The sequence below is a fragment of the Cupressus sempervirens genome, chromosome 6 (genome assembly GCF_028749045.1).
Source record: "Cupressus sempervirens isolate cs-2001-9-10 chromosome 6, ASM2874904v1, whole genome shotgun sequence".
NCBI classification, from domain to species: domain Eukaryota; kingdom Viridiplantae; phylum Streptophyta; class Pinopsida; order Cupressales; family Cupressaceae; genus Cupressus; species Cupressus sempervirens.
In genome coordinates, this window is record NC_143123.1 from 136,943,760 (window position 1) to 137,087,938 (window position 144,179).

General features: G+C 37.1%; 1 protein-coding gene across 2 annotated transcripts; it reads left to right on the forward strand.

Annotated features, from left to right (window-relative positions):
- Positions 1–18,898: 18,898 nt before the first annotated feature.
- On the forward strand, positions 18,899–96,255 carry LOC149551599 (metaxin-like protein). Of its 2 annotated transcripts, none has more exons than XM_089787112.1 (6): positions 18,899–19,270; positions 20,628–20,968; positions 21,283–21,359; positions 21,519–21,579; positions 95,380–95,571; positions 95,692–96,255. In XM_089787112.1, exons 1-5 carry the CDS (start codon positions 19,093–19,095, stop codon positions 95,557–95,559), a joined length of 837 nt encoding a protein of 278 aa, XP_089643238.1. In that variant the 5' UTR covers positions 18,899–19,092; the 3' UTR covers positions 95,560–95,571; positions 95,692–96,255. The 2 variants fall into 2 exon arrangements, with proteins under 2 accessions (XP_089643238.1, XP_089643237.1); XM_089787111.1 differs by having other exon boundaries at positions 18,900–19,270; positions 95,380–95,548.
- The last annotated feature ends 47,924 nt before the right edge of the window (positions 96,256–144,179 follow it).

Sequence of the window (144,179 nt, forward strand, 5' to 3'; positions counted from 1 at the left end):
ATGTTATGATATACTTCCTTCTCATTAATGTGTTATAAATGAGATGTAACTAAGATCTCAAATCTCCATGACATGTCATTGGAATCAAAGCTAAGTTCAACTAAAGATGAAATAGGAGTGTCAAACATTAAGTGTTTATGATTCCTTTATTGTAATGAAATTTAGATTGTAAAGTGTGTGTGTGAATGTACACGGTTAAATGGTAGGAAAATATTAAAATTCAACACAAATATTGGAATACATAACAAAATACCAACATGTGAACTTTGAGATGGAAATGAGAAAAAAAAGAGAAGTTAGTAGATGAATTTTCAAATTGAATGTGTTTAAGAGTTTCAAGAAGTGCTAGCCCTATTATGGGGGTGTCCAAATTAATTAAAAGGTTCACTAAGATAACCGAGAGGTACTACAACTCTATCTCTAGAAATTCCATTCAAAAGCATCAAACATTACTAGAGGGTGTCCTAGTTTATGTGTGGTGCCTTATTTTCTACTCATGCAAAATCACAGACCTCTATTCTTGAATCCAAACCTCCATGCATAAAAATGAAGAAACATGGTTGTGATGTATAGGGTTTGCCTAAGTAAAACCTTGTGTCGGGGTTCCTGCATCTACAACATCTAGGATGATGTGGAAAGAGTGCTTTTAATAATGACAACGATGAAATTAAATGAAATGATTATCACTTAGTTATATTAAGGAATTTAACATAAGGGTAACAATGCAGTACTCTTTAAAATAACACCTTCAATATTAAAGCATAACATGATAAGAAAACATTAATTAGGGACATGAAATTATACACAAATGTGGGGTGTTGTAAGTTGTTGATCAGTGGCTCCAATATGAATAGCTCATTCAGTCATTTGAATAATAATATAATGTATTAAAGACCCTTTTAATGATGGAGGATATGCTTTATATAGGGTTTGCAAGGTAGTTTTGAGGTGATTACAATACAAGATGGTCAAGTACAAAAAATGACACCAAAACTCAACCTATGAAGGTTGACACTAACAATGGTTGCATTTTGGGACATTTAGGCATCGCATAAGTGGAGGACACACCAATCCCACCAAAAAAAGGCCTTCAAAAGGAGTTAGTAGGTTTGTGGTATTAAATCAAATTCTCAATTGAGTAATCAATGATAGTTAAATTGTACGATTGATAATTAAACTATAAAGCAAAACATGACCCAAATAGATATAAAATAACATAATAAAAGACATATTAAAGTACATACCTGAATAGACTATGAAATTGTAAACATATAAAATTTACTACACTACATTTAGCCCCTACTTTAGTAGGAGTATGAAATTACACTCATACTCACAATAAAGTAGAGATAAAGAGATATAAGTGTTGACAACAAAGGGAAAAGATGACTCTAAGTTGATAGGTACACAGATCCCAAATAATAAGATCCTTACACATAGTAATCCTTAAGGTAGTGATAAATATATAAAGTATTTAAGAGAAAAGGGATGAGATGACACTAATTTTATGGATGTGTAATTCACGAAGTTTAGGGTCTTATAACTCACACAAAATATTCAAAGGAAGATATGCAGGAATATATGCATATACATAACAAATAAGCACTAATCAAAACAAAAGGTTCCCAACCAATTAGATAAAGAGACCTTAATGTAAACATTATTTGACCCACTAGTATCATTCTTCGAATTTGTTTAGTATTGACATCCATGGCAAAAACCTATTTTTCATGGCCACGTCTTTAGAGTCATTATCTTATATTTAACATAAAATCTTCATTTTCCCCTACTTTGTAATTATAGGAGACACCAAACATTTAATCTAGAACATTATTACATAATTCACCTTTTTTTTACCCTCACTCTTTTCTTTTTCCCAAAAAAATCAAATTGTAGATGGGCTCATTTAGATAAGAGTACCTTAATTGAATGTGTATTATTTTTACTATATATTTTAATTGAAGAACATCTCCATGTATCAGGTCATAGTACTCTCCATAATTCAAAAATTACAAATACATGTAGTACTATTTATATGCACACTTTAAAAAACAAAGTTACATTCTTCCTAATTGTATTGTTATAAAGAATGAATTTTGTTACAAATCTCATTGATTCAAATGAATAAAGATAATTCTTAAAATCTTATTAAATTTTTTAAAAAATACTTACATAAAAAAATCATCACTAAAATCTTTACAACTTATTCAAATGAACTAATATTTTTAATAGTTTTCTATATATCATTAAAAATACAAATTAAACAAGATACACAAAGTGTCAAAAGTTTGTGCCTAAAATGTGGATAGTTTAGGCAGATGTAAGTTGACACATAGATAATGGGGAGAGAAAAGGAGAAGAATAGAGAAGCGAGGTGAGAAGTGACTAAGAATTTGACATAAATATATAGGTAGAGATGGAAGAAGAAATATGGAAAAGATGAAGAAATGAAGCTATAAGGCAAGAGGGAGTTTTTCCATATATCATTAAAAATACAAATTAAACAAGAGATGAAAAGTATCAAAAGTTGATGCCTAAAATATGTATAGTTAAGATAAATGTAAGTTGACACATTGATACTTGGGAGAGAGAAGGAGAAGAATATAGAAGAGGGATGTCAATCAATTAAGAATCTGAGATAAATATATAAGTAGAGATGGAAGAAGAAATATGGAAAAGATGAAGGGATGAAGATATAGGGTGAGAGGAAATTTTCTATATATCATTAAAACTACAAGTTAAACAAGAGACTCAAAGTGTCAAAAGTTCATGCCTAAAATGTGGATAGTTTAGGTAGATGTAAGTTGACACATAGATAATATGGAGAAAGAAGGAGAATAATAGAGTGGGGGGGGGGGGGGGGGGGGGTGACAAGTGATTACAAATTTGAGGTAATTATATAAGTAGAGATGGAGGAAATATTGAAAAGCTGAAGAGATCAAGATATAGGGTGAGAGGGAAGAAATAAATAGATAGAATTTAGAGGTACATGAAAATATGAAGATAGAGAGATATTTGTCCCCTTAAGCCAAAGAACTTGCTTGGCTAGGGCCACAAAGGAAGAGAGGAGAAGAAGCTCCATAGTGACACCTTTATCTTCTCCAAGGGAGCCTATCCAGGTATTGACATCAGAAGATGAGTAACAACAATGGATAGATGATATAGAAGGGCAAGAAATTGATTTCTTTGACCCCTTTGACTTTGACTTCATGACAGTGGACACTAAGATGGTGGGAGAGAAAATAAGAGATATTCCCATGAGTGAACCCTTAGTAGAGGATTGGAATCAAATGTCATCTCTACCAAAATGACTTTTGGGTATTTCACCACCACCATCTCAAGAGTTGGCATTTCTAGATAAGGGATCAATGACAACACTTCCTCAGGCTACAGAACAAGAAGAACAAGTGATAGAGGAAGGGGAGCCCCAACAACTACATGCCGATGAAGTATCTAAGGAAGGGAAAATACTCGAAGAGCATCAACAAACTCCTCTGAATACAGAGGCTAGGACCTTAGCCCAACCAAATTTAGAGACTCAAGTTGTAGATCTTTCTCAACAAGAAAAGATTCCAGACAGAACTAATAAGGGGAAGGAGCCTACAGTAGAAATAATCTCTTCAACAAAATACATGTCTCCCATGTGCACTAAATCGACATGGCTAAAGAGGGACGTCATGTTTTGCCAGAAAAGGTAGTTGGACCTAACAGTTGAGGAGGGAATGAAGGAATCCTAAGCCACGTATGGATGATGCGCAAACATTGACCTTCATAATGAAGAACCAAGATAAGGACTTGCTTGCACATATAGTCATTCCTCCTCCGCACGCTGACACCAAACAACTGACTCCTAAAGACCACCAAATCAAGGAGGTCATGTTGGGAAGACCCATCGTAGACACATCCAAAGTGATGACTACTATGTGTATGGAAGAGGTGTTCAAGCATATGGACTAGGATAAATCTAAGTTGATAGTATTGCAGAAGCAAAATGAGATATTAAGAGGCTATCTGTATGAATTTGTGGACCCAATTGACCTAGAAAATCTAGAGATCACTCTTGCAATAGCATTAGAGAGAAGAGGAATAGGGGCAACACAATTAGATCCATTTTTGGAAGCATGTCAACAATGGCGTGATAATTTTGAAGAAAAAGGTGTGCAGATCATATAGGGAAATTTAGGTCTATTACACCACATCTAGTTGAGTGCTGATAAGTTGGTATCCATAGTGAACCAAGGTTTTGGGTTAAATGGATGAAGTTCATACCTAGGAAAATGACCTACATGCTTTGAAATCAATCAAAGGTCAAAGGTATTTAATGTTAATGGAGGTATATGTGGCTAAGGAGCTTGATAAGTTAGATTATTAGATAGAGAAAATATTAGTAAGCAATAAGGTTATGGACGGATTGCACGTAGAAATCCAGTGGATTAAAGACAAGGCTCAAGAGTAGTTTTTGGAAGCAGAAAGGTACTACAATGCTCCTATGCTTGAGATTTTTGAGGATGAGTCAAAGACCAAGCTTTTTGCGGTGCAATCAGTTTTTCAACAGTTCAGAGGTATATTTGAAGAAGCTTCATCAAAAGATGACATTAGACAAGCCTTTAAGACTGAAGAAGCACTATTGGAATTGGATACCAAGCTTAGGATTTTGTGGAAACAAGGATTGAAGTGAGTAATTACCAACAAGTAGTGAAGAATAAGTAAGTATGAGGGTCTTGATTTTCCAGAGGCTACCCAAGTGGTAGAAATAATAAAGAAATTTAAGAGCAAGTATCCAAACATTATTTTGGTCTAAAGGGGAAGAAAACCCAAATGCTGGAAATTCAATTTTGACACTTAAAAGATTTTTTGGAACTTATCACCAAGGTGTGCAGGTGCGCATTTCACAGAGGTGCCCTGACAATTAACTGTTAGTTCCTAATTTAGAGCATTCCATGCACCGAAAATGCATTTTGACGACAGTTCAACTACAATAAATGCCTAGAGAAGGTCAAGCTTCCATTTTTAGAGCTTCTAGAGACTCCTAAACCATCTTGCAATTGCATTCTTCATATCTTCTCATTCTTTTGTGTCATGTAAAGGCTCATCCACCCATTAATGAATATAAACAGGGGTGGAGACCTACTTAGCACCATTTAGAGAGCCAATTTGTATATAATTAAATTTGTTTTATTAGTTTTTAGCGTGTGTTTGTGTTTCAAGATGTCTCACTCCTAACACAAAGGGAGGATATGATTTCTTATAAATACATGGATGTAATATGTACTCTAGGTCGTTATTTTGATGTAATAATATGTGTTATCAGTGCTCTCATTCTGAGTGTAGTTGTTATTGCCAGAGTGTGTTATGTTTGTGAATGCATGTTTATAAATAATAATGAAGTCAATGGTTTTATTGTGTTGTTATGATTGTGCAAACCTTTAGTTTTGGTGTTTGCCTTGTGTAAATCACCTATTATTTTTGCATAACATCTTGTCTCGCACAAGCGCACTTTCCATGGCCTTGCAAATTGATGAAACATGAAACATATTTTGGTTATTATTGAGTTCCCAATAACAATTGCATCAATAGAGTTGAGGAAGTGTTGCTCCTAATTTCATTGGTTTCCTACCCGATCTTTTTGACGATTTAATTCGCAGACATATTGTTACCATAGTTTATGTTTATTAGGAATTTCCCTTTCAAGTTATTTTCTTTAATCTCTCATTACCTTATCCTTGTTATTTTCTTTTCTAAGACTTAGTTAAAATAAGAATTCATATGGTTGCATTGATAAATTGTATTCATCATAAAACAAAAAATACCAAAAATATATCTCTTTTGTGGTTACTTTTTCAAATAACAACATATCAAATAGATTATCTGAAATTGTTCAGAACCAACAAAGGCCTCGCCATGAGCATAGACATTTATCTTCAATTGAGTGGATTCCAATAGGTCACAAGATCGCCCGAAACTTTGGAGTTGATCCTCAATTAGCTTTTCAAGAGAGGAGTTCGGAAGGATTCCCGACGTTCAACATCATGCAAAACAACAACTCAACGAGTTACAATTGGCAATTAAAACCACAAAGACTGAATTGCAAGGACATCAAAGATAAATGGTGCTAAGGTATTGGAGTTTAAAGTAGTTGCATCAACATTTTACAAAATTACAAAATGCAATTTAGATTCTTAATTATGAATTACAAGACACTGAAGTTTTACATTGACCAAATGAAACATTAAAGTCAAATTTTCCTTGTTAAAATTAGTTTGATTTCATAAGTTTTAATGTGCAATCAAATTCTAAAGTCATATGAGTATCCATTATAATGTAAAAATAACTTTGATTTACACAATTTAATTCTACAATTAAATCTTTAAAAGTTTAGAAACTATAATTTATGACTATATTTAAAAGTTCAAAAGATTGATAGATTGGAAAAATGTATAATTTCCTTCCAAAATAAAAGATTTAATTTAAAATATTTAATTTCAAGAATATAACTATTTTTTAATTATTGATTGTTGAACCACCTAAATATTATATATTTCAATAATAAAACAAGCAATGTCAATTTAAAATTACCTCATACTACTTATAATGTTCTAATACTAGAATGAGAAGTTACAGATTTTGTGGAAGTCCAAGGAAAAACAAAATTTGCATCAGAATTTTTGTAATACATCATGTGGAAAATGGTGTTCCATACCAATACCATGTTTATAATTAGAAATAATTATCCTCGATTCTACCCCTTAGTAAATATTTGTAGAAGCATGTTTAACATTTTGAAGACTATATAGTATTATCAAAACCATGACATATTTGAAGCCTTAAATTATATGCTTACCATTTAATTAGTCTACAAAATCATTAAATCATTAATGACATAATGTTGTAATGTTACAAACCATCATTAATATCAATGAATCAATCATTCCATTATGCTTATTATAGTTTTTGAAGCAATATAATATTATAAACAATATGTACTTATAGTTTATGAGGAAAACATACGTATGATTCAACTTCCATTCATATGTATTTGAATTTGAATGGAGATGAGATTAAACTATTATGACCTTCAAATAAATATTATTGGGGTAAAAGTACAAATATGTGTCACCCTTTTACAAAGGAAAAGGCTAACAACAACAACAAAATGTGTTAAACTTCAACAATGAAAAAGATATATCTCTGTTTTGAATTTTAAGTTGGTGTAAATTGATGAAATGTGTATAAATAGATAAAATTTGTGTCTTTTATTTTTAAAATAAAAATAGTATTTATTTTAAAATTTTAATGGTCTTTTTTAATTGTTTAAAAAATACTGCAAATTAGGGGTTATAGTTCCCACCACAAAGTTAAATGTTAATAAATGTTTTTGCTTCTAATTTTCAAGTATGTTTTAGGTGACATATGTAATTAGAACTATCAAAAAGAAAGATTTGAAAATGTTGTATATTTTGCCTGTCATAGCTATTCCATGTTCAACTTTTCAAAATTTAGTTATTTTTGGTTCCCACCACCTTTTCCCTAGGAAATCTATGTTAATCAATAAACAAGTAATACATTGTGGAAGAAGACTCTCTCCTCTAGAACAATTGATAATTTTTATTTTTTAAAAATTGCTATTAACTACTATATTTTTTTTTTCGAATGCACATCATCTTCAATGTTTTTGAAATATAAAGCGACCAAAACTAGGGGGTCAACCCTTACAAGCAAAAAGCTAGTAACTAGCACATTACCAACAATGTCCAACATCAAGCAAAAAACCAACTAAAGCTTCAAAAAACCAAAGAACCTTCAACTAGAAACTAAACAACATAATACTAGGAACAACTAAACTAAAAAGTCCAAAAGATCTAATACTATGGAAGTTCATCAAAATAACTATTGGCAAAATAGGCCAAGGCCAAGTCTTAATTACAGCTGGATACCAACAAAACCAAAAACAACAAATAAACATAAAAGTCTTGGATCCGAGGATCCCATTAAACTAAAAAACTCAATTTTCGTTTTTCTCCTTCCCCTTCGCAGCCAGCAGAATCCGAGACCAGTCATCAGGAAGAAATTTGAAGAGCGGCTTATGGTCCTCCATATTCATTCCAGTATCCTCCTTTTCCTATGCTAGCAACTGGAGGGTGGTGGCCCTGGTGTGGGTGACTTTGAGGTTAAATTTAGAGAAGGTAAAGAACCCTTCCTCTAAAACTTTAACCCTCTTTTCCAGTTTGGCATACTGCTCCACTTGCTCCTCGATCTCTTCCTTGGTTTCCATTTCCACCTTCTGTGTTTCCTCCTTGGTTTTTTGGGCCTAGATTTTATCCTGCAAAACCTTTGGATTAGTAAAAACCTTAGAATTTTCCTTGGCCACAGATGAAATAGTTATAGGGGAGGTGTCCATTTTGTTGCTTTCTTCACAGAAGGTTATGGGCTGGAGGGAGAAGCTTGCAGACACATGTAACCTTCGTGGTATCAACATTACCAGTAGAAACCTGAGTTTGTGCATTATCAATAGAATTATCTTCCGAGTTCATACTTCTTTCCACCTCCTCCTTACCTTCTTCTTCTTCCTCCTCCCTTTCTTCTTTATTATTTTCTGAGTTTTCCTCCTCAACCCCCTCCACCCTGAACCTGTTGGATTTCTGTTTATGTCTTGCCTGGGATTGGGCAAGTCTTCCAAATCTCCTCTTTTCCTTACATCATCTTCAATGTTGAAATACCTAGTTGCAATAATTTATAATTATTGTAAACAATATGTAGTCACCATTTTAAAAAATTTATATGTGCATAATTTTGACTCTGCTCTATCTAGTGGTTTTTTTTTATGAAACCCTATTTTTTATGTTCAAATAGGCCTGTGAAGTCTAAGGTTTTCCAAAATTGCAGAAATCTTGGGAGAAAGTGTCACATTGGATGACACAGACAATTTTGGCCAAACCCAATCTGGTTGAATTGAACCATTTTTGAATCTGATCTAGCCGAACTATCGCCGACTAGACATGGTCGCATGCACGAGGCCAATGACTTAAAAGTTTTAATTTTGATATTTTTTATAATTTTTTTAAATATTCTTTGCATTTATTTTATTAAATGAAAACTAATTCAAAGATTTTGAAGATTGATTTCATAAATTAATTAATTAAAGTTTTATTGATTTAAATAAATTATATAATATATTTTTTTTCTAAATTAAGTTTTTTAAATTACTTTTATATTGAAATCATTTAATTAAATATATTATTCAATTTAAATCAATTATTGTATTTATTTTAATTATTTTAAAGCATTATTAAAATTACTTGGTTTAATGGGCTTATGCCTTTGGTGAATTGGTGGGGCTTCTTGCTTGTAGTGCCTACAACCAAGGTTCAAGTCTCCATAGGGTTGCTCTCTATTGTGGTTCTTAATTGATAGTTGTTGACTTTGATTCTTGGTGAAGTAGTGGGGCTTCTTGTCTGTAGTGCTTACAACCAAGGATTGAAGAACATTATTGGCTTTGGCCTATTACCCTAAAGTTTAGGCAAGAGCCTACAACATAATGGTAAATTGTGATCCTCTCATCGGAGAGGTCTTGGGTTTGAATCTACTCAAGATTAACACATAATAATAATAAATCTTAACAATAATAATAAATGAATAATAAATAATCTAAGCTTTGGTCGATTACTTATAATTAAAAAGAATTGCTTATTTTAAATCAATTTAAATTTATATATACTTAATGATTTTATTGTATTTTGGTCATGCATTGAAAATTATAGCAACCTCGTGAAACTAATTCACAATGATTTTCATTTTATTTTTATATTTTATGATAAGTATTTTAATTATTTTAGATAAATTAAATAATATATTTAATCATTTTGTTTAATCTAAATTTAGCAACTCCTAAATGCAACTAATTCATCTTGAGATTATCTAGTTTTTCATGCAATCGAATATAACAAGCGTCTAAACTTGACAGTTGTTTCTAAATTGTCTATGATCTAGAATTTTGTACATTTATGTGAATTTGAAAGTCTTTTGTATGCAGGTGATTCAAAGCTCTCTCTTTCATTTTTTTTTTTGCAATGGGGAATAAAGAAGAAAGAGCAAAAAGATATGATCGAGTAAGAGATGACCAGAAGAAATGATGGACAAAATGTAATGTAGAACCATTGATTGAAGTTGAAAAATATCATGTTAAAGTTCCAGAAAGTAGTAGGAAATCTACAATTTTTTCTTTTGGGTTGGAAAGTTTGATGGAGATGGATGAAGAATCTCTTCTTAGAGAAATTGAATCATCTGAATAGATGATGCCTGAAAGTACAAGTAAGCTACATCTCAAAAACATGTGGGAGAAATATTTTAAAAAGAAACTTCTAATTGGAAAAGCATAATTATTTGTCAAGTTATTTAGGAAAAGAGAAATGAATCATGTTTAGGAGTTGTTGAGTGTGAACAATGAGAAAAGTTATGAAGATCGTGTAAAAGAAATAATAGTTCAAAATTTGACAAATGCATTAAATGCTATTAATAACACAAGTCGATTAGCTAATTTAAGTGTTGCATAGAGAGTGTGGATGATTGTGATTATAAAAAATAACTTGTGACAAAAAAAGCAAGTTTGAGCAATTTCTAAATTGCTCAATCTTTCTAAAAGAATTGTTCAAAGATATATCAAAAGGATAATTTTAAAACATTGAAAAGAATTGGGTTAATATTCGTAGGCTTCCTCAAAAATATAGAATTTTTGAAGTTGTTAGAAGACATGTTGTTGGACATTGGACTTGCAACTCACATGTTTCTTCCAATAGAAGAGACACTATACAAATGAAAGATAAAGAGATCAGTATGAAAATTGCACATCCAAAACACATTGTAGACATGACACAAAGTGAATTGTTTGAAGGTTTCAAAAAAGAATTTCCAAATGTAAAAATTAGTTAGAGTATGTTTGAGAGGTTGTACCAGTGTTTTGTACGCATAAATAAGGTACTTGAAACTTGTTGTCATCAAAATCATGTTGAGTTTTATCTTTATTTGTAATCTTATAGAAAATATATGGCAACACTTAAGCCAAATGTGATCATTCCTAGAAGTACACCACAATTTTTCAAGTCTATTTTGTGTGATATGTCAAAAGATTTAGACAAATTTGATGTATAATGCATAGAAAATGCATGCACAAATTATGGAGATTTACAAAAAAAATCATATTCAAAATGGACAATATTGACGTTTCAACAACAATTGTGTGGAATAGAGTTGTGTATGAGACATACCAGTCAGAGAATGAAAATGAATCTTAAAAAAATTGTATTGAAGGGAGCAATTTGCCATATGTCGAGTTTCTGAACATATTTAGGACTATGATTTATCCACACATCCAACATTGTCATGGTGTAAGATGGAAAGCTAAACAGTTTTAAGATTCAAAAAATTGTTTCCCACTAGGATGTGTTCTGTCAATTATAATTTTTTTTGAAAACTACACATTTTCCCCTTAATCTAAAATTCAAGCTAAATATTATCACTCTGATCAAGTTGTAATATTTGTACAAGTTACCTAGAGGCATGCATAATTTGATGTGAATGGGGTAGAAAGTATTGATCTAGATGAACACATTATCATCAAGGAGGCCTATTTTTATATCAGTGATGATAGGGTTCATGATAGGAGCTATGTAGTTCATTGTTTTGCAATGTTCTTTGATGATCTTGCAAATCACAAGATAAATGCTTCATAACAATGGATTTTGTTTGATGGTTGTGCAGGTATGTGTATTTCAAAGTTAAACTTTTCTATTCCATCTATATTTAATTAAATTATGAATTAGGTACATAAATTTGATTACTCATAAATTTGATAAGTTTATTTTGCGCAAGGCAATTTAAGTCTACAAAAGCATTGAATTGGCTAGCAACACAACATGTGAGACACAATGTTAAGTTTATTTGGAACTTCTTGAAAGTGGTCATGGAAAAGGAGAGCATGATGAAGCAGGGGCATGTGTTAAGCATGCACTTCACCAACATGAAATTTTAGGTATAAAATTATATCTACTACTCAAATTTGATGTATATAAGCATCTTATATAATTATTGTTTAATTTTTTTAAAAATTCATACATTTTTCTTTCCTATATAGGTGTAAAGATATAAAAAGAAAATCAAGTTGTTGAATGGCACAAAACTCATTTTCCTCCTCGAGACACAACATATAATAAAAATTTTTTAGGGGAAGTGAAAAGTAAGCTTTAATATTTTACTTTGATCTGATTTATCTTATATCTAGAATTCAAGGTAAGATTGTTGACATGGAAATTTGCAACTTCCATGCATTATAGATATTGATTGATCCAATCCTTATAATTGTCAACCAATTCTTGGTATGAGAAGATTACATCAACTAATGACTATAGGGCAACATAAACCTCCAGTAATTCAAGAAAGAGAAAAATCATGTTTATGTGATGTCTGCATTCGGAACAATGTAATGTGTCAATGTGAGAATATTGCAAATGGGTATGTCTCAGAAAGGAAGTGAAAACATATAATCAAAAGTCCTCCTTATGAAGAAGATGAAAATGCCATAGACATTCATAATCCTATGTATTCAATTGATAATGAACATGTTTTTGATTTAGTTGTTCCAGGTGTATTTTTACAAACATGTTTCATTTGTATTTAATTGTCTTGACATTATTAATTTATATTTTAGATTATTTTGTACATCTATAGGTCACATCTTTGTTGTGTACGTGGATCCTAAAAATGTGGATGGTGTAGATTACGATGTACTAAGATGTACAAAAGCGAAATTCAAGTTGACTAAACCAACTACAGATGATGACAACCAATCATATCCAACTAGTTCAGTTGTTATTAAAGGTATAGATTATCCCCTTATGACATCTATACAAGTAATTAGTTAATGTATTAATTGTAAATCTTTATTTGTTATCTAGATTAGTAAGAATAGTTAATGAAGTAAATCTTATTTTGTAGGTACCTATTAACAACAAATGAGAATTGACCACAATGGTGTTCAATTTATTGAATACATGCTTGGCCAAAAAGTTCTACATTATAGCTACTTGGTTATAGCCACCAAGATTCAATTTACTACATTTCCAAAAAGAGGATGTAGCAAACCAAAGTGGAGGTTATTTATTGAAGAGCACGAAACGTTGTTGGAGATAAATAAATATAAAGACGATCCAAACCATATGTATCAGGAGCTTTTTGTTAAGATGAAGTAGTTATTTTTCAGTGCTTTGATATATTGCTTATATATCTATATTACTTTGATCTACACATGTCTTGGTTACATACACATGTAAGTGCTTTTAAATATTATACACGATGTTCTCATTGTTTCTTCAATATATACGTGTGTTTATATATATATATATTTATTTCAATATGTATTCTCAATATTTCTTATGTCTAGATAGGTGTATAAAAATTATATCTCATTGTTATATATTTATTTTATATATATGTCTACATATTTTTGAAATATGTGTACATGTGTTTCTTAAATGTGTACATGTGTCTAGATACATACATATTTCTTAAATATGCATATGTGTGTCATTACTTTATACATGCATTGATTTTACATTACTTTAAGTGTATAAATGTAGATACATGTGTTAATTTCTTTAGATGAAGTTGTTATATAGGTGTACATTTCTTAAGTATATCTATAGATAGATTTATAATTCTTATGTATTTGTCATTTATATATGTGTGTGTTCCTTATATTAATTATATGCATTTACTTTTACATTGATATTGTTTATGTATGTACATGTAAATGTTTACTAACCCTACTTCACTGTAAATGTAAGACCTTACTTGATTGTAAATTTAGCACATGTAAATTTATCTAAAACATTTGGTCTATAAATTTTTAGGACACATATTAACTTATCTAAAACATATTCATACATAAATTTCTACAACATGTAAATTTCTAGGACATGTAAATTTATCTAAAAAAAGATTCTATACAGATTTTTAAAACATATGCAAATTTATCTAGAACATATTCTATATAGATTTCTAGGACATGTAAATTTATGTAAAAAATATTATATAGAGATTTGTAAAATATATGCAATTTTTTGTAAAACATGTATTCTATATAAATTTCTAGGACATGTAAATTTATATCTATAACATATACAATTGAAATGTAAATATCTAGTAACACATACATAACAAGTGAATATCAAATATGTGAATTATAAATGTAAATAGTCCCATAACACGTGTAAATATCAAAGATGTCAAATATGTGCACCATAAATGTAACATGTCACATAATAGGTGTGTGTATGTATGAATATAAAAAACAAGTGGTATAAATGTAAATAGTTTCATGATACATGAATATCAAACATCTAAAACAAATGATCCTGAGTCATGTATATGACATGTATAAATGTTAAACAAGACCTTGTTGTGATTCACGATGTGATCTTTCGTCCTAAAATCTCAAACCCTGTGTGCAATAGAAGAACATATGTATCATGTACATGTATATATAATAAATTAAATGTACTTGATTCTTTCTAAATAGTAACTTACACACAAAAAAATGTACTTGTGACTCAAGATGATAAGGGTGGATAGATCTCTCTACATCTCCACCCTTCTGAGCTCCAAATGCAACCTATATGCAATAAAAGAAACAAATATATCACATGCATTCAAATTTATAATTTAATAAATTAAATATTATATAAAATTTAAATAGACATGTTTGTAAAATTTTACCTCTGTCTCATGCTGCATGGGGTGGGGAGGTGTCTATAGGCCTCCATATGCCATCGTCATGGCCATAATATGTCTACCTATGTCACTCAAGTCAACATCACTAAAGCTCAAATTTGGGATGTCAAGAGTAGGATCTGTCAGCATGTCCATGGATAGTGATTGTCGTGGTGCGTGTGAAGGGAGATATGAAGTTGCCTAGGTAGGGGTAGCAACACCCTCCTCAATTGTGGTATGTGGTGGACCTATACCTATTGCAAGTATGTCCTCTTGGCTCTGACCACCCTGTACCTCTAATCTACCACTAATTATACCAATCATATATGATGGCACTACATTAAGAGGTTGTCTGATCAACAAGTGAATAGCTCAATAGGCTATAAGAATATCCATAGAAAAACATGTGCTCATAGCCCTCAAATGGTCTACTGAAGACTTCGTTGAGACCTCTAATGGAGATGGTATGTCACCTCTTGATACATATCTCTAGCTGAAGATGATGCACCATCCTTACCACCTATAGAATATGACAGTGAGTGTGTCATGTATTTATGCACCCGATCAATAGACATCTCATGCACCTAGGTCATAATAGTAGCAATCCTCTTGTAAACATCTCTACATGTATCATCTACCACTCTAACTCTAGTTGCAGCTAACTCCAAACATTTTGGCATAACCAAAAGGTTTGGGCCAATCAATGCCCATTTATTAACGGGCACTAGAGTATCAGGGTGTCTAAATTTGTCTGAAAACCTACCATGATCCTTCGTAGCATGACTAGGGATACCCATATATTCAACATTAGGATGTAGATGAAATTTTGCAAATAATTATTTACAAAATAGAGGTGGAACTCATCCTTTTGGGGTCACATGTGATGTGCAACCAACCAACAAAGATATATAAAGGAAGCCACCAAGGGGTCAATGCACCTTGTCGTACAATACCCTCTAACTATTTTAAATGGTTAGTAATATGTGAGCATTCTCTTTGCACTCTTTACTAAGACCATATCATCTATCTCTCTCCACCTAGCACCACTGACAGTATGGGAGAGAGCACCGAAAAATGTCTCCAAACTCATACTATCATAAGGGTTAAACCCTTGTAATGTTGATCGTTAGGTAAAAAATTTGGGTTTAATTAGGTTAAATGTTAGGTTTTAGTTAGCTATAATTTATTAGGTTCAATGAGAGAGAGAGAGAGAGAGAGAGAGAGAGAGAGAGAGAGAGAGAGAGAGAGAGAGAGAGAGAGAGAGAGAGAGAGAGAGAGAGAGAGAGAGAGAGTCTTTCAATTAGAGTTTCATTAGGTGAACAATGTTAGGGTTTTAGGTTCAATGTAAGAGTTAGAGTCTAAATTGGTTAAATGTGAGAGTTTTAGTTAGAGTTTCATTAGGTTCAAAGTTAGGGTTTAATTAGGTTAAATGTTAGGTTTCAGTTAGCTAAATTTATTAGGTTCAATGATAGGGTTTCAATTAGAGTTTAATAAGGTTCAATTAAAAGAGTCTAATTTGGTTCAATGTGAGGATTTCAGTTATCAACTTCATTTGGTTCAATGTTAGGGTTTTACTTCGCTATAAAGTTTTCTAGTGTTTTCTACATTTTTTTCATTTTTTCTAATACTTCAAGTACATTTTTTCTAAATTTTTATAACATTAACACAGTAAATTTCTTTATATTTTCTAATATTTTTTTCTAAAAAATATAACAATGAACAAATTTTTTCATGTTCTTCTACTAATAATCAAATAATATTTTAAAATTTATATAATTTTACTAATATTTTCTATAGTTTAGCAAAATTTTAAATATTTTCTAATTTCTCTAATATTACACAAAGTTTTAGACATATATGACAAAATAAAACAAAATATTACACATATTTTTGTAAAAATTAATACACTACTTAAAAACATATATGTATAAAATAAATAAATTTATTTAGCTATTTAAAATAGTACAATATTAAACAAAACATTACATAACTATTATATTACTAAATTTTTTTATAAAACATAAAACACATTAAAACATTAAAAAAATATGTTGACGTACCTGATCTAGTTGAAATGCTCCTGTAGCCCCCTAGCCGTTCCACAATCCAAGCACTCCTTTCTTTCAAGTGAGTTGCATATGGCTCTTTTTTGACTTATATAGTGTTTAAGGGTTTCGGTCGGAATTGATCCAACCGGATCCAACCTGACTGAAAGCATTATGGTCAGAACCCCCCTATACATGTGCATGCCCCATGGTACCTAGTCAGCACCATGACAATTTGGCCAGAATATTTTCACTTGGATTGACAAAGTTGGCCGCAAGGGTAACACAGATCAGTGCATTCACCCATTGATTCTAACTTAATTTGGTAATGTCCTTTTTTTGCAGTGAATGTAAAGTTCGATGATGCCTTTTTACTTCCACAATAATCATTTTTGGTAAATTATTTGTCAACTTACAAAAATATTTCCAACAAGCCTATTAAAAAAGAAAAGGTTGACCATTCTTTAACTCCATTAATTAACCCAACTACAATGAATCAAAATATTTCTTGTCCATATTAAGCAATGCATATAATCTTGAGGATTTTTAGGGTAAAACTAATAACATAGTAGCAATATGTAGAAAAAATAATAAACATTTAAGCAAAAACAACTAAGATCCCATACAATGTATTCAATTAAAAATAGGGGGAAAGTATTGTATTAAACATTTCTATGCTAATATTACTATGTGACTTGTCTATGCTTGTATATACTTCATATCATGTGATCATTCCACTCCATAAGATAACATTTGTTTGAGAAATTACATGAAACAATGCATGCGCTTTTCCTAAGTTTGCATACGTATATGTTGGGGTAGTTGATCGATGTTAATTAGGTCCCATTTAGGACAATGATGGATGATGTTGACACAACTTTTGGATTCTGGTGTGACCCATGACAATTAAATTTTCTTGAAAGCTTCTCACGCATTTTCTATTGTAGTGTATACCTAGCATAATACATTTTTCTACTTTCATTTCTACCCACAATACAATTGTAGATGGCTTTTGCAAAGTGGGTAGATTCAAGAAAGGAAATCAGTTTGTTTAATATCAGGAGACCGGATCAAATTTTTAGTAGAAAAGAGAAGCTAGGCTTATTGAGTGGATACATGATTGAGACAATTTTTCATAGACTTCTAGGAGTACTTAATTTTTTTGGATGTCCAATGCATAGATTGGTATTTACCATCAAACTAATTATGCTAATTTAGCAAGTAAAGATGCTTTATAAGTTCACTTACTTGTCTTATTGTCACACACATTTATCATATTTATCATATGACTAGGAGTTCTTCATTTTACATTCTTTTATGAGAAGTTTTCAATTTTGGACAAGAACTCACAAATTTGTATCTAATCTTCCATTCAAGTGCTTAGAGATTTGATATTATTCATATTTTATGAATTAGATCACTTGGCATAGAGTTGATTTTTCATTGGGAAAAGTGGAATTTCTTGTAGGCATTTGAGAGCACTTTTTTTTGGCACCAAATCTACAAAAGATATCTCCTCTTTAACATTTATATGTTACTTTCAAAGTTTTGGTGATTTTACTTATTTTGATGGGAAGTCTTTTTAAGGAATAAAAAAGGGTCTTTAGTCTTAACATTTTTCCTATTGAATCTCATGTTGTGGGAACCCTTGTGTTTATCAATGATATTGTAGATCCTTAGATGTGTCTAGAGCAAGTCAAGAGAGAGACGATGACTTTGAACGTCATGAAAAACAATGACTTATATTTTCTACTAATTTTTTGCTAATAAATTTGAATTTTTTTCTTACCCCTTTTCCAACAACTATTAACAAAGTAGATAATTGACTTTTTTAAAGATTTTAAAATATAAGTAAATTTATGAACTATAAGAAAACATATATACTTAAAAAAACACTTAAATACTATTATTTGAATTAATTATATTATACATGAGAAGAATGCGATAGTAATCATATGCAGAAACTAATATTCAATGTATTGAAACTCACAATATTTTAACATTAGAATAGAATTTGAAATAATCCTCGTATCATTCTCTCAACCCAAAAAATATTCCAACTCTTTTTACATATTTAGATAGAAAATGTACACTAAAGTTTTCCCGTGGTGAGCATAGGCTAGTTTTCTCTTTTGCAAAAGGACCTGGGAGACTAGATAGAAGCCCAGGAAAGGAGCTGCGAATTAGATATTGAAACCAGTCAATAGGCTGTATATAAAATATCTGTTAGCGTAGCGGTCGTGCTCAGGAATTCTTAATTTTCTTAATTACAGAAGAGAAAGAAAGAATGGAGAAGCAAGAGCAGGAACAGCCAGGCAGAGACAGAGATGAATTAGTACTATATGTGAGAAAATCAGTTTATGGGTTGCCCACTGCATGCCCAATCTGCCTTCCTGCTTACATCTACCTCAGACTTGCCAACATCTCCTTCACTACTTACTATGATGTCAAGAGTCCGGACTCAGGCAAATACCTTTCCTACTCCATTCATCTTATCAATTTCCTTTACTGTAAATTTGAAATATCATTAAATCTGTCCTGCCATGGGCGGTGTTGCGCTTTATTATATTGGGTGCTCGATACCTTGATAATAAGAATTTGGCCTCAATGGGTTAGTATTTAGTGCAGGCTCATAAATAATTTTAGTGACGTTAAGATGAATATACAGAATGACATAGAATGTCAATATTTAAATGTCTTCTTGAAGACTTAAAACCCTTCTGTTTAATGTGCCGAGAGAAACAGTCTGAATAGCATTAAACAATGGTTACCTTTACTAATTTTGAATGGCTTGTGAATTGGAATGATCAAGACTTTACCTATCTTTTCCTTTCTCACTCTTTTGCTGTTAGAAAATGTGGCATTCATCAGAAAGTGTTCGTAATGTTGAAGACTTGAAGCTTTGATTACATGACAACCCTAGGCTATATGGTCAATCTATGTTATCGGACATTTAATTTAGGAAAAGAATGGAAACGATATTCCAAAAATTTGGGGATATGCATAATTTTAGTTTTTTTTTGTAGATATTTATGAATTATTAAATTTTAAAATCGTCGAACTTTCCAGGAGAACGGAAATGTTTCATGTCCTGGTTCGTCTGAGAGAGCCAATGCACAACAAACATTGGTTGCACAAAAACAACCAGCCCATCTCCCTTATGCTTTACGTTGGCTTCAGACAACATTATTTGGTTGGAATATAAATTTTTAGGCAAAAAAATCTCTGGAACAGCCCAAGCACAGACCAATTGATCATAATTATACTGCTGCGGAGAGCACAAGATGACCAGTCAGAAGGCAAAATAATCATGGACATATTTTGAAAATTTTACTCACAATATGCTTTAGTGTTGCGTTTTCTGCTGATTTGGTCAGACATTTGTCATCAGCTAGAAATGGCACATGGAACGCCTGTTTTCTAAGAGGCAGGTTTACTAACTATGACGGTACCCAAGAGGTTCAGATTCAGGTGCCATAGTTGAAAGGCAATGCCATAATCATTTTATGCTTGGATTTGTGGCCTTGATAATCGTTAGTACTTACTCTCATGTACCCAGGGTATTATTTTTATCTCATATGCTTGTGGTGATAGGGGCTCTTTTTGTGTGTGTAAGTGGTATCTCTTAAATTGAGTTTGGAACAAGTTACTGTCAAGCAAATTCAGTATAAATCTAGACAAAGCTCAGTTGTCATTGGTTATGGGGATGCACGTGCATGCTCCCGCATACACACACACACAACACACACAGTGTATAGATGATTTGGATGTAAATACATTCCTCGTGTCCTGATGTTAAGTTGTTCCTATTTCTGATTACAGAGGATCTACCACTGGTCGAATTTGGCAGTTATGCAGGATTCAACAGTGAAGCTGGTGGAATTTTTGAATTTCTTAAAAAAGAGAACATTGTTGATTTGGATTCTGAAATTCCTACATACAGCTTTCCAGATTTGTTGGCATCCAAGGTATTGATCAGTTCATGGCTTGCTGATGCAACTCTATATGAGCTCTGGGTTAATTATAATGAGAATGTTGCAAATGAGATTTATTTTTCCGATCTCCCCTGGCCAATCGGTAAGATTATCTATTGGAAACAAAAGAGAGCCACAATGCAGCGTCTTGGGATAAATTCCAGCAATTGTCAAGAAAAAGAGGCAGAGGTATGAATTGCGTGTCACTTGAACATTTTTATGACCTGTTTTGGGCACCACAATAGAGTACTATTGTTGTAGTGTGATAGTATATTGAGTTTATTGCAGGGTAAAGTTTTTTTTACCTAGACAATGTTCTTGATCATTTCTTTTCTCTCCCTTTCTTTTTTGTTATCTTTGTTGGTCATAAAAATATCCTTTGGTCGTGAAGGTGTGCCACTATGAGGCCACCTCTCAATTAATGATTATTATTCATGTCTTGTATTTTACACTTTTGCTTTCAAATAACTATGCCTCAACTTATCAGTTGACTACTTCAACAGCTATACAGAAATGCAGGTGCAGCTTATGAGTCACTTTCAACAAAGTTAGGCGATCAAAAGTTCTTCTTAGAAAATAAGTGAGCACAAAGAATTTTATTAATTGTTTTCTTTGAGGGAACAGGAATCCAACAAATGTTCTCAAGTTTGGATGGAATATTAATAAGATCACTTTTGAATGATCTTTCTATCTACATTATGAGTTTTCTAAACCTGAATGTTTTTTTTATCCTTTGCAGACCTACTAGTGTTGATGCATATTTTCTGGGGCATGCTTTGTTTGTTCTTCAGACTCTGAATGTAAGTTTTTTAAATTTCTTGTTAAATTTATGAGCATTTTTTAAATCAAGGTTGAACAATGCTTTTAGATGATCATAAAATGTTTATTCAAGAGGCCCATTGTGTATTTAATTGTTAAATCAGGTATCGAGATCCATTTTTTGTTTTCAAACACTGATAAATGTTAAACTTGAAACCTTTACTATCCCCTATGCATGTTAACATGCTTAACATGTCTCTTTTCACATTAATACTAAGACCCCTCAAATAGGGTGAGCTAAACAACAAACATATGTACTCGAGGGGGGATAATTGACCATAATTCACCTGCCATCAACACAATGTAATCAGAATACCCAGTTATGGATAGTAAAATTTGCATGCATCTCTTCTAATCTAACTACAACTTTTTTTACGGCAATTTTCAAACATGTACATTCAGGCTAGTCTGTGTAAATTGAGCTGTATGTTACCACTCTTGCAACCAATCATCGTTGTGTTAGAAGTAGAACATATCATCTCACTATTAGATTTTGAACCAGAAAAATGAAATACACATTAAGACTCCGAGCACCAAGATTAGCCTGGGAAAAACCCTCTTCAATTGAGGGAAACAACCCAGGCCACAAAAACCTGTGAATTTTATTACTGAAAAGTATCAAGGAGTTGCAGATGTAGAGTTCTCAAAAAATCCTTGCAACCAAGGATGGATAGAAATTTCAACTTCAGAAGCTTTCCATCTAACTGTATATACATCAAGCAGTAGTGAAGACACTAACCAGATCAGAAAAAACTATTTACTCAACAACACATTTAATAATATCATGAACAAGAATTGTGCATATAGAGTCAGCGCTCATGATTATACAATCTTTCCAGCATACACACCATACAAAAGAAAGACTTTCACTTGAAGAAATCTCCTGATGTTGAAGGGAAGACCAAACTTGATGACAAACAAGAATCGTGTAGGAGACACGAACGGAGGCATGTCCATTACAGTATGAAGTTTATGCAATTGTTCATGAACGATGCTTGATGAAGTGTGAGCAATGACACGTGAAAGTATACCACGCAACCATCCATGATGGCCTTCAGCAATAGTACATGGCTAATGTTTGCCAGCACACCAAAATAACTGCCCAGCGATCATTTTATGATATCTGGAAGACACTAGTGCTCCTGTCGGTTACACATATTGGTGACATGGATTGACATGCTAGAAGCAACAGCCTGTAGATAACACTACATCACATGCCATCACCACATAGTCAGCTTATACATTGATTGGAATTACACCTGTTTAATGTAACCAATTTTCTAAACCAACGACATAGCTGTTAGTTCATCATTAAAACAGGTTCAACAGTACTACTTCCGTTTATCAACAGTCTCATTCAAATTATAACAGGGACATTAGCATTTCATATGCAGCTATCAAATTTAACACTTCCTCTTAGCAAATATGAAATCAGCTAAACAGTTATGGACTCTCTCAACATGACAGAATAGTACACTTTACTCATTATAAATGATCATGGAATCACTCAACATGATGGAAGGACTATCTTCTCAAAGTTAAATAATCATGGACTCAATTAACGTGATAGAAGAGCCATAATTCAACTCATTATTAATTAATCATGGAATCACTCAACATGATAACAGAAGTATTTTATTCATAAATAATAATCACAAAATCACTCAACATGATAAACTTGTAAGGATCAGAGCAAGCCTTTCATCATGGATTCTCTCAACGTGATGCTGTCACGGACTCTCTCAACATGACATCCAACCCTCATCACAGAATCTCTCAACATAATGCCATCATGGATTCTCTCAACATGATGTTCACATTCTCATGGTGAAAGGGTTATCATAGCTGTCCTTACATCTTTATTGAATCTTCATAATCAACAATAAATAATTCATTATTTTTATTTTTGAGATTCATTTCCAGAAGATGTCTCAAATTTAACAATACCTAGCTTGTCTCTAAAATATGAGAACTTTACCTAGGTAGTGGTTTGGTGAAGATATCAGCAGTTTGCTCATTTGACAGATATATAGCAGCTCCACTGCTTTTCGAAGCACCATGTCCCTCAAGTGATGATATTTAATTTCTATGTGCTTAGATTTGTCATGAAAAGCAGGATTTACAGAAAGCTTGATACAGCTTTGATTATCACAAAAATTGTGGTGTGGTCCAAAGGTTCCCCAAATAACTCGCCAAGAAGTTTGCGAAGCCACACACCTTTTCGAGCTTCTGTACAAGTTGCGACCAATTCAACTTCAACTGTACTTTGAGCTACACATCCTTGCTTCTTGCTGCGCCAAGAAACCATGGCAGATCCAAAACTGAAACAAAAACCTGAGGTACTCTTTCTGTTTACAATGCATCCTGCCCAATCAGAATCAGAGGACATATGAGGAAGAAGATCATTAGAACTTGAATACTTCAACCCATACTTTAATTTTCCCTGAACATATCTCAAAATATGTTTAGCAATGACGAAATAAAATTTTCTAGGTTCACACATAAACTAACTCAAGGTATTAACTGCATAACATAAGTCATGACTCGTGTTAACAAGATACATGAGAGAGCCAATCAGCTACCTATATAGTGTGCAATCAATTAATTCTGAACCAGCAGCAACTTCTTGAAGTTTCTTCAAGTTTGCCGGTTTACAATAAAGCATACCAAATTACTTACGAATATCTACATCATACTTCCCTTGACTAAGAAGAATCCTAATAGGCTTTTGCCAAATTTCCAAGCCAAGAAAGTAATGCATTAGGCCAAGATCTTTCATCTCAAACTCAGAAGTCAATTCTTTCTTACATTTTGCAATTAATTTATCTTCACTAGTGATAAAGAGATCATCAACATAAAGAACCAAGATCAGCATAAAATCATCATACCTTTTGAAGTAGAGATTTGGGTCAACTTCATTTTTCATAAAGCCCTAACTCAAGAGATAGCCATCAATTCGTTCATACTATGCCTGGGGGGCTTGATTAAGACCATGCAATGCCTTTTTCAGCTTGCATACATGAGATTCTTTATTATGAATTATGAATCCTTCAGGTTGTTCAACATAAACTCCCTCATCAATTATACCATTTAGAAAGGCTGTCTTGACGTCCATTTGATGTTGTTTCCATCCTTTAGCAGCTGCAATTGCAATGATGGGTCTTTTGTCTTTGGGAACTGTTGACACAAAAGTCTGCACCCTTGCTTGAGGTATGACCCTCAAGCCACCTTATGTAACATGGAAACAATCTCCAAGCAGTGGGACTTGAACTGTGAGATGGAGTCTCCGGAGAAGGCTGACTTCCTTACAATCAGGATGCACCTACGCTACCACTTTGAGAGAAAAGGGAGAAGGAACGCGTGAAAGTAAATTGCTGAAAGGGAAAGGGGGGTGATGCACCTAGATTGAAACGGTTGCGATTCAGCCCTTATATGCATAACACATCAATGAGAAGCCGAGATACACAAATCCTAACTCTATTCTACTCTCAAAGAACTACATGTAGGTTTAGAATTGATCAAATGTTGAATGGAAAGACATCTTCACAATACAACAATCATCAACAGTTTAGACACAACATATAAACCTTAGAAACTAGAAAAGAAACATTCAAGACAAGGCAAAATACATGCACAAATCATGAATGGCAAGAATAGGTAAAAAGAGAACTATTTCATTAATGGAAAGAAAGGAATACAGTTGCAAAGCACAAGGCTACTGCAAGTAGACATGATAGAACAGAGGATAACCCCTAAAACATATTTACAACTGCCTTTTATAGAGTTCGGCATAACTCTGATATTATATTGAGTTCAAACTCCAACCAGGTGGAGTTGAGATTGCAGGAGAGCAATAACTACTGATCAGAGAAGATCTGATCAGATGCATGTACCAACGCCGGAAGATCTGATCTTTGCGTGCAAATCTGGTTTTGAAGAGACAAAAACAGCGACCATGGCTGCTTTGATTGGGTAGATAGATAAACAAGGCGACAGAAGGATGAAAACTGCATTTACTAGGCATGGGGAACACCAAGGAGTGGTTGCAAATGATCAAGGACCTGTTTGCCATTAAAGAGCTGCTTCTCTTTGTTCTTGACACGCCAAGTCAGCCATGTCATCAAGTCAATCGAAATCAACTGTCAAACTTTGCCACGTGGCCCTATGTCCTTGAAGCATTTCGCCACCTCACCCAACTTTCTTCTTTATGTTGACCTGCGCTTGCTCACTGTTTCGCAGCTTTGCAATTGACTTTTCTCTTTAATTGTTTAACCATGCGAAACTGCAATGTCCCCATTTTATACCATATCGCTGCATCGCAACCTTTTACCACTTTAACCCCTTAATTGTTGCGACCATGCACTCGACATGAAATTAGCCCTTGGCAACATCGTCGCAGTTATGGATTTAACCTTTCTTGTCCCTACGATGGTGCGAAGCCATTCATCTTGTCCTTGTCACCCCTTCGCAATTGCCAAATGCAAGCTTGCCTGAAACCACGCAACGTTGTGAAAGCCTCTTGAAGTTAACATCTACATTGAATCACAACCTCGCAGCCTGAGGAACTGACTCATCCTCCAACCTTGCAAAAGTGTGAACAAAGCGTTTCGCAACTATGCAACCTTAACTCTAGTTTGCCTTTGACTCCATGCGACAGTGCAAACAAAGGGGATCGCCACTTCGCGGCTTTTACCTAGAGTAACTCTTAACTGCATTGGATGATGCGAAGGCATTGAAATTGACTGTAGTTGTTTCACTTCGCAACTTCGCAACTAGAAGTCTTGAAGTTCATTTCGATGGAGTGTATCAATTCAATTTTTTTGGTCCTCTTTCGACAAATAACTCCTTCGAAATGGATTGTCTTTTGACCCTTGCGACGATGCGTTGAAGATCTCATAAGAATTGGGCCCACCAGGACATGTGTTATCTCATCGCTATCTTGCTTTAAGCATCCTTCATGCATCTTTATATAGCGAGATAACGAAAAGCGTTGATTTTCTGAGATCTGACGGCTGGGAGAAAGTTGCATTTAACTGCTACTGCTGTCTTCTTTTATGCTATAGCTGATTTCTTCTTTCATGCATGTGGTCAATTGAAAATATTAGCAGACATGACAAGCATACTGCTACGTGGATAACCTTCTTCCCAATGCTGAAAACAATGAAGTTGCTCTCCAGTACTGGGATGCCTTGATCCTGAGCAAAACATGCTTGCTCTTCCTTATAGATTTCTCCCTCATGCTCTGGAATGAACATGACGGGGGGCAACTTGCTGATTTGTTGCAGAGCTAGATGCCTGATGGGGCATCCTCTTGATGGTACAGGGTCAAAGGAATCATCCTTGGCCACTTTGTTTTGCTTTGCAACCTTTGAATCCTCTTCGCTAGTAGGGGCTAGCTCTAATGGTATGGCTGGTAGCATGTTCTCCACTGGCCTATGTGAATCATTGCAAACCAGGGGCTGCACTTCCTTCACTCATTCAGGCTCTTGTGGTGTAGGAGGGAGGGATGGTTGTATCCCTTTTGCCTCTGATGTAGCACTCATCATGCTCATCAGCCTCTCTTGTAGTTCTCTCTCACACCGTTCCTTTTGTGTGGCCAATTCCCTTGCAAGAATTGCTTCATGCTCTTGTTGCTGGGCCTCTAACCTCCTTGCACACTCTGCCTCAAGTTGTACTTGTCATGCTTCAAGCTGTTGCAACAAGGTTTCTCCCTCTGGAGTGTGTGATGGTTCTCGAGCAGCAATTGACACCTCTTGAACTTGGGGCAGGAAAGGCAATGCCTCCTCGGTCATATCATGGGAGACCTCCTGCTGCAACACTGGATCTAGCTTTACTCCCTTTTGCAGTAGGTCCTCAGGCTCCACCCTTGGCAGCAACTCAACACCAATCTGAGGGGCTGTAGGCTCTTGATCATTGCGGCGAGGAATTGAGGAGGCTTACTCCTTCTGAAGCTAGCAAACTTGCATTTGGGTGGCTCTTCTTCAAATGGATTTGGGAATGTTGCTTGTGAGTGGGGCTTTGGCTCTTGTGTGTTATTTTGCAGAATAGGAGGGTTATTCTACAAAAAATGAGGAAATTTTCTTCTTGGTGGCTCTTGTGCTTCAGCAGCTTGCATTTGAGCAAGCTTGAGCCTTGTCTCCTTCTGATCTGCAGCTAATCTTCTTACAAGATCCTCCTCAACCCGGGCTTTTCTCAACTCCCACTTTGGAGAGTGAAAGAGAGTCAGAAAATCTGGTTCTTCTTGTTGGGGAGAGGTTTGACAAGAATAATTTTGCCCATACTGTCCTGTTGTTCTTCCATCCGCTTCTGCACATCAAATTCTTGCTGCCGCCGTATCTCATCAAGCTGCCTATTTCAGGCCAGCAATTGCTTAGCATTTTCATCCACCTGGCTTTTGAAAGCCTGCAACTGCTCACTCCGCTCTTGAAGTTTTAAATCCATCCGCTTGTTCTGCTCCATTATTTGCACTTGGAGCTCACCCATCTTAGCCATCATAGCCTTAACGGTCTTTATTTCGTCATTTGAAGGTGTTGGGACTGGTGGAGCAGGGGTAGGAGGGGAGTAATAATTTTGAGTGTACTGGCTATAACCAGCTTGGGGGTGAGATTGAAATTGGCAATATGAGGGCTGAGGAATAGTATTGTCATGATATGGGAGGGGGGGGCGTGGGGTAAGTAGTTTTTTCTATGAAATGGGTCCATGGTTAGAGTTTCATAGAAATTGCATTTTCATAGAAAACTTGAAATCACAAAAAGATAAAGAATGATCTTTTCATCCCAGCACTGTTTCATCTTGAAACCAGTAGATGTGCACTAGAGTCGCCATGGTGTTTGATGGAATGTCTTCAAAGGCTGATGATACTGAATAAAACACCCAATTTCTCACTGAATGGATCTTCAAACTGGCTAACCAGTGGACTTATGAATCTGAATCTGTCCCACCAGGCGTGCCAAAAACTGTTAACATGAAAGTCTGCACTCTTGCTTGAGTTATGACCCTCAAGCAACCTCGTGTAACATGGAATCAACCTCAAAGTGCAAGTCCTACACTTGGAGGTTGTTTCCATGTTACACAAGGTCGCTTGAGGGTCATACCTCAAGCAAGGGTGCAGACTTTCGTGTCAACAGGAACATGAATGTAAACTGAACTACCAAAAATTCTTAAGATTACTTACATCAGGTTTAGAACTAGAGAAGGCTTCTTTAGGAGTCATGTCATTTAGAGTCTTGTGAGGGCTTCTATTTTGAACATATACTGTTGTTCTGCAAGCTTCAACCCAAAGAAAAATCTGCAATCCTTGATCATAAATCATTACTCTTGCTGCCTCATCTATAGTCCCGTTCTTCCTTTTAGCAACACCACTCTGCTGAGGACTGTAAGGGACATAAAACTCCCTCTTAATCCCTGCTTCAACACAAAATAATTGAAATGCACATAAAATGAAATAACCTCCATTATCTGATCTAAGAATCTTGATTTTCTTCTTTGAAAGATTTTCAACAAGAGTTTTAAATTCCTTAAATTTGGATAGAACTTCATATGATTCCTTAGATTTAAGAAAATAAATCCATGTCTTGCGAGAGAAATCATCAATAAATGTTACATAATACCAAAAATCACTTAAAGAGACAAAAGACATGGGCCCGCACAAATCAGAATGAATCAACTCTAGAATACTAGTGGTCCTATTTTCGCTGGAATGAAAAGGACTCTTGGTATTTTTTCCCAAAGCACAACCCTTGCAAATACCTTCATGAGCAGCACTAAGTTTAGGAAGACCTACAACCAGCTTATCGATTGAAGAAAGAGATTTGAAATTTAGGTGACCAAACCTTTTGTGCCATAACAAGTTATCATTAGAAGCGTCATGACTTGGGACTTGAGCTTGATTAGCTGAAAGTTGCTATAGACTTTCATGACGTGTTCCAATCACTTGAGCTGAACTGAGATCTGGATTTTTCTTCCATGCAACCACTTTACCATCAGTGAATGCCACATTATAACCTTTATCTTCTAAGGTAGAGATAGAAATTAGATTTCTTTTGATTTCGGGAACAAATAGAACATTGCTAAGGTGAATAGGAATACCAAAAGTTAAATTGAAAGAAGTGTTACAAGCCCCTTTGATAGAGTACGATGCATCATCACCAATTATGACTTGCAAGTGAGAATCCTTTTCAACTAAGTTTTAAAGATGATTCTTGTATCTAGAGATGTGACAGGAAGCATTACTATTTATCAGCCATGTGTTGCAATTAGCTGGAACACTGCTAGATAAGGCTGAAATGAATAGAAATCCTTCTGATTAATCACTAGAATTCTTGGAAGGGGAAGAATCCTTCACGTAAGTGACTGCTGCTTGATGCTTTAGTTTTATTATTCAGTTCCTAGCAAAATGCCCGTACTTTTCACATCTAAAGCATTTCACTTTGGATAAATCTCTTTTCCTTTTAAAATTAGAAGAAGAGGAGGGAGGATTCTTATCATCAACCTTCTTAAAATTCCTTTTCCTCCCTCTTTTGCTTGAACTATGGGCAGCAAGAATTTGATCCTCTACATTATGAGATTTACGAGAATTCCTCTAACCTCCAACCTACATTCCTCTTGAATACAATCTGATCTTAGTCTATCGAAATTTGGTAACTCATTCCTACCACTAATGCCTTGGATGTATGATTTGTCATGTCCCCACTCTAGCTCAGTCTAACAGAGACATGTGAGTCAGCTTATTATGGGGTCTTGTAGGCTGACAGGGTTGGATAGAGACCCAGTATGGTTATTCAGTGTTGGGGACTTAGTTTTCTGGTGGGTATTGATCAGTTGGGTGACGTTCCTTGTTTTTAGGAGGCAGTTCCTACATTTATGGGGTTCATTCCTACTTTTTAGGAGGTATGATCATGCCCAGGGCTGGGTTTCCATGAGATGACCCTTTGGGTTCAGTTTCAAAGGAATAGGGCTTGTTTCCTAAGTTTTAGGAGCATCCCTAGATTTTAGGGATGAGACTGCCAGTAGTGGATCCTTGATTTCCAACTTCAGTCACAGACAGGTGACAGGATGATTTTATGGTTTGTGATGTCAGTTTGGCAGTTTATGGCTATTTGGGTTATATTTTTAATATTTCCTAAGTTAGCGTTTAATATTTAAATAAGGCCAAGTTAATAGCCATTTTGGAGTAATAAGGGAATTTTGGCCTCATCTGGATGCATATCCCATGTTATGATAGCTCGTTGGAAAGCTCTTGAAATTCTCTAAATCTTCCTCTTTGGTCTCAGGGCAATTCGGTGAGCGGATTTATTACTATGGTGGAAAAGGTCATTTTCTAGTGACATGGTCACTTTAAAATAAGATTTAATTCATTTTTATAGCCAACGCCAATTGGGGGTCACTTTAGGGTTCGAATTGCTTTGCAAGGGGTTATAAGGAGATGGGTGCCATTTCTCATGATTATGCATATTTTTCAAACACTTCTTTTCAGATTTGCTCAGCTTGAGCGATTTGCATTCTGGGATGCAAACCCCAAGGTAATTGCTGGCTGGGACGTAACCCTTAGCAGCATTGGGTATTGGTTTTTCAGTTGTTTCAACAGTATTCAGGAGGAAGGTAGACGCCACTTCAGCTTGGGCCTACAGTTTGTTTTGTTGGGCATGTTCTTTGGCATATGGGAGGTGAATTCTAGCAACCGTACATTGCCATTTCTTGCAGCCGTACTTTGTTATTTGCAGCACTTGGATATATAGAAAAATCGGTTACTTAGCAGCAGAATCTTGCATCTTTTCAGCTGTTTTCATCAGCCAGTTGTGGCGTCATTGTTAGAGGAAATGTACTGGATCTTTTATTTGGCTCTTTAATTTAGAGATCTGCCTGGTACTATTTGTATCAACTCTGACTTTACTGCATATTGTTATTTATTTTTAGACTCTTTTCTTGCCATTTGCTACTTCTCATTCCGTCTAGTTCTACAAGAAAACATTAATAAACAGGAAAAAACAAAAAAAAAAAAAATCTACAGCAGATTTGTAGCAGAGATCCATCAAGGATCTTTCAGTGGTATTAGAGCTTACATCCTGCTAGCCTGTAGGGTTTGTGAGAAATTGTCACAACAGATTTTGGCATCTGGGTATTGGATAAAAGTTTTTGATAAATCATTTCAGCATCTAGGTAGTCACTAGTTGGTGGATTGAATACAAATTTATGCATCCTGGTGGAGAAATACACAGATTCTACGAGCGCAGGAGAAACCAGTGGCAAGTAGAGGCCGCTAGAGACGCATAGATAACAGTTATGGGTGAGGCACAGGGTGTTGCTGGCGACGGCATGCCTACAAAGGCAGAAGAAAGAGAGATGGTGCGGACCCTATTCACTACTCAGCCCAGGATCGCTCAGGCTCTAGACAAGTTACAGGATACCTTGTAGCGTTTGGAGATGGGTGGACACAGAGGCAGGCAAAGTAGATCAGTTTCAATGGTTGGTAGTCAGCGCAGCCATCAATCCCATTCTTCAGTTGGGAGCTCCCTTCATTCCAGTAGGACGCATCGCCATCGTACACCTACTATGAATAGGCCATTGCTTCCCCAATTCATACTAGGTGAACGGCCAGCGCAGGTGGAACCACCAGAAGTGGGGTTTCAGGAGTCAATTTTGACGGCCACAGCTGAGTGGAGAGCTCTACCTCCTGAGGTTAGGGACGTCTTCCCTCTTCCCCAGTATTGTGCACAGCGTAGAGATAAAACCAGGTTCAGAGGAGATCGTGGTAATAGACTACCACAATAGCAGCAGAATTATGACCTCAATAGAGCTACTGGGAAGATTACATTGGCCCCATATAATGGCTTAGGAGACACTAGTGCATGAGCTTGGGTCCACAAGCTGGACATATACCTTTCATTGAGGCCCATGCCTGAGCGTGAGGCTATTCAGTTTGCTGTGTTGCATTTAGAGGGGATTGCCTATGATTGGTGGCACCATGGATTGGTCACCCAGGATCACGCCTTAGTTCACTCCTATGCTGAGTTCACCGAGCGACTCATTGCACGATTTGACCGTAAGGATACATAACTTTATTACAGGGAGATGGCTCACCTTAAACAAACTGGTCATGCAGAAGCCTATATTAATGAGTTCCAACATATTGCAGTTATGGTACCGGATATGCCCCAGAAACGTAGTGTGATGTTGTTCATTGAGGGTTTGCAGGATAGACTAAAAGGATTGGTATGTGCTTTCCAACCAGCTACTCTTAAGGAGGCTATGTTGTTCATTGAGGGTTTGCAGGATAGACTAAAAGGATTGGTATGTGCTTTCCAACCAGCTACTCTTAAGGAGGCTATTGATGTGACATTGAGATTGGATACTGTTCCCACTTCTTATCAGGCAGATAAGAAACCATTTAGAGATTCACGGCCTACATAGAAGGCCAATACGACACAGAACAAAGGAGGGACCTCATCTAAAACTCCTTGGATGAATCAGGAGACGAGGAATGAATTAAGGAGGAAAAAGTTGTGTTTTTCCTGCAAAGAACCATGGGAACCAGGACACCGTTGCATGGGTAAAGGAAAGGTTCATTTGATTGAGGTTACTTCTGAGTTAGGAGATGAGGAGGTTCCTGATACTGATATTGAGGATAATACAGAGGATGTTGAGCATTTTCCGACACAGTTGGAGTTAGACACCGCTGAGCCTATGGCATCAGCTAAAGTAGCTATGGCTACCCTGTCCAGTTATCCTAAGTTTCATGCCTTCCGGTTGAAAGGTACACTTAAGGGTAAGCGGATCACTAGTTTGGTAGACACAGGTGCTACGCATAACTTTATTGATCAAAAATTAGTTGAGAGGCGTGGCTTACAGTACGAGGAGTTTGGTGGTTTTGGAGTGAAGGTGGCTGATGGTGCCATTTTGGGTTGTACCAAGCGGATTCCATAGCTTAGTATTCAGATGGGAGATTATACTTTGATTGATGACTTCTATGTGCTTCCCATAGAAGATTATGATGTGGTTTTGGGCATGTAGTGGTTACAGGGTATTGGGCGTTACATTATTGATCACCACCGTATGCAGTTAGAGTTTCTTTCTGGCGGGCAGAAGGTGATTTTGACGGCAGCGTCAGATGGTGGACCCAGGGAGGTGACTTCTCGCAGGATGGAGACCATCCTTAGGCATAATGATGTGCTTTGGGCTACACACTGTTTGGTTAAATCCAAAACACCCATATCTCAGGATGGCCGTGTATTTCATGTGGACATTCAGTCAGTGATGGATCGTCACAGTAGAGTGTTTGGTGATATACCTCATGGAGTGCCACCAGATAGAGGGTTTGAGCATGGTATAGAGTTGGAGGATGGAGTGAAGCCAGTGATTACTACCCCATACCGTCATCCTAGAGCCTATAAGGATGCAATTGAGAAGACTATTCATGAGCTATTGGACATGGGTTTCATTCGACCTAGTTCCAGCCCCTTTGTTTCTTCTATAGTGCTTGTTAAGAAGAAGGATGGGACTCTATGGATGTGTGAGATTATGGAGGTATTGATAGTGGATGACAGATATAGTGTGGTAGATGATATTATCTACTATAAAGACAGGGTTTACCTTGTTCCAGGTTCTCAGTTGAAGGAACAAATTTTGCATGCTCTCCATGATATTCCTAAAGCCGGACACCCAGGATGTGGTAAGACTTACAGGGCGGTACGTGAGAGATTCTCTTGGAAGGGTCTCAAAGATGATGTTTTACACCATGTCCGTGAGTGTATGACTTGTCAGCAGAACAAGTCGGAGCATACCTACCCAGCGGGATTATTGCAGCCCTTGCCTATACCGGAACAGAAGTGGACAGGGATCTCCATGGATTTCATTACAGGTCTTCCTCGGGTTCAGGGGAAAGATTGCATCTATTTTGTTGTGGATAGGCTAACGAAGTATGCCCACTTCTTTCCCATTGCATTAGATTTTACAGCATCGCAGGTGGCTGAGTTGTTCTTCAGGGAGGTGTTTAGACTTCATGGTCTTCCCAAGACCATTGTGAGTGATAGGGACAGCAGATTCATGAGTTCCTTCTGGCAGGAACTTTTTACACTAGCTGGTACTTTGTTAACACCTAGTACTAGTTACCACCCTCAAACGAATGGGCAGACAGAAATAGTTAACAAATGGGTTGAGGGATATTTGCGTAACTATGTGTCAGGGCAGCAAAAAGCATGGGTGCGTTGGCTGCATTTGGGCGAGTATTGTTATAATACTACGCATCATATGTCCATTGGCATGACGCCTTTCAAAGCTCTCTATGGATATGAGGCATATCATTGATTTGGCATTTGGTGACAGTAGAGTTCCCTTGGCTCAGGATTGGTTACAAGAGAACCAGGATGTCATGAGATCTCTTAGGGAGAATTTGCAGCAAGCCCAAAATCAGCAAAAGATGTACGCTGACAGGCACAGGATTGAGAGGGCATTTGAGGTGGATGATATGGTCTTTCTGCGTTTACAACCATATCGGCAGAGCACCCTAAAAAGGGGGGAGCTGAGAAGCTCAAATCACGTTTTTATGGTCCATACAGGATACTCAGGCGAGTGGGAGAGGTTGCATATGAGGTTGAGTTACCACATGGCAGCAAAGTTGATAATGTATTTCATGTATCTTGCCTGAAAAAGGCCCTTGGACAGCATATTATAGTTTCACCTGAATTACCTCCTATGGATGAGGAAGGTAAATTGATTTTGGTCCCTGATGAGATTCTTGAGGTGAGGGAACGGCGGCTGAGAAGCCGGGTGATTCGAGAGCATTTGGTTCGATGGAGAGATCTTCCCATAGAGGATGCCACCTGGGAGGGTGAGAGCATTTTACAGCATCCTGCATTACAGTTGCTTGTGGGCAAGCATCTCCGAGAGGGGAGGATTGTCATGTCCCCACTCTAGCTCAGTCTAACAGAGACATGTGAGTTAGCTTATTATGGGGTCTTGTAGGCTGACAGGGTTGGATAGAGACCCAGTATGGTTATTCAGTGTTGGGGACTTGGTCTTCTGGTGGGTATTGATCAGTTGGGTGACGTTCCTTGTTTTTAGGAGGCAGTTCCTACATTTATGGGGTTCATTCCTACTTTTTAGGAGGTATGATCATGCCCAGGGCTGGGTTTCCATGAGATGACCCTTTGGGTTCAGTTTCAGAGGGATAGGGCTTGTTTCCTAAATTTTAGGAGCATCCCTAGATTTTAGGGATAAAACTGCCAGTGGATCCTTGATTTCCGACTTCAGTCATAGAGAGGTGACAGGATGATTTTATGGTTTGTGATGTCAGTTTGGCAGTTTATGGCTATTTGGGTTATATTTTTAATATTTCCTAAGTTAGCATTTAATATTTAAATAAGGCTAAGTTAATAGCCATTTTGGAGTAATAAGGGAATTTTGGCCTCATCTGGATGCATATCTCATGTTATGATAGCTCGTTGGAAAGGTCTTGAAATTCTCTAAATCTTCCTCTTTGGTCTCAAGGCAATTCGGTGAGCGGATTTATTACTATGGTGGAAAAGGTCATTTTCTAGTGACATGGTCACTTTAAAATAAGATTTAATTCATTTTTATAGCCAACGCCAATTGGGGGTCACTTTAGGGTTCGAATTGCTTTGCAAGGGGTTATAAGGAGATGGGCGCCATTTCTCATGATTATGCATATTTTTCAAACACTTCTTTTCAGATTTGCTCTGCTTGAGCGATTTGCATTCTGGGACGCAAACCCCAGGGTAATTGCTGGTTGGGACGTAACCCTCAGCAGCATTGGGTATTGGTTTGTCAGTAGTTTCAACAGTATTCAGGAGGAAGGTAGACGCCACTTCAGCTTGGGCCTACAGTTTGTTTTGTTGGGCATGTTCTTTGGCGTATGGGAGGTGAATTCTAGCAGCTATACACTGCCATTTCTTGCAGCCGTACTTGCAGCCGTACTTTGTCATTTGCAGCACTTGGATACATAGAAAAATCGGTTACTCAGCAGCAGAATCTTGTATCTTATCAGCCGTTTTCATCAGCCAGTTGTGGCGTCATTGTTAGAGGAAATGTACTGGATCTTTTATTTGGCTCTTTAATTCAGAGATCTGCCTGGTACGATTTGTATCAACTTTGACTTTACTGCATATTGTTATTTATTTTCAGACTCTTTTTTTGCCATTTGCTACTTCTCATTTCTATGTGGAATAATCATCAAAAACACAAAAACAAACAAACTCTTCTGCATTTCCGTCTAGTTCTACAAGAAAACATTAATAAACAGGAAAAAACAAAAAAATAAAATAAATCTACAGCAGATTTGCAGCAGAGATCCATCAGGGATCTTTCATGATTCTCAAGAGTGTGGGAGACCATTCATGGCAAGCATAACAAGTTCTTTGTCATTAATGGAATCTTTAATAGCACTTAACTAATCTTTTAATTCTGTAATTTTCAGAAAGAAGGAAACAATGGAGTCTCCTTTTTTCATCTTGATGTGGAGTAGTTGCCTACGAAGAGCCAAAGCGCTACTTGTGTTATTGAACTCATACACTTTGTGAAGATAATCATACATCTTAGCAGAATTTAACTTGGAGATTGCTGGAACTAGATGATCTTTCATAGAATCAATAATGATACTCTTTGCCATGATTTTATCCTTCTGCCAGGTTGCTTTCTCTGCATTATCGGTTGGCTCTGTTACATCAGATTTCACATAATTGAGAAGATCATTGTCTTCATGAACCAATAAGATTCTAGACTTCCAGGATATAAGATTTGAGGCTCCTCCCAACCTATCTTCAACTTTAAGACCAAGCACCATAATGACTTAATGAACTGACAAGAATGAGCAGGAGAGTCAAGATAAAAGTTCTTGTTCAAGCTTGATGACACCAATTTGGCTCTGAAACCATCTTAGATTTTGAACCAAAAAAATGAAATACACAATAAGACTCTGAGCACCAAGATTGCCCTGGGAAAAGCCTTCTTCAATTGAGGGAAACAACCCACAAAAACCTGTGAATTTTATTATTGAAAGTATTACACAGTTGCAGAGGTAGAGTTTTCAAAAAATCCTTACAACCAAGAATGGACAGAAATATTCAACTTCATAACCTTTTCATCTAACTGCATATATATCAAGCAGTAGTGAAGATATTAACCAGATCAGAAAAAATGATTTACTTACCAACACAGTTAATAATATCATGAACAAGAATCGTGCATATGGAGTCGACACTCCTGATAATACAATCTTTCCTACATACACACCATACAAAAGAAAGACTGTCACTCCAAGAAATCTCCTGACATTGAAGGGAAGACCAAACTTGATGGCAAACAAGAATCATTTAGGAGACACAAATGGAGGCATCTCCGTTACAGGATGAATTGTACGCAATCGTTCATGAATGGTGCTTGATGAAGCATGAGCAATGACACCTGGAAGTATACCACATAATCATCCACGATGGCCTTCAGCAAGAGTGCATGACTAATGTTTGCCAGCGCACCAAAAGAACTGCCTAACGATCCTTTTATGATATCTGGAAGACACTAGTTTTCCTGTCGGTTACACATATTGGTGACGTGGATTGCCATGCTAGAAGCAACAACCTGTAGATAGCGCTAAGTATCATGCCATCACCGCAGAGTCAGCTTATCCATTGATTGGAATTACACCTGTCGAATGTAATCAATTTTCTAAACCAACGACATAGCTGTTAGTTCATCATTAAAACAGGTTCTACAGTATTACTTACGTTTGTCAACAGTCTCATTCAAATTATAACAGCGACATTAGCATTTCATATGTAGCTATCAAATTTAACACTGACAAGTGCTGTGGACATTCCCGCACATTGAATGCTGTGTATAATTTTTTATAGGTGTGGATTTGTCAACATTTGTAAAGGAGATCTAAATAGCTGTGTGCCAAAGGATTTGAACTTTACACGAAGTATGAGATCCCTTATTTAGATCTTTGTAAATGTTGAAAAATGCACACCTTTTTAAAAGTTCTCGAGGAGGTTCATGTAAAGAGTTGCATAGTGTATAGAGACCCACATGTCTTTGTACATCCAAAAGTGGTAAACTTACCTCTATTAAGGGGTGCATCCAATTCTGAGATGGAAACTAGGCTGAAATCAGTTAATAAAAGACCCATGAGCCTTATCACATGTGCCTAAGGGCTGAAACTATGTTCTTGGTTTGTGCTGCCTTACTACATCCATCTTCTCTCTAAAAGGTGGCAAAACTATAGAAGGGAGGAGTCTATTGGAAGGAAGAGGATTAAGCTTGGTTTTGGCTAGATTCGAGTGATGAAATATTGTAATTCAAAGGTGTATGCCTGAGCTCTATTGGAAGCTTATGATAAATGCCAAGAGGCATTCTACAATGACAAAGGGCTGAATGTAATGTTTTGAGTGTGTTAACCAAATGTTTTGCTTTTTGCTTTGAATTTGACAACCATTTACCCTTCAAAATATCAATATTTAACTGGCACTTGCACCAAATGAGGTGCAATATTATAGCCAATCATAACATATGCAAATATTTAATATATAGTCAATCGTAACATATGCATATATATTATATGTAATCATTTTATATTCAATAGTTAAATATTTTATATGTACATTAACTGTTGCAACAACTCCAAATGTTGTTATGATTTGCAATTTAGATAATATTTGTAGGCAAACAATCATTTTAGAGATTTACAGTTGCAAAGACGTGTAGATGAAAGCATCTAAAGCTTAAATGGTTTTATTATGGTTTTCAATTTCCACATCATTTTCAGGTTTTTTAAATTCAAAGATAAATACAATAGATACATTTATATTTTTCTTCCTTATTCCCTATTTATTCACTTATTTTCTTACTAGATTAATTAAATCTTGAAACCCTATAATGATAGCTACTTAGCTTGTAGCCAAAAACTTATCCAATAATTAGATCTTTCTCTATGCTATTGGCATCTTGGAGGAAGCATTATGAGACATTAATTCCACGTTCAATGAAACACTATTCAAAATACAATGAAAGGAAAATGGGAAGTTTGTGTACTGATTTTTCTGTGCAAGTTCCTCGCAAATTAAAATGCTGGTTTGTTTGATTGCATAGAAAATTGAAGACTCAACAAATGAATTTGAATTTAGGTATATCATTGAAGCTGCATTTTTCAAGACTTGTCAATAACTTAAAGAATATTTTTAAAAGGATAATAATTTGTTTTAAATTATTATTAATAATAATTCTTTAATATTCATGCAAGAGCCTACTGGGAGGTCTTGGGTTCGAATCTACTTGAAATTAACATAGCAATAATTAATCTTAACAATAATAATAAATTAATAATAAATAATCTAGGTTTCGACCGATTACCTATAAAAAATAAAAAACTTTAATATTCTTTAAATTAATTATTTTAATTATTTACAATATTTAATATGATTTAGAAACTTATCTTTTAGCTTTCTTTTAAATGTATTGTATGTAAATAATAATTTAAAAAATAAATAAATAACATTTAAATAATATAATTGTATGTAAAATAGTAAATTGGAATTGTTATCATCTTCGTATGTTAGAAATATGAACAATATTAAATAACATATAAAACTTTAAAATGTGAACAATAATTAATAACATCGCTTGATACATTTACAAGTCACCTAGCTTGTCGATGGTGATGTAATTGAACCGAGAGTTAATAATTAAAAAACTCACCTAAGCATTTCCATTTAAATTTCTAACATCAAAAAGTATTTATGGGAGCATATGTTTATAATGTCAAAAAATATTTATAGGAGGAAACTTAGACAAATCCGGCAAGCGGTGCCTACCTAGTAAAAGCCTTATCGGGTAATAATAATAATCATAGCACTCTAAATAAGCACCCATAAAAACAAAGATATGCTCTCATCAACATTATTACCCTCTACATACTTTAAGAAATCTTCGATAAAATTCTTCTACAAGTTTACATAGACACGAATTTTGATTTGTTAGTTTGAGAAAAAAAATTCTAATCAATAATTGTTTTAAGAAAATATTTTAATTAATTGATTTGAAATAAAAATTTGATTTGTTAATAGGCAAAAGCCTACCACACAACGGTAACTTGTGAGCCTCTCCATGAGATGTCTTGAGTTCGAGTCTACTTGAGCTTAACACATAATAATAATTAATTCTAACAAACAATAAGAAGTAATCTAGGCTTTAGTCCATTACCAATAAAAAAAAATATAGTTTTTATTTTTATTTTTAAATTTGTATTTGAAAAATTAATGGACATTGAATTGAATAAAGGTTTAGATCTTACATAATCGAATAATTAACCAAACTAAAACAAATAAAAATTTGAAAATAAACAATAATTTTTATATCGATATATAAATACCTTCCATTATTTGAAAATCAAATCATTAACCAAAAATATAGGAAGGAAACACGATATCTAGGAAACTGATTTGGGTATTGTTGACACAAAAGTTTGCAACCATGCTTGAGGTATGACCCTCAAGCAACCTTGTGTAACATGGAAACAACCTCCAAGTGTGGGACATACACTTTGAGGTTAAATCTTTGGAGAAGGCCGACTTCCTGACAATCAAGATTTACCTAAACTAAAACTTTGAGGGCCCGTTTGGTTGCTGGAATATAAACTAAGCATTGGCATTCGGAATGCTGACTTTGGGATTCTGGAATTTGGAATCCAGATTATGATTAGGGAATTCGATTTGGGACCGTTTGGTTGACTAGGAATTCCTAATGAGAATACACATTTCCTCCGCTTGGTTGCACATTGTGGAATTAGAATACTAGCCAAAATAAGCATTATCTTTTTTATTTAGTTTTTTAACATATGAAATATATTTATAATATATCATTTTTACAAAATGTGATTTAATTTATCGTATTAAAACCATGTTACACAATGAAAATACTAACTCCATACCAAAAAAATATATTACATAAATCGTTACATTATAAATAATTTGCCAATCTTTTCTTTTATATACAACATCTACTGTAGGCAACAGTTATAAAGTTTGAATCGTGGCTGCTGTATATTACTTTTATTGCTTTTTGAAATTGAACTGCCCCAACTGACCAGAAGAGAGAGCCACTAAAATGAAAATGTCACCATAGGCGGGAATAACTAGAGGCGGGCAAAACCAGAGCCACTAAAATGAAAATGAATTTTTTGTTTGATTCATAGATTTAATTTTTATCTAGTGGAAAATTTGTAGCTCTGTAGCTTGATTCTTGTCCCATTTACATTCTATTTTTGTTTAATAATGGTGTGAGTAGAGAATTGTTATTATTAATAATTTAGAAATTAGATCAATATCTGTATATAATTTAAATTATGGGGCAAGTATTCACGAACTGCTCTGTTGTTGCTTCTTGGCTGTCCAAGTAAGTTTCGCTGCTTGATCTGTTACTAATATGGCTATGGAATTGGAATTGTCTCTGTAAAAGGCAATGACGATCTAGCAAAAGACGTAGCTGCGCATCTGTAAAGTCTTCCATCATTGTGGGAGATGTCTTGTTTGATGGGCACCAATGCCACGAGCATATGATGCTTTATTTGAAGAAACAAGTCTAGTAGGACACATTCTTTTTACCCTCACTGTGAACTTGCATTTCAGCACTGCAACAGCCATTAAAATGAAAATGAAAATGTAGCCACAGGCGGGCAAAAAATCTGAGGAAGCAAAGTGTGACCGGACCTCAAGGAAAATTCATTTTTAATTGTTGTGCAATGCTCGTTTTGTATAAAAATTCAATTAAAATGAGAATACCACCAATTCCATCTATTTAGATGGAAGACCGAATCCAAGGTTTAGGGGTTAAATGGGCATACCAGATTCTCATTTTGTCTAATTCCAATTCCGATTGTGCTGATCCAAACAGCGAATTAAAACTTCTTTAGAATTCGAAATTCCAATTCCATTCCAAATCTGGCAACCAAACGGGCCCTGAGGGAAAAGGAAGAAGGAATGAATGAAATTAAAACCCTGAAATGGAAAGGAAGGTAATGCACTAGATTGAAACACGGTCACTACCTTTTCCTATAGATGCACTACACATCAATGAAACACTCAAAATATGCTAATCTTAACTCTATTCTATCTTCCAAGAACTTGCATGCAGGTTAAAACCTGATCAAATGCTGAAAGAAAATAGATTTTCACTTTGCAACAGCTGTCAGCGGATTAAACACAACATACAAATCAAGAAAATTAGAAAAGAAACATTCAAAGTAAGGCAATAAACAACACAAATTAATAAATGGCAAGAAGAGGCAAGAATAGAGATATTTCATTAAAAAAAGGCAAAAGGAATACATTTGCTGAGTATACTGTTGCCACAAAATGCCAACAGAGAAGAACCCATAAATTATGTACAAACTTGCTTTTTAAAGAGTTCAAGCATAACTCAAATGAAACTTGAAGTTCAAACCCCAACCCGATTGGAGTTAGAGTTATAGAGAGCAATAAAATGAAAATTAGAAAGAAATCTGATCATTTAATGCAACTTGCTCATGGAAGTGATAGGAAATGCCCAAAGGGAGTGCATCTAGCACGTAGAGAGATAAATCTGACTGAATCAAATCTTTGCAATTAATAAAGAGATATGGAGATATATTGGTGTCGTTCAACAAGGCCCAAAAAGTCGCCCAGCATTAAAGTGCTGGCCTTGAAGATGTGTGTTGGATGCAAGAGATCAAATAGCATTGCTATCAAAAAATGTGGGAAGGGATAACACGCAGTGTTAACCCACATGCTTACACCTGGAGAGTTGATCTACGTGGGAAAGATTTGATCTGTCCCAAAAGTGGTGGGTCATCAATGAAGATCTTTCATTTTGAAATGGACGGCTTAGATTCTGCAAAAATCTCCCAATGAATGATTAAAACACAATCGTAGATGAAGAATATTTTAAAATCTGATGGTTGGCACATTTCCCAATAAACGGTGGAAGAAACACCAAAAGCTTTCACTATTTTGCAGATTGCCCAAAAATGACTCCTGCGAAACAACAAAAAGGGTTAACATGAAGGTTAACCTTCTGCTACTATTGAGCTGCTCGATAAACCATAGTAGGAACACTTCACCAAGAACCCCAAGGTAGAAAACCAAGCCACTTTGTGAAAGAACACACCGAGCCACCTAGTGGAAGAGGGCAAAAATGTGAACCGTAACCTCTGACTTGTTAACCCACTACAAAGAATCCAAGCCATTGAAGTTTTCTTAGATCAGTTATTTGTGATGTGCTGAATGGGGGCGAAAATAGCCAACATTATAAGATCTGTGGCCTTGAGCAATCCATTGGGCATAGAATCACCAACAAAGAATGACGTGTTAGCCCACTTGTAACTTCATAAAATCTGCAACCAGCAAAAAAGGCACAAGCTTTGGGGAGCTCCAGGAGAGGAAAACAATTGTGCATGTGCACTTCTTGGAAAGCTGAAAATACCTAATTTGCTATGTACAAGTATTTCCAAACAAAATAGATCAAACAAAGCCATTGATTGGCTTGTTGAAGTAGTTGCCCTTCCTCACAAGTCTTTTGTTCCTTTCATGCATGTGGGCAACTAAATAGAACAAGCAGCGTGAAAAACATGTTGCACTTTGGAACACTGTCCCAATGCTAAAAAAAAGCTCTCCACATTGGGACACCTTCACTTTGAGCAGGACACACTTGCTCGTCCTTTTGAAACTCACCGTTATGCTCAAAAGTAAGTATGACAGGGGGCAATATGTTGATTTGTTGCAAAGCTAGATGCCTTATGGAGCGTCCTCTTGATGGCTCTAGGTCTAAGCATTCAACCTTGACCGCGCTGATGTGCTCTGTAACCTTGGTATCTTGCTGGTTTGGAAGTGGCTCCATCTTTTCTTGTGAAGAAACGATCTCCACCTTATCTTCATGTTGTTCATGAATCACTTCCTTGGGAGCTACCGGTATGGTATGGCTCTCCACTTGTTGCTGCTGCAACTCATGATCTTCTGATGAAGGAGCAAATCGCTTGATGTCGATGGAAGAGCAAAACATTTCCTGCTCATCCCCAAAATTATCTTCATCAATCTCTTCTTGCTCTATTGCAGTAATATGCATAGGCTGAAGGGCAAGCTCATGCATATCAACATGTTCTTCCTCACCAGAGCTATCCTTGGGTTCTCTTTCTCATCCTTACTCTCATGGAGGACTTTTGCTGCAACAAATGATCTTCTTCTTTCTCTAGCAGCAGATCCTTATTTTCTTGTAAAGGCTCAAAAGCCATCATTTGTTCCTCAAGGGAAGGAACAACCTTGTTTTCATTGTCTTCCTCAACAAAAGAGGGAAGCTCTTCAAACAAGAGGAATGGATCCTCTTCCTTACACTCAATCTCCACCTCTTTGTCCTCCTTAACAGGCTGCAACTCCTCCTATGATAGCTTTTTTGGCTTGGTTTCACTCTCCCAAAATGACATGTTAGGACCATCAGGAGTCCATACAACATGTCCACCCTCAAAGAGTGAAAAAGTAATAGTTATAGAAGGCTGATGGGGCCATCTTTTTTGCATGGGGAGTGGAGAAGTTACAACAACAGACTCTTGTAATGGAGGGGGCTTTTTGAAGCTTGGAATGACATATTTTGGAGAAGGGGTTGTCTCTGCTTCTTTGGTCTGAAAATGAGCCAGCTCGAGCCTCATTTCCTTTTCTTTTGCTACAGCAATTTTCCTTGCAAGTTTCTCCTCAAAAAGTCTCTTTTGTCTCTCCCTCTTGTCCTATTCTTGGAGAGAGGTCTGATATGCCATCTCCTCTTGTTGTCAGTCTAACTCTTGCCGTCTCTCAATTTCATCAAGCTCCCTATCATAAGCCATCAATTGCTCATTGTGTCCATGAAACCTCATGTCCAATTTCCTTCTTCGTTCATGAAACTTCAAGTCTATCTGCTCACTTTGTTCATGCAATTTCCAATCAATCTGTCTTTGGAATTCCAACATTATATCTTCAATCTTTTTAGTAGAAAATCGAGCTACTCGGTGAAAGAACACACTGAGTCACTTAGTAAAAGAGGGCAGAAATGTTAATCACAACCTTTGACGTGTTAATCCACTACAAAACATCCAACCCATTGAAGTTTTCTCAGATCGGTTATCTGTGATGGGCTGAATGGGGGCAAAAATAGTCAACAAGTACTGATATGGTTAATTTTCAATATACGAGAAATATTACAAAGTAATTGGTAAAATACTTGCTTATATTTAACAAAGACCAAGAGGTCATTATATACAAATGAATGGAACGATGTTTCCTTAGAAAACAATTGTAAAGAATAGAAACATTCTATTCTAGCTATCAGTTATCTACAACTAACTTAAATATTAGAAACATTCTAATATTTACCATAGTTTACAAATAGATTACCATTAACTAATAATAGATGTTTTATCGTAATACCCTCCCTTAATGGTTAATCTATCTAAAACACCAAGCTGTCCTTTGAATTTGACAAACTTATCAGGACCAAGAGGCTTGGTGAGAATTTTGCAGTCTGATCTGTGGTAGGAACATACTGCAAATCTATTGTCCTGTCTTCAACTAGCTGTTGTATGTAGTGACAGTGAACATCCACATGCTTGGTTCGTTCATGGAAGACTGGATTTCGGGCTAACTTGATAACGCCTTTGTTATCAACAAATAGAGTAGTTGGTCTTGCTGGTGACATCTGCATATCCCCAAGCATTCGATGAAGCCAAACAACTTCACATCCTGTCTTAACAGTCCCTCTATATTTGACCTTTGTAGAGGAGAGAGAAACCGCTTGCTGCTTCTTACTAGTCCATGTGACGGCACCAAATCCCAAACTAGAAAAATATCTAGAAGTTGACTTTTATCATCAACAAACCTTGCCCAACTTGAATATGTGAACCCATTGAGTCTAAGATTAGAACTTCGAGAGTATAGAAGTCTATAACTTGAAGTGCCCTTCACATAATGAAGCACACTCTTTGTGGCCATCCAATGATCAGCCTTGGGGGTTGTCATAAAGCATGAGATGTAGTTGACTGCGAAGTTGATGTTATGCTCAGTAGTAGAGAGGTAGATGAGGCTGCCTACTTGTTGCTTGTATGTAGTATCATCAACGGAAGGAGAATCAAACTTTGCGGATAACTTGAGACCTTTCTCCATAGGTGTAGATGCAGAATTGCAATCCTGCATACGAAATTTGTCTAACAGAGCCCTGACATATTTGGACCGAGAGATGAATATACCAGAAGACTGTTGCCAAACTTCAACACATAGGCAATAATAAATGAGCCCAAGATCAATCATATCAAAAGACTGGCATAAATTATGTTTGATTCTTTGAATCTAAGATGCCAAACTGCCAGTGATGATCAAATCATACACATAAATAACCAGAAGGATGATGTCATTGTTAGTAGTCTTGATGTACAAATTTGAGTTCGAAGAAACCCTCTTGAAACCTTGATCACAGAGGTACTTATAAATTTTTATGTACCATGCCCAAGGGGCCTGCTTCAAGCCATAGAGAGCTTTCACTAATCTGAGAACTTGATGTTCTCCTCTGACAACCTTGAAACTAGGAGACTGTGTCATGTAGATCTCTTCATGGAGATCACCATTGAGGAAAACACTCTTGATGTCCATCTGATGGACCTTCCAGCCACACTGAGCTGCCATGGGTAGGACTAATCTGATGGTGGTCATCTTTGTAGTAGGAGCAAAAGTCTCCTTATAATCAATGCCTTGATGCTGAGAAAAGCCCTTTGCAACTAAATGAGCTTTTTACTTATCCAAAGTACTATCAGATTTGTATTTGATTTTATAAATCCATTTGTAGCCAATGGGTTTCTTCCTTGGTGGAAGATCAAAAAGGACCTAGGTGTTATTTTTCAGTAGGCTTTGGTGTTCAGATGTCATGGCCTATTCCCACTCTGGAATTTCTTTAGCCTCGGAATATGTTTGAGGTTCAAACACACTATGAATGTTGGCCATGAGAGAAAAATTTATACTCTGTAGGTTTTCTCTTTTTTCAAGCAGTTTTCCCATCAATGAGCTCATCATCACGAAGATCAGCAAGTGTCTTAGCCCACCACTTAGGCCAGAGAGAACAACCAACATTAGTATCAGGAGATGCTTGGTGACCAGGTTCCTCATCGGAAGAATCTAGATCAAACTCAGGTGAAGCATCTACAATTCGAGGTGATCTTGCAAGAGAAGTTGGAGGTGTTTGTACAGGGATCACTGGTATAACTGGAGTTGCAGGAGCTACTGGAGCCCTCCCATCTGGTGGACTTAATGGAAGCCTAACTGCCAAATCATGAGCCTTAATAGGTTGATCTGCTAGATCAGGAACGAGAGAAACATGCATGAAAGGTCCTCGCTGCTCATCAAAGACTACATCACGACTATAGACGAGACGAGATGTCTTAATGTCGATCAAGTGATAGGCTTTGTGAAGACTACTTTATCTAGCAAGCATGAGTTTTTGACTCTTGGCATCCAACTTGGTGCTTGACGTATCAAGGATCCAAACAAAAGCAAGAGAGCCAAAAATCTTCAAGTGACAGATTCTGGGCTTGCAACCTGATCAGGCCTCTTCCGAAGTTTTAACTTTGACCACCATTGTGGGTGATCGGTTCAAAAAATAAACTGTAGTATTGACTTCTTCTACCCATAACTTCTACGTAACATGTCCTGTGTGGTTAATTGGCATTTGATGCCATGAGTATCCAAGAAGCTAGAGAATGCATTAGAATAAAATTCTCTCTCCCCACCTTGCATGACCTAAGAGAAATAATAGATTTCCTAGACTCTTTTTCAACTATGGGTTTAAACTTTTGAAAAATACCTAGACCCAAGAATAGGAGGAGTGGCCATAGGGCCGCAGATATTGGCATGAACAAGCTAAAGTACTTGAGAAGCGCCATTGGTGAAAGGTGTGCAATGTTGCTTCCCAGCTTGGCATGCATCACAAACTCCAAGCTGTTGAGTTTGAATCTCTGGCAATCCAAGGAAAAGCTCATCCCGAGCAAGCTGAGAGAGATAATGCACATATAACTGTCCATATTGTTGATGTCAAATAGTGCTAATAGAAGACCGCTGAGCAACCATAGCTAAGTCCCGAAAATCACCAGAATCAATAAGTCAGAAAAGACCATGATCCTCAAGACCCATTGCAACAATAGATGGAGGCACCCGATCAGTGATGGTGCACTAATGTGAATTGAAGGTGACATCCAAGTGTGGAGAATGTCGCAATAACTGACTGAGTGAGAGTAGATTTAGTTCCATCCCTGGAACATAGTACACATCGAGGAAAATGAGATTCCTATCAACAGACTGAATCTGAATGTTGCCTTTGTCGACAATAGTGTACTCTTCTCTGCCTCAAAAAATAACAGAATTCGAATAAGGCTGGTAGTCAGTGAATCAGTTTTTTGGTGAGTGAAGTGGCGAGAGGCACCCGCATCAATGTATTAGGTAGACGACTTCACATGATCTACAAGTCTTTTAGCCATGAAGGCATAAAAGGTAGATTCCATCTACTTAGTGTGCTCTGCACTGTTCGCTTTGGGCTGTGAACTTGATTGCTTAGACTGGACAGCTAAGCGTTTTTGATATTCAACCTTTATTTGACCAAACTTGTGGCGATAGTTGCATTGAATGTTCTTTTGGGAGCCGTTTGAAGCTGGAGCAGAAGACTTCTGTTGAGATGGTTGTTGAAACTTGCCTTTATCCTTCTGAAAGGATTTGCAACAAAGGCTTTCCTTTGGAGGTGGAGGTGGCGGCGGTACCGAACTGTTGTTTCCATCAATCTTGCTGAAGCAGAAGTGTGCAGAGATCAGTGAATTTCAAATCAATACCAGTAGAAGTGATGTTGAGACTCTTGATAAAGTGCTCGTAGGACTTGGGAAAACTTTTTAGGGTTATGACCACAATGACCTCCATCTTGCGACCAGTGGCAAGCAACTGATCACGGATATCCTGAATCCGATTCAGGTGAGTTTGGAGTGATGTGCGCTTATCCATGAAAATAGAAAACAAAGTGTTCTTTAGGAAGAAGGCTCTACTTTTGTCAGAAGTGTTGTGTAGATTCTTGAGATGTGCTCGTGTCTTGGCAACTGTCTTGCTGGATGGAATCTGAGGAAGCTGTTCATTAGCTACAGATAATTTTAGATGCATCATCGCCTTCTTATTATTGAGATCCCATGTGACTTGATCAGGACCGGGTGTAGTAGGATGCTGTGTAACTCCAAGAACAATTTGATCAGTATCCCGATATTCAAAGATTGCTAAAATCAGCTGCTTCCAAGTGTTGTAATTCTGACCATTGAATTTTGCATTGCTCTCAAGCATAATGCCTGTCAGAGATGCGATGGCATGTTTTTCAATGAAAAAATCGTGAAAATCTGTCAAGGCAAAAAAATGGAAGATCCAAAAAATTTGGAGAGTGACTTAGAAGAGAGCTCAAAAAACCCAGAAAGAATATGTTGTTGGTTTCTAGATTCGTTGGCTTGAAAATTGAGGCACGAAAATTGAGGCATCTAGAAAAAATAGACGACAACCTAGTTGAGCTCTCGAAAAACCCATCAAGAAGCCTGTAATAATTTTTTTATGAGGTCAAAAATTAGGGCTTTGAAAAAAAAAACTAATTGGCAGCCATGAAAGCTCGGATTTGCAGAAAAGTGGAGTTTCAGAGGCCAAAAGCTTTCGATTGAAGGTTGCAAACAGCCGAACTAAGGTCGTTTTTGGCTTGGGAAAGCAAAAACGACACCAAAGATGGTGTCCAGGGCACACGGCTGGGAGAAACCAGCATCCAAAAACTTGAAAAAATGACGCTGATCAGAATCGCGATTTGCAGAGCAAAAATGCTAGTTGAATACCATATTGAATGCTTTGATTTGCAAGAAAAAATGAGCCCTCAACTATTGCAGATACGATTTGTAGACCAAACAAAAAAACTCTAGGCCAAATCGTGAGCAAAAAAATATCAGCACGAATTGTAGATTAAGCCGCGAAAATGTAAGACTAGGATCACGATTTTTGCAAAGTGAGGCACAATTTTTACCAGTAGAATCCCTAGACAATTTTCTCAAGAATAGAAACCCTACGGGTTGTAGAGAAAATCTCAGAAATAATTTCCAAAAATTTGAACAAATAATTTCGAAAGAAATTATAAATTTTCCATTTTTTTGAAGTATTGGCTTTGATACCATTTTACAAAGTAATTGGTAAAATAATTGCTTATATTTAACAGAGATTAAGAGTTCATTATATACAAATGAATCGAACGATCGTAAAGAATAGGAACATTCTAATTTAGCTATCAATTATCTACAACTAACTTAAATATTAGAATTAGAAACATTATAATATTTACAATAGTTTACAAATAGATTACCATTAACTAATAATAGATGTTTATCTATTATCGTAATAAGAAATGGGTACTTAGAGATGTTGTTTTTTATATAATTTAATAATTTATAAAAAATATTATGATATTGCACTTTGAAAACAAGAACAATGGCAATTAACATTAAATTTGAAGTTTTAAGTACACAAATGACAAATGTCATTGTGTTACAGAGTTCACAGTTCACATTGTGTATTTGATATTAGAGAAGATTACATATTGAAATATAAAAATCTTGATAGCACGTTAGGTTGATTTGCAAACAAAACAAAAATTGAAATCTATCATTTTCACTTCTATCCCATGATTATCCATATCAAGGTCCTCAGCTATGATGCTCTCCAAATACTCATCACTCTCAGACTTAGGTTACTGTATTGGTAGTAGAATTGAGAACTAAGGCCATCTACTCCAACCACCTCATCTATTATGGGTGCAAATTTTCCATTAGGTGAGATTTGGCCCCATTTTTTCGAAGGACCAAAATGTATACCCAAGATCTACGCAAGAGGGACAACAGAGCTATGATTGTACAACAGGTTCTTTGTTTTCTTGACCCTAATTGGTTCCTCTTTAATGAATAAACCATAGATACTCCAATTTCTCTCACATGATGAAGAATTGGCTACTTATGACAGCAATATTATTGCTGATGATTGCAATTCAAGTATTTCATCTTCATATTTCCAGCGCCACTTATAGGATGTTTCTTTCCTTGCATAATATATAATGTTTCCATGGAAGAAAAATCATCTTGCCTACGTGAAAACTTATTCCATTAGCTCCACATAATGAAGCATCCTTAGCTCATCCATAAATATTTTTTATCACAGCCCAGAATTTGTTCATTACTTCCCAATTTTTTTTTAATATTGACAATGTGAGGTTTGAACTAATGACTCCCCGAAGGAAGCCAATTCACTGCTGTACTAATTACTTCCCTATTATCATGTGGAGCCCTCGTATTGGTCACTTGTATGTCATACCATTAAGGATTTAAAGCATAGGCGACACAATGAAGGGGTGCATATAGAAAATTGAGAAAATTGAAGGTATAGAAAATTGCACAGGATTGACAAAGTTGACTGTTGAGACCTCCTGGGAGGTGTTGGGTATAGAGAGCTTGGAACACTTGCAGAATTTACAGCACCTGGAACTCCATACAAACAAGGGATCGGTTATTGAACATTGTGTTCAAATGATACAGGTAATAAATTAATAATAGTTTCCAGGATAAAAAATATCGAGTAATTTCATTCGATTGAGCATTGACTGAATTTTGTGAGAGGAATTTGCAAAAATGGCCAAATGAAATGAGAATTTGTGCGCACAGTCCCTGAAGCGACCTCACTTGTAGACTTATTGCTATCTCCAAGTCTGGTGATTGACTGACTCCATCTCCGACCAGAAAATAAAGTCCGAGCCAAAATTGGTGAAGAATGGTTCATCCAATGGCGGTGCCTTTTTGCTCGGTTTGGTTATAAATTGTCTTTTTCACAAAACACACTGTACATAGGGAATCCATGGGGTTGCCCTTTTTCAATAAAGCTTGAATATGGATTGGTGTCTTCCCAGAATGTTCCAAGAAAGATTTTCTTAGAGCATCTATGCATACGGAGAAGAGGACGAGGTGGAGAAATCTACATGGTCTTTAAGTATCGAAAATCTCATACTAAAAGCACATCTACAACTTGGTTGCCTCTCCCTCTACCTGGTAGTAACTTAGAGATAGGAGGAATCAAAGAAAGCAAGCAATCTACAGGGAGACATGGTGGTAATTAGGTGGTATTCCAATTCCCAATTCTAGGAACTAAACGCAAAAAATGCATCTTCTTACTGTAACAACCTGTTTTCCCAGGTCTAAAATAACATCTAACATACTCAAAGAATATAGATATTACTTCGTTTCATAGGAAGACAATTATATCATTCATGTTCATGTGAATAAGATTTACCGTTAAAATCAGTTAAACAAAATTTCTTAACTAAAAACTTGAAATACCATTAGATGAAATTACTACAGAAATTGAATATCACATACCTCGAAAAACTGAGACCGAAAATCAAACCAAGGATGCTTTTGCAACCACTCAGGTTAGTCCACAAATATTTTATAACAATTTCAAATGACAACTATCATCTAAAATCCACTATCTCAAAATCAAATGATGATTACAATTAAATACCACTATAATTAAAATTAGGACATCACAAACCACTGTATCAATTAGGGTATCAATTACCATTGGTTCATTTAGGGCTTTCGATACCGCTCTACCACTTAGGGCTTCCGCTACCACGGATTCAATTTAGGGCTTTCGCGACGACGGATTTAAACTAGGGCTTCCGTGACGACGGATTTAAACTAGGGCTTCCGCGTTGATGGATTCAAATAGGGCTTCAAATTTCTTTCCTTCCAATTGCCTAACTGTGACAGTAACTCAAGGTTAGAAATATACTTTATTTGATATCCATATAAATGAAAAACAATCCACGATTCTATATATTGCATCTAGGTGTAGAATAACGGTAACAATAAACTAACTCAATTTAATCTTACCTCCTCATAATTAAAAATGATAATACCTGTTTCCGATAACATTTGTTTGCATAACTTATCTCTATTTGACGCATATCCGACATCTTGAGAGAGGTGAAACATTGTGGGGCTTAACCACCCAAACTCGGACCACAATATATCCCCACACGATCTCTAACGAGAAAGGCCCTCCCTACCCGAAATTGACAGGGAACATCATTCCATCCACTGGGCATCATGATAAATAACACGCCATATGACTTGGCAGCAGGAGATCACCATAATAGGAATATGCATGAGCTATTAATTAATTCATATTAAACGATAAATATTGAAATGTCTTGACTGATACTGGTTCATATTATTGATGATTCCTTTCTCACACCTCATCAACCATCTTCTTGGCTACATAGACGGGTGAGTCTCAGGTATCCGAAATTCTCAGAGCAGACGGCTCTAACAATTATTCAAGAAGTTTACACACATCCAACATTTCACACTTTGTGATTTAAAGATCTTAGCAATTTGACAACATTCTTCAATGTTATTATTTATCATGTTTTTATCTTATTTTGATGACAATCTTGTTTATGGAAGATTCTCTGCATCTCCTCACCTTTCTCAGGCCATCAAGCCGGTGACTCCCTAGTACTATTAGATTAATTTACTGTGGTACTTCACACCTTCTTCACCATACTCTGGCATTTTGCCTGGTGAATTCCTTGATGTTAATTAGATATTTGTATATGCAAATCAGGTTGTAATGGTTTTTATACTGGAATGATACACTTTTGATTTGAATCTTAAAGAATTCAGAGAAAATATCTTCTCCCTTAAAAAGGAAAATGACAAGCTTAAAATCAGAACAAAAAAGGCATCAGACTTTATTATCTGTAATATGTTTTCCAATTAGGAATGGCAGATTAAGAGTTATGATTCCTTTGTTACTTGAACAGAGACATAGCATCCCATGCTATTACTAAGAATCTCATTGAACATGTACGTCAGCTAAAAGAGCAATTTCATATTTATTACCAACCAGGAAAGGAATGAAAAACGGTTTAATAGAATGTATTAGAATCTCTTACCATTACTATGCTATTACATGTAGCTGTTGACTGACTTCTAAAAGATCACAATAAACTTAAAAGGATAATGACCGGCTTTCATCATTGCATTATATCACATTTAAGAAAATAGCAAACTTTCAATGGAATACAATTAACTTCAATCATAGATCATTGTCTTATCACAAAGGAAAACGATACAGTTGCAAAGAAAAACGAAGAACATATATCAGTGTAACATTATCACATAAGGTAAAATCAGATAATTTACACATTCGAATAATGAAGGAAAATGTCTGATTAAATACATATTATTGCAATGATATTAAAGAAAGCAGTCGGAAGACTAGAAACACGACAAACTTCAATGATTAAATCTGGAAACATGCATACTTCAATTCGTAACCACAAGGAAAACGACTTACTGGTATTAAAGTACAGTAATCTTACGTACTAAAACAGGGTTTACTATTCCATTATTAAACAACCGGCTTAAGGATTAAGTTTTTACAGTCATAATACCAAGGAAGGCATAAAACGATTTATAGAAGTAAGATCATCTTACACGACTCTCTCCAAATCCTGAGAAAAGCCTGCACTGGTATCAACCCATCTATCCTGGCTCAGTGATTGTGGAAACAATATCATTTTGATTCAAGATGGAATTATATTCAGAACCGAGTTCAGCCTCTGCAAACAGCTAACAAGGAATTCGGGAAGCCAAGAGAAAGGAAGCCGATGAATTACAGGAAAAGAAAAGAATGCCGAAAGACCATATGGAATCCATAATATAGAATGGGGCCAGACCTTTCGGCTACGATTGGTCACAAGATTCAATTCAAAAATACCCTCAAATCGACTAAAGAGAAAATAAAGAAAGAAAGGAGGGAAAACAAAGAAAGAAGAAGATGAAAGGTTTTAAAGGTTATTATAATCATTAAAATCTAATATGTACATCACTTAATTGATTATTAAATTATAATGGTGCTAAATGATTTTATATTTAGATGTACGTAATAAATAATTATTAAAAACAATATAACGAAAGATAAATTAAAATCTTTTAAGATACGTGTTATATTTTAACTCAAATGTTTTAATTAAATTATTAAATAACTCATGCAAGTCCCGCAAATGTATTATATTTCAAATCGTTGGGTCCTTTACTCATCTGCCTAGTGATGGTGATGCCCTGCGTAATTCTTTTCTGACGATGTTTCCACCCCTTTGACATGCTCTCTGCAAGGAATTTCTTTGAAATTAAATTATAAACTATATAATCATAAATAATCATAACAGTTAACCTTTCATCTTAATTCCATGAATTCGCGATTAACGATCAACTAACATGTCATCTGCACTTGAATTCATAACGACCAACTATCTTACCATTTTGCCAGATTAAATCAAATTAAATTGCCAACTGACTTCATGTGAACTTCAACGGCTATATTTCAAGCTAGGTAAAAAATGGGATGTAACACTTACTCATCTTCCAGGTGAAATGGTTCCTGCCATATTCGAAAAATCATTTGTTGGATTTAAAATTTCTTGATTTGGTCAATTCCAGTGTTACAGAATTCAAGCATTCTGTAATTCCATCTACCAAACAGACCCCAAGGATTTCACTTCTGATTAAGAGTTTGAATTTCATAGTAAAACTGAGAAAGGGTGTTGGGAAGACGACTTTATAGAAGAATAAAGGAAGTTGATTGCTGTCATTGGCATATGCTGTGCAATACAATTTCAGCCTGGACCATACAATTTTATATCAGCTGTGAACCTTCTTGAACTTGGCATGCAACTGCTGGCACTGTGTTTGTGGGGTGATTTAGACTGTATTTGTGTTTTGAGAGACAATTTGCTTTTTAGTTCTGTTCCAGACTGCCATACCACTTGAAAGGGTTAAATCTTCATCCTTGAAGTTTCTATGGTGTCATACTTGGACATTAGATGTGGAAGTTTGTGAATATAGTACTGAGCGCTGTACCAATTTCAGAGCATTTCGTATTAAGTTTTCAACACTACCAGGTCTGCAATATATTTATTTTTCAAGTACTATCAGGTCTGCAACATTGTACTGTCAATGTTAACTGTGAAAATGTTAGAAAGATCTGCTGTTAGGCTATTTTAGTGTTCATGTTTCAGAATAGAAAATAATAGTTCAAGTTGGTTTCATATTGCTGCTGTTAATTTAGAAGTTGCATCATAGTCATTTCTACATTATTGTTGCTCCAATATCTATTTTCAAACAACCATAAACTTTCAAACAAAAAAAGAAATAAGAACAAAATAATCATGTTTGCGAAAGAGGCTGCCCATTACAGGGTTTGTCAATTTTGGTTCGTCTTTCATGTAACTTTTTTTTTATTAAAGGATATAGAGAAAGATCTTTTGCATCTGTTATCTTCTTGACTCTTTCACACATGGAATCTATTTCTTTGTAAATTTTTCTTAAACATGCTTTGTCTGAAACTGCATATTTGATCTCCTCACATATGGGCTTAATAAAGTCCACAACAAAATTAGATTAGCCCAAAGATGATCTTCAAGGACCATACATCTCATCTTGATTGCATTATCCAATGTAGATTTCTGCAGCATATAATGTAGATTGTCTTTAAGCTGCCCATGCATCAATAACAATTGTGGAGAACAAAGGTTCTTTAAATTCACAAAGATGGTCAAGATGAATAAAATAAGAAGCAAACCGTCTATCAACAGGTTTGACAAGCTCCACCTTGGCAAATTTTCAGTAAATGGCTTGTGTGTGGTGATGGTTACATATGGACATCTTTATTTTACTGTTCTGTCATATGATATCCAAAATCCATTGAAACTTGCCAATATATTTGAGTGCATTATTCAGTGAATGCACACCACATGGTGTCTAAAATATATGCTTGTATTTTTTTTGCACCAACATGCATGTTGCTTTACAAATAGGGGCAGCATCAGTAACAACTTGGACTACATGTGAAGACTTAAGCTCCTCAATGCTGTCACATAACTGGTTATGAAGAAACTTTGCATTTTTTTCTTGCCTCGAGCAATCTACTGCTTCAAAAAATAAAGTACTTTGTTGCATGTTACCATCATATTAAGTAGAAGAGGATTTCTGTAGCATCTGTTCATCCATCCATCACAATATGCGTCCTTCTATAACCCACACTCTTTTCATTTGTATAGTTTGTTGCTATAATCAATTTCTTTTATTATCAATCAGAGTAGTTGGAAGCTTTTCATATCAAAGTTATTTATACCCAGCTGGCCCAATACTGATAACTTGTACCATATCTTCTTAGAAAGGTGAGTGAGCAACATTAAACGGTTGTCCATTTTCATAAAAGAGTCATGCAATCGTTGCATCAACTGCTTCTCAACCTTTCACATCAAATAATATTCAATGGGGATTGAGCTGCCAATGTTTGGACCCTTGCGAGAATATTCTGTTGTTAAATCTTTAGAAGACACATCCATGTCCAACACTCTATTTTGATTTCGAGCTGCAGAAGTTGCCCTTGTTGTTGAAGCACGAGATATCAAATTAGCAACTTTCCCATCAACCTTTTCTTGATCCCTCATAGCATCATATTATCATACTTCATTTGGACAAGGATCAATACATTTTCCAGGTATATGATGGAAATGAGCCCTCACCTTCGTGCATGTTCCATGATATATGACATAGCTTACATGTGATTGTGGTTGTTTCACATGAACCCTTTACCAAAATCTCTATACTTCCACAATGGTTACAACCTTTGTTTTCCTCCACTCAATATTATACACAAAAGGACAAAAGTTTGTAATGTTTGACTGCAAGATGCAAGCAACAACATTCAATGTCCAAACACTTGATCAAATTCAATAAATATCTTCAAACTTTGAATCAATGGGTGGCTCAGTTGGTGTTCTACTAAACCTCGAATAATCAGACCTTATTTGTGATCTTTCTCTTCAGATGGGTGTAGGTTTTAATACCGCTAAACCTAGCAAATTGAGGCCAAGTCTAGCCAGTCAACATGTATGATTCTTTGATGCTTTATCGTTTGATTGTGTCTAGAGACAAACTATTGTGCATTTGTACGTTTCACTGATCTCTTATCAAACCTAGGTTGTTGAAAATTGGTAAGTCAAGCCTTGATAATTTAGTGATGTTAACAGGCAAGCTGGATTCTGATAGATCAAAATTATGGCCAAAGCCACAGGAAAGACAGAAGAGATGTTTCATGTTAAAATAAGTGTATAACCATCTTCTCTAGATCATTCATGCCTGTTATGTCCTGGCCAGAACAGATCATAAAACAGTGCATTTAAAAAAATAAACCCTAGGCAACGGTATGGTTAGGGCTGACCAGGAATAAATACATAAGTGAAAAAATACTAATAACAGCAGTTATTTAAGAGAGCTGACCATATTTAATTCAAACCAACTCTCTTTATCTTATGGTCCTTTGTGGAGAAATTAAAATAATAAAGTAAAATAAATATTATTAGGGTTGACCAACCACCTCTTTTTGCAAAGTCACCCCTCTTCTTGGAGACACATCTATGAGAATTTGATAAGATATGAAAATGAATATAAGAAAAGGATAGAAGAACACAAATGAAGACAAAGGGCCGATCAATGGAGAAAAACCAAAATCAGAAAACAGCAATTAAGGCATCAGCAAAAACAGAAATAACAATTAAAGCATAAGTAAAAAAAGAAATAGCAATTAAAATACAATGAATTTGTCCATATTGACAGGGATTAAATACAGACAGCAATTGATAATGATAAAGAAGTCTAGAGAGTCGGCAAATAATGATAGCAATCAAAGGACATTAACATCAGTCAGAAAATAATGACACCAATTATAAGACTTTATCAATCTGTAAATATAGTTATCAAAACAGCGCTTATCAGCAATGTCATGCCACCCTTGGAATGAAGGGGTGTGTTATTTCAGGAGATATGACCCTTCTGTCTCAAAGAAGGGTGTATATGTGTCGAGTAAAATTAGGAGGGCATGGATCGGACAGTAAGAATATCAAACACCAGCAAAGACAATCATATCTACAGCAGAAACAATCATGAGCAGTATTGTCGTCTGCAATAAGATAAGATAAGATAAGATAATGATATTAATGTACAACAAAAGACCAAAAGGAGGTCTATGGGACTGAAAGATTACAACAGTGAGGCTGACACTAGCAGGAGCACACAAAGGTGTCCAAAAATAAGCGAATACAACCAAAGAAATAGCAACAAAGAACAAAGATAGAGAAAGCACTAGGAGGCTTTCTTGGGCGAAAAGAAATCAGTCACGGAATGATACACATGCCAATGTGTAGAGGTACTGCATTGTCTTTGGCCAGTCACAGAGGAGTGTTGTTGGTGCAAATAATCAGAATGGGATTTGATGCATCTGGAAAGCCCGTTAGGTCGAATAGAGCTAGAGGGCCTTTTCACACCACACGAAGGGGATAATGGTGTAAAAAAGGTAGTAATGAGCTGAGTAGACAAGTGTCAGTGTGGAAGCAGTGTCTGGATCGTGCTATCACGGAGCGTGGTGGCCTAACGAAGATACAGTGCAAGGCATCTTTGATCATAATAGCTGAAGAAGTCATAGAGAGAGAAGCACTCTCGGAACAGTCAAGAGAATCTCCCTCTGATCTCATAATAAATAGGGCATCGAAAAAGAAAATGAGCCTCATTCTCCACCTCCCCTAAAGTATAGAGCATACAGATCCGCTCCCCACTGTCAATATGATGATCAATCTGAGCCCGAAGACGGTGAGAACCAACTTTAAAAGAACCTAAAGAGATCCATAGGGCATGAGACCAACGTCGTGAGAGATAGCTAGGACGGGCAATAATCCCATCAGAAATCTCCAAAAGTGCACCGCATAAAAAGACATCAGTGGGTGTAACTCGCCAGGAGGGTTAACCCAAGTAGTAGTAATTTAACGTCTATAAATATCAAGACAAACATGCTCATTTTAACTCCTGCCGAGAAGGGAGAAGATAAGCCAGGGCATCCAATGAAAACTGAAAAGGGGGGAGATGATCAATGTCAATCCCAATCGAACTCAGCAAAGAAGAAACCTGTGCATACCAACATCGCGCGCAAGAACCAGACTCAGCAGCCGTAGTGGAAACAAAAGAGCAATAAGCTAAATAGGAGTAGCGGTCCCGGACCCCAGCAGTATCCGCAAACCCACAAAGACGATGAAGGAACCAAACCAAGTCAAAAATGGCCGTGAGCTTGAAAGGATGAGCATTGAACTCAGCAAGAATGACACTGTGAGGAGTGAACCTGTGACATCTGATAATGTGCCTCAAGAACAAAGTCTGAACCCGTTCAATCGAGGCCCAATCAGAGCTAAGAAGAGAAGGACCCCAAACCACATAACCATAAAGAATAGTCGGCCGAACAAGAGCATCTAAGAGAGATAGCTTAGACGAGGTATCTTGGAAGTGATGTTTGAAGCACTGTTTCTCAAGCAAAGCAAGAGAACCCATACCCTTATTAACTTTGGGCTGAATCGTTGGTCTCATACTAAACCACAGACTAGAAAACATAATGCCTAGATATGTGTAGGATGAAGTGATCTCAATCTCCTTGTTGTCGGTAAAATGTATAGTGTAGCCGATGGGTAGAATAGTATCCGAATGGGCGTGTGACGCTTGAGTCACTCCTTTGGAAAGGTATATGTACACGTCCGAGATGGACTTTGGAATCATCGTTGTGATCATTGTAGTCATTGTATTCAGATTGTAATCAGTAAGTGCATATATGAATAAAGTATCTGTTCTGCGTTGAATTGTGTTATACTACATGTGTTAAGTTCTTACCCTGTACAGTAAACATGTGGCGCCATTACTAGACGTACTTGGAATGAAGAAATGATATGAAGATTAATGCTGAATTTGCTTAACAAGGATAGGAACAAGTTGAAAGATAAGGATGAGCTACGTATAACACAAGAAATTTTAATTTTAGCACAGTAGGTAGAGTGTAGGCAGAGACTTCAGCAGATTGCCGAGGGGCACCGAAGGGGTGAAGAGGCACAAATGGAGGGAGTGCACTCGCCTAGTAGGCTGAGGAGTGCCGAGGAATTGTTGGAGGAGACTTGACAACGATTAAACTTGGTGGAAGAAACAAAGGAAGAGTTTCTTAACCTGTATACACCGAGGGGAGAGTGTCCGAACGGAAGGGAAGCAACTCGCATGGCTCGGAGTGTCGAGGGAGCACGAGCGTGGAGTGAACTCTTCGTTCCCGATACACTGGACGAACGGATACAGGCGGAGAATAGAACAACATCATTTGAAGAACTTTCACCAGGCAACGCGGTTGTTGGAAATAAGGTTGTTATATAGAACAGTGCGGGAGTTAAGAACAACGTGGGGGCTCAGAACAGTGCGGGTACACAAGTACCTTAGAATCAAAGGAAAGTAACGATGGTAGGTCCTAAAGAAAAATTACCCAAGTTTCACGGTGATGGTTGCTTACCGTACAGGGTAAGAAGTTTAACACATGTATAACATGACTCAATACAGAACAGGTACTTTATTCATGTATGTACTTGCAGATTACAATCCGATTACAATGACTACAATGATTATCCTTTGTATTGTTTCTCACCATACTGGTTTTTTTCACTGGAGACGCACGACTCATTCCCTTCGCTATTCTATCGTATGGTCATCTATCTGCCGTACAACATGGTCTTGTAGCTATCTGTTGTACGGAACACCAAGCCTCGAGGTCGTACGGTCATGTAGAACTCTTACGCTTTTCTTCATATTTAATATTTTATTCATTTTCAACACAAGTCTTTTTTGGGGCTGTACGGCTATCTAGGGGAGCTGTACGGTCATCTAACTCCTTCCACTTTTCTTTTCAAGGCCGTACGAGACCTTTTTCTAGAGACTTTTTCTTATTGTATGTCTTACTTTATTAATTTTGCTTCTCTTCTATATAGTCTCTGCTAAGGCCGTACGACAGACTTTTGCTCCTGATTACTTTAATATTTAAAATTCGCCTCTTAACACATTTACTTTATGCTTCATTTTATCATTTCATACTTTTACAATTACAGTTTATCACTTGACATTTTAAAACTATATTCGATTTTAATATTATACATATATACATTATTTACAGACATCTTTTCTTCGTTCAATTATTTGCCTGCGGAGGATCCTTCCTTTCCTTGTATATTTTCAACTTTGATCCATTTACAGCATCTGGTATTTCTTTTCCGTCTAGTGTCCACAATTTAATTGCTCTGTTATATCCAACTTCTTGTATCTTGTATGGTCCAACCCATTTAACTTCAAATTTTCCAAGCCTTATTTCATTTCATCCATTATACTTCAGTACCAATTGACTGGGTTGAAAGTTATTCAATTTTAGGTGCTTGTCATGCCACACCTTCCTCCTTGCTTGTTTAACTTCGATGGCCCACTGCACTTGCAACCTCTGCTCATTGAGTTTGTTCAGATTGTACAGTCTCTCCTGTAAGCACTCCATGTCGCCTAGTTTATTCTCGATCGCTATCCTTAAACTTGGTACCATGAACTTTGTCGGCACCACTGCCTCCTGTCCGTACATTAGCTGGAACGGGATGTGTCCTGTAGTTACTTCATATGAGGTACGGTACGCCCATAGAGCAGATGGTAACTTCTCTTCCTAGTCTTCTCCCTCAACTGCACAGGATTTATAAATCACTCCCACCAGAATTTTGTTCGTTGCTTCTGCCTGTCCGTTAGCCCTTGAGTAGTACAGACTTGACAATGAATGGTAAATTTTGAAATTAGTAGTGAGCACTCTGATAACATGGTTAACAAAATGTCCTCCACGATCACTTGTCAACTGGAGTGGGATCCCGTACCTTGTAATAATTTGTTCATATAAAATTTTTGTTGTGCTAACTGCAGAATTGTTTGGTAACGCGCATGCCTCCACCCATTTAGTTAAGTACTCCGTCGCTACCACGATGTATCGGCACCTTGTTTTACTCACCTTTAGCGGTCCAATAAAATCCAGTCCCCACCTCTCAAAAAGTTCTTGTGCATGCGAGGGATTCAGAGGCATAAAATCTCTCTTCAATGGTTTCCCAACCCGTTGGCATGTAGCACATGCAACGACCCACTCCCTGGCGTCGTTGTATACAGTCGGCCACCATAGCCCTGCCAAAAGTATCTTCCGCGCAAGTAGTATCTGACCCCATGTGTCCTCCCACCGGGCCTTCGTGTGCTTCCTTCAGTACTTTCAGAATTTCCCCCTTGAGGACACACCGTCTTAGAATCTGATCCAGTCCCATTTTATACAGTAGTCCATTAATTAACTGAAATGTCCTCTTTAGCACCAATTTTCGTCTTTCGTTCGGTGGCATGTCACTGGAAACTACCCCGTCGATAGATATTCTCCAATGCGTGTGTACCAAGCTGGTAGTACTGAAACATGGAAAAGTTGTGCATCTGGAAAATCATCATTAACTCCTTCAGGTGGCTCTCCCAATTTTATTCTCGATAGGTGGTCTGCACTCACATGACTCTTCCTTGGCCGTACCACGATCTTAAATGTGAACTCCTGTAATAATAACAACCATTGGCTTATTCTTCCTTGAATAATTGGCTTATTGACCAAGTATAGTAACGCTGGATGATCAGAACACAAATGGAGTAGCCAACAAGTAGTGTCTAAACTTCTGTACTGCATATACCATCCCCAACGCCTCTTGCTCTGTGGTACTGTAATTTCTCTCTGCCTTCGACAACAATCTGCTTGCAAAGTTCACTGGATGGTTCAACCTGTGGTCACCAGTTTGCGCTAGTGTTGCTCCGATGGCATAATTTGAGGCATCTACATGGACATGAAATTCTTTATCCCAATTCGGATAAGCCAAAATCGGAGCCGTAGCCAACCTTGTCTTCAATCCCTCAAAGGCTTCATTTTGCTCAGTCTCCCATCTGTAAGGTTCACCCTTGCAGGTGAGTTTGTCCAGCGGATAAACGAATTTTGCATAGTTTTTAGTAAACCTTCAGTAATAACCGATGTGCCCCAAAAATGACTTCACTTCCGACACATCCGTCGAGGGTGACATCTCTAAAATTACACGGACCTTGCCTGGATCCGTCTTCAATCCCTCTTTACAAACTATATGCTCGAGCAGCTTCCCCTGTGGCACCATGAACCTGCACTTTTTCGGGTTCAATGCTAATCTTGCTCGCCTGCACCTCTCCATACACTCTCCTAATGCCGTTACGTGTTTGTCTTCTGTGCTAAAAATTGACCAATCATCTAAAAATGCCCTAAAATTTCCAACAGACATCTTATCAAATATATACAGGATAATCCTTTGGAAGGTTGCCGGAGCATTACATAATCTGAACGGCATCTTGTTGTATGCATATACTCCATCCTCGACGATGAATTTCGTTTTTAATTTATCCTCCTCAGTGATGGATATCTGATTATACCCTGAGAATCTGTCCATGAATGAGTAAATTTCATGCCCCACCACTTCCTCCAAAATGCTATCTATAAACGGTATTGGGAACGGGTCTTTAATTGTTACGGCATTTAGGCATCGAAAATCCACACATATTCTTATCTGTGTCCTATCCTTTTTCAGGGATATCATGATCGGTGATACCCACTCACTTGTCTGCACTTTAAAGATGATACCAACCTCCAGCATTTTGTCAATCTCTTCCGTGACCCGCGCTGTATAGTTTTTGTTCATTCGGTACGGTCGCTTTCGTACTAGTATCGCGCCTTCGATTAATGGTATCCGATGGACACATAGTTCTGGTGGTACTCCTTTTAAGTCCTTATACGTCCAAGCAAAAACATCTTTGTACTCCATGAATATTCTAAATGCTGCCGCCTTCAATACTGGGTTCCAGTCGTCTCTTACAAGAATGTTCTTCGGATTTTCCTCATCACCCAAGTTCATTGTTTTCACTGTCGGCTCTTCATACTTTATTGGCTTATCTTTACTGAACATATGGGCAGGTGTTTCATCCACCTGGCCTTTTCCCTCCTTTAGTTCACTGTACTCCCTCGGAAATTCATGGCATTCTTTTCCTTCCTCGATACTCAAAATATTGCAGCTCGGAAAGACCTCATAGTCTTCCATTTGCCAGTGTAGCAATCCATTTACTGAATCTAGGTCGTCATCAGTTGATTCTCCTCCTAATCTTAGCACACCTTCATCATCTGGTTCCATCATTTTTTTCCCTTCGTCGTCATTCTCGCCTTCGTCTTCTGAGTACGACGATGCTGCTTTTTCTCCTACCATTTGTGTATGCAAATCGATTATAAATCTCCTACCTCCTTTTTCCATGGACAGGGTGTTTCTTTTCCAATCATGCTTTACCTTAGCTTGCACCAGCCACCCTTGTCCCAGGATGGCGTCGTACCCTCTTCTCTTTAGTGGAATGACTACGAAATCCAGTAAAAATGATTGTGTCCCAATTGTTACCAACTATGCCATCAATGTTCCCAAGGGTTTTATCCCATGTTGATTTGCTGTAAGTAACTGAAAGGTGGGTGGCCATAGTGTTGGTTGCCCAAGTTTTTTCCAGATATCTTCCGGCAGCATGTTCACTCCCGATCGTCCATCTACTATTGTATCCGTTAGCACCGTACCCAAAATGCCCATCTCCACCACTGTTGGGTGTCTACCTATCGTAAGTGCTAGTAACATCGGGTCTGTTGTTGCTGTCGTGGTTGTTTCTTTACTATCCTTTGCTTCCTCCTTCACTTTCAGGGACGGTGTCATATTTATAATAGCCGTACGCAACTGTGGCATAGTGAGAAGAAGATCATTTAATTTAATTGGCACTTCCGTTTGCATTATCTGTTTCACCATGTTTTGTTCCACCAAGTTTCTTTTCGGAGTTTCAGTAGTGTCTTTTACTTGTGACTTCTCCGCTTTCATCTGCTTCTCTATCTTTGTTCGGGCTTTTTGTAACCTCTCCTTTTCTTCTTCCGCATTTGGATATTTTGCTTTCCTCGCTTGCTCCCGCGTGATCGACAACACGTTCTCATCACATGTTTCAATACTTAATAAATTTACGCCTTGCTTTGGACATTTTGAATCTTCATGGTCCCTTGGACCACACCATCTGCACAGGAGTTGCGGCGTCTCCTTCGTAGCACAGTCCCTCGCAAAGTGACCCCAAAGATTACATGCTCGACACTGTATCATCAGCCATCCACTTGCATCATATGGTATTCTACTCCGGCCTCCATTGTTATTGTTATTGTTTCCACCCCTTCCGCGTCTATTATTATTTCGATAGCCACCTGAAGTTGCGTCATTGCTCGTATTATTGCTATTGTTCGATGCTTCCTGTGTGAGTAACACCTGCTGGTGTCTCTTTGCTTTCAAGTTAAACGGGCACTCTTTCAGGGAATGCCCCGTCACCTGGCAGATGTCACAAAACTACTTCTTCGGGCATGAACCCTTTGTATGGCCATCCTCCTTGCAATCTGTGCACCACAGTTCTCCTTTTACTGTATCCAGATTTTTTTCAAATTTTTGAATTCTTTCATCATCCGAAGCATGTCTTTTAGTAGTGCTTTCACCTTCTTGTTCGATTCCTCATCACTACTACTACTTTTTGAGGATGAATCGTCCGAATCAGAGGATTTATGCTTCTTCTTCTTACTCGTCTTTTGTTCGCTTCCCAAATCCATGGCATGAGTATACGCATCGGTGTACAATGCCGGTGGTACAATCTTCATTTTCTTTTTAAGAGCCGACTGTAGCCCCTCTACGAACCACCGTTTTTTCAGCCCATCCACTAGTTGACTCTCCATCTTTTCGATCAATTCTTTCAGTCGCCTGACATAGGTTCAGACTGTCTCATTCTTTCCTTGTTTGGTGCTGTATATCTTTGCCACTATTTCATTATCATCTCGGAGTAATCTGAATTTTGCTATAAATTCTTTTTTAACATTCTCCCATGTATTAAGTGTCTGAGGACTGGTGTTAGAAAACCAATCTATTGCCACACCCTGTAAGGTTGCTGGAAATTGTCTTACCCAATCATCCTCATCTGTCACACCATTTGCCATCCATATGGTTTCACACGTTTTACAATGTCTGATAGGGTCTGCTGAACCATCACCGTGAAACTTGGGTAACTTTTCTTTAGGGCTTGCCATTGTTATTTTCCTTCGATTCTGAGGTACTTGTGTACCCGTGCTATTTTGAGCTCTTGCGCTGTTCTGTGTTCCCGCGCTGTTTTGGACTTCCGCGTTGTTCTGGATAACAGTCTTGTTTCCAACAACTGCGTTATCTGGTGAAAAGTCTTCAAGTGATGTTCTATTCTTTGCTTGTATCCGTTCCTCTGGTGTATCGGGAACGAAGAGATCACTCCACGCTCGTGCTCCCTCGGCACTCCGAGCTGTGCGAGTTGTTTCCCTTCCGTTCAGACACTCTCCCCTCGATGTATACAGGTTAAGGAACTCTCCCTTTGTTTCCTCCACCAAATTCAAGCGTTGTCTAGTTTCTTCCAGCAATTCCTTGGCACTCCTCAGCCTACTAGGTGAGTGCACTCCCTCCGTCTGTGCCTCTTCACTCCTTCGGTGCCCCTTGACAATTTGCTGAAGTCTCTGTTTGCGCTCTGCTTGCTATGTTAAAATTAAAATTTCTTTTGCTGTACTTAGTTCATTTTTATCTTTTACCTTGTTCCGATCCTTGTTTGGCAAATTCGGCATTAATCTTCATATTATTCCTTCGTTCCAGGTATGTCTGGCAACGGTGCCAAATGTTTACCGTACAGGGTAAGAAGTTTAACACATGTATAACACGACTCAATATAGAACAGGTACTTTATTCATGTATGCACTTGCGGATTACAATCTGATTACAATGACTACAATGATCAATCATGATGATTCCAAAGTCCATCTCGAATGTGTACATATACCTTTCCGAAGGGGTGACTGAAGCATCACGTGCCCGTTCAGATACTACTCTACCCGTCGGCTACATTATACATTTACCGACAACAATGGTTCAATAGACCCTATCAGACATTGTAAAACGTGTGAAACCATATGGACGGAAAATGGTGTGACGGATGAGGATGACTGGGTCAGACAATTCCCAGTGACCCTGTTGGGTGTGGCGATAGATTGGTTTTATGACACCAGTCCTCAGAAACTCAATACATGGGAGAATGTTAAAAAAGAATTTATAGCAGAATTCAGATTGCTTCGGGACGATAATGAAATAGTGGCAGAGATATATAGTACTAAACAAGGAAAGAATGAAACAGTCCGGGCCTATGCTAGACGACTAAAAGAATTGGTTGGGAAGATGGAAAGTCAACCAGCGAACAGTTTGAAAAAATGGTGGTTTGTGGAAGGGCTACGACCGGCTTTGAAAAAGAAGATGATTGTACCACCGGCGTCGTACACTGACGCGTATACTCGTGCAATGGATTTAGAAAGTGAACAAAAGATGAGTAAGAAGAAAAAGCATAAATCCTTTGATTCGGATGATTCATCCTCTGAAAGTAGTAGTAGTGATGAGGAATTGAACCAAAAGGTGAAAGCATTGCAGAAAGACATGCTTTGGATGATGAAAGAATTCAAGAATTTGAAAAAGAATCCAGATACAGTGAAGGGAGAACTGTGGTGCACAGATTGCAAGGAGGATGGCCATTTGAAGGGTTCATGCCCGAAGAAGCAATTTTGTGACATATGCCAGGTGGCGGGACATTCACTGGAGGAGTGCCCATTTAACATGAAAGCAAAAGCACACCAGCAAGTGTTACTAACACAAGAAGCGTCCAACAACAACAATAACACGAGCAATGATGCAACTTCGGGTGGATATCTTAATAATAATAGACGCAGAAGGGGTGGAAACAATAACAACGACGAAGGCCGGAGTAGAATACAATACGATGTGAGTGGATGGTCGATGATACAGTACAGGGCATGCAATCTTTGGGGTCACTTCGCGAGGGATTGTACTACGAAGGAGACGCCACAGCTACTGTGCAGATGGTGTGGTCCAGGGGAACATGAAGATTCAAAATGTCCAAAGCAAGGCGTAAATCTATTAAGCATTGAAATGTGTGATGAGAAGGTACTGGCGATCACACGGGAATAGGCGAAGAAAGTGAAATATCCAAATGCAAAAGAAGAGGAGAGGCTACAAAAAGCACGAACATAGATAGAAAAGCAAATGAAAGAAGAGAAGTCACAAGTAAAGGACACTACCGAAACATCGAAAAGGAACTTGGCGGAACAAAACATGGTGAAATAGATAATGCAAATGGAATTGCCGATTAAACTAAATGACCTCACAATGCCACAGTTGCGTACAACGATTATAAATATGATGCCGTCGAGAGTGATGGAGGAAGAAAAGGATAGTAAGGAAACAACGGCAGCGGCAATAGACCCGATGTTATTGGCACTTACGACAGGGAGACACTCGGCAGTAGTGGAAATGGGCATTTTGGGTACTGTGCTGACGGATACAATTGTAGATGGAGGATTGGGGGTGAATGTGCTGCCAGAAGATATTTGGGAAAAACTTGGACAACCAACACTATGGCCACCTACTTTCCAGTTACTTACAGCAGATCAGCATGGGATAAAGCCGTTGGAAACTTTGATGGCACAGCCGGTAACAATTGGGACACAAACATTTTTATTGGATTTTGTGGTCATCCCACTGAAGAGAAGAGGGTACGACGCCATCCTGGGACAGGGGTGGCTGGTGCAAGCTAAGGTAAAGCATGATTGGAAAAGGAACACCTTGTCCATGGAGAAAGAAGGCAGGGGATTCATAATTGATTTACATACACAAATGGTAGGAGAAGAAGTAGCGTCGTTGGACTCAGAAGGCGAAGGCGAGAGTGATGACGAAGGGAAAAAGAGGATGGAACCAGATGAAGAAGGGGTGTAGAGATTAGGAGGGTCAATCGATGATGACCTAGATTTGGTAAATGGATTGCTACACTGGCAAATGGAAGATTACGAGGTTTTTCCAAGCTGCAACGTTTTGAGCGTCGAGGAAAAAAAAGCAGGCATTGAGTTCCTGAAGGAGTACAGTGAACTGAAGGAGGGAGAAGCGTAGGTGGATGAAACACCGGTCCATATGTTCAGTAAAGATAAACCGATGAAGTATGAAGAGCCTACGATGAAAACAATGAACTTGGGTGATGAAGAAAATCCAAAGAACATTCTTGTAGGAGATGATTGGAACCTAGTGTTGAAGGTGGCAACATTCAAAATATTCATGGAGTACAAGGATGCTTTTGCTTGAACGTATAAGGACTTAAAAGGAGTGCCACCAGAGCTATGTGTTCATTGGATACCATTAATCGAAGGTGCGGTACCCATGCGGAAGCGGCCGTACCGAATGAATAAGAACTATGCAGCATGGGTCACGAAAGAAATTGATAGGATGTTGGAGGCAGTGGTACCGACATAATCCATGGTACTGAGTTTAAGGATAGCAATTGAGAACAAATCGGGTGACATGGAGAGCTTAAGGTAGAGACTGTACAATTTGAACAAACCTGATGAGCGACGGCTGCAGGCATAGTGGGCTATCGAAGTTACACAAAACCGGCGGAAAGCATGGCATGACAAGCACTTAAAATTAAACAACTTTCAACTAGGCCAGTTAGTATTGAAGTATAATGGATGAAATGAAATCAGACCTAGGAAGTTTAAAGTTAAATGGGTCGGACCATACAAGATACGGGAAGTTGGCTACAACGGAGCAATTAAGTTGTGGACACTGGACGGAAAAGAAATACTAGATGCAGTAAATGGATCGAAGTTAAAAATATACCGTGAAAGAAATGGTCCCCCGCTGACAAACAACTGAGAAAAGAAAAAATGTTTGTAAATAATGTATATATGTATAATAAGTAATAAAATATTGAAGTCGAACTATAGTTTTAAAAGTACGAAGTAATAAAATAATAAAACATGGAGCAGGAAGCAAATGTATTAAAATGACGGGAATTTGAGATATTAAAAGTGATTGGAACAAGAGTCTGCTATACGACCTACCATATGGCCTTGAAAGAGTATAATACAAATCAAGAAGACCGTACAACAACTGAGATATTAATACTAAAGTTGCCATACGGCCAGATAGCATAGGAGGAAGAAACTTGAAACCATACGGCCAAAGAGTAAACATAAGAGGAAGTCGTACGGCCAGAGTGAAGGGCACAGGAGAGGGATAAAGTGAAGCCGTACGGCCAGAAAAAGAACATAGGAGGAAAAATTGAAGCCATACCGCCAGAGGAATGCTGGAAGGAAGAAAAACAGTGCATTGTTGGAGAATAGCATAGCCGTACGGCTAGAGGTATGTGGAAAAAAGGCAGTCGTACGGTGCCAATAAGAGAGCACAAAGGGAAAAAAATGACCATATGAACTCAAAGGAATATGAAAGACACCATATGAAACAAAACAAAGGAGAAGAATTGAAGTCTTAACATCGTACGAAACTAAGAAGAAGTTGATTGTTGTATAGAATTGGAGACAGGGAGCAAGGTCGTACGGCAGGGAAAGGCTGTCTGTATGGTGTGCGAGCTGGAAAATCAGAACTTAAGTCAGATGCACAATTGATACAATATGGCAAGAGCAACGTTTGTAGAGACTTGGCCATATGGAATCAATAGTAGGGAGTTTGAATTGGCCTTACAGAACCAATCATGAGAAATTGAATTAAAAGACCAGTACACTGGAAAGACCATACAGATAGAGGAAAGCAGGGAGGTGTTAAAGTTGTTTGGAAATAGCAAGGAAACCGTACTGAGTAGGGGGGAATTAAAGCCAAGTTGTACCATCACCCTGGAGCCGAATTCAGTAAGGTAAATTGTGTAGTCGTACCATAGAAGCCATTTCATAAAGCTTGAGGGAAATCCGTACGGATCCATAACAGGAAAGGAGCAGAATTTTTGTGTGTCGAGGGATAACTGACCCAACCCGACAGAAGAACAAATGAAGTTTGCAGGAAAGAGGAAGTTGAAGAGCTAAAAAAAAAAAAAAGAAATGGCGACAGATTGAAACAGTTTGGAATGAGTAACGCATAATGCCAAAGGGAAGGGAAAACATAAGCAGTTGCTAGAAAGAGTGTAGAATCGGAAGAAAATGACAAAAGTGGTGTGTTCCATGGAGTTTTGTGTGGGTTTGAGAGTGCTAATTAGGACCCTGTGAGGGCGATGCCCCCTAGACCCCCAGTCGGTGCAGTTATTAGTCGTGGGAAGTGTGACCAGTTGATGAGACCTGGAGTTGCTGTAAGCATAGAGTGTCTGTGTACCAGAGGTAGAGAGAGCATTAGAGCAAGCCTTTTGAGAGGGGTGATACGCTCTGAGGCACTTGGAGTAGGTGTTGGATGTGAGGCTGTCTTGGTGGATGCATAGAGAGCTTGGGAGGAGCTGATCATCCAAATGAAGGCAGTACCGCGACACTTGGCTTAGTGTACCTAGGAGTTGGAAGCAGAGAAAACAACACGGGTGGCTATCAAGGTCAGCTTGATTAAGGAGATAGTATTGTATGAGCAGAGGCTACAGATGCAATGTGGTTTGGAGACTAGTTTGGTGCAGGCACAGGACGAATGGGGAAGTGGTGTGATAGAAACAAATCTATCTTGTTGTAGTTAGTTAGTTAATGTATTCCGTTTTGTCAATCTGTCTTGGATATTTTGTAATTGTCGTCCGGAGACGACTTTTCTTTTGGGGGGGAGGATGTTGTCGATAAAATGTATAGTGTAGCCGATGGGTAGAATAGTATCCAAACGAGCGCGTGACGCTTGAGTCACCCCTTTGGAAAGGTATATTTACACGTCCGAGATGGACTTTGGAATCATTGTAGTCATTGTTTTCGGATTGTAATCAGTAAGTGCATATATGAATAAAGTATCTGTTCTGTGTTCAATCGTGTTATACTACATGTGTTAAGTTCTTACCCTGTACGGTAAACACTCTTGACCTTGAAATATGAAGAGAAGAATAGAAGTCTTTAAACGATTAAAGACCATGGCCCGAGTCTTACCCAAGTTAACCACAAACTGTCTCTGATCACAAAATAAAGCCAAGCCATCGAGAAGTCTTTGTACCCTGTTTGGAGAGGAAGCAAGGAGAACATCATCCGCAAAAAGAAGGATAGAGATCAGAACCTGATGAGGATAACAACCATCTCCCAGGAGTGAAGACTTCAAGAGGAAGTCCTCAAGCTCATCAATATATAACCCAAATAAAATAGGAGAGAGAGGACACCCCTGTTTAATCCCAATGGTGCTATGGATTGGACCTGAGAAGCCCTCAGGAGTCCGGAATCTGCCAACCACAGTCTCATACAATCTCATAATAGCGACACGTAGCATCTCAGAAATACCAATCTCCCTACGTCTCTCAAATAGAGCCACCCTAGGAACAAAATCAAAAGCTTTGCGAAAATCAACAAAGCAACAGTAGACCTTCTCCGATCTGTGTCTGGCCTCCTCAATAATAGCCCTAGCGTGAATATGTGATCCATAGTTTGATAGTCCACCCGAAAACTAGCCTGCCCTTTGGCCCTACAACCAATCCTACCGAGCTTCGTAGATAGTATAGTATTAAGAGTTGTATACAGTTTGGCAAAAATGTGCCCAATCATGATGGTTCTGTAGTTCCCCGGATTAGAGACAGGGCCGGTCTTTTGAATGGGATAGATCAAATGCCTAGACCAGGACGCCGAGAACCTAGTGTGAATCACTCTATTAAAAAAAATAGAGAGGTAGGGGCCCAAAATTGAGGCACCGAACTTGAAAAGCTTAGCTTGGAAACCCTCTTCATTAGTAGCTCTACTACACTTCATGGGTCTGATTGCCTCATAAATGTGGGAAGGGGTGAAAAAGCGGACGAAAGGAGGCGAGGAGGGGTGGATGGAAGGTTGCCTAGGAATGTCATAAAGAGCCATGGTGTGCAAGGTAAGGGAGTGAAAGTCAAGGGTGGAAGGAGGAGGGGAATTATGGGGGAAAAGAGTGCGCCAAAAGAGCTGGGGATTGTGAATTAGCGTGGAGCAAAGAGACTTACACTTAGAGGCAGCAAAGTTACGCTTCTTACTTCGAAGCAAGTGGAGATAAGACGAACAAATACTAGCAAAGTCAGTGGAGTGAGCCTCAAAAGCAGAGCGCATAAAACGATGGAAGGATTTGCAGTCTGAATCGAACCACTGGTTCATGGGGCAGGTAGAACGACGTTTGCTGTGAAGGAGCAAGGGAGGATGATGAGGAATGGAAAGGGTGGCAGACTTAAGGATAGCCGACACGAGCAAGTCAAACATGGAGGCGGCTTCGCACGAGTCCGAGAAGCACAAAGGGCTGAGGAGTCTCGAAAGATGAGCGGAGAAGAGCTCACAGTCACCATCAATAAAACGAAAGTGAATGGGCAAGCGAGTAGTGACAAAAGAATGATGAGGCGACATGTGAGGGGGTGCACAAAGAGGGGAGAGGCGAAAATGAATACTGAGGAGAGCATGATCTGCCAGAGGAAGGCGCAAGATGGTGAAACTGCGGATGCAAGGGATGAAGGAAGGACAGGCAAGAACATAATCCATGACACTAGCACCACCACAATGGGGCCAACAAGTGAAGAGCTCAGAATCAGGAAAGCAGGAGAGGCCGTTCAAGATCACAAAGCCATAAGACTCAAAGCGGCAACAACCATACATGGACAACGGCCCAAGAGCATCCTCAGAATATCTCTAAAGCCCTAAAAAAGTAGGATCAATCTTGATGGAGCATATGGAATCCGAACTACAAACGTAAAGTGGAGTCTGCAGTACTTTGGTTCTCACATTGAAATCCCCGAGAATAATAATGTCCCCTAGAGCAGCAATAGTAATACAGATAATCAGGACCTAGCATTGAGTAATACAATAAGAGTAAGTGCATAGACTTGTTGGAACTATTGGTAACTTCTATCTTTATGTGTGTGTGTGTGTGTGTGTGTCTATATATATATATATATATATAGAGAGAGAGAGAGAGAGAGAGAGAGAGAGAGAGGGGTCATGTGGGAGGAAGGAGTGCAAGGAGGGGGAACAATGGGATTCCCACTAGGTATGTCACCTCATGACGATAGTTAAGGACCATCTGTTAAGGACTAAATGAGGGGACCGTAAGGTCTGTCTTAGGACCTAGGCTCGAGGGTCAAGGGCATCCTATTGCAGCTCCCCTTCTCTTCCCACATGGATCAACTATTTAAATAAATAAGAAAGGGATCTTCAATCATAAAATGAGGGTTTGACATGATGGAGACGAACAATGTAAAGCCTTCACTAGGTACATCACCTCATGTTGACGATTAAGGACCACATGAAGCTACAGAAGATAAGGTCTTACAATTGGGCCTAGGTTAGAGGATACTTGTGGCACCATATTTGTTAGCATGAATGCTGATGATATTCCTATGGGGGAGTATCCTAGCATTATTGGAGCATGTGGGAGATTGTTAGTATGATCATATGTTGCATTCATGACAGTGTTTGTCATTGATGTCAACATACTGAAGACTGATTGAGCAAAAGACAGTGTTTGAGGTCGTATGGTTCAAGGATTGAAGATGAGGTCAAGTACAGTTGAGGACATCTTCTACAATGTGTCTTGATGCCATGGGTAAGAGTGCATACAGAGAGCCAAAGACTGGTGACAGTTATTCTAGATTTTCAAAAGACAACATACAGAGAGAGTTCTTGAGAAGTGGTTTTTGGTAATCGGATTATATCTCCTAACAGTGATAGAATCTGGTTAAGCTCAATTAGGCAGAGGTAGAAGACATCACGATGATGACGTTAGTAAGCGTGCAAAGTCCGAGGTTGCATGTGTGAAGATTTCTTAAGACTATGAGCCGACAGTGTTATGTAATTATGAGAAGATGTAATGTAACATATATTGTTTTATCTTAATGAGGTTCTATTTTAATTGTAATGTGGGAAAGCCTCAAGGCCGACTCAATGAATTAATTTGAGGACTTGGTATAAGGGAAAGTTGTTTTCCTTGTGTTTAAGTGTGGAAATTGAAGCAAGTGAAAGTAAACGAATTGTAAGTGTGAATTATATGCGAGTAAGCGATCTAAGGGATTTGTGTGATGCAAATTTGCGGATATGGTATTAAGATCTAAGAAGTATTTGGTGTAGTAGAGGCATAGTGATTGAGCGAAAAATTATATTTGGTAGAGAGTGCTAGTGGACAGTTGATCTTTTGGTATTGTTTAGAAAGGAATAATACAGAGGCCAGTTGGACAGCGAGTTTGGTTGTCTTGCCCTTGGAGCTGTTTGGACAGTGGGTCCTTTTGCCCTCCACAACTTCTAATAGGGTTGGATTCTCCTCATAGGCATTCAAAGTCTCCTAATAGGGACTGATATGTACTGAATGTATTTCATTGACTCCTAACAGGGTCTATCCTCTTTCAAGGAATTTATATATTATTACATCATTTTGTGGGTACCATCCCCATCGAGGTTTTCCATCTGATCAAGGGTTTCCCTAGTTAACAAATCTGGTGTTATTGTGAATGATTATCTTCTTGTGGTTATTGCACTTGCTGATTACATGTTTCAGATTTATTAAGGATAACAAAAGTTGTTTTGATTGCATAACTGATTCGACCCCCCCTTCTTAGTTATCTTGGTGGATTTTACTTTCTAACAATATTATGTCTGCCAACACCACCCTTGTTATGATTGAGCTCCCCTGTAATCATTAGTTCTTTGTGTAGATTCTTATTAATATTTCCTAACCTCGGAATCAGATGTATTTTATGAATTATGTCTACGCTGCATCTTATTTGGTTGTAGGGTTTCCCCAAAAAATAAAGATAAATAGTAAAAAGGAAGAACCAAAACAGATCAATAAACACCAGAAATTACCTTGGGAAAACACTTCCAAATGGAGGGGAAAGCCCAACCACACAACAAAAGATCACTTTATTGATAATACAATATTCAAGTGTACAATGTTCTTCGCTTGATGCGATATTTATAACAAATAGAGAGACTCTTTACATTACAACCGAAGGTCTCTTGAATTTCCCAAAACATGACTTCATTTTCAAATACACAACTCTTCATATTTCCATGCCTCAACGCATGTCATATGGCACATGTTTTTATATATAATATTACAAAAGTTATCATAAATGCCTCTTCAGCTGAAGGTGACCATAACGATAATAATGTCCATATTTCTAGACATAAAGATCTCTATCACAGCTACAATCTTCAACATATTTTGCTATTTGTTTCATTTGGATTTGTTAATTCAAGGCAAAGTATAAGGTGGTCCAAGAAGGGAGCATTACAAGTGGTATCAGAGCATTGATCCTGCCAGCTTGTAGGGTAAGCACAAATCGATGGATCTAACACTACATGTATTTCATGTATTTTGTGTTTTCATACATTCATATGTATACTTCATTTTTTCCTTGTGCATGCTCCATGTTTGGTTTTGTTATTAGTTGATCTAGAATCAAATATCACAGTCACGCCATGATGCAAATGTTGGTTCAATGTAATCAGTTTTTGCAAACACAAATGGCTCAAGTACAAGATGACCTTGATCCTTTTATGTGAAAGACGAGAAAAAACTTGTGTTAAGTTCCAACTGCTGGTTATAACTCGCATTCGCAATAAAGAAGAAAATATACGTCTGAAACCAAATCTACAACTTATGATAATATCAGAGTAGCTCAGTGGAAAAAGGATTACGAATTAGATTCAACGATTGATCTTTGCTTGACGATAAGCAAGAGTTGAGAGGGGAGGTCTATCATGTTCCCGCCAAAATAGATCAGAAAACTGTGCCTATAAATAGTAAACCTTTGGTGACTGGATGGTTAGGGCCGACTAGGAATAAATATATAAAGGAAAAAATAAAATAATATTAACATGAATCATCTAATAGAGAACCAACCATAGCTAAAGCCAACACTCATTGTCTTATCACTCTTTCTGGAGTAATTAAAATAATAAAGTAAAATAAGTTATAATTAGGGTTGACCAACCACCTCTTTGTAAAGTTGCCCCTTAGAGACATGTCTCTTGGGCATTTGATAGGATATAAAAACAAGTATAATAGGAAAACAAGAGTTTTAAGGAACCAGAAGCATATAAGAAAATAAAATCTGATACAGCAAATGCAGAGAACATAAGAATTATCCTGGGAAAAACCCTCCTCACCGAGGGAAGCAACCCATCCGGTGAAAAGATAGATCTTTGTTAATTTTTGCAGACCAAAATTACAAGTCCTTTGTCTCTTCCAAATTTTGTTCTTCACAATGAACACACTTAGATCAGAGTTTATGGAACATGTGAATAGCTGCAAACAACTCACGATAGATCAAAATGCAGACTCAAAAACCATCCCATACATATTCTGAAAGTCTAGACAGACTGATATGTTTTCTCAAAACACCGAGCATGAAAGGTAATCATCACAAAATGACCATGCACAACACAGAGTTCGACGCTCTACAACATATAATAAGAAACAGGATACAACTCCAACATCAACCATCCTGGAGACTGACGAATCATCATAACAATAATCATTCACCATTGGACCTTAAAAAAATTATTTTGTTTTTTTAAATTTGCTGAAGACATTGAAGCAATACACCTCAATTGACACTGCTTGCAATAAAGACATACACATAATGAAAGTAACACTTGATCATAAAATGATTAACCAAAGAGTCATGGACAACAATTACGGAGAAGCAAGAACTAACAAATAAGATGACTGCAACATCAAGGAGGATGTGGATGCCAATCAGGCATGATGACTAAGATGAGCAAATGCCAAGAAGGATGACCAAGTCGGACGATGTTGGACAAAGCCAAGAAAATGAAGTAAAATATCTGCAGAGTTTTCAACTCATCATAATATATATTAGCAATACATGAAGAGGATGAACCATCAGGAACTTTGATTGAATTAGGAAGAAACTAAAAATTGAGAACACGTAGGAGCAACTGCACATGAATAACGGACAACAACAATGAGAGGAGCTTGATGGAGAATTTGACAGCAGAAGAAGAAATCAACCAATGCAGAGATGTTCATAAGGTAGGATCTACCTTTCAGCTACCACTAAACTCAACACTCCCTCTTAGCAAGAGAGAGATCATGCCATCTTTTGACAAGTTCGTTTTGCCACACTAAAAGATAATGTCATCAACAATTCTCATCATAGGTTTTTTTTAAAATTTGTTATCTCAGCATAAAATTATTCACCATAGTTACTCCTAGAGGGTGAACCAAGAAGTGTATAATAAAGTCATTAAGTCATACTCATGACTTCCATCATGCCTACTCGTAGAGGATGGATCAAGGGATTTCACCTCGAACTTTTCTCACTGAGAACAACCCATTATCAAGGGATTCGACCTCGAACTTCTCTCACAGAGAAGAATTTATTAATAGGGGATTGCTCATTGCACCTCGAACTTTTCTCACAGAGAATAACTTATTAACAAGGGATTCCACCGTCCACCTCGAACTTCTCTCACAGAGAAGAACTCATTAACAATAGATTGCACCTTGGACTTTTCTCACAGAGAATAACTCATTAATAATATGCATAGAATCACTGAAGATGAGATTCTCTCTCAACAAGAGAATCATTTTCCACTATAGCAAGCTTATCCTAGAAGTAGCAAAACTTCACTCTTGGAAGTGGCTTGGTAAGAATGCTTGTAGATTGCTCCTTTGTAGAAATGTACTTAAGCTCAATAGCTTTCTTTTGAACCATGTCCCTTAAATAATGGTATTTGATTTCCATATGTTTTGACCTATCATGAAACACTAGATTAACTGAAAGCTTCACACAACTTTGATTATGACACATCATTATTGTAGGTTCCAAAGGTTGTTCAAATAAATTTGTAAGTAATTTACAAAGTCACACAACTTATTTTGCAGTCATACACCCTGCAACATATTTTGCTTCAGCTGTACTCTTAAGCCACACAAGATTGCTCTCCGCTGCACCAAGAAAATCATGGTTGAGCCTAGGCTGAAACAATATCCTGAAGTACTCTTCCTATCAAGTACACACCTTGCCCAATCTGAATCAGAGAATCCCTGTAAGTTTAGCTCAACACCTGGAGAATATTTAATCCATATCTTATTGTACCACAAACATGTCTCAATATATATTGGGCTGCCACAAGATGAATTTGCCTTGGTTCACACATAAATTGACTCGTTGTATTCACTGCATAACATATATCAAGTTTTGTGTTAACCAAGTACATTAAGGAACCAATTGGTTACTTGTACATGGTAGGATGAACTAAATCAGAAATAGTTGCATCCTCATATAATTTTTTCAAATTTGCTTCCATAGGAGTAACCATAGATCTACATTCTAGCATTCCACATCTTTTTAGAATATCTATTGCATATTTACCTTGACTTCAAATAATTTTATTTGATCTTTGCCATACCTTAATTTGAATAAAGTAATGCAGCAAGCCAAGATCTTTCATTTCAAATTCTGAAGTAAGTTCTTACTCACACTTAACAGTGAGATCATCATCACTAGTAAGAAAGAAGTCGCCAACATTAAGTACAAGAATCAACACCTTGTCATCATTTACCTTTAAGTATAAATTCGGATCAGCATTGTTCTTATTGAAACCCAAAGTTAGAAGATAATGATCAATTCTTTCATACTAAGCACGGGGAGCTTGCTGAAGACCATATAATGCCTTTTTCAATTAGCACACGTGAGACTTCTTGTCATGGATTATAAAACCTTCTAGCTGTTCAATATAAATTTCCTCTTCAATTACTCCATTTAGAAAGACTGTTTTTACATCCATTTGGTGAAGTTTCCAGCCCTTTACTGCTGGAATAACAATGATTGTTTTGATTGAAGTTTAGCTAGCTATAGGTGCAAAAAGCTTTAGCAACAAATTTGGCTTTATATTTTTCTATACTACCATCACCAAAATGTTTAATCTTAAGAAACCATGTAGAAGAAACTACTAATTTACCTTTTGGTTTTGCAAGTATATCCCATACATCATTTTTAATGATTGACTAATACTCTTCCATCATGACATCTTTCCAAACTTGCTGATGAGAAGCTTCTTCAACACTAGAAGGTTTAGATGCAATAATGTGCCTCATTAATGGTACATAACCTGCATACTTATGAGGTCTTTTACTTTCAAGTGCCACATGGGGCTGCATATTGTTCAGCTTCTTCCACAATGTTTCTAGCCCACAATGGCCTTTTCTTGTTGGCTGAAGTATTACTAGGACCTGCTGAAGTGTTAATAGGATCTATAGGATTAGCTGGTTCAGCTGAATCATCCACATCTACATTCTCCCTCTGAATCTCAGAAAATGGAATTGGATCAGCCATCGCTAAATCTTGAGGATGCTCAAAATCTTCCCCATCATTTTCAATGTTAGACTCATTGGATATCTTGCAAGCTACATCTTCATCAAAAGTAACATCCCTGCTTATTTCAATTTATCTTTGACCTAGAATATAAAACAACTCCAGTCTGCTGCAATAAAACACCCCAGAATTTCTCACGTGAGCTGCTGCAAGGAAATGCCAAGTTGAACCAAAGTGGCTGTGGGCTGCCTTCCCAAAAAATCCACTGCCTGCAAAGTGTGATTGCAATACTAGAAATCGATCTTTGCCTTGATCAAACTGTATGCATAAAAACCTTCGAATCTGATCTTGTTGAGGGCTATGTCCCAACAAATTTGTTCTCAGCACTAGGGTTTGCCTCCTAGGTGAGGAATGCTCTTCCAGAGAAATGGCGTCCAAAATAGGTTGACAAAATGATAAGGATCCTCATCTTTAGTTTGCCTTCTCCTTACATCCCCTCTCCAAGGCAATTCGAACCCTAAAAGAACCCTAATGTGGAATTCTTTCGAACTTTATAATATAACATTATTTTCCCCAGTAAAGGCGTCCAAATAAAAGGAAATCATTACTTTATTAATGAAAAATAACTCGAAGCATCAAATAGGTCTCGGTAAGTGACAATCAAACAATAGAGGTTGAGCTTTTTCCAATGAGCTATCACACAGGCAAATCGATCCAGATGGAGCCAGAAACTCCTTATTACTCCAAAATGGCTAAACACTTAGCCTTATTAAAATTATTAAAATGCTAACTTTGGAGAATATTTAAATATATTAAAATATTTCCCAAGTAGCCAAGGAACAACCCAAACACCTCTAAAACATGAAATTGAGTTTGTCAACTACCTGTGACTAATGTCGGATAACCTAGGCCAACTGGTAGTCTCACCCTCAAATCTAGGGATATTCCTAAAAAATAGGGAACACACCCAAATCTCCTGAAATTGAGACCAAGGGGTGATCTCATAGAACCTCAACTCTAGAAAACGTCTCCACCTCCTAAAAGGTAGGAATCCCCTCCTACAATCAAGGAACTGTCTCCTAAAATCAAGGAATTGCTCTCAATTGATCTACTACTGCTTGTAATACCAAATCTGGACACTGAAAACCCTGACTGAGTCCTTGATCACCACTGCCAACCTACGTGACTCCATAATAGGCTAACTCTAATGTCATTGCTAGACAGAGCTAAAGAGGGGACATGACAGTGCTCCCCTCTCGGAGATGCTTGCCCACAAGCAACTGCAAAGCTGGATTGTGTAAAATAGTCCCGCCCTCCCAAGTGGCGTCCTCTATAAGGAGACCTGTCCAGTGAATCAGATACTCTTGAATCACCATGCTTCTCAGCTGGCGTTCCCTCACTTCCAAGATCTCCTCAAGAACCAATGTCAGCTTACCTTCCTCACCCAAAGGAGGTAGATCTGGAGATGGTATAATAAGCTATCCCAGTGCCTTTTTTAGACACGACACATGGAGCACATTATGAATCCTACTGCCAGATGGTAACTCAATCTCATACGCAACCTTTCCAACATGTCTGATAATCTTGTATGGTCCATAAAAATGAGGTTTGAGCTTCTCAGCTCCACCACTTTTAAGGGTGCTCTGCCGGAAAGGCTGCAATCATAGGTACACCATATCCCCCACCTCAAATATCCTTTCAATCTTGTGTCGATCAGCGTAGACCTTCTGCTGATTCTGTTCCTGCTGAAGATTCTCTTTGAGAGATCTCATGATGTCCTAGTTCCCCTGCATCCAATCCTGTGCCAAGAGAACTATGCTATCACTAATTGCCAGATCAACAAAAGATAGAGCATTGTAACCGTAGAGGGCTCTAAATGGAGTCATAGCAATCGACATATGATACGTAGTATTATAACAATACTCACCCAAGTGCAACCAACGCATCCATGTCCTCTGCTACACATAACTGTGTAAATAACCTTCAACCCATTTATTGACAATCTTGATTTGCCCATTTGTTTGTGGGTGGTAGCTGGTACTAGGTGTCAATTCTGTAACTGTGAGCCTAAAAAGTTCTTGGCAAAAAGAGCTCATGAACCTACTATCCCTGTCACTCACTATGGTCTTGGGAAGACCATGTAGCCTAAACACCTCTCTAGAAAATAACTTTGCTATCTGAGATGCTATGAAGTTAACTGCAATAGGAAAGAAGTGGGTGTATTTAGTCAACTTGTCAACTACCACGTATATGCAGTCTTTCCCTTGTACTCGAGGGAGACCTGTAATGAAATCCATGGGAGATTCCCATCCATTTTTGTTTCAGTATGGGTAAGGGCTGCAATAAACCAACAAGGTGAGTATGCTCAGACTTATTCTGTTGGTAGGTCATACACGCCCGAATATGACGTAGAATGTCATCTTTGAGACCCTTCCGAGAGAATCTCTCCCGAATTGCCCTGTAAGTCTTACTATACCTTGGGTGCCTTGCTGAAGGAGTATCATGATAGGCCTGTAGAATCTGTTCCTTCAATTGAGAACCAGGAACAAGGACTCTGCTTTTGTAATAGATGACATCATCTACTACACTGTACCTATCATCTGAAACCAATCCATCCATGACCTCACATGCATGTTGATCTTTGGAGTACTCAACTAAAAGTTGAGCCTTTCAATCTGTTAAAATCTCACTTAATGAGTATAGGGTGGCAACTGGGGGTTTCCTAGAAAGTGCATTAACAATGGTATTGTTTTTGCCCTTAATGAACTCAATGTCAAAGTCATAAGCCTGAATATTACTCACCCATTTTTGTTGTCTATCATTGAGTTCAGTGTGATCAAGGAAGTATTTCAGACTATTGTGGTCCGTTCTTACCACAAATTTACTGTTAACAATATACTGTCTGAACTTGGCTAATGCATGCATGATAGCCAACATTGCCTTGTCATTTGTGGAATACAACCTCTCATTATCCTGCAACTTCCTACTCTCATTGGCAATGGGGTGCCTGCTCTGCATCAAAACCGCTCCTATGCCCACACCTAAGACATCACACTCGAGCACAAATGGCTGCCAAAAATCGGGAAGTGCCAAAACTAGATAGGTATTCATAACCTCCTTGAGTCTGTCAAAGACCCTCTGTGCCTGTTCTGTCCATCTGAAAGCTTCTTTCTTTGTGAGGTCTGTCCATGGTGCTGCTAATTGAGAGAAACCCCTCACAAATCTCTTGTAATAAGCACACAAACCAAGGAATCCACGGAATTCAGTAATGTTCTGAGGGCAGGGTTAGTCACGAATTGCCTGAATTTTCTCCTCATGCACCTTCACTTCATCAGCATTGATCACATGTCCCAAATATAAGACCTCTCTAAGTCCAAACTCACATTAGGACAACTTAGCAAATAGAGATTGACTCTCCATGATGCTAAGTACCTCCTCCACATGTTTGAGATGATCCTCCCAAGTACGGCTGCTGTAAATCAAAATATCATCAAAGAATACCAACACCAATTTCCTCAAGATGTGGTTCATGCATTACTAGAAGGTGGCTAGTGCATTCGTAAGGCCAAAAGTCATTACCAAGAACTCATAATGTCCGTAGTGGCAGTGGAAAGCAGTCTTGTGTACATCCTCTGATCGTACACGAATCTGATGATAACCTGAAAGAAGATCAATCTTAGAGAAATAGATAGCCCCGTGAAGCTCATCTAACAACTCATCAATGCGTGGGATTGGATATTTGTTCTTGATTGTCTTTTTGTTTAGTGCTCTGTAATCTATACACATCCGCAAGGTCCCATCCTCCTCGACAAGTACCATAGAAGAAGCAAAGGGGCTAGAGCTGGGGTGTATGAAGCCCATGTCCAACAACTCATGAATGGTCTTCTCAATGTCATCCTTGTATGCTCTAGGATGATGATATGAGGTGGTGATCACTGGTTTAGCTCCATCCTCCATCTCTATCCCATGCTCAAACCCTCTATCCGAAGGTACACTAGGAGGTATGTCACCAAAAACTCTGCCATGTTGGTCCATTACTGACTGAATATCAACATGAAATGCTGTGCCATCTTGAGGAGTAGGTATTTTGGACTTCACAAAATAACGTGTAGCCCAAATCATATCATCATGTCTAATAATAAACTCCATCTTGTGAGAAGTCACCTCCTTAGGTCCACCGTCTGAAGCTGCTCTCAAGATTACCTTCTTCCCACCCGACAGAAACTCTAATTGCATGCGGTGGTGATCAATAATATACCTTCCAATATATTGTAGCCATTGCATACCGTGTAATAATCCCTGCTTAGTTTGATCCAAGAAGTTGAATTATAGCTAGTGAAATTTGTCAAACAGTTGGCGTTTTACCCAAATCTTAAGCTCTGACACTACTGAAATATTCCAGCTCTTATTTGACCAAGAAATTAGAATTGGATTAATGGTATATTGACAAACAATTCACGAGCAGCCGGGTATGAGAGTTCTGATATCGCTGTATACATCCAGCAAGGGCAACTGTTGATTGTAATTCAATATATATTCTTAAGTAGAACCGACTGTATTTCAGACAAGATAATCCTCCCATAATAAAGATATTAACAGGAAAACAATATTCATGTGGAGTGCTCAGTAATGTAAGTATGTTCAGAGATAACAATGGGGTAATGAGACTACCCAAATTTCAACAAACAGTTGGCATACTCGTGTCTGCTGTCAACTATTGATGTCACTGTTATATTGTTAATGATCATAACCAAACTAACAAATAACTGTCCCACAAATTGGTTTTATTGTTTGCAAGAGATTATAACGTTGGTGTGCCAATATATATAAAATTGCAAGACCCGAGTTATGGAGATTAACCAAGTAATATTTTCTACACTATTTGAGTCAGAGTCAGACCTCTACGTACTAAGGAAATCATGCAAAAATCAACGTATCTAATATGCAGAACAATGGCTAGATAACATACAGTCTGAACTCAACAATTGAATGATGTTGTCTGCTGGAGAGGGAGTACCCGTGCTACTGTAGGATAGTGAACCCGAGCTGCTAGGGTAGGTGATAGTTATGTTGTTGCAGTATGAGGATGTCATTAGACCACTAGAGCGTCTCCCAAAATCACTTCCAATTTGTGTGCGTAGCCAACGTTTTGTATGAGGTTGCTGCTGTGTGAGTCCACTATGGAGCTGAGAATGGTGTGGGCTTGTTTCTTCCTAACCCCATGCTAACCCAGGTGATCGTTCGCTGCTAGTAAGGTCCTGTCTCGTGCATGAACCAGCATTAAGGAGAACTAACACCTTGTCTTGCATACCTTTGTTATCATGGCTATGGTATGACTGTTCTCCAGTCTGCCTACTAGCTCATGTCTACTACTGCTATGACCTGTACGTACTCTCACAACTGCTCTCTTCAATAACCAACTTATTCCTGCTTAGTAACTCCAATTTTTTCTTTGAATGCAGAATGTATCTATCCGAACACTTATTCCAGGATGAAGTGTGAGTCACTGGGTTTGCGTCCAGTCTTACTCTTTTCTCAAGGGGTTTTGTCCTCAAGGAAAAGCCAAGTCACAATAAAGCAACCTTTTGGAATTTTGAATAACATAATATCTCATGGTAACCATCCCAATGCAGATGCTTTCTTTTATAACTTGGAAATGAGGAGAGGCCTGAATAACTTAGCGATGTGGGATAAAAGACTATTTTGTCTTTTAGTCACTTAAATAACTTTATAACTTTATAACATTAAAATATTTAAATAAATCACTTAAGTCACTTGAACTTTAATATCTCTTGAAATACTTGTCTGATTGTCGTGCTGTCTGAAATAGGAATCTCTCCTCATAATTCCCCATGTGACCAAATACACTTTCTAAAAATCAAAAGGGTCCATCTCTATTACCCTTGACTTACCATACATAGTAAGTATGGCAAATGGAGTCCAAATGACATCGAACGAAGGCCAGATCCATAAATTGCTGAATGTAGGAGATGAATCAATCCTTAAAAGACCCTCTAACCATCCTCATTAGCCTACGAGGTTCCAATATTAGGCTAATCCCTGAAATTCTGATGCTGACAACCAATGGAGACATTGCATACCCAAAATAACATCATAATCCTCCTGGGGTAGAATATAGAAGTCATCTATCAAGGTAAAATCCCCCATCTGAATGCTAAGCTGTGAGATCCTCCTAGTGCAGCCCAAAACTGCACCATCTACAACCTTTTACTCCAAAACCATCAAATATCTCAAACTGCAGCCCATGTTTCTCAACCAATTTCTGATCAATAAAGTTATGTGTGGCTTCTGTATTGATCAAGCTCATGACTCGTTGGCCCTGTAATGTACCTTTCAGCCCAAAGACGTGGAATCTGGGATAACTAGATAAGGTAGCCATAGTCACTTTGGTTGTCGCCAATGACTCAGGTATGTCCAACTCCAATTGTGGTTGCTCTTGATGAGTCTCCCTGGGACTATCCTCAATGTCAGTGTCTAGTATCTCGTCATCTCCACACTCAGAGATCACCTCAATCAAATGAACCTTGCCCTTTCCCATACAATGGTGCCCAGGCTCCCAAGGTTCTTTGCATGAAAAGCATAGTTTCTTCCTCAAATCCTTCCGTGTCTCTAGGTCCATCCTAGGAGGTCTAGCTGACTGACCAACCCTAAGTTGTGAGGTGTTGGCCTTCTGTGGAGCCATGAATCTCTGAATGGCCTCTTATTCGATGGATAAGTAGGAGGGTGTCCAGTTTCAATGTCATATCAATAGCATCCTTAAGAGTGGTCAGTTGGAAAGCACGAACCAATCCCTTAAGCTTGTCCTGCAATCCGTCAATGAATAGCATCACACTATGCTTCTGGGGCATATCAGGGGCCATAACTGCAATGCGCTAGAACTCATTCACATACGCCTTTGCATGTCCAGTCTGTCTAAGATGCACCAACTCTCTATAGTAGAGTTCGGTGTCCTTTCGGTCAAATCGGTTAATTAGCCGCTTAGTGAACTCAACATAGGAATGAATCAAGGCGTGATCCTGGGTAACCAAACCATGATGCCACCAGTCATAGGCAACCGCATCTAAATGCAATACAACAAACTGTATAGCCTCTCTCTTTGACATGGGTCATAAGGATAAATGAATGTCTAGCTTTTATACCCAAGCTCATGCACTTGCATCACTAGTGCCATCATAAGTAGCCAATGAAATCTTCCTAGTAGCTCTACTAAGATCATTGTTCTGCTGTGGCCTATAGCCCTTGTCTCCTCTGAACCTAGTAGAATCCCTATGCTGTGAACAATACTGGGGAAGAGGGAAAACATCCCTAACCTTTGGGTGTAGAGCTCTCCACTCAGTTGTGGCTGTCGTGACGGATTTCTAGAATCCCATCTTAGGTGGATCAACCTATGCTGGCTACTCACCAGGTAAAAATTGTGGAAGCAAGGGTCTATTTGTAGCATGTATACGACGTCATTCCTGTCTTTAGGAATGAAGGGAGCTCCCAACCAATGCATGGGACCTATGACTTCTAGCAATTGATACAAATTTGTTGCGTCCTTGCTTGCTATCCAACTCTATTCACTCCAAATTTCCTTGTAACCTCTAAAACCTCTGAACTATTATAGGTTGAGTATTGATGAGAGTCCTCATCAATTCTCTTTCACCCTCATCAGTGGTGTTCTGTTTGTTTCCTCCCTATTCATCTACCATAGTATTTCCCTATTCAGTTCCAAAACCTTGCTCAAGTTGAGCTCTCCTACGTGTGTAAAATCTGTGTATATCAGCTCTTGGATGCATAGATTTGTAATCAAATCCTCAGGTTGACAAGATCTGGCTCTGATACCATTGAAATATCCCAAATGGATATTTGCTCTGTTGCTGCTATAATTTTTAATTATTTCCTGTAGATTTTTTTTTGATCTATTGAGCTAGACAGAAGTTGTAGAAGAATGTTGTTTCGTTTTGTATTTTTCAGAATATAGGTATTACAATGAATAAATAACAGTAATTGATAAAATAGAAGTGATAGAAATCATTTGCAGCAATGCATACTAATCTGGAAATGATTCTAAACCGTACCAGTAGGGTCTGATTTATTTCAGAATAGTCCCAATACAGATGTACTTCAAACAAGGTTGACTGGAACCAACTATAGCCAAACAAGTTCAAATGATAAAGCCTAGGCTGCTGCAATAAAACAACTCTAGTTTGCTGCAATAAAACAATCCAGAATTCCTCACGTGAGCTGCTCCAAGAAAATGCCAAGCTGAACCAAAGTGGTCGTCTTCCCTAAAAATCCACTGCCTGCAAAGTGTGACTGCAATACCTAGAAATCGATCCTCTGCCTTGATCAAACTGTATGCATAAAAACCTTCGAATCTGATCTTGTTGAGGGCTACATCCCAACAAATCTTCTCTCAGCACTAGGGCTTGCATCCTAAGTGAGGAATGTTCTTCCAGAGCAATGACGTCCAAAATAGGTTAACAAAATGATAAAGATCCTCACCTTTAGTTTGCCTTCTCCTTATATCCCCTCTCCAAGGCAATTCGAATCCTAAAAGAACCCTAAAGTGGAATTATTTGAACTTTATAACATTATTTTCCCCAGTAAAGGCATCCAAATAGAAGGAAATCATTACTTTATTAATGACAAATAGCTCCAAGCATCAAATAGGTCTCGGTAAGTGACAATCAAACAATAGAGGCTGAGCTCTTTCCAACAAGCTATCACACATAGGCAAATCGATCCAGATGGAGCCAAAAAATTGGCTAAACACTTAGCCTTATTTAAATTATTAAAATGCTAACTTATGAGAATATTTAAATATATTAAAATATTTCCCAAGTAGCCAAGGAACAACCCAAACACTTCTAAAACATGAAACTAAGTTTGTCACTTGCCTGTAATTGATGTCGGACAACCTAGGCCAATTGGCAGTCTCACCCTCAAATCTAGGGATACTCCTAAAAAATAGGGAACACACCCAAATCTCCTGAAATTGAGACCAAGGGGTGATCTCATAGAACCTCAACTTTGGAAAATGTCACCACCTCCTAAAAGGCAGGAATCTCCTCCTACAATCAAGGAACTACCTCCTAAAATCAAGGAACTGCTCTCAATTGATCTACTACTTGTAATACCAAATCTGGATGTTGAAAACCCTGACTGAGTCCCTGATCACCCCTGCCAGCCTACGAGACTCCATAATAGGCTAACTCTCATGTCATTGCTAGACAGAGCTAAAGAGGGGACATGACAAAATCCTAAAAGCTTTTGAAGGATATCACCATATCCAACAAAGATACATTTCTTTCCTGAAGGTTTTGATTTTGATCTTTTCTCTTTTGGAATGTGAAGATAATTTAGACACTAAAAATTTTGAAGTAACTAATGTCTGGTTTAATGCCTATGAAAGCTTCTTCAGGGGTCATGTTGTCAAGAAACTGTTGCGGACTATGATTTTGAATATGAGCTGCAGTTCTGCATGCCTCAACCCATAGAAAAGTCTGAAGGCTTTGATCATGAATCATTGCTTTTTCTACCACAATAATTGTTCCATTGTTTCTTTCAACTACAACATTTTGTTGAGGATTATAGAGGGCACAAAACTCCCTCTTAATCCCAACTCCAACACGGTAATCATGGAATATACTAGAGACATATTGACCTCCATTATCAGACCTTAAAATCTTAATTGTTTTGTTAGATAAGTTTTCAAAAAGTGGTTTGAATTCTTTAAAAGGGGACAACACCTCATCAAACTCCTTAGACTTACAAAAATAGATCTAACACTTACATGAATAATCATCTATGAATAACCAAAAACCCCTAAGAGAAGCAACTGACATTGGACCCCATAAATCTGAATGAATTAATTCTAGTAAATCTTTAACTCTACTTTCACTACTATGGAAATTGCTAATATTTTACCTAGAGCACATCCTTTCAAAACTCCTTCATGATTTTGGTTCAGATTTGGAGACCAACTACAGCCTTTTCCATAGTGGCTAAAGTTCTGAAATTTAAAGCCCAACCCTCTTGTGCTAAATTTTTTTTGAGTCTGAAGTATTAAGTGCAAGTGCATGCCTAGGACAGGCTAGAGACTATCATGGCAAACTCCAATTTGACAAGCTGATTGAATACTACATTTCTATTTCCATGCCAAGACTTTACCATCAGCATAATCAACATGATACCCTTTGTCTTCTAACATTGGTATAGAAATTAGATTCCTCTTTATGCCAGGCACAAACAATACATCACTTAGATGAAGAGGAATTCCAAAATCTAATTTTAAGGAAGTAGAACCAGCACCCTTCACTGGATAACTTGCATCATCACCAATAATGACTTATAGATGAAAATTGTTTTCCTTCAAATTAAAAAATTGTTCTTTGTAACCAGTAATATGATGAGATGCACTGCTGTCAATCAGCTATGTATTGTTGTTTGTAGGAATATTACTAGAAAGTGCAGATATAAATAAGAATCCCTCAGAATTTTCACCTGACTCCTTTTGAGGAGAAGAATTTTCTACAATTGTTGCAGAAGCTTTAGTCTTTGGTTTAGAATAACAGTGCCTAGCAAGCTGACCATACTTGTTACATCGGAAGCACTGAATTCTGGAAAGATCCCTTCTTTCTTTCTTGGAGTCAGTAGCTGATTCAAAGTTTCTATCTCTGAATCTCTTGAAGTTTCCTTTCCTCCCTTTTCCTTTTGAAGTGTGAGCTACAGGAGCATGATCATCTTCATGATGATTTCTGTGACCATTTCCTCTTGCTTCCAATCTGCATTCTTCTTGAATGCAATCTGCACATAACCTGTCAAATATTGGAGGCTCATCTCTTCCACTAACACTCTGAATGAAGGATTCCCCAGAATGGGGAAGTCCATTCATAGCAAGTATGACTAGATCTTTGTCTAAAAGTGTCTCACCAATTGCACTAATATGATCCCTCAATTGTATAATTTTCATAAAGAATGAAACTACAAAATCACCTCTTTCCATTTTTACATGTAGTAGTTGATGCCTTAGTGCAAAAATATAGTGATATTATTAAACTCATACAAATCCATAAGAGTCTTGAACATTTCCTTGGCTGATTCCAATCTTGAAATGTCACAAATCAAATGATCCTTGACAGAGTTGATCATGATCTTTTTAGCCATAATCTTGTTCTTCTTCCACTGCTTTCTTTCAGCTTCATCAGCTGGCTCTGCAGCATCAGAATTGACATAATCCAAAACAGCATTCTCTTCAAGAGCGATGAGAACCCTGGGCTTCCATGAGGCAAAATTTGAGGAGCAATCTGTCCTGTCTTCAACTGTCAAACCATTCACTATTTTCACAGACAGAGAATAACTAGCTATATGTTAATTTTATTAAACTCATACAAATCCATAAGAGTCTTGAACATTTCCTTGGCTGATTTCAATTTTGAAATGTCACAAATCAAATGATCCTTGACAGAGTTGATCATGATCTCTTTAGCCATAATCTTGTTCTTCTTTTACTGATTTCTTTCAGCTTCATCAGCTGGCTCTGCAACATCAGAATTGACATAATCCAAAACATCATTCTCTTCAATAGCGATGAGAACCCTGGGCTTCCATGAAGCAAAATTTGAGGAGCCATCTCACCTGTCTTCAACTGTCAAACCATTCACTATTTTCACACAGAGAATAACTAGCTAAAAGAGAAACAGAGAGCACAATTTTGAGTATGCTTCTGATTTTGGATCAAATTTCTTCAGATCCGCTTTGAAATAACCAGAAACAAATAAGAAAAGAAAATCCGATATAACAAATGTAGAGAACACAAGAATTACCCTGGGAAAAGCCCTCAGCGAAGGAAACAACCCAACTGGCAAAAGATAGATCTTTATTAATTCTCTCAAGCAAAAAAATTACAAGTCCTCTGTCTCTTTCAAATTCTGTTCTTCACAATGAACACAATTAGATCAGAGTTTATAGAACAATATGAATATCTGCAAACAACTCACAATAGATTAAAATGCAGACAGAAAATGTCTCATACATATTTTGAAAGTCTAAGACAGACTGATATGTTTCTCAAAACATTGAGCATGAAAGATAATCACCAGAAAATGACCATGCACATCGCACAGAGTTTAACATTATACAGCATATAATAAGAAACATGATCAACCATCTCGAGACCGACGATATCACAATAACAATAATAATCATTTACCGTCGGGCCTTCCAAACTTCTTTTGTTTTTATTAATTTTCTGAACACGTTGAAGTGATGACACCTCATTCGACACCACTTGCAATAAAGACACGCATAATGAAAGCAGCACTCGATCATAAAATGAGTAACCGAAGAGTCATGGACAATGGTTACCAAGAAGGAAGAACCGACACATAAAATGATTGGGATATTGTCCTTTCTTACTTTTCTATCTTTGATAAGATGACAAAATGGGTGGAGTACTTAATGTAGAAATGCTTCCCAATAATAGGAGAGATAATCATAGCTAGGTGGGAGGCAAGATTATAGTTGGGGAAATACCTAGCGTTAACAATTGGTCTAAGATGAATGCCAAATTTGTGGATTTTTAAAGGACCACAAATGCGAAGGCAATTTCTTTATTAGGAATAAACCACTTCTTGTTGTTGTCATCAAATGATGATCGTGTGATTACACACTTCACTTTTTCATGATTTCAGTGAATAGATTAAGGGGTAAGAATAGTTTCTGGTAATGGTTAGGTGATCAAGCATTTTGGATAAATTGTTTTGCTTGTTCAAGATAATTGAGGCATTCCCTTTGTCAGCATTGAGCAATGACATCATATTTGTTTCATGATATGTGTTTGTTTGGCTATTTTGCACTAGTGAATCCTTGCTTTATTATACAAAAAAAATACCGTTCCTCTGGGAAATGATCTTCATGCAAAGTTCATATTTTATAATGGACTTGGCACAAGTTTAAGAAGATTTTTGTTATAAACTTTCCATTTGTGTAAATAAATTTAAATTTCTTTACCTATCATAACCTTTTTTAACAAAATCAATCTTTTGCTCTGTGTTAAATATAATTTGATTGACTCCATGTTAGATGCAACTTGCGAGAGTTCAGTTTTGCCTTTTGCGTGGCATAGGATTCAGGATATACCTTACGTAGATAAAAATTAAATAAAAACTTTGCTATTTTTTCTTGAAACATTTTTTTAACTTGTAACATCCTGTTAAAAAATGATTGGTACAGTGGTGAAAATTTGGCACTATATGTTACAGCTGGGCGATTAACCAACTTAGTGTTTGTTTCTATCTCTGATTGTGATCTATGTATTAATGTGGCCATAGACACATCATCCATAGTGGTTGTTTTGCAGGATTCATCCAAATTGAGGCAAGAGTTAATGAAACATGATAATCTCATTAGATATGCCGAGAATCTGAAAACTGAATTCCTTGAGGCCAGCAGTTCATCAGCACCGCCCAGGTCTTCCACATATTTTGCCAGCAGCTCAAGGACAAGTAGATCACGCACTTCATCTGGAGGTGAACCATGATGGATTACAGTTGTTAGTCACTTGACTCCTTTTGATTAATATACATGCAAGTGTGCTTTCTAATAATGATAATATTATTAAGTAACTTTAAATGGGATTATATATGACCATCTGCAAAACTTCTCTCTTCAGGTGCCAAATATAGGGGTTCAAAGGAGAAGCAAACACGAACAGAAACAGAAGAGGAAAAGATTTTCAAGAAGAGAGGCAAGTACTTCTTGATTACACAATTTGTTGCAATAGTTGTGTTTTTGTCAATTATGGGAGGTACCAGTACTGGAGAAGACGAAGCTGAAATGGAGGACGATGGATTCTTTTATGAAGACTAGAAAGTGAAAAATCTTCAAGTGATTCTTGCTGAGATAACATTCAAAATCTGTTGCCTGAGTTGGTGAAGGCATTGATACCTGGGAATTCAAACTTGTATTTCAAATTCTCAAGACGATTATTTCATTTTGAACAAGGAAATAATTTCACCACATCAAGCGAGGCTACATTTAATTATTGCAGAGAATGGTGAGTTGACTTTTTCCAAATCAAATTTTATTGTAGGGTTTGATCAGCCTGGACATAAGGATGGTAACATCATAAACCATTTAAAATTCTTTGGAGGTGCTTGCAGGAAATGGACACATTAAATGTGGCAGATAAATGCAATTTTGAATAGTAATCTACTTGATATGCACTTTCTCTTCATTGATGAGCTTGAGTCTTCTATGTCATGGGCTTGGTACTCGTGTAATTTGCTATATAGATAACTGGCCTGTATGGCCGGCTTTTGTTTCACATCACATCAGACTCTAGAAAAAACTTCTGAGCTGTCTGTCTGTATGTGGATAATAACTGTAGGAAGTATTCTTTTCAATCCAATACATATAGAACCTCGTCTTGTGATAATATAAGTATCAATTAATTACTGGCTATGACAATCAGGATATTTTTCTGTATTGGATTTGTCTAGTTTGGATGAATTATTAGATGTACAGTAATAAATTATCTTAAACCATTGAAATGGCTCATAAGCTATGTAATGAAAACATGTATTCAATCACAGAGCCAAGTGGGTAGGAAACACATTGGCGTACTTGTGGTTTTGCATAAAATTTTGATATTAATCAAACTAAAATTGTTATATATATAAAAGATTATGAATATAAATTAAATTTACAACCACTTATATACATGTATGATCGTATCAATAAGACGAAAACTAACAGACATGGTTTTCGCTCTTACTAGGTTTACATATCATAGGTTAGGAAGAAGTCATCTATGCACTTTCAGATAATAACAACAAGATATATTTATCCAAAATTAAAAAGCACGTGGAGTAGAGAGTAAATTAGGCGGTAGGCTTTTAATAATTGAAAACTGCCAGATTGTGTCATTCAGATGCTTGAGAACAAGACCCATTGCTGGAAATAATGTTGTCTCAAACGTTGCGTATCTAGGGAGGGTTACAATCAATAGTTGTACTTTGCACAATATTTATGTTGAAGTATAGCATCAGTCAAAGTGATATACTCATTACATTGAGTATTTGTATTCATGATTTCTATGAACATTGTTTTATGTCTCATATTATTGATAAGAATATATATATAAACGACTTAACTAATCAGGCTCTTATGATTAGAAGAGACTATTATGTTATGAAGTTCTTGACTAGTATTTGTTGATGATAAATAATCTTTAAGATAAATATTTTATATATATAATATATCTTATATATGTAATATAATATATATTATGCATTATATATCTTATATATATAATGTCATGCCCAAAATTTGAAGGGCAAAAACACACAATTTTTTTTTAAGTTGTAAAAATAACCACTATGTTTTAAACATGTTACTTCGAAAACTACAGAAGGTTGACCAAGGGTTTTTAAGGGAGTTTGATTCCATTTCATCAGATTTAACCCTGGTTTCCACAATTGGTACATAGGGTTCAGTTTCATTTCTCTGTTAAAATTTTCAGCTAAAATATCCTACACACTCATTGCACACATTAGTAGCTCAAGAAAATCACATGCATATATTCAAAACCTATCTGGATAGTTACATAAATTAGAACATGAATCTTTCATATAATCAACTGTTTAATTCATTTCTACTCACATTTAATCATTAGTAATCACATAATCAATATAACATAACTTATTCATTAATTCAGATTAAAATACCAGAATAATTATCGTTAGGCATGTATATACCTCACATCATAAACATCACTAATTAAGGAATACTGAACTATCTGAAAGCATAAAACTTAATCATCGAGGTTCCCAAAATCAACACCCTTATCATCAGGTGAAAATGCCTCGTATCATCATTAGTGAAATTTTAATATTTAAACAGTCGAGATAATGCAGTAGTTCTCGAATCACTGAGCATTAAAACATGGATGTGTCAACTGTCCTCAGTTTTATTAGGACATTCCCAATATAAACATTACTTCATAACCATTTAAATCTCCTATAACAGTTTTAATAGAGAATTCATAGTTGATAATTACATACGAGGAGGGTGCTTACATCCTCCCCCACTAGCCTTTGACTTCCTCCTGGAAGTCGCACAACTAAAATGTTCATCTTATGCTAGACCTTGTCGAGACTTGTTCCAAAATTTACTCTTATAAAAAGAATGATTTATAATTCTCATACATACTTAGGGGAGATAACATATTTGCCTGATTACCATTAGTAAAAGCGCAGTTCAATCCAAAATTTTGACATGGTTACATTTTCCAGGGTCAAATACTCCTTAAAATATATTGGTCACATATAAACAACATTCTAATCGAGTATATGATACATTCTAATCGAGTATATGATGCTTATAGAGTCTCTAATAACAATAATATAAAAAGATATTCCAAATTCCACATACCCTCTCATCGGGTAACAGTTGTACGAGACTCCCTCAAATGAGGTTTCATATTAAACAACTTGTTCCTTTATCTAAGGTTAAATACTTTCCCTTAAGAGTTCCCACGATGCATTGATTTTTTGATAGGATCCTCAATGAGTCCATCACTACACATGCACCTTTCCATCTAGAAGTCCTTTTGGTTAACTCATGACCTTAACCATATTTATGTTGGGGTGCAATTTCATTACTTATAACAGTCAACGGATAACACTAATTCTATTCTCAAAGTCCTGGGAGAGGGTGGGGCATGAATGCTCTTACTAATAACCCCAAACCTTAATGTTAAACATCCACTTACTTGTTAGGAATCCTTTTTGGTGGGCCCATCATATGTCACTTGCCAACAAAATTTAAAAGAAACTGCTTCAAAAATTAAATTCAACATCAAGGATGAAACATCCAAGGCAAAAGTCTAAAAATAAAAGAAATAAGGAGTGGCCACAATAGTAAAATTTTAATCAAGAAGTGAAGACATGACCAAGAGGCAAAATAGAATCATCAATAATACAGTTGGCTAAACAGCCCCTACATCACACTGTTTGGCAAAAAGGAAAGAACATTGAAAAACCAATATCTGAAATCAGACAAATAAGGAAATAAATCCAATTACTTACTAAATTTACATTACTAACATAATACGGCCATACCAAGGTCTCTGAGGATAATGAGGAATCTTAGGTCTCCCAAATACATTGTAGGGATCTTGAGTTGATTTAGATGGGTTTTCCCTAATCAAAACTCACTCAAAAGTGTAAATGCGAGGATACGAAAATGAGTCTCCATCAATCCTCTTGTTGTTGTATTGGTTTCCTTTTGAAGACTCTAACATGTGGGGACCTTAGTGACAGTAGAGTTAAACTCTGAGTTGCAAATTACAAGGTCAAATCTCTTATCATCAATTTAATATAATTGAAAATTAGGGCTCCTACCCATAATCTTTCTTAGGTCAATTTCACCACAATAAAGCGATTGAAGTTGTGTTATCTCTCTCACCAAATTTGGTAAGATCTTGTATACATATACATATATATCACTGTTCTGTTTATTCCATCATTTACACAAGTTCTAATTATCATCCAAGAATGCACTGAATACTACTGTTCTTATCAATAATTCCATATTTCACGGCTCCTAGTCATAGATGACTTATGAATTCACCCTTAGGTTGAAGGTTTGCAACTACTTAGGTATGAAACCATTATTATGATGTCGTCAAAGTTTACTTATCCAATGTCAATGTTTACTTATTCACTCTTACAACTATCTCCTTGTTGTCGATGTAGGAGCTGATCATTGGTCTTAACATGCCTCATGGCTTATAATCCGCTTATTACTTAACTTTGATACCTAACCTTTAGTTTGTATTAGGTTGATGACCTCATTGCGACTTTTCTTTCTTTGAATTATAGGGTTATAATCAATCCAATAATTTCCATACCAAAGTCTATGAACATTCACATGATAGTTGGAATTTAGTGTTATTCATGCTTATACAATACACCGGCTAACAAAATTAGACTCACATAACCCTAACTCAGAAGTTTACATCTTCCCATCTTACTAATTCAATACTATATGTTACATACTTAGCACTATATATTTAGATAGATTCATTCCCTGCTTAGAGTTCCATTCCCTATAATAAACTAAGATATTCATATTCTTTGTACATTCCTAACTAACTATCTCTTGTTGAACAACTTCTCGCATTAGTAAATATATAATATATATATTATATGTAATATAATTATATATTATGCATTATATATTATTAAATAATAATAATACAATAATATATTACATATATGGTTAATATATTAATATTATATATATGCTTAAAGGTGAGTTATACATATAGTTATTTATTAACTAAATGATGATAAACTGTAGGGACATGTCTTTTGAAGAGACATGTCTCCTCTCATATTTATATGAGATCCAAATCTGCATTTGAAAATCATCAATAACAATGGCCATGACTATACATTTGCAGAAACAATCTTAGTTACTTTAACAATTTATTGTGCAATGAACAATGGCTCGGACAATGGCTTGGATGGCACACTGCGTCTCTTGGTAATGACTTGTAGATAAGCCAGGGAATAAAGGTGGAGAAAGGATACACCTACTCTCTCACCTTCGCCACTGCCCGAACCTGTGCTGGAAAACTACATTGTTCGGCATTGAGATCTCTCACTTATTGCCTTTTATACACATACACTTCTTGAGGAATCATGTAGTATATCATGATATTGAATTGTTTCCATTAATATTTTGAGTCCATTTTGAAAAGCTTGAAAACCCTATCCTCCTCCATTTGCATAGAAAGAAGATAAGATAAAGAAGGGCAGCAAAGGCTTTTGTGAGGAGAGAGTGGGGCCCCTCATGGTCATCCTGAGAGAGAATGGTGACTGGGCACCATGCCCTTTCTTTGTATAATAATATGTCTGTATATTTCATGTTCAATAATCCGCAGATCCATTTGTTTTTGGGTGCCCTTGTCCCATGTAGAAGGTAGTATTAAGGCAATACGTGTTTATTACATTTTTTGTTTAATGTTTTATTTACACAAACTCTGCATCGGCTTAAGAAGCCCTCTTTCTGTTCGTGATTATTTCATCTGTTTGATTATTTTTGCCTGTCTCGTGGTATTATTTTCTGCAAAAGCCTGCGATCTCAAAATGAGAATTATGTTGTTGACAGAGTGGAGTGGCAGGTGTGGTGAGAGCTTTTCTGCTTGCACAGGGACAGCAGCGAGTAATGGTGTAGCCCAATGCAACTATTTGCTTCCTGATACTTTTCTTGGTTTCATTTCCTTGTTTGTGGGTTTTATTACAGTATCATCTTATTTATTTATTTATCCATCTAGGCTCATAGGACAGGATGGTGAAAGGTTATAGGGAATAGGGGTGGCTTCCTGACCTCTTTTTCTTTCAGCCAAAGACAGTGAGGTGGCTATCATGAGCTACAATCAGTGATAGCCATCAAACTCTTAATCATCTATTTGTTTATTAAATTTATTTGTTTTATTTTTATTTTGAGATTGATTAGTTGGTGTGTTGTGCATCCAAGTAATTTTGGACTGTTTGTAGATAGGTTTCTCTCTAAGTACCCATAACTCTACTGTGCATAACCATAACTTTATCTTTGTTTTTTGATATAAATGAAGATTTAGTTTCTTAGGTTCTTTGTTCTGAGTTACATGGTCCAAAAGTTTTTGGGGATTCATTGACCTCCAGAAAAGATTTCAAACATGGATATATATCATATATGCATCCTATGCCACATGTTAAAAGCCCGGAATTTGTACCGGAGTCCCACTTCCTCAGAGTGGAGTCAACCTTTTCCTTTAACCTATCATTTTCATAAATTAATTTCACAAAACTTGTCAAATTTAGAAATAATAAGTACTGTTTCACTTGATGTTGTATGCCCTGTGGATCATTTGCGGCAGCTACCGCTGGATGTGAAAAACCAAAAGATCCTTGTTGGAGGTTTGAAAGATCTGTTAGCATCCCAGGCTTTGAATTTGTCTTGTTCATGAGGAATTTTACTTTGTTCACTATTTCAAAACTTGAATTGCCTGCAGCGATTTTTAGTTTACATTCACAGATTCTGTATTTGGCTGTTTGAAGATTTGTCAATGTTGAATATTATTTTAATGGAAATGCTTTGGAGAAAAGAACTATCAAGATATACTTTCCAGTTTCCCCTCATAATTTTCGAAACTTTTGTTCAATGTCATAATTCCTCTACCGTGTCATAATACAGGGGTTCAACAACTGCTCCTTGTGCCTAGGCAGTGATACTCATTACATGTTAGACATCTGGTTTATTAAGTCTACAACATATTCTATACTTCAAAGACTGAAGATAATACTGGTTAGAAACTGAAGTAAAACCTGCACTAGAAACTGCAAATAAAATTCACTCCCTTGCAGGGCCAAAATGGTGCAAACCTATGTTTATGGATTGCTTCACTATCTTGACCATTGATGTCTGCAAGAACCTTGGCTTTCTTATTGTTCACATCTCTGTCTTAGCAATTTTTTTGGAAATATATATTCCTCATAGGCCTTTGATGACTCTAATAGTTGGTGTTTAGCATTCCAGATACAACAGCCATCTTCTTATTATGGTGACAAAATAATGTTACAGTATACTTCTCATATTGATCAGCACATATCTGGAAAACTCCCTGCTCTGTTCATCTCCAAAGACAATTCTGTAACTTTGTTTAGATAACCTGTATCTGTGGACATGAGCAGTCTCCACAATAAGCATGAACCTTTTTATGACCTGCAATCTAACTACTTTTGGGTACTTTTTCATTCATCAATATCTTTACCATGTCTGAACTTCTTCCCACTTCCCCATATCTGCATAGAGGTTTGACAGAACATAAGTCGTGGCATTCTTAGAACCCACCTCAGGAGGAGACTTGCTGTCAATACGAGTGACCCATGCTGTTGAAGTGTCCACTAAACCTGCATGGCTGCATGCATGCAAAAGACAAACAAAGCTTACATGGTCAGGGTATGTTTTAGAGTGCTTCATTTGTTCAAAGAGTTTGAGAGCATCAGTGCAAAATCCATTTTGTGCATATCCTGTAACCATGGTATTTCATGAAATGACACCTGTGGCATTTTATCAAACAGTTGACGTGCCCTCTGAATGTTACCACATTTTGCATGCAAGAAATCGACTCTTGATTTTGAATTGATGAATATCAATACTCTGCTTTACATCAACCACTCGCATCTTTTTAAGATCTTGTAAGGCCTTCTCAGCCAACCCATTTTGTGCATATCTTGATTTGTCAAACAGTTGATGAGCCTTGTTTGTTCTTCCACATTTTGCATACATGTGTATGAGGGCACTTGCAACTACGACATCTGATGAAATTCCCCTATCCTTTATGCTTTGATTGATGTCCATAGTCTCTTTGTAAGCTCCCATTTTATCACAGGCTGGGAGTACACTGGCAAAGATGAAACCTGTTCATTGCATTTGGTGAAACAGTCTTGAGTGCCTCCTGGAGATAATCATTTCTGTTAGTATTCAACTTTCCAATGTTGGGGTTTAACCACAATTCCTCATCATCTAGGGTCTTAAATTTGGAAAAATAAATAAATTGCCATAGAATTAGTCAGAATCTTCCATAGTTACACTGCCCTATGAGACGGGGGGACAGAGGAGCCTTGATTTGGGGATGGCAGGGGGATGGTGGCGGGGGGAGCAGGGGTGTATATACTATACATATGGTACTTAAAATGCTAGTTATGAAAAGATGTACTACAATTATACTAAAAAACTTAAACATTGAACATTGCATTGAAGTTTTGAACTACAACATCATGATTCATGAGTAAATGGCAAACAATGAACATTGAACATCAACAAATGAAAAAGTGTCAAATTATATAATTTTAAATTTATAATATATATTAGTCTTCAGATATAGAAATGCAAATGTGAATGAAAATAAAGAATAGAAGGCTTTTGAACAAAGGAGGAGGAAGGAATGGGCACCATATCCCATTATAACAAAAATAGAACCAAAAAAATATTAAAATAATGCCTTTTTTTTTTTATAAAAATCTCCCCCATCTTGTTGCCGTAGGAGACATCCCGACATCCCCTCGCACCCCTCGCGTCCCCTCACACCCACAAGGGACACGAAGACGTCTCACCGTCTCCGGCGGAGGTGGCACTTTGAGTGGCGCCACTTGAAACACCAAGACACCGTCTCCCCGTCTGCGGTGCGGCCCAGTTGTGGGGGGGGGGGGGGACGCGTCCCCATGTTACACTGGTCAATCTTTTTTAAGAAAATATAAGTTATTGTAAATTTGACGAGTGAAAATAGGGTGGAGTTAGAAATTGTTCCATAATTTAGCCATTTGTCAGACATCCATATCTAGATTTCAGAATAGGAAAAAAAAATTGAAAAGATTTAAAAAAAAAAAACTTGTTTTATAGATTTAAGTCCTAAGATGAACCGTAGCACAAAGTTTCTGACAATTGATAGCTTAAAATATTCCTAAAATTTTAGAACAGCACCAGCTGCACTTTTTAAGGTTACCCTCCTTCATAGAACCCCAATCTGGACTAAGTGTAGAATCAAGATTATTTCCTTGAACTATAGATCTAAAATAATGAAATAATATTATTACATGTTTCTTTGGTGGAGGAGATGTACATAAAGAATGGTTGAAGGTTCTATATAATCTTGTACACAGGGAGTAACTCCATTTCAGTTTAAAGATGGCATTATTTTATTAGTCCACTGCTGTCAAGCATTGCATGATTGTACGCTAGAAACAAAGAAAGTACACTAGAAGGAGAAAAGGAAAGGATCCAAAAGCGGAAAAAATCTGAGCAGACAGAGGTTAGCAATAACAGTTAACACTTTTAAAGTTTTTTTTGTTATTCTTTAAATTTGCAACATTCTAATATTGGAAAGTTGTTTGTTTGTTATTCTTTAAATCTGCAACAAATTACGACATCCTAATATTGTAATGATTTTTCATTTTTTGTGATATTGCTATCAGAATTCTGCTGTCCAGTTTACCAGTCGAATTCATTGCCCCCTGTTTCATGAGTACTGGTTCACAAGAGTCCATTTCTCTGATTTTTTTTGTCATTCATTATCACAACATTCCATATTGAAATTATTTTTTGATTTAAAGTTGCTTGAATCGGTTGCAATCATTATTTTATTATAATTGTTTCTCAAGAGGGATGTCTTGTGAAAATAGTGATTTCATTCAAACTTTTAGAGTGGTGTCTAGAGTCTAGCATACAAGCTATTGAAGTTTGAAAATGTGTGAGGGAGATCTGAAATCATTCTTTTAGTGTATCACAGCTATAGGTTTAGCTCTCATTTCAAGGTCTATATGGAACTCTGCCAAAGGGGATAGAACTGTTATATAAATACAGAACTTAAGCATTAGCCCAAATATTCCTAAAGTAGACAACAATCCATACCCTTATGTCATGCACTCAAATGTTTCACTCTAATGCAGGAGATTCATAATGTTTGACATTAATTGCTTCAGGGAACATGGAAGATGAAAAATATAAGATTAAGTTTAATTGGAAGCAAATCTCTAAGATAACTAGAATATAGACACAGTATACAACCAACTAATTCATGTAGATTTGTTTTTAAAAAGAAACAAACACCAGAAGCAATAGTCCATAAAAGCATGTTAATAAGCTGAGAATAGCTCTAATGATTACAATGCATCGATAAAAGTTAAACTGTTAGACAAGCTTTTACATTTAATGTCTCAAACTGAGGATGAACAGTTGGTGGTGCTTTCTCAATTTACCACTTTCAAAGAAAGCAGTATAAGATTGTTAAGATTTTGATGAAAATGGACTATGTTCACTGCTATTTCAAAGTTTGGATCACTTTAGGCGTGATGTTTTATAATGATAGGGGCTTGGCAATATAAATATTGGTTATAAGGATATTGCCAATACTCAGGTAAGAAAGTGACAATTGAAAATATATATTCTGGTAGGATCTCTTAAGTTGGTTGTTTAAATTATCTATGTAATATAGCTTTGTTGGCGATTCTTTAGATATTCGTGGCAACTGTTTTCAGCTATTGGTTTTCAACAAAGTGCAAGCAAAGAATTTCGAAGCACTTTGCAGAAATAGTAGAAAGTTGTGAGGGTAAATTTATGCAATTTTCCCTTGACTATCAACAGGTAGTATGCTCCGTTTCACACTTTGGCACTGCAACACAAACTTTTTTTAGGTCCTCAATCTAATCATCAATAGTATGGCTGGTTTTTCTTACTTTTGAGATTGGCATTGTCTACAGTTTGTTGTTTTGGGAACAGAAGCAGCCAAGGAAACAACATTGGCTATTTCTTCGATGCATTGTAGACCTGTGTGCCATGTTTGATAGTAGAAACCTCATAACAATCTCCAAAGCTGAATATTTTTGTATTTTGCTGAATGTTTTATATTAGGTTATATAGGTACCACAAATCAAGGTGCCTTTCATAATCATTTCTTTGCTTTTTGGTCATCAATAAAGCTACAGGTTGTAATAGTAGGCTGTACTTTGTAGTCAAATTAAAATTATTTAAGTTGAAAGTTTGAAATTGCTATAAAGGAAAAATCATAATGGAGATAGATGTCCTTTGTGTTGTATTAGGAGATTTTTAGAAGGCTTTTGATGGCTATAGATAAGCAACAATTCTATGACAATTGAAGTTTTGTCCATTGCAGAAGGAATCTCTCATAGATTTGTCTTCTTCAGCCCGAAAATAAATCAATAAAATGTAAGCTAGTGTATATGCTTCTTATTATCATAATCATTCTGAACAAAAATACAGTTTTGCCCAAAAATGTGGGAGAAATTTTTTCATCAAATGTAACCCAAGTCTTGTTTTGGGTTGTCCTCTTTTATATTGTGTAACGTAGTGTCTTTTCCCTCTTGCAAAGGTATTATCCAAGTTTGTAAGAAATTTTGAACATGAAACTTCAAAAGCATCAAATCTATGGTGTGAAAATGGCTGATCTCGGATTCCATGACAACCTTGCTTTTCCTCTTCTATACCATCATTTTTAGGGTTTTCATAGAAGTTTTTTGGTGGTATGACCCTTTTTTTTTTTGTGAGTATTATTGTTCTGTAGGTCTTCAAGACAATTACGATGTATCACAAACATGTCAACAATGACCACTAACAAATGTTGTATTTATACATGGCCAAGTGTATCAAGTTAATACTTTACACCTGTCTTATGACAATTATTTATCCTCTTGGATTGCATTGGATTAAAACTAAATGTTCAAAAACCATTACCATGACATACATGTTGTATTATCTAAAAATTTATCCCCGCCCTTCAATGTTTTACCCCTTAGTTGTGACTCGCATTTTTCCTTGGGTGTTTGTGAACTTGCAAATTTTGATGAGATAAAATGATTTGTGCAGGTCTGATAGCTTTCAACACCTAGAATTTTTTTGATTGAATGACTGAAATGCCCAAGATGGGTTAGAATCCGACCTTTGGGCATTATTTCTCGACATAGCCGAATTTTCGCCCACCCCCAACTTGGTTTTTGAACATAACATGATGACAACTTGAAGTTTTGAGTGAAGTATTATGAAAAGAGGGTAATTTCAATGGGTTGTGGACTTTATAAAAAAAATTGCTTGTGAATTTGGCCAAGATGGAATGAAATTTGACCCTCTTTGGGCTTTTTTTGCCCAAACATTGGTAAATCTCTCCCTTAGTCCAAAATTTTGATGTCAAATTGGAATGATGATGACTTGACAAGATTTGGAGAAAAAACTTGGAAGGGTTGTAGTGTGAACAATGTAATCAATTTCTTTGAAGATAATGACCAAGCCGATCAGAATAAGATCCACTTTGGACAATTTTTTTTCCCATTATACATGAAATTTCACTTTGATCAAGCAAAATATTCGTCCTTTCATGGTAATGCATTAAAGATTTTGAGTTTGGAACAATGGGAAGTGGTTCAAAGCAAGAAACTACAAGTTTGATGATTGTTTTTAAAATATTGCCCAGGATAGAGGAAAGTTTGCCTTCTCCTGTGCATTTTTGTCCAAAGTTTTATGAATCCTAACCCCCAAATGAGAAAACAAAATGCACAACCTAAGACAAGACAATCTTTGAGAGGAAAATTCAAAATTTGAACCAAAACATAGTGATTCTTGAGTGTAGGTCAACCTTGCAAAGGGTAGATCAATTTAGATTACATCAAATTTTCATTGGCTTTGGGCCAAGGTTAGCTTGCCTTGGGGTATGCATCTCTTTAGCCTTCAAATTCCTATATAAGAAGGATGAATTAGACCTATTTCAACATTGAACAAATGTTATTTCCTCTCCTGACAAGAGTCAACAAGCTACTCTAGATTGGTAGCAAATCTTCTCCCCAGTTGGCAGTGATTTTACACCTAAAGAGGACAAGGACTTGTGGAGAAGGGAAGTAAAATATGAGCATGACAATAGGTAAACAATAAAGGAGAAATAAATCATTTAAAAGGCAATGATCTTGCACGTATATAGGTGAATTTTCTCAAAATCATAGATAAGGATGATAGAAATTAAATTAGGGCTTGTCATATATGAGAAAAGTTGTTCATTTATGTTTTTAGAGTTCATAAAGTCAGAGCTAGAGATATGCAAGAAGAAAGAAAACTTAATTCTCTCTTGCTTGATAATAATGCAATTTTCTTGCACACTTTAAGATCTCTTTCATTTAGTCCATCTCTTATCATTCTTATGAATTTAATATGCTTTGATATCTTGTTATGCAAGGTTATAGAAGGAGGCTTGAATTGCAAGGTGGTTGCCCCAAACTCTTGCTTCAATACTTCAAATGAAAAGGAAGTTCAACACAAACTATCTACAATTTCAAGATGCAAATTCAAGTCAAGTCATGAGAAAATCTCAAGAGGATATAGCAAATTTGGAAAGACGAAGTAATTGAAAGCATTATCTATCATGATCATCCATCGAAGTTGATAGTTTTGGAAAAATTAATCAAAGTTGGAAGGATTGAGGATCAAGAATTTCTTCATCAAGAGTTACTTTTTAATAATCAAGCAAGAAATATTTGCATTTTTAACAAATACCTTTCACAAACCAAGATTTTAGCACATGTTCTTAAATAAATCCATAAGATAAGAATGATGAGGTGGCAACCATGTTGTCTTCTCCAATAAAAAAATTCCAATTTCAAGCATGAGCAATCACAACATGCAAAGTGAATCACATTATATCATTGAGCATCCACAATAAAAGGAACCTTGAAGTCATTTCATTGACTTCTTTCCTTCCATGCCCACTTCGACGAGCATGAAACGACTGCATGAACCCATCTTCGGACACACCAGATTGGTCAAACCTCGCCTTGGGTTCCTCATATGGTTGTACCCTATCCATTGCTACACAGAGACAGTGACAGAGTCGGGCCCTGACCCTTGCTCGTCCTAGGCCTTATCCTTTTGTGCATTATTTCTTTGTACCCAGAAAAGATTGATGTTCCTTCTCTCCCTTCTTGTTGTTTCCCCCTTTTTTTCTTGTTAAAAAAAAAAAAAAATTCTTTTCCCTGGATGCCTTTTGGCGCTCCCGCTCTTTTGCTCTTCTCTGCACTGTTGTATCTTGCAATCCCATAGACCCTAGTTGGTCTCTTGTTGGACATTAATATCATTATCTTATATTATCTTATCATGATCTTACTACACAAGCTTAACATGTTAGATGACCTTATATAAAGAGGTTTGAGGGTTTGGTGTTTTACTTTCAAATATAGAGTATTTGGTTTTGCATGTAGTTGAATAAAACACACATCAAAAAGAGGTGAATTTACAGCTATAAGCAACCCCTCCTCTTAAACACGAGAAGAAATTAAACCCAAGACAAAAGCATCGCCTGAACCAACTCGCCTACCTATGCAGGGTTCCCCAAAGATTGATATTATTTACTAATGATTGTTGCTATTACATAAGTAGTTGGTCCTCAGGATTGAAGGGATGAGAGACCATAGGGATGAGAGACCATTACCAAGAGGGACATCTTAATGTTTAGCTCAAACCTTGCGTATCATTTTTTAGATGGGATATAAACTATACAATTGTAGCCAAGTTGCCAAGTAAGATCAAACATAATTACAACCTATTTGTGAAGCATAAAACAACACCCAAGGTTTCATTCTAAAAATACCATATGTACTCCATTTAGCCTTACAATCTTAACTCTACTATGTGATAGGGAGATGTATTACAAAGACCTTTCTTCTACCTTTGAACATTTGTCAAAGAAATGCTTATATTCCAAGCCCTTGGACTTAAGAGTAGCGATGAGACACTCCCTAGAGGGCCCATTGATGGGAGGAATAAAAACACAAGAACTTCTAAATGGTAAATCACCTTAGAATTAGGTGTTTGATGCAATTATATTAAAGATAGAACATGGGTACTAAAAATGATAATATCAATGAGAGACAAAGGAGCAAGACTCTGTAGAGTTACACCTACCATATGAGACCCTGCTTGAGAAAGTGATGGAAGGGGGATTGTGACAAGAAGATTCAAAATATTGACAAGGCTCAATGTGTTGAGAGCTATCAACATTGTCAATTGCTTGTTTTTGAAGGCTTGTCAATTTTGTTGCTTGTTATCCTTTTGATTGCTATTTTATCTTAGTTTGAGGCTTTATAACATTAACAACATTCATTACATTGTGGTACTCGAGGCACTACATATGTACCTTGGATATGCTAATGAAAGGGTGTGCATTCAAGGTCTTGCCTTTCAATCTATGCATGCATCAATTTATACTATAAGTAAACATATAACATGTGTAAATAGGGACTATCGAAGATTAAATTAACACATCCAATAGCAGAATGTCCAACAACACGTCTTTATTGCTTGTTTACCTTCATCACTCTCTTATGTTGTAACCATCCCGTTGGATATGCTTGTAGGTGATTTGCATATGTAAAGACTAGGAGTAAGAGTAGAATAACAAATCAAATAAGGCACTTGCAAAACCTAAGATTTATGCAATACAAATTTAAGATAAACACTAACCAATAAATTTGCAATCATTATATGGGAAGCCTCCATTGTCCTCTTTTATGTGATGTATTGTAATGTTGTCTCTTTTATATATGCTGAAGGCATTCCTTGTATGAGATAGGCGAGATGATTGTATCCAGCAACAGTTGAAAATGTTAAAAAACCCCTAATGACCATCTAATACATCCTGGTTGCTTGTTGCACCGTAGCTTTTGCCCTCTTCATCGCTGTAATTCGATAGGCATAATCTTTCAATCACACAATTAATCCTCTCTATCGTTGTCACATTAACTCTCCAATAGGGAATATTCATAACAATTTATTTTTGTGTGGCTCGAGACTTTTGATAACTCCATTAAGTGCCTCATCACTGGTAACACAATGTTCCTCTTCTTGAAATTTACCTTCATTCTCTATTTCTTCTAGTATGTCAAGAACACTTTGCCTAGATTCACCATGGAAACCCTTTACTAGAAGAATCCTATAAAGCTTCATATTCATGGTCCCGTTTCTTCAAAAGGCTATATATCATGTAATATTACAAATAGATTCACAATAGAAATCTCAAACACAAATTTCAAACACTTCAAAAATTTATGAAAGATTGAACAAGAGTTTAAAACACAGAGAAGCAAAACCAAAAAAGGCAGGATTTTGGACTCCCATTCTTAAGAGAATTATAGTTGCTATTATCTAAAATCTGAAAGTCTGTACTATTTATAGTCCTATGTGACTGGAAAAGAAGCACACTTCACATAGACATCTTTGTACTATTTAAGTTTGCTTCATCTATAACTTTTGATAATTTCCTCTTTGCATGTCCTTGGGTGTAATCAAATGGACTAATTAAAGAGGCTACAAACTTCTACTTTCTTTTTTGAATGTGTTGACTTGGCTAAGAAGGAAACCACCTGTGTACTCTCTGGTATATCAATTTCAATTTCTCACTAGGTTTTAATCTAGTAATGAGGTCAACAACACGGGTTTGAACACAACTATACAATACAATTCATAAGCTAAAAATATTGCGAAACAAGCCAAGAATATGATAAAGTGCATCAATTTTTTTTTTCACTTTTAGTTATTCCTCTTTCAAATTTTAGTTTTCCCTTATCCTTATTCCTTCACTTTTTTTTCACTTTTACTTTTTTTTTCTTTTTCTTTTTCTTTTTCCCTCTTGAAAAACCTGAAACTATCTTGATTTCTTAGTTAAAAGAGAGGTTCTTTGAATTTGAGACACCGGTTTATTAAGGGGGAGAAGTCGCCAATAGAGTTTGAGGTGAAGTGGGAATGGGAGTAGGACACAATTAGTTGAATAATAGACTACAAAAGTATCATGCCAATACATATTTGCAAATGGCTTTACTAAATTTGAAAAAGAAAACAATTATGTTGTGCCGTAGTAATAGCAATTAACATGACCTAATGCTCAACAATGGGTGTTCCCTTGTTTTAGTACCTTCTTAAACACCTTGGCTAAATTGATTGTGACGTGGCATCATATATGACCGCATAGACTGAAACTATTTTTTTAAGGTGAAGGAAGTACAAATTTCAAAAAAAATGAAAATTTTAAGATAGATCTTAGGAGGTGTGAACATAGGGTGCCCCACATCTGACTTCTCTCTCCTAGACATTATATAATATTGACTTTCTAAACTATTTCACAATTGAAAACTAAAATAAGTAGCATCGTATCATTTATATCTAATGTTTATGTTAATTAATCAATATATTATATTATATTTAAACAAAATTATCAGTACACACCTATTATCCATCATTGTAAGAACAAAAGCATGCAATTGCTAGTTTATAATTTCCTTTTGGAATACAACTTGACTTAATTATAAATATTAAAATAAAAAGATTGATGAATATGAAAGTAGTTATCGATTTTGATAAAGGATCAATCCCACAGCTCCCAAGAATCACCTATATGCAAACAACTGTCACACAAAGAGAGACAAAAGCTATGGAGGTTGGAATTTCCAGATCCACATATGAGACATTCTTGATGAGCAAAAAGAGAGGTTGTAATTATCAAAAATGAATGAATGAATACAAAGAGAGATCATCCTTATAAAGGAGATCAAAACCCTAAAAGATAAAACCTAGGTAGCATGATAATAACTAATAAAAGAATTAATTGTAAGATCTATTATGAGGTTATACAAGTGTATTGTGGGTAGATTCAGGACTCTATAGGGCTTCTCTATCCTTATCCAGAGCACTATCGGGGTGAAATAGGGTTGTCCTCTCTCCACCTCTCTTTGGCATCTACATTGACGACCTTGAGGCATTTCTTTGTGATTGCTCGCTCCTTGGCGATGGTTGTTATTTACATCCAGTGTTGATCTCTATTCTTTTTTTTGCTGATGATGTGATTCTCCTAGCATCTTCCCCTGATGGTCTTCAACGACTCCTTGATGGCTTGGCCTCTTTTTGCGACTCACGTGAGCTAGTTGTAAATCTAAGCAAGATTTGGTTTATGGTCTTCAATTGTTTGAAGACATCACACCTCCATTTTTACTTCTAGGGTACTGAGATCGAGATTGCATCTTCATATACTTACTTGGGGGTTAAGTTTTCTGGACCTTGTTTCAGTCTGAGACCAGCCATGTAGCCCAGAGTCAACAAGGGGCTTAGCTTCCTCACTATTCTTGAGCGACACTACTTTCAACACCACGACTAAGATGTCTCTTCTTGACTCCTTGGTCAAGCTGACTATCCTCCATGGCTCTATTGTTTGGGGCCCCTGCCTCTTGGAGTTTGACTGGGCCTCTGTTGGGAGAGTCCAAACTCTTTTCCTTCGACACATTAGTAGATGCCACTGGTCCACACCACACAACATTGTTCTGGCAGAGTTTGGTGCTAACCCTTTCAAATTGGGGACCATCTTTGATTTAGTGTGCCTTTTTCACTAGCTCTGGAGCTTCGCTGATTCCTCCAATGGTCGTCACAGATATTCCTACTTGGCTTATTGTTCCTCTATGGAGGTTGCGGGTTCGGACCTTGAACACAGGTGTCGTTGCCGGTACACCCAGGTCTCTGCCCTTTTGGGCTCAATTGGTATTAGTTTGGATCGTCTTCCCCCCTTTCAGTTTTCTCTAGATGCTCCAACCCATCTTCTTCCACCTCGACAGGAGTTGAATGAGCATGTTAGACTTGACATCTACAAACAATATGTTATCATGACCTGGAGGAATCCCCTAGGTGGGCTTCGCTCGCGGATGACCTTCTATGCTAAGCACTTCTTTGATATCCAAGATGGGATCATCTTACGCCCTTGGTATCTCACTCGTCGTTGGACTCACGCTCTTCACATCTCCTTGGGATTTTTTAGAGTGGGATCTCACTAGCTACGTATTCAGACTAATCACCAGATCGACAAGGAGGACAAGATCTGTCAACTTTGTCACCTCGGGGAGGTTGAGACCGAGTCTTACTTTATTTTTTGTTGTCCCATTTACTATGATATCCGAGGGAGATTTTACTGTTTGTTCAGAGAGTGTCGGTCTCTTCTCTCATTCTTCATATATATTGACCAACACTGTCTTGCACTCAAAATTTAGGAGACCATGCGGCTTCACGAGCATACCATACAACTCCATCTTTGCTCTACATCGACCCCTACACTGCTCATCACCTCTTTCTTTAGTCCTATAGTCCCTGCCCAAGGATTGAAGCGGCCTCCCTGTTCTCTCTCGGTTCACACTAGATTTGTGAGACCCCACATAGATCACACTCAGCAACAACCTTCTAGAGTTCCTGATTGCTCTAATGCCCACCTTTCCATTTTGGACTACTTCTCGCCTGTGAGGAGTTCTTAGTTGTTGGCATTCCTTTTCTTGGTTCTTTTGTTGTTTTGCGTTCACATTCTTTCTGCGAACACTGTTTGGTGCTCCCCTTGCTGGCATTTTTCCTTTGTACTATTTCCAGTCCCTTAGACCCTCATTGGTCTCCTGTTGGACATTATTAAATTTATCTTATCTTATCTTATCGTATCTTATGCCTAAAGTTTAACTTAAGTAAAATAGTTAGTAGAAAATATCTAACTATTCTAACACCCCCCCTTAAGATAAACTTAAGGAGTAACTAAATACCTAGAAACTACTACTGAAAGTAAATTTGGGTCGCGACAACAAACCCTGATGAGGTACCCAAGCACAACCAAATCTTTGTAAAGAGGAGAAATAAAGAAAACCACATGAGAAAAAATCCTACTCCAGAAATAAATGGAAAGAATGCTGAAAGAACTAGTGAAGAACTGAACAAGTCTCTAAACTAGGGAATGTACCAAAAGATGGGAACAAAAGATGATCATGTAGAACACCACTGAAGTATGTAGAAGTTGCAAACTTTGTCAAAAGTAAATGTTGATATCAAGAACCTTCACTAAAATAGAACCTAACTAGGTTGAGAAGACTATAATCTACATCAGTTCTCTTAGAAGACACTGCTTGAATTAGGAAGCACACAAAGGCAAACAATTGAACTCGTAGACAGAGATGTCATAAAACACCAAAGCCTGAAGAGCTGATCAATCAAGCATAGAAGGCTGCAACCAAAGTAGGAACAAAAAGAAAAGTGTCTATATGGAAAATGATACATCTCACCGAAATGCATAGGTAATTAGCCATTGCATCCACCTAGTACATAGGAACACATATTGAATACATAACTCACTCCATCAAACCAAGGAAGTATGATGAACAAAAGACCCCTAATGCAAACAAGGGTGAGGTGAAAGACAACTGGAAAAGTGGGCCAATAGAACTGCATGTCAATGAACCACAATCAAGATGCACAACATAATACATATGTGTCTACAAAGGTGATCAATCTCAGACATATCATAAGGCTAATGTCACAAAACAAAAACTCACTGGACAAAGGAAGATGACAAACAAAGACAAAACATCAACCCCTCATGACACTTTAATTAGAGTAGTGTATTTACAAGAAGGCACAAGATATGGTGAATCCCAATAATATAGAAATATGCATGAGTGTCCTCAAATGACAGTGCTCGAATCAGAAGGTAAAACAATTTAAACAAAAGTACAGATGCAATGACACTTTATCTCCATGCATTTGTAAGAATGCATATAAATGATTTTTAAATAGACTAGAAGAGACATAAGGCTAATACAATAGATAGTACAACCCATAATGAATCATCTGAAGCAACGAAATTGATCCCCAGACCTGAAACAACCAAGATATCCATCATAATGCAAAAAAGCAAAAATTAATAGAATGTTCCTAGAGCAGAATCCGGAAAAACAACCAGCATCATTGGAAAAACCTTTCCAACGATATGAAAATTTCTGAAATCGGAGTTCGGATGCTCAATACATGTCTCCCCGAGTGCAAAATAGAACTCTCGACTTTGATAGTAGAAAAAACCATAAAAAATGTATCGAAACTGAAAATTACATGTATCAATGTGATAAGCTAGAACCATCTTTTCGATGATATTTCGTTTGTGGAAAACTAACTCCGTATGCTTGAGATATGAGCAAAAAAATTGAAGGTAGGTCCAAACAAGGTCTAAGGGGGTGATAAAAAGAATGGAAAAGTAAGGTGGTTTTATAGTCCACGACACTATGCCATAGTTTTTGGGTTTACATATGGTGATAGGAGTGCTTATGCAGTGTTGATGTCAGCATGTGACAAGCATAAGTTTGACGGTCAAATGGCCATTGTGGCAAAAAAAACCCAAAAAAATTACCCCTAACGGAAAAAGATCTAGTCCTTGGAAATACTTGCCAGAAAACATAGGGCCGGTGTTGGAAGAAAAATTCAGTGGCCAAAATAAGAGTCAAAATCTGAAATGATGTTTGGCAATAAAGGTCATGTGCCAAAAAAAAACGGGCCATGCAAGAGGCTAATGCATGTAAATTCCACAAACCACCGTCCGAAGTCTCCAAACCACCTAAAGCTAATAAAAAACTCCCAAACCCACAAAAGCGCCAATTAAAAGTCCACAAGCCACATGAAGACATGGTCTTTAAAGTGGAGCCAATCATAAAATTTGATTGAAAAATATCTTTGACAAGAGCCAATTAAATCTTCACCTAAAATATGGTGAGATAAAATGTCAAAAAATGACGTGGTCTCCAAGAAAGCGTGGTCAACGACTACTGGTGGAAGCCACAAAACCACCCATAAAAAGTGATAAATGATCAAGAAGAAAGCTACTCTTCGAAAAACTATTGTCTGGAAAATCACTAAAAGCCCACATTAAATTTGCCAATTAAAAATACCACACACTACCATGCAAAAATAAATAAACCACTAAGCAAGCAAATAAGGAAAAATGCACCCAAATATCGTTGCAGGTGCGACTAATGTTTGCAGTGCCCGTGGAAGAGCCTGAGGCAGAACAATGCCAAAAATCAAGGCATGGACCAACCATGCGCTTCCCAAAACACCAAAGTCCCACCAAATTTCCACCTCTACGTTGGTCGAGGACTGGTCCACACAGGTCGAAAATGGACAAAGATGTTGAGGTGGTGCAAGCCCACAAACAAAACGTGACCTATTTACATAGGATGTGAATGAGCCTACTCAACCAATGGTGGAGCCAAAAAATATGGTGCAGGGTCCTAGAGAAATGTGTTGACCAAGAAGCGCAACATGTACCAAGTGGGGCTTGCATTGTCCAATGGTTGTGCGCTTTGCCTATGCAATACACTCCCAAAAAATACATGTAAAAACTGCAGTGGGTCCCAAGAAGGGAGGTGCCAAGGTGGAGCCCAAAATCGTAGTCAACCCTCAAAATGACTCCAATTAACAATAAAATGATGTAGTAGCTGCACCATGTACTTGCCAATGGTGGTGAGGATTCATATGACCTCTACGACACGGTACGATTGGTATCATGAGGCCCACAAAAAATATCGTTTGCCTTTTTAAAATGCGCTCCACACCAAAAAATTGCACACTCAATTTGTGTGCCTAGGCTAAAATAAATAATTGCCTTTGATTTCAACAATGTCCAAATTGGACGTATTTTATTTGGAAATGAGGATTTTTGGATGCTTTGAGCTCAACGATGATGTTTGTTTGAGCTCAAAGTGCTCGAAAAAATAGGTCCTCCCAGATCCAATACAAAATCCTTTGAAAGCCACAAATTTGAAAAATGATGTCAAATCTTTCACAAACAGAACATGGGCATGCAGATCTAGAGCTGTGATACCATGTTGGTGTTGACGAAGGATCAACCCCACAGCTCCCAAGAATCACCTGCATGCAAACACTTGTCATAGAAAGAGAGAATCAAAAGCTATAGAAGTTGAAATTCTCAAACCCACATATGAGACATTCTTGATGAGCAAAAAGAGAGATTGCAATTATCAAAAGTGAAAAACGAATACGAAGAGAGATCATCCTTATAAAAGAGATAAAAACCCTAAAAGGTAAAACCTAGGTTGCATGATGATAATTAATAAAAGAAATAATTATTATATGCCTAAAGTTTAGCTTAAGTAAAATAGAGTTAATTAGAAAATATCTTACTTTGACAATATTAATTAAGTCAATTTTCTAATATTAATAAATTAAGATCTCTTTTCTTATTAATAAACAAGTTAACAATTATTACAATTTTTTTAGTTAAATAAGTTTAAGCTCAAATTAAGCAATTATAACTAATAATTAAAATAAATACTAAATTGGTAGTAATAAAGTCCAATATTAGTGCTTCCATTGGATCATTAGTATCTTTGAAAAAAATCATAATAAAATCATGCATATATTTATAAATATAGGGAGATAGATGTAGAGAAAGATATGGATTTATGAAAATATAGAGAGGAAGTGGAGATGGAGTGAATGAGTGAGAGAATAAATGAAATAAATAGATAGAGATATAAGATGTGGAGATCAATAGAATGTGAGAGAGACATAGATTTATTCATAAAGAGTAATGTCATTTTGATATATTTTCACGTAATTGATCTACAATATATCTTCAACATACCTATTACACAACAAGGTGTGATTGCTAGTTGTAGTACTATGTTCTCCTTATGAATGCACAAATATTCAAAGATTGTGATTGATGATAAGGGGAGGTTGAGCTTGCTTTTATAAATTTCAAGGATTTTAACCCTTGATTAAGATTAAGAGGCTAGCAAACTTGATGGATGATTTGAGACAACTCGATTGATATAATTATGATTTAGAATTGGTTGCATAAATCAAATAGACAAAGTTGATTGAGGATTAACTAATTTGATTGTAAATTAAGTGCATTGGTCATAACTAAATTGAGCAGAAGCAAGAGTTGAGAGGTGAAATGAAACACATAATCAAAATTAAATAATTAAAAATATTGAAGTGGACATGTGAGAAGAATTACGAAATAAATTAAATAAATCAATTATTTAACTATTATACATGAATTTCATAAATGAAATAAAGATTTTATTTATTTATAAAAGAATTAACTTTTTTCTAAAAGAAAATAATTGAAGTTTTTAAAACTATAACAAATAAATAGAAATTGATCTAACCACACAATACAAATTACTTGATTAAAATGTAAGAAAGTGATTAAGATTGGGATAAAAACAAACATGCTTTTTAAAACAAATTATGAGAAAGGAGGGAAAATTTGGTTTTTGAATTTGAATTAGAAGATTTATGATGATGAATTAAGTGAAAATTGAAAATTATTTAATTAATTAAGAGGAAAATTAGTAACAATGTTGCTAGTTGACATCAAGACAAATTTTGGGGTCTACAATCTTTTTTAATTCACTAATTAGCCTATAAAAAATACATTTTGACCAAGCACAATAGAAAAAAGGGGATTAAAACTTCTCACCTTGACCCTTGATCCTTTGGCGAACTCATCCCTCTATAAGAATCTCATCATTATTTAGGTCTCCTTTAGTGTGGCATTGTAGTGCCTCCCGTGTTTGCATTCTGTACCTTGTTATATTTTGGTTTCGAGAGATATTTTGATACTCATATTGGATGACATTCAAGATGACCTGATAGTTGGATATTATATTTTCATTGCTAGTATCATAGATGTTAGATACTATGCTATTGAGTTTGATCATATCTGCATGATGATGCTTATTGATGTGACATAATGCTTTATGATGATATGTGGTTGTTTTGTACTCGGACATATACTTTGTTTATGATTATATGATGGACTTATTGGATTTGGGATACTATGATTCGATGCTATGTATATTTGCTTCAATCTTGCTTTGAGATGTTTTATGATGTAGTGAGTGATGTAAATATATTATTTTGATGTAATTAAATGAATGGTTAATTATGTGGTTTAATCCATTTATGGCTTTGGCTATATGATTTTATGCAATTGCACTTGATCGTGTTGTTTAGTGTGCATGATTTATATCCCCGATAGTGGCACATGGAGTTAGTGATTCGAATGTTTATACCTGACAAATGTTGTCCCTTTATGGGTGACGCATCTTGTTTAATTGTTAATTAAACCCTCTGGTGATTTAATAAATTTGGATTCATTTTCATTGTGACAAGACCTGTATTCTCTGTGCATTTAGATATCCACATTTGGTCGCAGAAAGTATTAAGGAAAATTGCGATTTAATGATTAAGGGTATTTTTGAGTTTTGATTTTATTATTTTTACTACCGACAACTTTGTCCTAGTTGAATTCCATTTAATTGGAATTACCTGATTTGGTTTGGGCTTTAGAAGGATTTATTTTAGTGACCTTGTTATTTCCCTAATTTAATATTTCACTTTTAAATTGAATATATATCCCAAAAAGGGAATTATTCCCCACTTCTCACTTTTCAAATTAGAAATTTGAGAGCAAAATCCCAAATCCTCTTAAGGAGGAATCGTTGTTTTATTCGTTGTGGGAGCTACAAGTGTGGGATCATCGTGAGGTTGATCTCGTTAGATTTGTCTCGTGGAGACCTTGGTTTTGGATGATTCTGGGCGAATTTTGTGGGGCAATTATTTTATCTCGAGCGTTCTTGATTTTGCCCTTTTGGCTACCAGGTTTGGCTCTTCTATTTTCTTGTTTTGATTCCATTTTTGAGTCAATTTCTGGTACTGTTATGTTAGGAGGTAGAGAACTAGTGTTCCCCTTTGTTTCTATACTTTGGTTTTACCCGATTGGGTCGGCATGAGAGTTTGTGGTTTTCTGGTGTGGGGGTTTTGGGGTTTCAAGGTTTTGGATTGTTATGTTGGTCATTTTTGCATACGGACTCCGAACCCAAATTTTATTTGATAGCTAGAGTTTTTATACCCACTTGTGAAAAGAGTTTCAATTTCATTGATTTTCGTCAACATTGGTTTTTGGGCATTTTTGACTTTGCCTCGATTTGTGTACTGCCCAGTTTTCTTGGGTGTTTCTTGGTAATGATGTTGGTTGTGGACCCAAAATATCTGTGAGTAATCTAATTTGACCATAAATGTTTCTTCTTGCATTGGGATTCATGTTAAATCCATACTCCCAACTTTGTGCTCAGTTGAGTAATTGTTTACTTGGTATTTTATTTGTTTCTCATCCAGTCGTTGTTGTCTATGATCATCGTGTAGTTGGTGTGCCAACACATGAGCACATGAGTGAGCACTTGTTAGGTTCTTGCGAGACCTGAACTCTTGGTTGCTTTCAGTTGAGTTATGTTCATTGGGGTTGGGTTGGGAAATTGCATTGCCTACGTGCACTCATCATGTGATGATCATGGGTATGTAGGGTAAACTAGTGGAGGGGCTTCTCTCGTATACCCTGACTATCCTGATAAGGTATACGTGAAGAAGTTTTAATAAGTGATAACTAAATGAATTCATGGGTAATTAACTAAGATAAGAAAATATTAAATACCTGTACGACTATCCCGAAGGTATGTGTCCGTTTAGTTTATCCGAGGACCAAACGTTTGCGTAGTTCATCCAAGAACATAACACGATGGCCTCCTATGAGAGAGTTTCCATACAATATTTGGCTTGGGCTTTGCGATGCCAAACGATCTACTGTCCACTAGAGTCCCTACATAGTAGACCTATAGAGTGTTTGACTAGGACCTATTGTATTGCATTGTCTCATGATCTTGGTTTTAGTCCTCTGTACTATTTGGTGTGAGGGTTAGCCATGGATGATTGTATTGTGTGTATTTGAGGTCAGATCACTATCTCCATTAGCATGACGGGAGTGGGCATACGGGTTGCACGTGGTTGGGAGGCGTAGCTACCTATACCACTACAGGGGATTAACGTACAAAGTTAGCCTTTGTCATGCCCACACTTTCTTACCCAAAACACATAGATTTGCAGGCAAGATTTAGATGATTGCATTCTTAAATCTGATCTTACTTTACTCTTCTTCCAATCTTAGATTTGCACTATAAGAAAATGAATATTTGCTTAACTTAGTTTTATTTAAATTTACTTCAACTCTGAAGAACACTAGATCTAGGTTATCATTTTTAAGTCGTTCATATATACAAATTAATAAGATATATTTTTTCTATTTCCTTCTTGTATTCAAGTAGGAACCTTTCATACATCATAAATATAAGATCACAAACTCTATAAGTTCCATCTTTATTTCTTTGCAATATTACAATAATGTAAATCGACTACACATACAATGCTCATTTCCACCCTACCAATTAATGGCATCATGAGGCCTCTTGATCCCTAGCCCTACCCCCGAGCAAAATAACCCATTAAAACCAAAGATCGTGGTTGTTGTTTTAAGAGTTCTCTCTAAGACATTATGTAAAACTTCCTTTCAACTGCATTATTATCACATTAACTAGAATCCTTCTATGAAACTAAAGAGAGAAATAACTTATCTTTTCTTGTGCTCTTCCTTAAGATAAATCTCAGACTTCAACTTCAAGATCCTTCTTCCTCCATCTCCTTCTCCATCTTCATCTCCATCTTTTCAATCCCTCCATTCCATCTACAATCTTTGGCTATCTCTTCATATCTCCAAGAGTGGAGTGTCCTCCCTTTGTCTTTGTAGCTTCTTCTTAAAACCCTAACTCTCTTTTTCCATCTCATTATTTTAATGATTTCACATGGCTTTCTTACCCTCCACTATCTTCCACTCAACATGTCATAACTCCATTGTCTCCCACTTTCCATTTTCGTCACATTTGAGGTGGGACAATTTTGAGGTGTCATAATGAGAGTTCTAACTGTGATCTCACCTTCAACTAACCTCCAACCCTAGGTAGTTAAGTGGGTTAGGTTATTTTAACCCAAACTGCACTCTATGGTCCATTTTAACCCCTTTAAAATCCAACTCTAGTTTACATTTGATTTTACAAGAATTTTACATTGAGGTAGATCTTGACTATTGTGCAAAAGTTGGCATAGATTCCTCGAAGGTCTTCATAATCATCCTCTGCACAATTCAAATTAAACATTAGTAACCCATATATATATATATATATATATATATATATATATATATATATATATATATATATATATATATATATATATATATATATATATATATATATATAAACATTAACACATATCCCTAATTAAACCATGGATCAACACATTAGATCAATATTATATTCCAACATCATTTTCTTATGAATCATTTGCATATGAAAATCATTTACACATACTTATCATTCATTTTACTATATTGGCTTCTCTACTTGCAATGTTTATATATATATATATATATATATATATATATATATATATATATATATATATATATATATATATATAAACATTAACACATATCCCTAATTAAACCATAGATCAACACATTAGATCAATATAATATTCCAACATCATTTTCTTATGAATCATTTGCATATGAAAATCATTTACACATACTTATCATTCATTTTACTATATCGACTTCTCTACTTGCAATCTTTCCAAGAATACCTTCTATTGTTCAATACCAAACCTATCTTGGTAGCCACATTAATAATTCATAACACATGTATCATAACACCTTACACATACATTAATCAAGTCCCTTCAATTGAGTCTAAGTCTATAATGAGATGGGTATTACATACTCCTCACCTTGTCCTTGACTTCCTCATGGAAGTCACCAATGCTTATGACATCATTCCCATCTTTAGATTATTATTCACATCAATGATCTTTTCATTTAGATTGATTGGAAATTTCTTACATATTTATAAATTCATCAGCCATAAGTACTTATTCTCACTAATTATAGGATTCAACTCATAACATCTCTTAGAATAACATAACGAGTATCACTAATATTCACTATGTTATCTATATTCTAATCATTTTTGTACTTCTTTATTTTGAATTAAATGATACATAATTCACTTCAACACCATAATGACATAACATGGAATTATTTATAGTAAATCACAAAGAGACTCTCCTCAATCATGTTTTGCACAAGTCATGTAATGTTTTCTATTGAAAAAATTAATATGACCACTTCTAATCAAATTATATTGTAGTCAAACTAATGGTCTTTCAAGTCCTTAATGGGAAGGGACCTTACAAAATGTCATGCCCACATTTTCTTACCCAAAACACATAGATTTGCAGGCAAGATTTAGATGACTACTTTCTTAAATTTGATCTTAATTTACTTTACTTCCAATTTTAGATCTGCACTATAAGGAAGTGAATATTTTCTTAACTTAGCTTTATATAAATTTACTTCAACTCTAAAGAACACTAGATCTAGGTTATTAGTTTTAAGTCATTCGAATATAAAACTTAATAAGACATATTATTTCTATTTCCTTCTTGTATTCAAATAGGAACCTTTCATACATCATAAATATAAGATCACAAACTCTATAAGTTCCATCTTCATTTCTTTGCGATATTCCAAGAATGTATAAGTTCCTTGTTAGAGGATGGACCCTGTTAGGTGTCAATGAGAAAATTTAGTATAAAGAGTCCCTGTTAGGAGACTTTAAATGCCTATTAGGAGATTCCAACCATGTTAGGAATTGTAGTACAGTAGATGCAAGATGAACCCATTGCCCAAACATGCACTTCCAATTACAAAAAGAGCTCACTGCCCAAACAAGTAATTAGACTTTTGGAATATAGATACTATAACTCTTTCTCGATGGATTTCTGATCTTTAGCTCGATCTCGGATCACAAAATAGCTTTCACAAAACTTTGCATATGTCGCTTTCACAAAATTTCGCATATAATTGCTCAACATAACAATTACACAATACTTCACAATTTCACTTCTTATCACAAGATGTCCTTTGCATAAGTACCATGCCTTTTCACAAATTGCTGCTAGGTCAGCTAAGAACATAATACACTTTTCCAACTTAGAGTAAACATCTAGGATGTCGGCCCTAATTGGACAAGTAATTATTTTGTAAACAAAATAATCCTTTCCTTGAATTTCGCTGTCCTATTTCGCTTAAACACGAATATCTCTGTTTTGTACTGTCCATACAGATTTCCAAGGTTATACACATCATCATCAACATGTATACTATCTCCATCTAACTTTGCTAGTCATAATCTGACATCAGCAACAAGTTATAAACAAAACAATACACTGTTGTATACCAAGTTCATACTTAGACAATTTTCTAAATACCAAAAGCTAAGTACCTTTATTTCCGAGGTTTCCTACAAGCATGTACATCATGTGTTGCCATGACAATTACATATCTCCATTAGCCAATTGTCAACAATTTCCCCCTTTGGCATTGATGGCAACAAAATAGGAAAAATTGGCTAAGTAACAAAAACTACATCTATTATTTATGTTAAGTTTTTGCATATGCTCCCCCTTACAATATACTTTACAATATTTATCTTCTTTTTACTTGATTTACAATTTTCACATTGTATCTCTCCCCCTTTGACATCAACGACAAAGGTCAAAATGCTAAAATCTATCTAAAACTATCCATCTGCTATCAAAAAAATGTTGTCCTTTTGCCTTAAGCTACTAAAATCTTCATGCAATCATCAAAATTAGCCGTAAGATTATCCATACCTTTAGTCCATGTCTCTTTGGTTGATTAAGTAGAGGTGAGAATTGCACATAAAGCATATGATGCAATCTCAATTGCATTCAGGTCTAAGTACAAAAAGTTAGAATAGGTGTCCTTGGCCTTGACACATTCCTCCAACTATTTCTCAACAAAAGATACTTTTAGAGCAATAGACTCTCTGAAATTTGATATTCTCTTCAAAATCTGCTCTTTCCAAAGTTCCAATTTTTTGATATCATTGTGAATACTAGCCACTTGTCCTTAAAATTCATCAACTTTACAAGATGGATGTTGTATCTGGCTAGATAGAGCCTCTAGCTCACTCATCTTTCCTCCAATCTAACTGTCAATTTCCTTAGTCAGTTTATATGATAGAGTACACTTAATGTATAGTATCTTCCCATCCTGTTGACATTTCCAAAGTTCCTTGATACAAGTATCAAGACTTATCAAGTCATTCTTAATATTTTGACAAATGGTGCTAAATAGGTTAGCATCATGTGAAATTTGTGCCTTTTCTTTTGCAACATTCAACAAATTAGTAAATTCTCATCAAATGACTTCAACACTGCTTGTGCCCTCTGTTTTGGATATGCTTTTGTGTGTTGTATAGCCAAAGTACTATGTAGTCTGTCAATAACCTCCATCAAGGTTTTCTGTAGGCTCTTCAATGTTCTGTTCTTTTGAATGAGTTTTGACAGGGATGAGATCAAATTAGTTTGATTATCATCATCAGTTGCTAGGCTGGCAAGTGAAATCAAAGTAGATGAATTAGAAGGTTTAGTGTCATCCTCCCTTTTCTTCTTGGCTGCCACTTTTACTCTTCTCTCTTCTTCTTCTCTCTTTTCTCTTTCTTTCCTTTCATTTTCTCTCTTCTCATCTTCAAGCAATTTCTGCATTGTCTCTTCCACTTTGCTCTTTTCTTCTTCAAGTAATTTCTTTTCCTCTTCAATTTGTCTTAGTTTGTCTTCAATATCCTAGATACTCTGTTCGAAACCTTCCAATGGATTAGTATCATCAATGTTAATGGTACTATTGGTCTGATCTATCTGCATACTGTCACCGCTCACTGACACTTTCGAGGTTCTAGGTGTTGGTGGAGATGTCGCCTTAGATTATGTCAACATCTGACTAATTGTTGTTGTAGTCTCAATTCTTAATTTTTCTTTCTCACCCACCATAAACAAAAATGGTCTTACTTTATTCCTTAAGTACGGTGCAAGATTATTCAACAATCTCTTAATCTCTTCTTCGTCATCAGTCTTGAAAATAGTCTTAGCATAGACTTCCAAAGTTCTAAATCTTCTTCTCTTGTTGGTGCTTTCTCCATTAAGTCTATCATAAAATTTCTAGTTTACTATACCCTCAATATCTTTCAATTTCAAATTATTTGCTATAATGTATCTCACAATAGAGATATCCATCTGATCTTTATCAAAATTGTTATACAAATCATAAATTTTGTTCATCTGAACAAAGTTATCGACAATAGCAGTAGTTGAGTTAATATTTTCTATCTTTGGCTTCTAGGGTTGCCAAGCTTTTCTTGTTGATTGCTTTGTTACTTTCTCTACTTCTTTGACTTCTTGTTCTTTGTCTTCTTCATCACTAGAATCAACAATTGTCAACAATATCTTTTGCCTCTTGCCTGGTCCAGTGGCTTGTTGCTTGATCCTTTTTGTCTTTGTGGTCGCTACTTCCATTAATCTTTCATATTTTCTCTTTAGCTCACTAGGTTACACATTCGACGCTGCTAGATATGGAATGCTCTGTTTTGAAGATGTCTCTGCAATAGATACTGACAAAGGTTGCACATTTAGTATTCCTTGCTTCATGGTTTGCTTGACTGCCTCAAACTCACTCTTAGTCATACTGGCCTCTGATAAAGCTTTCTTCATAATAGACTCTATCTTCTTGTGAGATGCCTTCTCCAAGGTTGCTTGATGAGCTCACTGGGTAGTCTCATTATATGTTCCAAATCTGTATTATGCTTTATCCTTCTCTGATTTCAACAACAAATCAATGTTTCCAACTACTATATCATCATTCAATTCATAACCCAAGGGATCAAAAAATGTTTCCTGAGGTTCTACTGCTTGAATATAAGTATAATTTGTATCAACCATAATACAAATGTCTTCTTTAAATCTATCTACAATTGTAGGTGCAAAATCGAATCTTTGTCTCATTTCATTCTAAAATGTCTTCATTATTAGGTTTCCACTATCCAATATCTTATCTACAGGATGTTTTCTACATACTTCCGTGATCTTCCCCATTGTACACCTACAACTGCTCATTATCACTGTGACTGATAAGTATGAAAATCTTGTAAGCACATGAAAGAATATGTGATTGATTAGTAGTTGAAATCTAAACACATTATTCTTAGTCCTCTTGATCTTTTCAATGTTCTCAAGTAGTTCCATTCTCAGAATTTCATTGAGGTTAACTTGTTCCTTCTCTACACATATCTTATATGCTGCATAGATGAATCCGGTTGATAATTTATCAATCTTTGAGCTTGCACATATAGAGTAGGCAATGGTTCTACTCAAGAATCTTACATCATCTTGCTTAATGGTGTTGATCACCATAGCCTTTCCATTATACACTGCTTTGGTATAACTCTCAACTTTTTTCTTAAACATTTTCTCATCTATAGGTACACTTCCTTGTTTACTAAGACTAGTTACCTAATGAATAAGTTTGGCAGAAATATCAATTACACTATCTTGCATCCATAATTTTCCATCATGTATTCTACTTAATATGATTTGTGTCCACTCATCTATGTCCAATTCTTTGCAGAAATGATATTTGAATAGGTCTAATTCCTTCAAATGTTCAAATCTGGGTTTCATAGTCATGTCGTGGTTGAAAACCAATTCTATATCCTTGTTCATATATTCACTTCCAATAGATTCAAACTTACTGTTAAGATAACTTCCTATATCTTCCAGATGTACTACATTGTTCAGAGTAATGGATAACATTGAATTAGGGTTTCCTTCTATGGGTTTCATGAAAACAACCTTCAACTTAGGTCTATCCTCATTCTCAACATTGTGCACTACTGACATATCCATGCTTCCAATAAATATGAACTTTTATCGAATAAATTTGCGAAAAAATGATAAAATACCTCTTTCCAAAAATAGGGTTTTCTTTGAAATTGCCTTGACAAGTCACTTTTGAGTGCTTTCTACTTTGGATGTATTCACAATGAAGTGAAAATCAAATCTGTACTCCATTTATTCCATCAACTTGAACTTTCATTAATTGCGTACTTTGCAAAAATGAAAAAGTTGTCAATTACATTTTGTAATCAAATAACTTCTCAAGATCATTGATCTGATCTTTAGATGCCACCCAAGGTTTACTATAGCCTCCTTTCATCATGACAATGCTCCACAAGACTTCACTTCACAAAATTCTCTGCAAAAACATAGTTTTCATCTTTTGCTACAGAATTAACCTTTTCTGTAATACTAGTAAATCTTAATTCCTTCATAACTTGTTTAAATAAGCTCCAAATTACAAGAAAGCTTAGATACCATCTAAACTTAACTCAATACACCTTTTCCCAAATTTGCTTCCTCTAATTCAGTCTTTAAATGAGGTTCTCAAATCCTGATGCTGTGAACAAGCTTACAAGCTTAATTCAACTTGATTGAATCAAACTCAATAAATGACTTCGATCTTCTTGTCTCATCACTATCTAGCTTTTCTTTGAGATATCTAATCCTGTTACAAATTCTTCATTGAGTTCTTCTCGAAGTTCACTTACTACATTTCTTTGTTCCTCATTGTCTTTGTTAGTTTCAGAGTTCCTCTCATGATTCCTTCTGTCATTTCCAACGTTCTTTCCATCATTTCTTCTGTTTCTAAAGTTTCTTCCATTTTTCCTTCTATCTTCAAAGTTTCTATCCATTCTGCAATACTTTGTTGTATATCTAAAGTTGTTGCATAACTGACATACTAGTGCTCTGCTTCTAGGATTTTGCTGATCATCAGGTGCATGACAATTCCGAGCTATGTGTCCAAGGTTGTTATACTTATAACACACAATCTGTCTTCTATCTTCATAAGATCTTCCTTCTCTCTATGTCCTTTCATTAGATCTTCTTCTATCTGTAGGGTTAGTATTTCTAGACATTCTACTATTTCTTCTATCATTATCACACTTAGGTTTCTTACAATCAATTGCTTTATAACCCATACCATGACAATTATGACAATAAAAGTCCTTAATATGATTAAAAGACTTATTTGTACAATCTCTTTTCATATGACCTATTTCATTACATGAAAAACACTTACCTCTAAGTTCATACTTGGTTTCCTTAGGAGATTCCACTTGCTTTGGTTCATCAACAATTTCAACTTCCTTGTCTTGTCCAACTTCTTTAGGTTTGTTAGAAGATTGACTAGATTCAATCTTATCATTAGATTCATCTTTTTCTTTTGGATCTGATCTAATCTTAGGTTTCTTCGTAGACATGTTAATTAGATAACCAATGCTAGTCTTATCATTGTATATGAGCAATGTTAGTATGCTAATAGAAACCAAATTTAAATAAAACTTCTACAAACTAAACAAAATTCATAAACTTCAAGATAGACTAAGATGAACTCTCAATTGAGAATATGAGCCATTAATGGACTCTCTCAATGAGAAGCTCTCTTGTTGAGTGGCTTTGTCTAAATAGATAGGATATATGCTCAAGCTTATGCTTCAAAAAGGGCTTCAAATGGAGTTGGAATTTGGGTGTGAGTGTATGGTTTTGATGTAAAATGGCTTCTTAAAATGGCATTATGACTTTACTTCATGGATTGTGTTGTTTTGCAAAGGGGAAGGATCCAATTTATAGGCAAGAGGCTTGAGGGATTGAGGGTAAGATGCAAGGATGGAAAAAAGCTCATGGAGGGCTCAGATTGCATGAGAGGAGAGCACATGAATTGTGCTTCCTTACAGCCAATCAGGAAGTGACACATGTCATAGGGTGAGAGGATGGAGGAAAGGGGAAGGTTGGGTCAACAAAGGAGGCTCAAGGGATAAATTTTTCATAAAGACCCTCATAATGGCTTGTAAGAGCAATAAAAGAGCTTTGGAAGAGTCATTTATGGCCTAGTGGGCTTCATAAAGTTTTATGGTTGGGATATTTTGAGGGAGATGAGAGGAATTTCGACTTGGGCTTGATTAGGAAGGTTTTAAGCTTGCATAGGCTTGTGCAAATGATTAGAGGATAGATTAGGATGGTTTAGGATTAGCTTAGGGATAGGCAAGTGGATGGCATTTAATGAGGGTGGGTGAAGGAGGAGATATTTGTTAACTTTGGATTGGGTTAGTAAGTCTTAACCCATGTTTAGAGAATGTGACAAGGTTAGGAGGGGATTAGGATTAGGTTTAAAGACATCTTCTAGAAGAGTCTAGACTTTGGATGAGGATAAAGACTTTCTAGAATAGTCTAGAATTTCCTAAGATGAGGATGAAGACTTTCTAGAAGAGTCTAGAACTTCTTAGGATGAGGATAAATTAGATTTTTAGGAAATAAATAAAGTTTTATTTATTTCAAGGGTTTGGGTTGAGGAGATATTTATTAAAACTTTTTAAATAAACATGAGGATTAATATTTAATCTTAATTAAATATTTTGAGTTGGGATTAGGGGTAAGAAATGATGAGATTAGCCTTTAATCAAAATTAAAGAAGGATTAGAAGATTTTGGAAGAGGTTAGTGGTCTTAAGGAAATTGGCCAAGTTTTGGGCAAAAAAAAAATTTTTTATTTATTTTGAGTTTTTTGGTCAATTTATTAATTAAATAATTAATAAATAAAGAAATAATGTTTAAATAAGATTTAAACATTTTTGGGAGGGATTCCTTAATTAAATATTTTTAATTAAGATAAAGGGATTTAATGGCATAAAAATAAATAAATAAATAAAATAAATAATGATGTCATCAGGAATTTTTCAAAAAATAAAAATACTTTATTTTCTAAAGGTTTTTAGGTGTCTACATTTTGCCCCTCTTTGATGTGATGCTGCAAGTGGCATGGCATCAAAGATAAGAAAATAAGATGCCCAAGGCTAGAGCAGAAGAGGAGAGAATGGACTGTGAGATGCCCCCTCAAGAAGGTGGCGGGGAGAGAAAGCGAGGCTCGACAACTTCTTGAAATGTACAAGAATTCGAGATGAGCAAGAAGACTCAGATTGGCTTAAGAGAAGAGGTTTAGTTAGCTCAAACTCTCACTACAGGAGAATGATAAAGGAGAATCAAATGCACAAGAGGAAGCAAACTTAAGACTTTAGGGAAGGTGGAGGATGAAGGAGCGGAGTGCTATAAAAAGGAATCTAGGATAGGGAGATGGATGAGGGGATTATAAAGCTGATGCAATAGGATTTCAAAGAGTCAGATTGGCGGAAGATGGGTTTTGGAGATCCCTAGGACTAGGATTGTGGATCTCGAAAGATGAGGCTTGGTGGATTGATTTGGATTGGTGGATCCCTAAGACTAGGATTGTGGATCCCTAAAGCTAAAGGTGAGGAGTGATTCAAAGAGATACTGATGCATAAGTTGGGGTAGGAGAGACGGATGTTGGATATGGATGGGGGATAATGGAGATGAAGGAAAACCATTGAAGCTTTTTGAGCGAGGGGATACTTCAAAGAGAAGTACCACCATGTAGTTGAGCACTAGATTTGCTATAGGACTGTTGGTTAATTGCCAAGGTTACCAAGAACATCAAGGCCTTTTCACCAACTATCCAGAGGACTGATGAAATGACTTAAAACAAACACGCAAGGATTGCCCCAGTATCACACATGAATCCCAGAGGAAGCAGTGTGGAAACGACACTAGGTAACCCACAAGCAGAAAAGAAAACAAGCAAAAGACATGATCAAGACCTTACGCTCTGACTGCCCCATTCGCAGTATACCATGATATGGAAGATCGTGGCAACCTTGAGGAGGGAACAAGGAGATTGCTTGGAAAAGATATTTCAAGACCCAACTGGGAAGAGTCCAAATCAAAAGAAAGCGAAAATTCAAAAGAGAGCCGTTTGCCAACGAGATGGGTAGGACGAGGTACTAACGGACCAAGATCAGACATGAGGAAAGCTATATCCTGCAAGGACCTATCGGAGAGCACCTAAGCTGGTGGATTTGGATGAGTGATGCGTCTGGCAAGCTGAACTAAGAAAGATAACACTTTGGTGACAGGAAATCTAGCTAAAGGATGCATTGGAATAGGTAACCAAGATGTGCGATGGGTGCAAGATGTTGATCAAGGACAAACTGACACGAACGCTGGATAGATACAATGGTACTAAGCTAAAGAGGATGTACAAGCTGATGGACCAAGATATGTTACAAATGTACAAGTTTGTTCATGTTTTGGTTTTTGTGAGATGGAAATGTTTGTGAAGGATGGGATGTCTATAATAGGTGATAGGTGGATAGGTAGATGGTTTGCGAAAAGCTTAAGTGAAAATGGGGTTTTGTGTGTGCACGTGATAGTATACAAGCTAGGATACAAGATTATTTACAAGCTGGAATATGGTACAAACTTTGGACAAGATTCAAATATACAAGGTATGGTACAAGATTTTACAAGCTGAGGTACAAGATTTACAAGCTGTACAGGAGGTATTTACAAGCATAGAACTTCTTGAGATGAATGATGTTAGTAGGATCATTCAAGAGTTCTCCTCCCGGTGTAGATAGCTAATAGGTTCCGAAGCCAAAGGAAGCAGTGACAACATAAGGACCAAGCCATGTAGGTTCAAACTTGCCTTTCTTTTCTCGATCTGCTTGGACTTTCATGTTTTCTTTGAGGACCATGTCACCTGGTTGAAAGTGTTGTGGAAGCACCTTCTTGTTGAAATTCCTTTTGAGACGAGTTTGATAGACTGTGAGATGATCATAGGCTTGTTGTCGCTTCTCATCTAAGAGATCTAGCTGGGTGAGCCGAGCTACTCTGTATTCTTCATCTGATATTTGCCCTTGCAAAGATATGCGCAAGGAGGGAAGTTTAACCTCTATAGGTAGTACCGCTTTGGCACCATAGACTAGGGAGTATGGAGTTGTGCCTGTGGATGTACGGAATGAAGTTCGATAGGCCCATAGGGCTGGATTTATTTGTAGGTGCCAATCACGGCCGGAATCATTGACAACTTTCTTTAGGATTTTGAGGAGGGTTTTGTTAGTTGCCTCTGCCTGGCCATTACCTTGTGGGAAATATGGGCTAGAAAAGCAGTGATGGATGCAGAGGGAAGTGCATAATTCTTCCATGTTGAGATTTTCAAAGTTACCTTCGTGGTCGGTGAAGATGGTGGATGGGATGCCGAAGCGGCAAACAATGTGGTACAAGATGAACTTGGAGACCTGAACTCCTATAGCTGAGACTAGGGGGACTGCTTCCACCCATTTAGTGAAATAGTCTGTAGCTATTATTATCCATTTATGTCCATCAGATGAGAGGGGTGTGATAGTTCCAACTAGATCAAGGCCCCAACAAGTGAAAGGCCAAGGTGGTGCAATAGGCTGTAGATCCTGTGCTGGAGCGTGCACAAGATTTGCATGCTGCTGACATGGGAGACACTTTTTGACAAAGTCACAGGAGTCTTCTTCAATGGTAGGCCAATAGTAGCCTGCTCGAAGGATTTGTCGCGCTAGGACAATACCACTCGTGCGGGCACCGCAAAGTCCAGAGTGTACTTCCTTTAACACCATCGCGGCCTCGTTTTGGTCTAAACATCGAGAGAGAGTATCATGATAACCCCGACGATATAGGGTATTCTCTATGATAACATAGCGGGATGATTTTCGGATGAGGTTCTAGCGTTGGGTACGTGTGAGGTGAGGGGATATGATACCATCGTTAAGGTAAGCGTGAATCTCATGGTACCGAGGGGATTGGGGACCAACCAAGATACAAACATGGTTTGAATCCTCATTCGCATAGGCGGGTGTGAGGAGCTGCTCCACTAAGAACTCATATTGTGTAGCTGCTTGGGGAATTTCCAAGAGCGAGCCTATAGTAGCCATATCATCTGCTGCTTTGTTCTGTATTCGAGGCACTTGTGTAAACTGAAGCCTTGTAAAATGCTGGGTTAGCTGATCAACTAGCTCTTTGTAGGGTAATAGCTTTTCATCTTTGGTTTGATATTCATTTAGGGCTTGCTTGATGATGAGCTGAGAATCGCCAAAGATTTGTAGCTCAGCAATGTTCCATTCTGTAGCTATCTTTAATCCTGCTATGAGGGCCTCATATTCAGCTATATTGTTGGTGCTAGGGAATTGTAGCTTGAAGGCTTTTGGAATGTAATCTCCTTGAGGTGTGACCAACAATATTCCTGCCTCTGATCCATGAGATGTGTATGAGCCATCAAAATAAAGTTTCCATGGGGGTTGTTCTTAAATTAGACAGATATGCTCATCTGGAAATTCTGTGATCAACAAATAAGCATCTATTAGAGGTGCATCGGCTAGGTGATCTGCTATAGCTTGCCCTTTGATTGCCTTTCTATCCACATATTGGATGTCAAATTCGCTAAGGAGCATAACCCATTTGGCCAAACGGCCTGTAAGTGCTGTTCTGGAGAGCATATACTTGAGAGGGTCAATCTTGGAGACTAGTTGGATGGTATGACTTAGCATGTAATGGCGAAGCTTTTGAGTTGAGAAAACAACTACCAAACAAGCTTTTTCCATAGGAGTATAATTGAGTTCATAACCAACTAGGGTTCTACTGATGTAGTAGATGGCTCTTTCTCTGCCGTAGTCATCGAGGTGTGCTAGAAGTGCCCCTAGAGCAGTAGGCGTTGCTGATATGTACAAAATTAGGGGATGACCAGGAACTGGTGGAACCAAGATAGGGGGATTGGTGAGATACTGCTTGAGCTGATCGAAGCTGCGTTGACATAAAGGATCCCACTTGAAGTTCTCATCATTCTTTAGTAAATGTGAAAATGGTGTACACTTATCTGCAAGCTGGGAGATGAAGTGCCGGATGGATTGAAGCTTTCCCTGAAGAGAGCGAAGCTGTCGCAGTGTCTGGGGAGGAGGCATGTCTAAGATAGCCTTGACCTTCTTGGGGTCGATCTCTATACCTCGTTTAGAAACTAAAGCCTAGAAGCTTGCCAGATGTGACCCCAAAGACACACTTCTTAGGATTCAACATGAGATGATATTTGGCTAACCTATCAAAGACTTTCTCTAGGTCAGCAAGATGATCCATGAAGGTATGAGATTTGACCAAGATATCATCCACATAATCCTCCAAAATGCTATGGATGAGATCATGAAAGATGGCTATCATAGCTCTTTGATAGGTAGCCCCAACATTCTTTAGGCCAAAAGGCATCATGTTGTAGCAAAAGGTTCCCCAAGGGGTAGTGAATGTTGTCTTATGCTGATCCTCTTCTGCAATCTTGATTTGATTATACCCAGAAAATTCATCCATGAGGGACAAAATTTCATGTCCAGCTGTAAGATCTACAATCATATCTATGTTGGGCAAGGGAAAATCATCTTTTGGACAAGCTTTGTTAAGATCTCTGAAATCAGTGCAGATTCTGATGTCACCAGAAGGCTTAGTGACAGGGACCATGTTGGAGATCCACTCTGAATAGTCGATAGGTCAGATAACCTTAGCAGCTAACATTCTTTCTAACTCAGCTTTGACTAGTAATGCCACCTTGGGGTGCATTTTTCTAAGCTTTTGTCTGACGGGCTTGATCTGTGGATTGACTGCAAGATGATGAACTACAAGCTTTGGATCAAGCCCTGGCATGTCCTGATATGACCATGCAAATTGGCCAATGTTCTCTCTTAAGACCTCAAAGAGGAGATCAGCTTGGTCTTCTGATAGGGATGCAGCAATGTGAACAAGCCTAGGGATCTCTGAAGAACCGATGTTGACTTCCCTAGTATCCTCAATTAGAATAGAAGATATCTCTGGTCGATTATCTTGAGGAGGTAATACTATATCATCATGTTCTGCTTGTGGCTCTGGATGTTCTTGCTGAGGGGTTCTCTTCACTGCCTTAGCTAGTCTCAAATTCACCTTAGTTCCAGTTTTGGGTGTATCAGAACTAGGTAGGGGATTTTCTCCAAAATACCCCTTGGGATCTAGCTTGTAGATATAGGCAGAATTTGGCTTTGTTTTCTTGTGAGGTGTTTCAGCTCCCATGAATCTCAGAAGCGCTTCCTCTGATGTGAACTCATCAATGTGTATGACGCTTGGTTGGTCCCAATCTATGAGTTGTGGATGGGCGAGTGGTAGGTCAATGAGGTGGATGGATAGTTCTTGGAGAACAGAGTCTCCGAGGGAGATTTGGTCTAGGATATCATCGTAGGCTCTCTTTTCAACTTCCTCAGGAATGTCTTCGATTTCGACAAGGTTGCGGTGAATGTTCAAAAAAGCACGACCGTCCGTATTGGTGCCCTCAGTTGTGGATATGCCAAAGCCAAGACCTGACTTCGATTCCCACTTATGTGCGTCAATGGGGCACTGCATGCCTCTTTCTTCTAGTCCTAGACCACCACCTTGATAGTTCCATTTGTCAGTGATGAGCTTATGTTCTTGGAGATACTTCTGGCTGAAGTGATCAAGGCATGCCTGATTCCTTCGAGGTGCATCCTTATGTAACCAATTGTTGATATCTGGAGTGAGCTTCTCATGAAGAGGGATTTTTGAGGATACAAAGGTTGTTGGGCCAAACTATTTGTATCGAGGAGGTGGAATCTCCTTAGCTTTGTGATATGTCGGTCGTCCATGGGCATGTGGATCAAGTGGGAGTGCCTCGACAACAAATGCATCCGACAGACTATACTCTCCACAGCCCTTGTTATTGATCTTCATGGTAGACAGGGTAGAGGCGAGGATGGTTTCTGGGTCATTACAAGTGTGGGATGAACTGGCGATGGATGTGCCGATATCAATTCCAGGGCAATGGTTTGTATATGAAGTTTCAATTGCATTGCAGTAAGCAAAGAGGTTTGGATCGGCATGGATGGTTACCTCAGTGCCTTGATGCGAAAATTTGACGCATTGATGGTAAGTGGATGGAACGGCTTTCATGGCATGAATCCATGGGCGACCAAGGAGGATGTTGAATGGTAGGTTTAGATCAATAACATGGCAGAGAGTTTCTTGGATGACTGGCCCAACCTTGATTGGCAACAAAATAGTTCCTTTTGTGGTTCTTTCCAAGTTGTCATAAGCTTTGATGGTGATAACCTCACTGATGATATCTGCCTCAGTATACCCAACTTGTGTTATGAATTTTAGGGTGCAAATATTCAAGGCTGATCCATTATCTATCATTACTCTTTTCACGGCAAAATTGGATACCATGATGGCTATGCGAAGCGAAAGGGTGTGATCTAGCTTGACCATGGGTATGTCGGTGGGTTTGAACGATAGGGCACATGAGGATGAAAGGTGTCCAACAAGATTACGAAAATCAGTAGATTGATATCAGAAGGGACACGGGATTCTATGAGAGCACTGTCAAGGATGTTCTTGTACACAGGACTAGTGCGAAGAAGGTCTAAAATGGAGATTTGGGCTGGCATGTTCCCAAGGTGTTCCAAGATATTGTACTGGCTTTTTGATGGAGCTGATGGTGCTGGTGAAACGGGTGGGCCTGCGATGTTAAATCGGGCTCTTCGAGTGGTGACTGCACACTCATTGTTTGGTCCTTGGATATTGATAACATTGACAGAAGGCTCTTTCTCGGATATACAACCTATAAGGCTACCATAGTCTATATAGGATGAAGTGTGGTCATTGTTCTTCCCATGCTGTTGGTTTGGATGACGGTTGTTGGTGTTGTTGTTGTTGTTGTTGTTGTTGTTGTTGTTGGTTTGGATAGGTGCTTTTCCAGGATTTTGATTGTTGTGAGGAGGAAAAGCATTTTGATAGATCTGTAAGCCTGCATTGGGAGAGGTTTGGGCACCAACAGTGATTTCCTTCCAATCAATGAGGTCCTGCACATAGTCTTTCAGTTTCATGCATCTGAGGGTAGTGTGACCTTTTACCCTTTGAAATGTGCAGTACTCATTGTCTTTGTACCATGCAGCTTTGGATTGGCTTGGGTCAATTTGCTGGGTAGGAGGAAATTTGATGAGGTTTTCTTTGACTAATTTTTCAAAAATGACATCCAATGGCTCACCAAGGGGTGTATAGTTTCTAGGTGTAGGTTGGAATCTGGACTTTTGTCCTACAGCTACATTGATGGCATTAGCTTGATTGCTAGACCCTTGAAAGTTTGGTCTTGGATTGTGGTTTTGATAGCTATGGTTATTCTGCTGTTGGTAGTTGATAGCTTGTTGATTGTTTAGTTGATAGGGTGGGTTGGATTGGTTGTGAGAAGGACCAACAATATTCACATGTCTGGTGTCAGTGATGCCATCTGTTGCAACATGCTTGTTTTTGTTCCAATACCTAGACTTGTCATTGGAATGTGATTGATTTTGGTTGGCTTCCTTGTAAATCTTGACCACACCATCTTTAATGAGTCCTTGCTCAAGGATCATTCCTTTCTCTTTGATATCTTTGTAGGTCTGCAAACAGTTCATGGTCATGTGGTGAGCCAAGCTAGGATGGGCATTATCAATAAACATTTTCACCAAATGGCGCTCTAGAAAGGTGCAAGATATGCAGGTGGTAAGGGTTTTCCATCTTTGCAGATATTCGGGAAGGCTTTCTCCACCTTTTTGCTTGGTGTGGACAAGATCAACTACTGATAGCTCTGTTTCAACAAGATGGACATATTGGGCTACAAATGCCTCAGATAATTCAACAAAATTTTTAATTGTGCCATAGGGGATTCTATAAAACCATTCAAGAGCTAGTCCGGCCAAACTTTTGGGAAAGAGACGCAAGAGGAAGACGTCATCGTATGCCACTTCTTGGCAGTGCATGTAAAATTCTTTGATATGTGTGACAGGGTCTTCTTTTCCTCTAAATTTGTCAAATTTGGGTGTCTCAAAATGCTTGGGGAATGGTGTCATGGTAATGGCTCTGTCAAATGGGTAAGGGCACACATTCTCAAACTTGAAAGTTTTTGGATCATTTCCCTCTTGGATGTTCTTCAAAGCTGTTTCCATGGCTTCCCATTCTGAATTAATGGGTGATGGTTGGGTTACCCCCAAGGTAGGAGTGCCTTGAGGTAGGTATGCACTAGATGGGGCCACTGAATATGGATGGCTGTAAGGGATTTGCTGATAGGGATTGTACATTGTTTGGGTAGCTGCATGGTGGATAACAGTTTGCTAAGGGGGAGGTGGCGCATAGTGCTGCATGTGCTGCGAGGCTTGCTGTTGATATGGGATTTGAGGTTGGGATTGAGGAACATAAGCTAGCTGTGGGATAAATGAATTGCTTTGTGGAGGTAAGGTATAAGATGGTTGTGAAGCTTGGGGAAAGGATCGGGGGGCTTGTGGGGTTTGACCAAGGTATGTGGGCTGCGCCCCCATTTGGGATGGTACCTACAAATAATTGGTGGTTGGCTGGATTGGTGGGTTACCTCCTAGAAGTGGCATTGAAAAGTAGTTAGTAATAGGAGGTAATGGATTAGTTGGTGGTGGAGGTGGTGGGAATTGAAAGCTAGGAAATGGAATTGATGGGGTTTGATAGCTTGGTGGCTGGATTTGGAAGCTTGGTAGAATGGTGGCGGGAGCTTGGGTCACTTGACAGCTGGGCAGAACATTGGTAGTAGCTTGTGGGGTTTGATAGCTTTGTGGAGTGAGGGTAGTAGCTTGTGGATTTGTGGCTGATGGCACTGAGCTCCCAAGACCTAATGGAAATGATGGGATTGTACTTTGGGCTGTGGTGAACAAGCTGGGGGTGATGAAAGGTTGATTACTTGGCCCCATGGGTGACATCCCTATTGTATATTGCTGAGGTTGACCAAAGATGCTAGCACTGATTTGGGAGATGGGTGGATTTGGAAGGCTGGGTTGGGGAGCAGTAGCAGCAATAGTGAAGGGCGTGGACGGTGAGGTGTTTTGGGTAAAGGGTGTTTGGAGCGGAGAGGTATGAACCAATGATGGAGTGGTGGTGGCTGGGTTGGCTTGCGGCATGGAGATTTCAACTTGGGTGGATGATGGTATGTTTGGGTCTGTTGGATCATATGGATTGGCTGGAGGCTCTTCTTTTGTCATATATTGAAGATAATTTGGATCATAAGAGCCTATGGGTGGTGGCAGCTACCCAAATTACGGGTGAGATGGATCTGATAATGGAGGGGGTCTTCCAAAGTCAAAGGTTCCTACATTGTCCCTTTGAAAATTAGCCATGATTGTCTCTTTGTTCTTGTCTATAATGGCATTTACCAATACTGCATTTCTTGGTTGGTTCATGAAAGATTCAATGTCAGTAGATGATGGCATAGCTTTCTTTGGCCTGAAGGATGGCTGAGTGCTCAAGGGGGGTGAGGCTGTTCGATCCAAATGATAGGGCTCCATTGTTTCTTTCTTCTTAGCTAAGCGAGTGACGGGTGGCATGAAAAATGCTCCTAGGGATGAGATGCAACAAATGCTAGTGGATGCAAAAGGGAGGAAGGATTTTCTATGCAAATGATTTCCTAGGTTGAGGCAAAGCTATATGAGAAAACCTAAGGAGGATTAGGTTTGGGATTTTAACTTCAAAGATATGTTGCCAAAGCACAAAAGGTCTACTTTCCTATGTGCAAGCTTGATGGTGATTGTGTCAACTTAATGATAGACTGATGATCCTTTAGGAAGAACACGAGATTGACCACTTGTGGATCCCAACCTTTAGCTCAAGGTGATGAGGGATAACAAGTGGCAAAGCTAGATTACCCTAGACAAAGCTTTGTTAAAGGGATAACCTTGGTGAGATTGGTGGTTTTGAAAGATTTTAGCAATGACAAACTTTTAGCAAGGTGACAACAATTTTTGAAGGCTTGGATGTGAAGATTTTGGATTGCTGGCTAGATGGTTTGGTCCTAAATGAGATGGATGAGCTAATAATGCTTAAGAGGATAACCTAAGATGGTTGACTTTTCTACAAAGATGACTCTAAGGTGAAGCTTATCCAAGAAGGTGTGGAGAAACAAGGGTGTCTAATCATAGAAATCATGCCTAGTTGGTAAGGCATAAGCAGGATTAACTCCTGGATGTTGGCTAAATTTGATGGTGCGCTCTAACCAGGCCTCTTGAAGTGCTTCGTTGGCAGCTTTATCCTCTGCTTTGTGAAGTTTGGCAATTCGAGGACTTGGTGTTAGTTCCTTTCGCTTGGCTGAAAGTTCTTGGTATGCCTGAGATGGTTTGAGTTTAACTTTGTGGAACTTCTGTTTGGGTTTGGGTTGCTCTGACATCAATTCTTGAATCTGCTTGGCTTTGAGAGACCTCGGTTATTTTGCTTCAACTTGTTCAACTTCTGGAATAGGCAGTGACTACGCTAAGTGTACCCTAAGCTAGGATTGACCAAGTTTGGCAAACATTCATTCAACAAATTAAAAAGCAAGCAATAGATAGGAACAACCAGATAGAAGTTTTTGATTCTTAGAATGTGATACTTGTGCTGAGGAGTGTGTATGTTTTACAAATGTTTCGATCAGTCACTTCAAACACATTAACACTCTAGATGGTTGTCTACAAGGCTAACAGTTGGTTTAGCTAGGGAGTCCTTGATATACCAAAGGTACGTGAGGCCCAAATCCGTAGATGAAACCAACAAGATGTCACACAGTCGAGAGGAGCGGTAACCCACTTCTCCTCTTTCACTTCTCAAGGGTATAAAGTTCCTTGAGGCTTAGCCCGAGTGACAAAAATCTTGATTCCAAGAGAGGTGTCTTTCGATTCACCTCCCAGTTCTTATACTCCGCCGGAATGCTGGAGTTGAGGTCGTCCAAGGGGTGATGAAATCCCCAAGCAGGCCTCCTAAAAAGAAACAAGGTTTTGGATCTTAATCTTATGCACCCAAGATGGCCTCGAAAGACGAAAAGGGGAGAGAAGACTTGGATGACCTTGGGCTAAAAAACACGCTTGTTCTTTTTACCAACTGACTCTTATGTGTGCTGATCTAGACTTTGCAAGCACTCATGTTTAAGAGACAATGTTCAATTCCAACTTTGAAATGTGCCAACAAAGCAAAATCGAGCGAAGAATGAATACAAGAAGAAGAGTTAGGGTCAAAAAAAAGTAAACCTGCGCGCCCGGAGGCCCTCCACGTCAAGTATCGATTAATTTTCTTTAAGGCATTCAAGAGTTGGTGTGATTTTATTTTTAAGTCCAAAGCAAAGATGTGTGAGATTCGATTTCAAGCACGCACCCGGAGGCCCTCCACGTCAATAGTTGTTCAATTTTAGTGCCCAAACTTGAAGTGTGATCGATTTAGTCTAGAGTTTTGGTCATTTAAGAATTTTGATAAAGTCAAAGCAAACGTTCAAAGACCAGGTGAGTGAGTTAAATTGTGGAACATTTAACACCTTTTTCAAGTAGACCCATCCCCATAGATGGCATTGAGATTGCAACCAATGGTTGAATTGATGGGTGATTAGAAAAGAGGTGAGTCCAAGGAACTACTCAAATTGATTTTTTCAAATTTGTATTTAACTTAACGAAGTTTCTTAAATGTCCAAAAATCAAACTTTGCCTAAATTGCATGTGGAAAAGAGATTTGTTTTGTTCAATTTTAAAAGCTCCAAATGAAGTGTTTGATATTGCAATGGTTAATTGATCATTGGCATTCAAGATTGGATTTGTTATTTTAATCATGTATTCAAGGAAAATTTGATTTTAATCCATGGCATTCAAGAGTGTATTTAGCAACATGCATTCAAAGACAAGTGATTAAACATTCAAGTTTTTTCCTTTGAGCATTCAAGATTGAGATTTTGTGTGTTATTTTAAGAACTTTGAAGTGCTTTGTTTTAACCTTAGATCATTCAAGATTGTTTTGGACTCAAAAATGAAAATGACTCTTTTGACTTTGGTTTTCATTCAAGATTTTGTGTTCTAGTTTGCATATTTTAAGCTAAAAAATGATATTCCTAGATTGTTTTGATGCATGAAAAACCTAAGAAACATTCAAGATTTTGCAACAAGACATTTGTTTGGAACAAATAACAAAGCTTTTAGGA

Excerpts from the sequence above, each read along its gene's own strand:
- LOC149551599 (XM_089787111.1), top strand. The coding sequence starts at position 19,093 with ATGGAGAAGCAAGAGCAGGAACAGCCAGGCAGAGACAGAGATGAATTA. Across the intron at positions 19,271-20,627 it reads TGTCAAGAGTCCGGACTCAG|AGGATCTACCACTGGTCGAA; the intron begins GCAAATACCTTT and ends TTCTGATTACAG. Across the intron at positions 21,360-21,518 it reads AAGTTCTTCTTAGAAAATAA|ACCTACTAGTGTTGATGCAT; the intron begins GTGAGCACAAAG and ends TATCCTTTGCAG.